This window comes from Pseudopipra pipra, chromosome 5 (assembly GCF_036250125.1).
Source record: "Pseudopipra pipra isolate bDixPip1 chromosome 5, bDixPip1.hap1, whole genome shotgun sequence".
NCBI classification, from domain to species: Eukaryota; Metazoa; Chordata; class Aves; order Passeriformes; family Pipridae; genus Pseudopipra; species Pseudopipra pipra.
Window position 1 is genome coordinate 54,089,630 of NC_087553.1, and position 144,179 is coordinate 54,233,808.

General features: G+C 37.1%; 1 protein-coding gene across 10 annotated transcripts; it reads right to left on the bottom strand.

Annotated features, from left to right (window-relative positions):
* Positions 1–4,293: 4,293 nt before the first annotated feature.
* Positions 4,294–84,964, bottom strand: POT1 (protection of telomeres 1). 10 transcript variants are annotated; one of them, XM_064656156.1, is made up of 23 exons: positions 84,647–84,964; positions 83,847–83,932; positions 80,200–80,312; positions 77,972–78,105; positions 74,809–74,881; positions 73,781–73,872; positions 70,089–70,199; positions 68,236–68,304; positions 66,961–67,075; positions 58,263–58,393; positions 55,781–56,071; positions 50,887–51,042; positions 44,630–44,790; positions 41,812–41,900; positions 40,676–40,720; positions 40,076–40,232; positions 35,077–35,282; positions 33,897–34,032; positions 31,385–31,479; positions 29,718–29,809; positions 27,409–27,514; positions 9,921–9,961; positions 4,305–4,711 (listed from the first exon to the last, which is right to left on the bottom strand). In XM_064656156.1, exons 4-23 carry the CDS (start codon positions 78,092–78,094, stop codon positions 4,625–4,627), a joined length of 2,376 nt encoding a protein of 791 aa, XP_064512226.1. In that variant the 5' UTR covers positions 78,095–78,105; positions 80,200–80,312; positions 83,847–83,932; positions 84,647–84,964; the 3' UTR covers positions 4,305–4,624. The 10 variants fall into 10 exon arrangements, with proteins under 10 accessions (XP_064512236.1, XP_064512232.1, XP_064512235.1 ...); XM_064656158.1 differs by having other exon boundaries at positions 80,200–82,580; XM_064656160.1 differs by lacking the exon at positions 80,200–80,312 and having other exon boundaries at positions 4,304–4,711.
* Positions 84,965–144,179: the final 59,215 nt, after the last annotated feature.

Below are 144,179 nucleotides of genomic sequence, written 5' to 3' on the forward strand. Positions count from 1 at the left end.
ACAGAACAGGTAATGACAACTATATTTAATGCTTCCCTTAAATTTAATTCCAAGGTTTTCCCATTTTTCTAGAAATGGTAAAACTGAGTAGGATTATTTACTGAATTTTTAGACCATTTTCTTTGAAAGTTTCTGGGTAGAGCATTAAGAAAATGATATATCGTTTTGATCACTATGAAATGCTGATACCTCTTTCCTTTGGAAGCTCTCAAGCAGAAGCTTGAAATGTATTGCAAAAGGGCAGAGAAAGAAGAGGTTCTCTTTGATTGTTTCTCTGAAATGTTATTTCACTTGAGCTATTTTTTCTCTCTGCAAGTTACAAGCTGTGCCGTTCTTTCTTGATGGTGTAAGGGCAGGACCTTGAGGCACTGTAGGCTCATGACAGGGTTGCATTTGGAGTTCTTCGCTCACACACACACACAGAAACACACAAGGACACATTTGTCTTGGACATCCTGCCCCTGACATATCCTGTCAGAAAATTACTCTGCTAGTAATGATAGCAATTGTTAGTCATCAAAGATAGAGGAGGAGGGAATGCAGGTTAAGTTAGAAGAGGTGATGCTGGTCAGTGCTGCAGTGCTGGTATGTGTGGGCTGTTCTGTGTACCCTGCTGGAACTGCAAAGGCTCCATTAGCAGCTTCCCCCAAAGGACTGACAACTCCTCTAATGCTGTACCTGCTTCCTACAGCAAATACACACTGGAATGGCTTGTGAGTCATGTGAAATACAAGATCTTACCCCTTCTGAGCAAAATATCTCTCCATCTCAGCCATATATGCTGCTAATGGTCTTTTTCTTGAGTCTCTATGATTGGTATTCATGAAGTGAAAGAGAGGGGAGTGGCTTGCCTGTCATCATAAAGGAGAAACAGCAGGACCTTTGGCTGCAGCGAGAGATGTTTAAAAATCTGAATGCTAACATCTCCAACAGCACTTCCCTGAAACAGCATGCTGGATAAAATAATGAGAGCCTTGCTAAAATTTTAGGGACTAGCCTGTTAAATGAGTGACCACATTTTCAATCTAATACATTGTTGTTTCTGATTACCACTTTTTGATGTATTTCTATCCACTTGTTCTGAAATGCCTTTTATATCAGACTGACATGGACTAATAACTTGGTAGATTGTCAGGGCAAGTAGAAAACAATTGAGAAAATTATTGGTGCCTATTAGTACAAGAATGCTATTATGTTATTTATGTATTCACAAAAGAGCCAGAGGGCAAATATATGGTGTCTTCATATAACAGTGTTTCAGCTGATGCTATTACTGATTACATTTGGATTCATACTTTTCAGAACATTTGTGCTTTTCTACTTATGTGCTCTCTAGGAAATTTCTAAAATTATATTTGGTGATACATCCTGGTACCAACTGTGCAGGGTCTGCAGTAATTTGTTTTCCTAGAGAGTCATTGTCAGGTTAGACAAGCCAGCTCAAAGTGGCAGGACTTTTATGAATGGTAATGTCATTTCATTAGTATGTACCCTACCGTTTTACTTTTAAGGACACTGTTTATCACATACAAATACGCATACAAAATTATGAATGCTGCATTTCCTCTGTAAAAATATGTCTCTTATATTTCTACTGTGACATGTTATGTCACTCATGGGTGCTGGTTCATAGTTCTGTATAACTGAGACACCAAGTTTCTAGTTTTTCTTGCTGGTTTCCCCTACCACATATAATCACAAGAAGTGTAGGAGCAGCTATTTTTTTTCTCTCCTGTTACCAGGATATTGCTATTTCTGACATCTTAACATCTAGACATTGTGAGGGAAGACTAGACAAAGCAGTCTTGTCTTAAACTGCCATGGTGGGATAACACAGTATTATCCTCTTCTCTAGATCTGGAAACTGGAGAAACACCTTTGAAAAAACCTCATCGTCTAGCAATACTGTGAGGTAAGTAATGACTGTCGCCAGCAGATACTTGCGTAGCATGTTTATGAAATTCTCCAGCAAAGATCTCCCAGCTTCTCTGGGAACAGCCTCAGAAAACAGGACTTTTGCTTTATATTGAGATGTCAAAGCAATCTGTTCTGGATTGCTTAAAGGTAATGACCAAGACATGAGAGCAATCTGGAGAGAACAAAATACACCCACAGAAAAGTCTTTCCACCCTACCTGTGGTTTTTTCCTGAGGCTACAATAAGTTGAAAAGAGATAACCTCTCTCTTAACAAGCAATCAAGGATGTTTGAAGGCTACTGTAAGATGCTCCTACTTGCTGATCATGCTGTTGAATTTTTCGCTTGACATATTTTGGCATGATTGAAAAAAGAACTAAGGAAAAGAAATCTGATTGCTAATAACATGTGAAAGGAGGAGCAACAGGTTCTTCTCTTTCCCTGGGATCAGAGCAACTCACAAGGGCTTTTTAATTACCACAGCAGCTAAGTCAGAATAAGAGAGAGAGGATTTAGCCGTTTCTGCTGAGATGTGCTTTAAGAGAGAAATGTTTCATGGGATACTTTGTTCTAAAAAATATACTCACCTCATTGCAAGACCGATGAAGTTTGAGTACTATTAGCAAAATCCTCTAAGGATGCTGCTGTTACTGCCATTGAAAACTGAGCAATCCTGCTGTAACAGCATAAAAATTAAAGTGATGAGCTGCAACTTAAGTATTTAACAATAACATATCAAGAGAACTATTCAAATATGCTGCAGTGCAGCAGTTCATAGCTGTAACTAATGGAGAATGCAACAACAGGTATTTGAGAGATTACTGAGAAGCACGCAGTGTGAATGCTGGGGCGGCTATAATGGATGGCTGAAGAAATGAAGCAGCAAAGGGAGGTAATTATTAAAGGGACGAGAGGTTTTAGTAGCTCTGAAATTGACAGGTAGCAGTGCATTAAATGTCTCATCCAAACCAATTTAAGTTGGTGATACTGTAGTAGTAGCAGACAATTTTTCTGTTATATTCTAAAGTTCTTGGCTAGGAGGATGACTTTTCAGACAGCTTTTTTCTTCCTTTGTGTAGTCAGGAATGTAGGAGTTTCAGGAACAAAAAAGAAGGATGAAATAGTGGCTCCAGAAATGAGAGCTTAGACACTCATCTCTTGAATAACAAGTTAGTGACTAGTACTGTCCATGGGGAAATAACAAGCTGCCTTCAGTTCCCTGTTTGGAGTTATTCAGACATCTGTCTCCTGCCTACCCTGCATCCTAGGGCGAGGACTTTCCTGGGAAGCAAGTGACCATGGCCCCCATCTCTGCTCCCCAGGGCATTTCTGCATGTTAGATTACCTACTTACTGAGGAGTGATCCTAAGCATCCAGGTGAAAACCTGTGCTCTAGAAACCTGCTGGTGATTGAGCAGTAGCTGAGCAGCTTGCTGCCCATCCAGCCCCTTGGAGGAGGAAACCCTTCTTGAGCACTACTGACAACATAAATCTCACTGTGGATGGAAAAGGAAAATTATTTGGGATGGAGTACATGAGGTACTTTGACAGCTGCACTCCAAAATGGGGAGCTGCCATCCTGGCAGACCTGAAACCCTGGGAATGATGGAGGTCTGCTGAGCTCCTGGTGTTCTCCTGAAAGTCCATTCAAACGTTCAGGTATTTGTTTATAGCTTGAACTCAGTCCAGTACCCTTTTACTCTAAACAGGCATTTCCCAGAGCCAGAAAAATACACATGCAAAAAAGAAAAGGATTTGGCTGATTGGACATTTGATCTGATGCTTGTTTGTTGTTGATTTTAGGTTTCATTACTCCGGGGCTTTTTTCCTGGTTTTGTTCAGGGATATAACCATGAGTGAAACCAGAGTCAAGCTGTTAAAATTGAGACAAAAGGATGGTGTTTTGCAATGATATTTAGTTATTATTCAATATTGTGGAACCCCAAACCTGAAATATCCAGTGATTATTTATCCTTATTTATTGCTTCAACTAACAGGAGGGAACAAATAGACCCTCATCCCAATATCAAACGAAAAGGATCCAGGCATATGTATTAGATGGCTTTGAAGCTCCCAAAGCTCTTTTCTGAGCCAATAAAGACTACAATACAAAAATGAAATGCACAGGAGTTTGTTAAAGTATCTTTATCATGAAACAGAGTGAATTACAGCAATACTTGCAGAAAAATACTCTACCAAGAATGGTACATAAATATCACATTTAAAATGCAAATATTGATCCTGCATCTGTCTTTAAGAATATAACACTTTTTTTCTTTTTCTCAGTAATGGCCTTAAAATGTAAGGCTATATGAAAATTATTTGTATATAGGTAATAAATAGTATTAGGTGGTGAACGACATTAGGTTCCAATGCAGAAGTAAGGGCTTGCTATTTCTGTAGCCTGAAGAGCCTCTCTGTGTAAAAATGAGCACAATTTTCATGTTTTTCTTCAACAACGTGTTCAATATAGATGCAAACTGAGCTTTAAAGAGGATTTATACTGATGTTTGTAGCTGTTTTTGCAGGTGGGGAATTTGCACAGAAATAAAAAGTCCATTAGCATCTGTAAGTACAATTGCCCAAGAGAGAAAAAGGGCAGAGACGAGGACAATGCTATTCAAAATTATGACAATCACTGTAGAACTTGTTCTTTCTGCATGTTCCATGACAACCATCAGTCTGTATGAAAGTGAATCTGTTCTTTATTACAATTCTTTTTCTCCAGTTAGAGTCCAAGTTGGCTGGCTGAGATAAACTGGTGGGTTCTGGCACTCACATTTTGCCTTTGGAAACTAAAGAGAAAATAAAAGGAGATTAATTAAAAAAAAATGTAAAATTGTTTTAACATTACAGGGCAAAAATGAGAACAGAGGAAGTTACATTTCAGCCCTGCTGGTTTCAACAGTGTCTCCCTAATTTGAAATTGCAGTGGTTCTATAAACTTGAGTCACGTTTGATTTTTTGCTTGACCTTTTGTACAAAGAAGCAGGTGTGAGGGAATAGTCAGTTCCCCACGTACATGTTATACTAATGAACACAATCTTGGGAAGGGAAGGGTGGGGGTTTGCTACCAACACCAAGAAGTTATTTTCCATTCCTCTGCCTCCCACTCAGAGGGTGTTCAGGGCTTTTCAGAAAGTGTTTAGCTGATACAATCTATCCTATTGTGATTTTCAATTTACAGTGCAAGTGATTGACCGATGTTGCTTGTTAATGTAGTGAATATGTTTCTGTATAGGTTTCTTCTGTGTGGTTTAAACTGTGTTGAAATCACATCAATTTGTGGTGTTAACTGTTATGCAGCATAAATAGGGCCTGCATGGAAATTTGAATTGGGAACTAAATGAACAGATGCAGAGATAATTCCAGCTGTCACTATTAATATTTCCTTTTTTTTTTTTAATGCATACTTCTCCGATTTTAAATACTAGTTTAAATACTATTTAAATGCTATCCATACTACATATAGATAAAACAGGAAACCATTTTTACTCAGATTTTGCTCGCCCAGGTACTACAGAGCTGAACAAACTGATGTACCCACAGAGCACAACCAGTGGTGCCCACATTCTGACTTGCACAGAAGGCACTTGGTGTCTGCCCTGCAAGAAACACCTGTCATTTGCCCAAAGAGCTGCATGCTACTGATACTACAGATAAAGACATTATCAATTTACAAACAGCTTCTCCTTCAGCACTTTGTGACTTTCCAGCTCATTGTTTAGGGGCCCTTAGTGAGCTTCCCTGTGGGGCCACATCAGCTAAGAGGGCACAAAGCTGGGATGGAAATCTTTTGCCAGATGCCAACAAATAGCCAAGATTTGGTAGAAGAATTATATGTGGGTTTACACATTATATTTTTTTTATATAGGCAGAAAAAGAGTTTGGCATTAATGTCACCAAATGTGTGCAGACATATTTACCTATAAACATACCTGAATGCTCAGCTAAATATTCCTTTGTCCCTAGATGAGGTGAGGATATGGTGGCAAAGCAAGTGGCTGGAACATGATGTTAGGCTGAAGGTCTTCAGGAAAGACCATTTCTCCTGTTCTTATCATCTCATTTATCTGTTTTTATCATGGAGATAGGACAAAACAATGTATGTTTCACAGACACCACTAACCTATCCAGCATAGCTGCACTTGCTGCATATTTTTCCTTAGCTCACTGATTTTATGGATCCACATCCTAAAATATGTAGGGAATAGCTCCCTCCCCTGCAAAAGATGAGGTATTGCTGCAAGCCATAGAGGACCAATCCTGTTCTTTAAGTGTCAAAGGGGTAATCAGCCTGTTTAATTGGATTGCAGTGGTAAATTGCACTTGCTGATGCATTTATACAGTATTTACTATGTTTAGAGCATGTAATTTGTGAATCATACTCAGACATCTAGGTTGTAAATTCATTTGCAAATATAATTAGACTCTTTAAGAAACACAATAGAAACAGCTCACTGAGGAAATATTTCCCAAGAAATAAACAAACAAACTTCTTATACCCTCCTATGATTGGAGGTCTTATACAGTCTTTCAATAAAAAGAAGATAAAAGAAGCATCTGTTTCATAATCATCACTTAGACAGCATAATAGTGTCAGAATGCAAATGCTACAGGAATTGCAGATGCTGGGTCAGTTCTCAAATGCTTTGAGAACAGTGTAAGATTAGCATATACAGAGAGCAATCTTTTCATTAAAAAAATACCCCAAAGCCCTTAAACCCCCACTTTCCTGCAGGATCAGGGCTTTAGGGTTCATTCCCGTGAATTGTAATACGTCACATGTTTACAAGAAAACACATGAAGTAGTTTAACAGATTATGAATCCTCTGTGAGAGGTCTGTCCTAAGAAGTAAATTAGTGGGTTTACAAAAGATGAAAAGTGGTTTAGATAATATTTTCTGCTTACATTTTCTTAACTGGTATTTAGGAATATCCATACTGATTGAGACCCCTGGGTACAACAGCAATACAAATAATAAATATAATGTGAACATTGCTTAAAGTTGCCCTCTTTCCCTAGTCCTAAGATTAGAAGTATGAAATTACAAGAAAAATTAGAATGGATTTTTTTTTAAAAAAATATCTATAATAATGAACTTTTATGTAGTTATCTAGCAAATTTATAAAGGTATTTTAGTGCTCAGCCAAAGATGCTGAGGCAGATTCAGACCAGTAGGTCAGAGGAAATATTTCCAGAGGTCTGCCAGTCAGAATATGGCATTCTAGTTCTATCTGTCCCTTAGACCACAAAATATTTCTACATCTTTTTGGGGTCCATCTAATCTTGGACTGCTGCTGATGTTAACAGACAGAGTATTAAAAATCCATTTCTCCTCCTGCATGCATTAATTACACCGCAGCTAAATTTAGCCCACAGCTAAATTGAAGTCCTCAGCAGGTGGTCTGTGGTGGCCAAGAAAGAATTTATAAGGTAATAGCCAACCATTTACCTAAAACTATTCTAGTTCAGTTGTATTCTTCATCCAAGCTTAATCTCTCATATCAGAAGCCTTCCTGGAATTACAAAAATAAATGAGAAGACTATAATCTTGAACATACTCTATTAATATCTAGGGAAGTTTTGGCATTAGCTTCAAATAACACCTGAGTGAAATCCTAAACGGCCAGAAGCCTGTTATAAATGAGGAGGTCCAGCTGTGTGGCATGAAAGCCTGCTCATCCCAGAATCAAAATGGTCCCCTTCTAGGGCAGAGTGAGCAGGAATGAGACACTTGGATTTTAAAACTGAACAAAGAAGTTTATATGTTGACCTTAGTTAGAAACTAATATATTACAGTATATTGTCATCTTATGTATTTTGCAGGCCTGGAGTCACAGAACAAGCTATTAACCTTGCTCTATAGCATCTACTGAAGAGTCCATTGTTTATTCTTCCACTAATGTGTTTCTTTTGGTTCTGAGAGTATGATTTTCTTTACCTTGAGAAATCCTCACTCTTTCAACTGGTAAAACATACACATTTATGGAGAAGTTGTCAGAAGAAAATTGACTATTGGAAGAAAAATAAGTGATAAAATAACAGGCCGACTAAACCTCTCTCTCATTCCAGCCTCAGCAGGATGGGGAGGGAGAAAATAATACAGATAAAAACCTTATGGATCAAGATAAAAGCAATTTACTAAAGTGAAAGTGAAGGTTGCACATGTGCAAGCAAAGGAAAAATCAAAAGAAAAATCAAAAGATTTTATTCTCTATTTCCCATCAGCAGGCAATGTCCAGCCTCTTCCTGGGAAGCAAGGTTTCAGCACTCATAGTGGTTGCTCTGGAAGGCAAATACTGAAGTAATAAATATTCTCCCTTTCTCCTCCTCTCTCTCAGCTTTTATATCTGAGCAGATGTCATATAGTAAGAAATATCCCTTTGGTCAGTTTGGGTCAGCTGCTCTGATTATGTCCCCTCTCAAGACTTTGCCCACCTCCAGCCTACTGTTGGATCAGAGGAGTGTTGGAGAGTGAATACTGATGTTGTGCCAGCACTGCTCAGCAGTAGCCAGAACACTGGGGTGTTCTCAACACCTTTCTAGCTCCCAATACAAAGCACAGCACTATGTGGGATGCTGGAGGGGAAATTACCTCTGTCTCAGCCAGACCCAATACACAGGTTACATGTACATTCTCATTTCCATGAGAACTGGCTACTAGGCAGGGTACAGGATGCAAAGCACTTAAGGTCTCCACCTGCCACTGCTGACATCTAACATTTGCTTTGCTTTCCAAAGAAGTACAGTCATTACCAAATTATTCCTGGAATATGAGTAGTAAACCTGGCAGAATGAGTAACATGAGGTTCTCAATGTACTTTCCTTTGTATCCTTTTCCTTTTTTCATTCATGAAATATTTTAAAACCTGCAGTTACTTTTTGGTGTTGTTGGTACTGTTTTGTTGGGTTGCACATCATACTCTGGAGTCTAACTTGTCAGTCAAAATAAAGGGCATAACCTAACTGAGATTGATAATGCTGCTACAATTTCTTTCAAATGACACACTGGCCCACAGCTGAGGACAGTGCACAAAAATATAAATACACACATCGCTTCCAGTGCTGATCTTTCAAAGATATCCCTTTAGCAAAGACAAAATAGTGAGGGTAGTTATTGATACAAGAAGCCAAACACATGTTATAATACAAAGCAAGGCTTTTAAAATGAGATCGAATAGATGGATGGCCATTTAGTTTATTGACTGTAGAATAAATACATTATAGTGCTGTAAAAAAAAAAAGGCAGTAAAATCTCATTAATAATATTATCTTATTTTGCATTATAAAACCCAGTGGTAAACTATAATGAAATATGCTGACTGACGAGGTGCAACTGAGGTCACTTTCTTCAGCTTGCAGAAGGCTGAGGGGTGCCTCCTTGCAGTCTACAACTTCCTCAAGGGGGGCAGTGGAGAGGGAGCTGCTAATCTCTCTCTGGGAACCAGCAATAGGACATGAGGAAATGGAATGAGGAAGTTTAGACTGGATATTAGGAAAGTGTCTCTCATCTGACAAAAGCTGAGGAAGAGTATAAGAAACAGCGCTGATGAATAATGTCCTTTGAAGTGGCTTAGTGTTTTAGGCATATGCCGTGCCAGAGAGTTCATATTTCTAATTAGTCAGGAATAGCCTTGAAGTAGGAACTGCTAAGCAATTAACTGTAGGTGTAGATCCCATCAGGAATTAAGCACAGGAAAGCTTTTGGTGAAATCCTGCTCACATGCCTATTGACTTCAGCAGCATCAGCAGAGCATTGACTGCATCATTTGCCAGTTCACCAGCCATTTTGTCCTCGATCTGTTTGTTTTTCTCATCCTTAATGCATCCAGTGTGACTATCACCTCCCATTTCATGCTAGAAAGGCTGTGTGACCAGCAGCTTTTTCAATTCACAAGAGCAAAATATTGAGAGATTCAACTGATGGCCTAAAATCATGGCTAAATTGATTTTGTGTCTCCTGCAGTGGGGTGGTGGAGTTGCAGTAGAGTAACACAAACCTTGTCAGCAAGGCAGTCTTCATTGCTTCTGGCCTTTGGACCTGAAAAAAATTAAAACAAAAGCAATAGGATGAACTTAACAATGATGTTACCTCTCATGCATTGCCTAAGAAACAATTCCCTGTGGCACTGCACAGAGTAAGGACCCAGTGCTGGGTATAAAAGGACGGGTGGTTTTGTGTCATGACTGCATTCAACTAAAAGTTGTTGTCTTCTAGATGCTTTGTTGATGGCAGCATCCAGAAAATCTCTAAATGTTGAAAGGAAAAGTGAAATGTGTTATGGATTTTTCACAGCCTTTACAATAGGAAGAGTTATGTGCAACATTAAGCTTAAATTGATTTTCAGTGTTTGATCAGTGGCCTGGGCAGTGGATTTAATTAGTGTCTGTAGTTTTTTTAAATAGCAGAATTGAATGTCTGGGTTGCAATATTTCCCATCTTGGTGTAGAATTATGTTTTGTTAAGAAAACTCTTCTTGTGGTTCTGCGACATGAACTTACTGGGGAAATTTAAAATAAAACAAACTGGCTTTTGTTATTTTAGCTGGGATTGTTTTTCCTGAGTGCTCAGCTGAGAAACAAGCAATGAAAACAGAAGTTGAGCTACAGAAAAATCAGGCTGTTGTAAAGCACATCTCATGGGAACCATAAATCTATGGAGGGCTCAAATTTGTCATGATCCTTTGTTAATACATTTGATGTTTTGAGGTCTTTTCCACCAGCTTTGTTCAAAGCAGGCAGAAAACTGGCCTGAGTAGTACCTGTGGATCATCAGAAAATGCAAATCCATTATAGTCTAAATCACAACTCCTTTCTCTGTCCACTGAAAAGAAGGTATTTTGGGACAGAAAAAGTGCTAAGACAGGTTGTGGGAGGGCTGTGGGTCTCTACTTTTATGTTCACCCAAGAAAACAGTCCCAAAGGAGCTGGCACATGTTAAATAGACCAGTTGAATCAGAGAAGAAAGACATCTGCCTCACCCTGTGTTGCAATCCCTATCTACTAATTACATTTAGAAAAAAAAATGTGTGGTTATTTACATGCTCATTTCCTTTCAGAGTGAGAAAACACGATAGCTTTGTAACTAAATATGTTTGACAAACTTCTCACCTAATTTTTCAGCTTCGGAATACTCCCAGTTCCCATCAAGGTCATGCAAAGCACAGGAGTGATAGCACCTTGCAGATACACATAGGAAAGACTATTCAGGGGTTGCAATTTCAACAGAAGCAGCGACAGAGCTTTAGCAAAGGGATAACACCAGGGATATCACACGTTTTCCTTATCTAGTGCTTACATTCTGACTGAGTCATGTTTAGGGTGTGGGGTTTTTTTCTTTCCACAAACCATTATGGAATTATAATAGTAGAAAAGTGTGATTTTAGTCCCCATGCTTTGAGTGATGTTCCTCTAATTTGCAATCTCTTAATTAAGGTCTGACATGGCTCAGCTATTCTTTACACTTATAGTGGTTGGCCATCTGGGCTTCCCTAATAAATAGGGATTTTAATGGCTGAACTACTTAATAAACCTTCAGTGAGAGAAGAGGAAAATTAAGGAAATTCTTTCATTATGAAAATATGCTGTGCCATCTAATTGTTCAAAAGCAGATGTCACTCAAATTCAATTAAGCTGTTTAATGACCTGCATGCTTATTACTATCTTGATGGAAGGTTTGACATAGTTAAAGTAAATACAAATGGCTGGTAAGATTTTATTTTCTCATGTTTCTGCTTTTTGCTAATTTACCCTTCAATCTGTGTTTTCTTCTTATGATATATTATAAATTGCACTGTCTGATCTGAAATCGGGGTTTCTGAAAATTGTTAACAAACATATTTTTCTTATTTTCACTTACAAATGTGCAGTTTTTGTCTCACAAAGAATGTGTCAAATTATTCAAATGTGAGGCAGTCATGAATGTTGTTGGTTAGATAGACAGCAAAGCTCCCCAAGCAAGATCTTTGCTAGTGACAGATTGGGAGAGATATTAAGGCTGCTTTTTCTCTGTAAACAATGTTTTAGAATATGCCAAGTTTTACAGCATGTTAATGAAATCTATATATAAGGTCCTCCTGGTCCATTAAGAAAAAGACATGCAATATTCACTGATTATTAAAATGTTACTCAACACTTCAGATTTTATAATGCATTTCCCTCTTCCTTGTTTCCCTCCTCCTCATGACATTTTTATTTAGGTAGTTATTGCTTAGTACTTATTACTTACAAAATCAAGAACAGACTATCTTTGTTACAAACTTAAATCCATGTTGCAGACTTCATGGCCACACATGCATTATGAGCTGGCTTACACAGGCAAGTATTAGGAAGTAGGTATGTTTATTTCCCTATCCATGTACTAATAGCACTATTGGAAAAAAGTTACCTACACCATTTCTGTCACTTATTCTCACTCCTTCTTAGTTCTGATAACCCAATTTTTCATGTGACTCTTTCCACAGCTGCATTTGTGGACTAATGTAGACTAAATGGTCACTTTCTAATATTTCTTTTTAAGGAAATTTTGTTTTGGGCCAGGACACTTAAAATTTGTTTGGAGAGCTGCTGTGCATCCAGAGGAGATGATAAACTTTTGGAGAGGGGATAGGAGAACACATGCGGGGTACAAATGTAAATCTGGAAGCAGATTTGCTGTCAAGACAATAGCAGCTTGTATGGAGAGAAAGCTGATTCCTTCTAACTAGTAAGTTACTGTACTTTTAAAATTTAAAATTCTCAGTTAAGCTCTTTTTATCATGTTTTGATGGTGAAATTCTCAAAATTCAGAGAGGATTTGCAGAACAGGACAGTAAGGAACAGCTGCCAGTTTTTAATGACTTCTGGAAGCAAAACATAATCCAACAAGTTCTGTGTGAATAAACTCAAAACTTACTAAAGATGAAACCTCTTTCTCTGCATGTTGTCAGTACAGCCCCGTGTAGGTAAAGAAAAAAAAGTCACATTTTCTATCAACAGTGAAGGAAAGTGCACAGATCTTTAAGTGCCACAGGGAAGATTCAGTATGAAGAAGCTAGAAGTCAGAGGATAAGGTCTAGGCTCAATAAAGAACTGCAGCCCCTCAAGAGTAGCCCTGTACAAACACCTGCATTCCCAGAACCTCAACTCAAAATGACTGATGGGGGGGTGCAGCACTTTCAGACATCTGATGAGAACTAGGTTGTCTGTGACCTCTTGCTCTCCTACTGTAGGACCAAGAGGGCCCTATACTCTGTTCTCTGCGCTATTTCTGGTTTTTATGTAATAATTGTTCAATGTAGACACATGCATAGTAGTAAACTCCTTATTGAACTCAGCTGCAAAATATTTGTGTTCCTGTCTGCAGGTCAACACCTGAATACAAATGTTTTCTCTGAAATTCAGTGTCAGGATGTTGAGGAAGTCTCTATCACAGCTCTGCTTTTGGCCAACAAGAGAGTCCCTTTTTCAATTGACCAAATTTTCTCATTATGTTGGTGATGATTTTCAGAAGGTTGTTTGTGCAGTGTACGTATCTTAAGACACTGTAGAAATTAACTCACTAATTTCAGTGCTGAATCTCTTGTGAACATCTGTCATGTTCAGGAGAAATACCTCAGCTGGTTATGATGTCATGAATGAGCAGCTGAGACATTAGTAAAATGTTTGCTGTAGGTTAAAACAGTCTTTGGTTTTGCAAAGCAATTGTAAAACTGGAATCTTGAAGCTGTGTGTCCACTGGGGGAGGACTTAAAGAGCACAGATGACTTTGGAGGTAGCTGCTAAAGCCACTATAGGACATGGAGTTACAGAGCAATAGCAAGGACAGTGCAAGCAGACTATTTTCCTGCCTCTTATCCTCAAAAATTTACATTATTTTCCCCTCCAACAAAATTAGACAGATGATGGTGGATAGAGATAGATAGTTAGATAGATAGATAGATAGATAGATAGATAGATAGATAGATAGATAGATAGATAGATAGTTAGATAGATAGATAGATAGATAGATAGATAGAAAATAAAGATAAGAAAATATCTAAACTTTGTAGCTGGGAAAAATAAACAAGAATATAAAGCAGCAGAGGAATTGCTCCCTCACTAAGCAGAGAGACAACCTGAAATAACAGTCCTAAGACATGTGAGCTGCACTCATCTTTGCTATGGCAAGTTAATGAGAGCAATTTATGGTCCTCCTCTTAATGACTTCAATGTTGATCAAATCACATTAAAGGGACAAATCACGTTGCAAAGATTTGTACAGTCCACTATGCATGGCAAATCTTTCCAGTAGAAAAAGGAGGCAAAGCTGAGCTTTTTCAAGGAGCTCTGGAGAACTATTTCTCCTGTAATGGCCTCTCGCTGGACACCATTTTATAGGTGTCTTTGCTTAAGACCCACGACAGTAATTCTGCCAAAACAGGTGGTTTCTCCGTGCATCTAAATAGATTGTTTCTACATCTTTTCCCACCTTTTCTCTCTCCCTGCAAAGGTTAGTTTTGAGCTAAATCAGGGAGATGATAAGCCAGATCATGCAACCTGTCAAGCATGAGGGAGGGCTTGGGAAATTAAGACCAGAGAAAAATGCAGGGCTCATCTCTTTGGTGGCATCATGGACTTGCTGGGGCTTAGGTGATTTATGAAGTTGCATCTTCAGAAAGAATTGTATCTATGCAAAGCCTGCTGGTGCTCAGGGCTTTCCATGGAGATATTAAGAGGGCAGCAGTTATTTTCAGGATCTGGTGGTGATATTTCAGGATACCACCAGTGGTGTCCAAGAGCAAAGCAGCAAGCTGGATGAAATTTGCAGGACCTACCATCCAGTGTTACTAACTAAGCACGATCAGCATGGGATCCTTGAACCCATGGTGTCCTTCCCAGACCAGGAAGTGATTCTTACACTTCAAAAAAAATGAGTTCTCAGAGTAGGGCAGAATTTCAGAATACAGTCAGGTAAACGGGATACAGAGGCAGCTCCACAGAACTTGGTATCATGCCAGGGCTGTCAGTTCCTCTCGCATTCAGGTGCACCAATTCCATCCATGTTCGTTGTTACAGATAAAGTAATTACTCAAGGGATTAATAAGGTTCATTTTGTTTAAGAAAGTGACATATTCCAAAGATTATACATTGAAAGATAGTGATCACTCAACAGCATTCAAGGAAGGGCTATGTCATTTTCAACTCTAAGTGTTAGAATAAAAAGGTGTTTAACTTGTTTGAAAATGAAAACCAGCAACAGATACCTTGGGCAAACTTTCAAAAATTGATTCCTGCCTCACTTGGACATGCAAAAAGAATGATTGTGAAGTTGTAAAGATCCAGTTCTCAGCTTATTTTCATACTCACAGAACATTATGCACAATATCAAGTTTCTTGTGTATAACCTCGGAGGATAGGAGATTTTTCTATTTATTTTACAAGTACTAAATGACAACCTTTAATCAGTGTTTCCTGTTACAGTTTTAACACAGAAGAAAGATCTATTTCATACTTTGTGCACAACGCCCTGTTGCTTTGAATAAATTTCCTCAATAAGAGGAATAATTCACCAGTTTCATAGCTCTGAATGAAAGTGTCTAACAAAGTCATAGAGCAAAACCCTTGCTTCAAGAGACAACTTGAACAGCTCTCAGAAAATTTCTTTGGAAAGCCTAGTTACTTTCTCAACTGGAAGATGAGCAGTATTTGAAACCTTGACTTGTAGCAGAGCTAAAAAAGGAAACTAAATGTCTTATACTGGTGAACTGTGAATGGAATTACACCCCTTCTGGTAAAATGGGCACAATAACCTGGCCAATAGGTGCTATGCATGTTTGATAATTATATTTAATCCTGACATCTTTTCTTTCACATGCCCCTCAGTCATCTGTCTCATTTATGGGTTGCATCTTTTCATAAGCATACACAGTCTACAGCAAAGACTGTCTCCATATACCTGTCTGTGAGGGACATAGCATATGTGATTCCCAACTCTGGCTGTGTTTCTAAGCTTAACTGGCTTAAAAATGATGTGTATTAGTCAGATGTTTTCTGTCCACAGAGATCAAATAGCAAATACTTCAGATGCACATCTAACAAGATAATATGATTGCTCAGGCTGAGGTCTTACTCTTTTAAGTAAATTACAATAAAATATCATTGCTCTTGTGATTGTCTAAATGCATTTTTTTCTGACTAATCATTGTTCCTTTTCAGCTTGTTGTGTTAGAATTTATTTTTTCATTCCTGATCTGTGTTTGAATTTCACTTGATGATCTCAGCTAAGTTTGAAGTATGACCACAGTGAATTAAGTTGCTCTATTGCTATGCTGATTAAAAAAAAAAAAAAAAGGCAAGTTAAAATCTTATTTCTCAAATAGTATTATATCTAGCACAGTTTTCATTCAGGAATGTCATTGTTTACTTCAGTAAACAATATTAGCAGATATTAGCAATTACTTCAGATACTGCAGAGTAGTTTAATCTGACTACTTGTTTCATCCATCTGTCATGAATGAATATCTAAATTTACTGGCACATATTGAATTTTCTTCAGTTTCATAATGCTCTTTGTAACTCAAGTGGCTACAAAAGGTAATGGCTGAATAAATGGACTGACGTGTCCAGATGATAGCCAATTCCTCGAGAAAGACTGCGTAGGTTTGGACTTTGGATTTTGCATAAGTGGACACATGGCTAGCCAAATGAAAGAGCCTATTGCAAAACTTATACCAAAAATTAAATATCATAATTTTCTTGGACAGCACTGCAGGACTCACAAAAGACTTATTGTGCTGGTACCTATGCTTGTTTATTCTCTTCTCTAGAGCTAATTTTCAGTCATCATCTGCAATTTATATATCTTTAAAGTGGGTTTCCCTTTAAAAAGCATCTTGTTGCAGCCAGAACAATAAGGGTAAAAATGAAAAGCTTAAACATCCTCCAGATATATGCCAAAGAGATTCCCTTTACAAACCAGAGGAAGAGTAAAACACTCATGCTAGAGGGTTTATCATGAAGATCTTATTTATAAGGAAAGCACTTATTGTACAATATCTGCAGATAATAACACAATTCAGATTAAGAGAAATCTGTGAAGAATTTCTCAATTCCTTCTTTTACACATTTATAAATAAAAAAACCATTTTCTTTCAGTGAGTAGATACACCTTTGGGGCTGCAGTACTTCCAGTCCTATTAAAAGAAAAGATGTGATACTAATTTGCTCAATTTTTTGAAGCCTTTCCATGCACTTGCATGTCTCTTAGTACTAGATGAAATAATGTATAGTAGTGCCATTGCCTGAAGCACAGTTGGGTAAAAGCGGCAATATATTGTCTAATTTCTAAGGGGTTGATTTAACCCTAAAAATATGGCTGTGGTTCTGCACTGTACAAAACAGATGGGTTGTTTGCACAGTTAGGCCTTAAGTGTTAAGTTTTTCTCTTGATTAAAATGCCCAAGCTCTCTATTGCCAAGTATCAGTTAAGTTGTGTGTGTCCCGTACAGGGAGGGGTACACCCCTCAGTGTCAAATAATGTGTTTGTCAGACAGCTGGGGACTGAAGGGTAGGACACTGCATATTTCTGTCCCACATTATTCTTACTCTTAATTTGGAAAAATTGAACCATTTATGGGTCATAACCAAATTTATCTGTGTTTACCAAAACCTCACATCTCGTCAAGAGCCTGGCTGTGCTCCATCAGTGAACATGCTAGAATTTTTGGATTAACAACTTTCCAAATTATTTATTATGCTGTCAGTTTTCATGCTGTTCTCTTTAACTAAAATCAGGACACCTCAGCCACTAATGGCCACATGTCAGTGCCTTAGTGCAAGTGCCTGATCCTGCGCCTACAAAGTCAGAAGCTGTACTGGGCACAGGGGTCCAGGCACTAGCCATGGGGACTGCAGGGCCTCCTCTGTGAGGAGAGGCTGCCCCTGGTTGGAATCAGCCAGTTCCAGCTGGCTCCAGCTGATTCACTGCAAGGGCACATCTGAGCCCATTGGCCAGAGTGGTGGTGCCTCTGGGAAAACATATTTAAGAAAGGGTAAATGCTGCACAGCAGTGAGGGGTGAGGAAAAATGTGTGAGAAAGAACCCCGTGACACCAAGCTCAGTGAAGAAGTAAGGGGAGGAGGTGCACCAGGTGCCAGAGCAGGGATTCCCCTGTTGCCTGTGGAGGACACCACGGAGGTGCAGTTCTCCATGCTAAAGCCCATGGTGGACCCATGGGGTGCAGGTGGATATTTCCTGAAGGAACTGCAGCCTGTGGAGAGCCCATACTGGAGCAGGTTCCTGACAGGAACTGACAGGAAGAATCCACACTGATTAGCTCAGTTGGTTAGAGCATGGTGCTAATAATGCCAAGGTCATGGGTTCACCTGTAAAGGCCTTCACCTAAGAGTTGGATTTGATGATCCTTGTGGGTTCATTCCAACTCAGAACACTCTGTAGTTGGAGCAGATTTATCCCAAAGCACTGCAGCCAAAGTGGAGCATGGGGAAAGTATGGGGAGGAAGGAGTGCCAGAGAGGAGCTGTTCTGGACTGACTACAGCTCCCATTCCCCACCCCTGGCCCTTTGTGCTGCTCAGGAGGTTGAGGAGCCAGGAAAGGAGGAGTGAAGTATGGGAAGAAGAAAATGTAAAGGTGTTTTATGCTTTTATCTTTGTTTTTCACCATCCAACTCAATTTTTATTGACAATAAATTGATTTTTTTGAAGTCAAGTCTGATTTGTCCATGCCAATTGATCTCTCTGTCTTTATCTTGACCCCTGAGCATTTCTATCTTTTTTATTCCCCCGTGCTGCTGAGGAGAGGCAGTGAGAGAGCAGCTGAGTGGGCCTCTTGCAGCCGGCCAAGGTCATCCCACCACAGACAGGTGGGGAAATGGGATCTCCCCTCCTGTTCCACTGTGACATCAGTATCTACCCCTCCTCTTCCTCTCATGAGGAAGTTGTAACTGCAATGAGGTCTCCCCTCAGTCTCCTCTTCTCCAGGCTGAACAGACCAAGTGACCTCACCTGCTCTTCATATGGCTTCCCCTCAAGGCCCCTTCACCATCTTTGTTGCCCTCCTTTGGACGCTTTCCAATAGCTTAATATCTTTCTGATATTGTGGTGATCAAAACTGCACACAATATTCAAGGTGAGGTTGCATCAGTGCAGAGTAGAGTGGGACATGTCTTCCAGGTAGGGGGGCTAGGCTATCAGGAAATGTGCTCTGATAAAATCTGTCTGAATAAAAAATTTCTCTCTCATTTTCACACGTCTCCAGTCTCTACTGAGAAATAGCACCAGGCAGACTGCTAAAGTGTTTTCAGGTGCCATTTGCAGGACTGTACCTCTATGCCTTATGCACATCCACCACTCCAACTACTTTGAAAGAAACCCTCCAACTTTGATAGTGGTTTTTTTGTTTGATTGGTTTTGTGTTGTTTTCTTTTCCTTAGGGTTTTTTTTTAATTTTAACAGTGTAGTGTGAGACAGGGGCAAACCACTTGTTCTTTCAGCCAGGACATTAATGTGGGAGTCAGAAAGCGCTGGTCCATTCCTGGCTTGACGTAAATTTAAGAAAATACTACTAAGTCATAACATTGTTGAGACTAAGTTTCACTTACCTGCAGTGAGAATACTGCATGTAGCCCATCCCCCTACTACAGGCTGCGATGAAATATGGTGGTGTACTGGGGTATTGGGGTACTGATAGAAAATATATCTATTACTACTGATCCTGTCTGCTACGACACCTAATTCTCTATAGTCTTCTTAAAAAATAAGCTTATCAACATTCAAAAAGTGCCAATTGGCAATTGTTTTTCTCTACTCCCTACATGAAGTTAGGAAATGTAATTTTTTGACCAGGAAAAATTGGATAAAAGTAATTTTTTCACCAAGAAGAAATTTCTTTTACAACAAAATAAACCCTGGAATTAGGCACAAATGAAAAAGGAGGAATTAAGGGGCTATATTACTACAGTACAAACTGTCTCCATGCACACTCGTCTATATGTTTTGCAACTGTTTAGACACAGCTATTGTAAAGTGATTTAATCTGCTGCTTCTGTTTTAAACTTGTCAGTGCTCTCCTTTTGGTCTAGACCAACTGCTGCATTTTTTAATATTCAACCTTTATGAATGAATTTGAGGACCAACAGGAGAGTATTGATATGTGGTTTGAAAATCGATGGTTTTACACCAAAGAGGTGCCAGTTCTTTTGGGATCTCGATAACAAAGGCACAGACACTCAAAGCTGGATAGATGATTTACTAAGGATGGAAATTATAGAGGAGGTGACAGCAATGTGATGTCCCTCTTGAAGCTGGGAAGTGCAGATGTTGCAGAGCCAGATGAGCTCCTCCTTTTGGGTCATGGCACGCTACATGGTGTTCCAGTTGGGGCTGGGGCTTGCCAGTTTGTTCACTGGAATTCTTAGGTGCAGATTCATCCATCACTGACAGCTGTCAGGTTTGGAATCTGGACTCAGCTTTGATGAGTCCCTTGGATAGTGCACTCCAATACTCTTATCTCAATAAAGGTATGGTTCTCAGAGATGCATATATTATTTGCAGTGCACAAGATAAGACACTACACATATAATTATGGTTGAATACATACTGAATACATGCAGTTGTTGCCTGTGAATTTGTTATATATATATCTCTAAGTTATGCTATGTATAAAGTTCTTGTATGGTATCCAAAAGAAAAAAAGCACTTTTAAATACAGTGCCTCTTCTGGGGTCTCTGCTCTATTTGAGCAAGTAGTTTAATTGTGCTTTTCATCAGATGATGTTTTTATTTACTATTTGGTTTAAGGTTCAGACCAAGATTCTTTACCAAAGCTGAATTACCAAAAGCAGAATATACCACAGTCACATTTTTCCTTCTGTCAGTTTCAATTTGAATTGACTTCTAATTCTGATTTGCCTTGTTGCACATGTTCTTGACAGGAGTATTTGGTACAGTTCTATGCTTTCCTGACACATATTAGCCAATGACCTCAATATTTAAAATGAGGCTTGAGTACCTTGGCCAGAGCCACTAAGAAAGGAATTCAGGATTCCCTGCTCCATCACATCAGATCAGCTCCCTCTTTACCCAGACTGAAAAGTAGGCCAAAGATGTTCGCATTTTTCCAGGCCTTACAGAAGAGCTAAATGAGCTTTGAAAACCACTGCTATTTTTACAATGCCTTGGTAAGCTTACTGTGAAAAGATACAGTTACATGGTATCATTGTGGAATATCATTCTTGCCAGAAAAAATGATTTGATGTGAGCAGGCCACGGCACTCGGTGAATGACAAATATTGTGATTTTGCCAATTTTTTTTTCCCAGAGATTTTAAAGGAAAAACAAACTGACCTCTCTCAGCTCAGATAAAACCAATTTCCAGTATGTGGATTGAGAGGAATTAAACTTGTTTAGAAATATAATTGTGAATTACTCTAGTTAATCACAACAGATTGGAATAACATTCAAAAAGTTATTCATTATCAGATCATAAATATATCAAATCATACAGAGCATAGCAGTCAACAGATCTGCATCAGGATTTTCAAGGTACAACATCTGATTTATAGAAGTGCAATGTTACATATGTAAGGTTCATTCCTCAATCTGAACTGTTCTTTCACATATAACTTCTTACCTTTCTCATCCCTTCAAATGAAACTTTTCAAGCTTTTTCTGCTTCTTTTTCCTGCTGAAGGACCCAAGCCATAGCACATTGCTAACAAATGTAGGGGAAAAGCAATTCTTCACTTTCTCCTTACTTTTAAGGCTATTTGGTTTACTCTTGACAAAACAGCAAATGGAAGCTGCTTTAAGACAACCCTTTAAGACAACTGCAGTTTTCTGGGCAGCGAGACCTTACGCACACCACTACAGGTATGAGGGTACCTCGGCAGAAAGGAAAACCAAAGGGCAGCATCTCTAGATGGTCTTTGACATCTCCTTATATTGTGGGCTTATGTCAAACTCAATCACTGCAACAGTTTCATTTTTATTAATAGGATTTCATATCTTTAGCCCAGTAAATGTATTAGGAAAAGAGTATCCCCCATGATGGAGCATCAAATGAACGTATTACAGAAGAGCAGCACTAAAGACTGCTGTCTGGGGCAAGCCCCTTACCCACTCCCATTAAAAACAATAAAGAGCCCTTCTGGTAAATACACACCCTGCCAGTAACTGATCACATTTGTCATTTCAAACTTTGCTTCAGAGGGGCTTTGAGTTGCTTAATGGCTCATTTGTAGACTGAAGAAAGAAATAAAATCTGTAGTTAAATCTGTTCCAGCAGCAGCTTTCAGTTTCAGTTTTGCTGCTCTTTTAGCCACAAAATTCAAGCTGCATTTATAAACTGGCATCATCCAGAGAATTCCTTTCAGTAAAGTAACAGCTCCATAAATCAGAGCTACCTGATAGCTGGCTTTTGAAATTACAACTAAATACACACTCAATTCTAAAAGTGCAGCTTGTACGTCACAAAACTGTATTTTAACAGTGTCAGTTCACAGGTGTACACACACACAGTAAAAGGTATAGAACAAATTCGTGCTTAAAGCTTTGTGTTTAATAGAACAGTTTCTGCTCAGTATATGCAGAGAAATGGTAACAGAACAGCAGTTTTAAGGAGATACCTCTGTAGGCATTTATGTTGCAGCAGAAAACAAGAAGGAAAAACACATTGTAGCAGATTGTTCTGGGGTAAAGTCCATCCATAACTTTACTACAAATATGAATTAGAGCCTAATTCTGCTCTATATTTTTCAAGCACTTTGGATCTGGTTATCCTTCATTAGATGAATATTTCCACAAACCATAGTTCTCATTGGGAATTTCATGTATAGGAAATGCTGTGAACAGGAATGGCAGCAAATTGTCTCATAAAGAGTCTCTACTACCTCTTTTTGCCTTTATTACAGTGTTCTTTCCTTCTCTCTTCATCTTCTGCTGAACAATTTTTTTTGTTTCCAATTCTTAACATTCACTGTTCAGTACAGTTTGAATAATGCTTATCTGAAGTAAATTCTTATTTGAATTTTTTTTCTCTCCTCTACTGAATAAAATTTTCTGCAGTGCTCCCATTCCACCTGAAGAACTTGAGCATGTATATTTGCTTAATTTTTTCACAATTCCATTTCAGTATTTAGCCTTGCCCCTTACTGCAGTACCCCAGTTCCTGCCAGTTTCACATTTGGCTTTGGCCAAAAAGTGACTTAATGTGCATAAATTTTTGTGACCTAAAACACTGGTATTGAAGAGCTAAGCACTCATCCCTTTTAAGACAATAAACTCTCTTCCTTCTGTTGCAAACCTCAGCTTGTAGCCTGTGGGCTCTACTGATCTTGCAATCCTGCTTCCTGCTGCTCAGTAGCCAATGGATTAGTATTTAAGCATTTCAAAGCCTTGTCTGTAAATTTCTGGATCCCATAACTGCAGAAACTGATGAGAAAGTTCAATCTCCACTGAACAGCAGGTAACCTACCAGGAATGCCTCCTTGTTTCTGCAGTCTCTTATTTATTTACATTCTGTCTTTTCAATTGGAATTTTGAGAGTCTGACACATCCAGGAGCTTAAATTCAGCTGACTTTGGAAAGACTTCCAATCTTAAGCTTTTAACCCCCCTTAAAATACCGACTTCAAGGAGCCCAATTGCACAGGCACCCCTAAAAACACTATTCCAAATTTATTTTTTCCTTTCTGTTTCTGAAAATCCTTTTTTTTTTAAATACAATTTTATCAATTTCTCTGCACTTACCTGTGTAATTGGAACAGGGTATGGGTTAATGTTCCTTTATTGGTCTTTCAAATTTTTTTATTTTCCCTCCCAGCTTCTCGTTTACAATCAGATATTCTTCCCCCTTGCCTGTGATGATTTTGCTGTGTGAGATAGACTTCATATTCCATGCATATTTGCCATTTCTAGTAAGAAGCTGAGATTTTGATTCAGTTACCCTATATGCTGGGATGCATGTGGAGGGAGAAAGAAGATGAGAAACCAGGAACATATGCCTGGAGTTTTCACTGGACCTTAGTATATCAGTATTAACCTGATCTATTGGTTCAACTTTTGAGTGTCTTTAGAAACTGAAATCATATACCTGGTCAAGAAACTCACCAAAGGAAATGTGACTTTTTTTTTGTAATTAAGGAGATTGCTAGCAATGGCTAAAAGTCATTGCTGCCTGAGATACTCAGCTTTCAAAACCGTAGCCTGTCAGTGCTGCAAATTAAGGACAAAGAATCTCAGGATTTCCACCCCTCAGTCAAATATTCACAGGTCTCAGCGCTGACCAGGATAGGGAACTAAGGTCCGAGTCCCATCTCAGTGACTTCCATTGCTCCATACAAAGGCTACCAATGAAACATAGATCTTTTTCAATGTCTGTGCATTAATTCCTTTCTATACAGTGATCTTTAGTATTGCCAAATATATAATTTTCAACTGTTAATTAGAAAGATAATTAAATGTGTACTTTTCAATCCAACGAACTACATAAACATTCATTTAGAGCATTTGGTTAGATGATGGCTACTGATGATAAAGTTTTCACAGTTACGAACTAGTAACGAAAAGTCAAGTACAAAAAAATTTAATATTTGGAGATATCTTTATTAAGCATTTTAATACAATGTTCAACAGTAAAAAAATCATGTGATGCATATGCAGAGTTTTCAGGCACGGATCTCAGACGAGGTACATGGTGATATTGATTTTGCACCAAAATTCAAAACATATTCTCATTTATTACTTTACAAAGATTTATTTAGAAAAAATGTACAATACCAATAGCTTTCAGAGTTAACAAAAATAGAAAAATAAAAATTCTTGTTTTCATACACTATATACAATAAAAGCAAAAAATATTGCCTTTAATTTAACCCGTAGCTTCTGAAGTTATCTGGATGCGGCCAGCGTCCAAAGTTTTATAATAATCATTTAGTAACTTGCTGTAACTATTTTTGTTGATACATTTATTCAAATATTCAGGTGAACCTTCATAACTCTGTAGACTCTACAAACTGCTTGTTCAAGTCCAAAGTTGTTTTATTTTTCAGGATTTTTAAAGGAGATATCCACTAACCACTTTTAATATTGGTTCTGCCTATACACCAATCAGTAAGGAACAATCTCCTGGCTCACAACATATAAACCCAATATAATTTTTTAGAGAAAATTATCAGAAATCAGAAAATTATCAGAAAATATTTGATGAAATTTTAAATGACAAATTGCATAATCTACTAAACATCCCTGAAAAAGGAAAAAAAAAAAAAGTCATCTACTATCAAAATAATAATCTACTTACAAATAGATATTCCATCTTGCTCCTGAACTTCATTAAAAACAGCTGTTTAAGTATTAAGTAATTTTGCTCTGGCGGAAAGCATCTGATTTGACATTTTTCTCCATGGATTATTAATGTAAAAATCCATGGAGAAAAATGTCCTGAATTTGTTCTATGGACTTCTGAACGCAAAGGAAAACAACCAAGTCACTTTTCTAGTCCCGTAGAATTTTCAATCCTTGATAGCACTCGATCAATTCTGTATCTCTAAATTTAGTCATACAATCTGATTACGTAAGATGGAAAAGGCAGATCTAGGCAGTGCAGTCTGACAGTACATTTAGCCAGATACATGAGAGCCTTTGAAAACACAGACCCAGCTAATAAGCATGCTACCAACTTTGGTACCCAACAGGGCCACCCTAAAAGTCATTACACCATCTACCAAATGTCAATATTCATTTAACAATTTTATACTACCTTACTTTCATGACTTGACTTTAATTTTAGTGATAATCATTACATGGTTATGCTCATAACCCCATCAGAATCTATAGTAACTGGTATAAGTAGCAGTTACCTCAGTATTTTTAAGAGGATGAGTTCTGTCTAAATGTACGCATCAGTGCAAAATCAAAGAAGTCTCTAAAAACCAACAATCTCCCTGTCAAACTGGCTGAGAACAGTTACAGAGGCTTGCACAAAGTAATCTGAAAGAGTTTACTGAAAAGCTCCTTCTATCTTTGCTGACATTATACAAAAATAACAAGAAGCATAATTCTGACTAGATTTTCCAAGTAAAACTCATCAGTTTACAGTAACCTCAAGACTGCCTTTTTGAAGGATAGATGAGTACTAGATTGCTTCCATCAACCTGAGCCAAGCAGCTTCCAGTGAAAAGCTTAGCACCTCCACTTGCCCTCGCATCACAAAGCTGTATGTAAATACATCAAAGCATAATTCCCATTCATATTCATACACAAACTAAAAATTCATACACACAGCTTGAATTTCTGAGAAAGGAACAAAGATTTCTTTTAATACAGCCTGTGATCCCAACCACCCCCAAAAATTCCTTACTGGCTTACTTCTTAGTAGCAACACATGACTATACAACATCTTCAGCAACTGTAGTGTCAAAAATTTGGTAACAAACTTGATGTTTCATCGCATCTCTGACATTATAGGACTTGATGAAGCATTCCAGCCATGGCAAGTCACCTACCAACAAAACCCAAATTACTGTTCAATACTCATTTCTAACTCTTATAAGAGACAACTTGAGCAGGATCTTAACTATGATATCTAAATGCATACAATAGTTAACAGAAAGAAAAATTAATTACTAACTTTGACATTCCAATTGGTATCTCCAAAGTTTTCAGCAATATCTGAAATGGCGTTCAGTGACAGTCTTTCATGACTTGTCCTCCCTGTCCCAGCAACTCCCAAAACACTTGGACCCAACAGTTGTACCACAGTATGTAATATATATGTAAAGACTTTCCAATAATAAAAATTAATCTCCCTGTGTCTCAGTGAGACAATTTCACTGGTCACAAAGGGAAAATCCTTTACAATCTTTACAACAGGGTAAAGATTGCAGCATGGCTGCAGTGGTCACTGCCAGCTGTGTACTGGGAGTACGCTCCGGAGGTCGGAGCTGCACCACATAACCAGCTACCTTGGACATGTGTAGCTCAGGCAGAGCCACTTTCTCTCATAACACAAACACTGCACAAAAAGCTCTGTGAATGGATTCGGATTAAGTATTTGCTCAATTTCCATGGATGTTTCCTGTAGTAAGGGATGGTCTAAATCAACATGTGCAGTGGAAAGCAGAACATCACCCAAAGCACATGCCATACACTGAATTTCCTTTCAGCCTTCCCTAACGTGCTGCAACATTCAGTAAGAGGCTGTTCTAGTTAACTTCCATATGAATACAAATGACATGTTAGTGCCTGCACAGGCATGACTGTATTCACACATCACTGCACACTACATGAGAATTTACTGACTCATTATTTTTCTTTCTCAAAGGGAGTTCCAATATTAAAGAAATGTATCAGAACAAATTAATTGGAACTCTGCTTACAGACTCCAGCATTTCTCTGTTCTGAGTTTTGCCTGTGCATAAGTTGAATTCTAAGACTTTGCATATACAGTAGCAGACTGAAGGATCCCTTCTCTTCCCACCTCACCTCCCTTTAAAAATAACGGCAAACTGACCTAATTTTCTTCCTGGAGGACAGAGCATATTCATGGTCATCTGCATCTTTTTCTGAAGAAAATTGTTAGTTAGGATTTCAGAGGCAGGAATTTGGAAAAACTTTTCCTGGAAGAGAACAGATAAGTATGAGGTGTTGAAAGAGGGGTCAGAAATCATTAGCCAGGACCTTGACTGTATGTTCTTTTAGCAGCTTAAAATTAGGTAACATAAGAATAATCTAATTTCAAAAACTGTTCAGATACAGAAAAAACCAAACTGAAAAAATTAATAGTCTGCATTTCAGTACAGTGTATTAATAAAAAAATTATTATAAAAAATTAATAGTCTGTATTTAAGTACAGAGTATTCAGGAATTACAGCCACCCTGACAGCACACATGTAGGTCTCTATACATAACTGGTGGATATTTCTCATAAATCTCTATAATCAGACAATGTTACAGCTGGAGAGGATGGCCAGTCCCCTCAACAGTCCCTCACTGCAGTGAGTAGAACATATTCAGAGGACTAAAGTCACTTGAAAACAAGGGGCACTGCAACCTGGCTTCATACCAGTAAAGCTCCCTTAGCGTGAGTTCCACTTTTTGACAGTTTCAGAAACTACGAAAGAAGGCTTATACCTGTGGGGTACATTTCTGAATGGAGACATCAAATAAAGAATGGAACATTAAAACATTAAATAAACATTTTCTGTGTATTATTAAACCACATGCAGTAAGTATGACTGACAAAACTCCAATTTTATTCTTTCCAAGTTTGTCACCAGATTTAGTATCTCTAAAGGCTCATAATTTTATAAGTTCTCAGAGTGAGCTAAGGTTTTTGATGGCAATTTGTTGTTTTTGTTAAAAGATACAAATACAGAATAATTTTCCCTTTGTATAATTTTTGTATGATATGTTTAATGGCACTGATCAGAAGTTAGCAGACAATCCAGCAGCAAAACTGACACAGACAACTGCTTTTTCCTTTCACTCTTTCAATTCTTCTCACTACAAAACTTTTCTATTTTTTCCTTCACTGACTTCTCCTATAAAGAGAGGAGGAAATAAAAGAACTGAGTGTATTCCTACAGAAGTGCAACTGGAAGCTAGTGTACAGCTGCACTTCAAAGCAGCCCAGTTCCTTCTTAGGTGGTGCTAAAGGACTGGAGTTTAGGCTTGGGAGGTATTGGTTTGTCTTTGAAGTCCTTTCAGCAAGAATACGAGCAGCTGGCACTGCAGAGGAAATTGCGTTTTTTTCCTGCAGCTAAACTGTAGTTCTGAGAAGTATCTGATAAGAATGTGAGCCACCCTGAAGTAGAAATTTTTTGAATTCTGCATCAAGAGATGGTTTAAAATCTTTCCCCCCACCTTCCTTTTGCAGTTTGGTTTCTCAATATAAAAAGGAAAAAGGTCAGTAGAAGGAAACGATGACTACCTGAAATGGTGATTGCAGTTTTTGACCTCCTTTGCTGTTAATACAGCAAAGGAGGTGTATTTTAAGAAAACATGCTTATGTTTTCCCTGATATTACTTTTACTTACAGTCTTAAAATTAAACAAGGAAAAGTATTCTCTTCAAAGTCCCATTCAAAGTCATTTAGTATAATGGTGGAAAATATGCAGATATATACACATTAAACAGTATTGCAGCACAGAAAAAAACCCCACTAAATTCTTTTTCTGTCCCATTTTGTCACACCCAAATTGTAGTGTGTCCATTCTTCAGTGTCTCAGGTAGCAGGAATGGTCTTAAGTAGCTCCACAGAAAACTGAAGATAGGTTAATTCTAAGATTAATAAAGTAGTTGAATAAACTGCTTCTGAAATAAAAGACAAATATCCGTACAGATGTAGTAGAGTTCTGCCTAGAGAAGGAAGGCCCCTTTACCTCGTGGTCATATGAAACAAAATAAAAATCAAGCATTACTGAATAGAAAGATTCTACTGAGAGTTTAAAAAAGAGGTAATGAGATTTTAAACTAATCCAGAAGTTACCTGCATAAATCCTGAAACACTGTCATCATTCACACAGCATTCAGGCTGCATAATTTAACATTGCCAATAATAAAGAAATTCAGCCATTAGAGCGTAGAAAAGTCTATGGAAATACCAAATAATCTATCTACAAGCTTCCATTTTGTCTTTATGCTTTAATATTCTACACTCTGTACAGTATTACCAACATTACAGCATTGTTAACTGTCCCCAAAAAACCACTTCAGGTAACATATAATGAATATTTGTGTATGTACATTTGCTATTTTAAGAACAAATCAAAACCAAACCCACATAATCTGTAGAGTCTACCTTTACCTAGATCTACTTACATAATCAAAAAGGTATGCATTTAGTGCTCCTGTTCCATCAACCAGAGTAAACTTCATAATAAAAACATACTGAAGAAGTTCAATACCTAAAACTGAAGAAAAAAAATAATTTATGTTTCTTGGAGTGAATACACAAGACAAACTATAACAACTCAAGTTAACAACATCCCTCCTTTATAGGTAACAGATTTTGAATAGTCTCATTAAAAGTATAAATTGACAGACCAAAACATAGTGGCTGTGAACAGCAAAATGTCATTTGTATTTTAAGACCACATTGCAATTTGCCTGTAAACACTGTAATAGATGAGCCTATAAAAATGCATAAAGATTTTTAAGTATGTATTCTCATACTAGTAAACAAAAGCTAGCATTTGCTTGGATCTTAGATCCTACCTTCGTAGGATTCTCCTACTCCTGTTTTTTTTATCCAAGGGAGATTAAAAGAGAGGTGCTCTTAATTCAGTGATAATAAGAATGCATTCCACCTGAAAACTATCTTCTGAGGAAAAAAATTTGTTTCATATGATATCGGAAAAGCTACTAGGTGGTTTTATTCAGAAACAAAAACTTTGCTGACAGTTCTGAAAGTATTCCAGCTTAGAGTAAACGATTATAGTCTCTCTCACTGGCAGCAGTAACTGTTATGCTGCAAACATTAAATAACTTAAACATACAGAGTTCCTACAACTCTGTATCAGTCTTTTCTGGGTACACCTATTTAAACTGGTAGTCATTTTATGTTCAACTGATCTGATATACTTGTAGGTTGTAATTTAGTCTGAAAACACAAATGATAGAAGAATAATATATATAAAATAGTGTAAATTTCAGGAGGCATTAATCAATACTGGTTTCACTTTGAGAATTAAATGTCAATCACTGCCAGTTATATATTACTTTACATTTATATAATAGAATACAATTATAACAGCTTATTTAACAGAATCACTTTATTGCTTTCTTTCACTTATTTTTTCTTTTATAAAATCTTTACCAAACTTATGTACTGCTAGATATTCTGACAATATGTTAGAATATGAATCAATAAATATAAAAACATTCTCTTTCCCTAATGTGTTGTAAAACTTTAAGCTCCACTTCCAGCTTTTTAACATATTGACTGCATATAGTAACACAAGGAACACACGAAGCATGGAACACACATAAATATTGTGGTATAGTGCCTTTAATTTGAATATTACTTCTTACAGACTCTCTGGAATATGCTTAGCTTAAGGCTTACAGAAGATAAAAGTCTAACTTTTACGAGTCATTAACTAAGACTCTCTTTAGTTCAGGTCAGAAAAACTGTATCTTCAAAAGGAAAAGCAAGACTAACTTCTAGGACTGCAAGTATATACACAGTTTAACAACCTGCAACCAAAAATTCATGACATCTGTACTATGATAGGTGTTACTGCTGATACTTACGGTAAAAGAAATCAGTCAACATATAAAATCCTTTAATTCATACTGCAACAGTTTCAAAAGTAAATATGTTATTTCTACTGGTAAAAGGTGAATAAGTTTTACAGCATTATATTCAATGTGACCATAAATTACATGCTTTCTGTAAAAAACTGCAGCCCAGAACTGCAAACAAAACTATTTCACATAAACACTTCAGAATCAAGGTATATCAGCACCGTATCATGTCAGCTGACCTTGTGCTATTTCAGTTGGGTCCCATGATGGTCGCTCTTCTGCTGCCATGGAACTTAGACTCTCGATAGGCTTTGGAGCTGAACACTGCTTGCACCTACCATTTAAAATAAGATATTGAGACTAACCAAACACTTATCTATTTATACTAGAAGCTTTCTGCATAGAAAAAAAAATTCTGATTTTCTTACACAGTGGGAGTGCAAAAGTATTTCTGTTGCTGCTTAAAATAACTATTTTACCAGACACACCAGCTTTAGACCACATCAACCCTTAATGCTGTTTCTGAAATATCCCTGAGAAGAAATAAATCTGGAAAAGACCAACTCCATGAATAGACAGGAGTAAAACTGCACATCAAGGCTGAGAGAGCTGGGGTTGTTCAGCCTGGAAAATAGAAGGCTCCGGAAAGACCCTATTGCGGCCTTTCAATATATAGAAAGGGCTTATATTATAAAGACAGAGAGAGACTTTTAACCAGGGCCTATAGTGACAGGACAAGGAGCAACAGTTTTAAACTGAAAGAGGGTAAATTTAGATTGTACAGAAGGAAGAAATACTTTACAATGAGGGTGGTGAGGCACTGGGACAGGTTATCCAGAAACACTGTGGATGCCCCATCCCTGGAATTATTCAAGTCCAGGATAGACGGAGGTGAGAAACCATGTTTAGTAGAAGGTGTCCCTTCCCAGGGGGTGCCTGGATTAGATGATCTTCAAAGGTCCCTTCCAACCCAAACCATTCTATGATTCCAAGATCACTACATTGCTAAACATATATTCATATTCACTACTTCTCGCTTTGCAGAAGCAGGAATGAATCTGAACTTGTAGCAAACTCTAAAACCACAACAGGGTTTGAGGAGAAATTTGGCTTTGCCTATGTTGAGAATATTAACTATGAGTTATTAGAACAATCTATTTTATTACTGGTGTATTTACACCAATAATTATAAATTTTACACGTGACATAGCAAACGCTGCAAGTGGACGAAAATATTGAAGAACTGTTTCCATTTCCCTCAAGGAATAAAATTAAAAAACAACTATTCTTCCAAATAAGCTGCTCTGCTACTATATTACAGTTAGAACTTGAAATAAACATTTATTATATTTTAGAATTATATGCAAAGTATGTCATAAAAATCAATAGAACTACTTGTGCTTCAGTGATATAAAGTCAAGCTCAGCTAAGTCACTTTTTTCCTTTAAAAAACCCATTCAAACTCCAATAAAGTAACTTAGCTGTGAATTTTGCAAGTATGTCTATTTATATATATACACGAATGAATATACATGCTCATGCACACACATATAAATTCATTCTACTATACAGAATCTTTTTTAGACTTTGCTAAGTATATGCCACTGATAAAAAAAGCACATGAAATATCATTCTGAAATGTCAGCATCCTTGTGAGGTTCCTTCCTCAATATCCTATAAACAATCATGAAATATCTTATAAAGCATTTACTTTTACAATCCAGCCATTTGAAGAGAGAACATCATCTGAAGGTGAGTTGTGTGTAGCTGGGGAAATATATGGATTATGAAAGTGCAAGGGGAAATACTTTGTATTGGTGAAGATCCTGTCCCAGTAGGAGTACCCACGTACTGCCTTTATTTAAAAAAGCTGTAGACAGCCATATCTGTAAAGGCTGTAAAGGGGAAAACAATATATGACAAAGAGAAATACTAACCTGTATTCATTTTATGGATGGCCCTTACGGGACACTTTAGGGTTCACATGAAACATGCAATATTTCTGCACGGAAATTTTTTTTACTGTCTACAGACCCGACGTAGTGCCCCACTGCACTGTGCTCTGCTTGAACTTACTAGGACTGCTGAGAGAGAGGACTCAATAGCTTGCATGAAGTAACTGGTATTTCTGAGCTCAGTAACTGCATGCTGCTGGGCAGTACTGGGAGAACACACTGCTGCTGGCGCTCATTGAGCAGATCACAGATACCACACTGAGATGTATGTACTGTATTCCACAGCCTTGGAACTGTGGAATTCAGAACCTGTTAAGTCGTCTCTACAGTGAATGACATCCACAAATAGGTAAGGCACTTTGCAGTGCTGAGGATCACAATAAATGACAAATAGTAAGGATAGGCTGTCCAAAATCCCTTACTTCTTCCAAAACCCAAGCTTTCCCAACACTAAGAATGAGAGAGAATGAGATGTAGATTGACAGCCTTACATAATTTTCTGGGTCTCTATTTAAATATTATCTGCTATATTGTTAATATATAAAAAAACCCAACCCAGCATACAGTTTTAAAAGCAACATGTGTTTTGACTTTAAGTGAGACGACAAAATGGAAGACCTGGACTAAAAGAGGTAGATTAAGGTACTTAGGTACTAGGTACTGCACATCATGTTATGTATTTTGCATCAAAGAATCTTTGGGTAAGTTATGCCTTAAGCACTGCAGATTGAATTACTGAAGAAAATGGTATCTATTACTGTAACTATTGAAACATCAACAAATACTTTTAACCTACCCATAATATTTTACATTCCCTTGTAAAAGAAAAGGAGCTGAAAGATCTAATAATTCCAGATCAACTTCTGTGGATCTCACAGGAATAACACACTTAAACCTTTTTGTAAGCTTCCAGACTTCTTTCAGTGTTCCACCTATTAAAAATAGAAAAACATGGCTTCTTAAACTGTAATCACAAATAAATCAAACAACTCGTATTTCTTGGCTGATTAGATACTGATTTCAGGACCTTCAATAATAATTGAGATCCACCATTGAAACCTCAAAAAATAGCCCAATACCTTCTCACTCTTACTCAACAACAGACTCAATAAAAAATCAAAGACTGACATTCATAAAAGCACATGCCTTAATATCTTCCTCATAGCTATCACTGTAACCAAGAAGTTGTATTTAGTTAGTATCATTTTCATATATATTTCTCCTATGATTTTACTAGCAATTTTATAAAACAAGGCAGAAAACAGAAGGGGTTTTGTCATTGACCCCTATACAAAGGACCACCTGTCTTATATATGCTTATTCACACCATTAGTTGAGCACAATTGAAGACTTTGTTTTAAATCTGAATGGGACTCTTTGCAATTATTTATTATTTTTATTATATAAAAAAAATTCCTCAATAGTATTCTTGCTAAATTGCTTTGTTTAAAAATCAGTGGCTATTTTGCTTCTCTGAGGAAATCTGATAAAAACCACAACAAACCAAAAAAACTCACAGTGAGAGAAACTCTATTAATCTGAAACAACACTGACATCCAGAGGCTGACAAAGTTAATTGTAGGCTTGTATTACCAGAAGCCTTTCAAAACTTCTCTATGTCAATACTAAAACCAGGTTTGTTTAGAAGACTCGGTGAGTTTTTAAATCAGAACTGAAAAAACAATAAGTACAACTCAGAAAAAAATAAATTCAGGTGTTAATTTTAGCATAATCAACAATAAACATATAGGTTTAGTTTTAAAATAGATACAAGCATCTTACGAAACCTTCAAAGATTACCCTTTCTTATTTGCACAACAGTGACCTACAGTTCCGGGAAAGTTTTTCTTTTCTTTGAAGATGCCTTTAGGATCACCACTACTTACACAGAATACAACTTCAACATATCTTCACTTTGTACATCCTCAGAGCAGATATTTTGCCATAAGAACTGGTATATTTGCAATCTACCTTACCTTCTATCATAAGCAAGGTGTCTTCAGGCTGTCGAAGCATTTCATCATGCTTTACGAAATGGATAGCTATTTTCCTTTGCTTCTGGTCTTGTGTAGTCCACATTACAGAATCATACCAGGATGAATTGTGTAATTCTGGGTTTGGGGCAGTCATGGCAGAGCGTTGTAAAATAAAGTCAAACACATCTCCATCTGGAACTTCTTGCCTAAAACATTTCCAAGGTAAGTAAATTCTAACAGCTTCTCCTTAAAAACCGATCTACAAGGATGACACTACTCCAAATAAATATTAGAATACAGTCATAAGCGTTAAAGTACATACAGAAAAAATATCCTCATTGTTTTATCAGTTTAAACATTTAGAGTTGTATAGTACATAATGACTTTTCATGTTAATAAATACGCTAAATTATGTGCCAACTTACCTAGAGGCAGAGGTAGCCTAATGGCTTCACAAACACACACACAACACACACACACACACACACATACACATACATATATATGTATCCATGGAAGACCAAATAATATCAGCTTTATGTGACTTCAGCTGGGCCTTAAAGGCCACACAACTGCATACCACTTCCTCAGAGAGAAAAGGCGATATAAGCTTATATAATTTCAAGGTTTATATTTTAGTCTATTTGACTTCGCATATACTGAGAGGGAAAAAAAAGAAAAAGGACAGGAGCAGAACAGCTTCACATAAGTACTGTAAAGGGAAAATCTGCAACTCTGCACCACAGTTTTCTTTCCTGTCCTGCTATAGTGCATCATTTGTGCATTTCCGCTCGTCATTCACAGAGAAGCAATAATGCAGGTCATTCACTTTTTACCAGTATTACCGAATTACAGAATGAATAAGGTTGGAAAAGACCTCTGAGATCATCAGGTCCAACAGATGACCCAACACCAGCATGTCAACTAGACCATGGCACCAAGTGCTATGTCCAGTCTTTCCTTAAACACCTCCAGAGACAGTGACTCCACCACCTCCCTGGGCAGCCCATTCCAGTATCTAATTACCCTTTCTGTGAGGAAATTCTTTAATGTCCAACTTAAACCTCCCCATGTGCAACTTGAGGCCATTTCCTCTCATCCTGTCTCTAGCTGCCTGAGAGAAAAGGCCAACCTTCACCTGCCTACAATCTCCTTTCAGGTAGCTGTAGAGTGATAAGGTCTCTCCTAAGCCTCCTCTTCTCCAGGCTAAACAATCCCAGCTCCCTTAGCCATTCCTCATAGGATCTGTGCTCCAGACAGGCCTGTAGTTCCATAGATCCTCCTTCTAGCCCTTGTTGCGGATGAGTGTCACTTTGTCCAACCTCCAAACATCTGAGACCTCCCCAGTTATCCAGGACTGGTGATAAAACATGGAGAGCGGCTAAGGGACTTACCAATAACAGGCAAAAACTCAGCAGTTGGCACACAAATTAAGCAGCACTAGAATGTTTATCCTAAGCAAAACAGACCTGCTGGCTTCAGGTGGAATATAAACTGTGACAAAAAGGACAATAAAAAAAAGGCAAAAATGGGCTATTTCATAAAACACTGCAAGAAAGTAGGTGTCAAACTTTAGAGTGGAGCTAAAGAAAAAATGCCATCAACTCCTGCTTCTGCAGATTATTCTGATGATTTCACTTTCAAACCCAAGAGCATCTGCTTTCACCACTGAATAGAAAAATTCTTTCCTATGAAACCAAACTTTGATATTCTTCTGCAATGAATGCAGAACTGGCAAACAAGAGATCTTCCCAAACCTGACCATAGTGCTCTTCACATGAACTTTTCTTTCTGCCTGTGTTCCTGGATTACTAATTTAAATGTAAAGGCAATGGACCTAACATAGCTGGTGTCGTAGTTTGACTCTCCAAAAATCCAATTTTCAAACTCTCCACTATTTGCTTCAGTGTGAGAGAAGTTTTCAGACATGCATAACTACCAACATGGGGGAATTACATCAAAATTTATTACTAACACAATAAATACTATAATATATATAGATATATATACACACCAATCCTAACTATCTCTTATGGTAAAACAATATATACAGATCATCCCTCCTTCTCTCCATAGAAGTCCAGAAGGAAAGAAGAAGTCTTTTTTACTTTCAGGGCAGCACAATCTTTCCTCTTCAAAGCAGCAGCTCCAATTTGTCATAGTTGGAAAAAATCTCTCTTCATTACAACGCAGGGGTCTCTCTCTCAGCCCTCCCTGCCCTTCGGCTCTAACCGAAGGTCTCACCAGTGGACTGCAAAGCAGGGACAAAACTCATCACAGTCATATCAAGGAAGGCAAAGTGTTCCGTCAAAGTCCCTTTCCCCGAGGGGGTCAAGTTTCCCCAGGTCAGAATGTTTTAGGGGCTTTCAGTTCAGTTCTTTCCCCAAGTGTTCTAGCAGAGCTCTTCTGTCCCGTCTTAGCTGCAAACGTGGGAGGGAGGGGGCACTTCCCCCGCATTCTTTGGTTTGACCGTCCCGGTCTAGCTCGCAGGATGCCCGCGAGCTCTCGGCTCCTCTCTCTCTCTCTAGCTGCTGTTGCATTTCAGGACTCCCTTCAAATATGGAAGCCCACCCCTCCTTCCAAGGAGGTCTCAGGGTTTTGGGGATGTAATTCAGTCTTACCCCAAAACAGTCTCTGCTGAGCTTTCTCTGCTCTGTTGCCGGCTTTCTCTCTGCAGGACATCTCCGCATCTCTCCAGTCTGGCTCTGTGCCATATTGCTGCTCGCCGGCTATCTTCTTGGCTTTCAGCCACAGCTCTCTATTCAGTGCTGCCTCTGCCATTGCTTCAGCGTCTTCTGCTGCCCACTCGCAGTGGAGAAACTCCCTCCAGCCTTTGGCCACGGCACCTGGTCCAGTTTTAACACTACACTGGGTCTCCCGTGGTCCCAGTCGGGGGCTGGGGGCCTTGGCCCCCAGTGGAACTCGCTGGCCCCTCATCTCTAACGCGTGGTGTCTCAAGCCATGGCTGCCTCTCCTTCCAGCTACCTATCCAGTCTTCTTTTTTTTTCGGTCTGTGTAATATGCTAATTTCGCAAGGCCACTGATTGGCTCAACACCAAGAACACCACCCCTGGGGTTAACTACTTTCCAGCTCCAGGAGGAAAGCCTTTTTCAACCTACGACATGTCATCTGTCCAGACATACCTGTCCAGACAACTCTTCCAGCTTCTACAGCCTGTCTGAAGATTTCCCTCAGAGGTAGGAATGAAATGAGTTGTATTTGAACTGAGCTACACACAAAGGTTGAAAATTCTATAAAGCAGATATGTGAATAAAACTACATCCATCTATATCGGTATTTTGCTATTTACAAAGAGGCTTCCAGCCAAGGTCTAAAAACATTAAAAATACATCTCTCACAAGGATTTTATACCCTAAGCATATATACATCTTACTGGATAAAGTTTAAAGGATCAAGCTTGCACTGAACTTTGTTCAGCCAGGCCCTTCAGCATACGCTAAAACACGAAACAACTTCTGCCACAGAAGAATATGTAAGAGAGAAGGATCATGTGTCCTTCTTGGGCCTCTTAATCTACTCAATCCAGGCTGAAGTACAGTCCCACTATATTTCACTGATTGCTTCTACCTGATGCACACAGTTGAGAAGAGAAGCTAAATATCTACAAAAGCACTGCAAGTAGTTTTATCACAGCAGCAGGATGGTGGTAATAGTAAATATGCTTACTAAACCATCAGAAATCTATGTAGTTAAAAGTCCGTCCTAATTCTGTGGCAAAGAGAAGGCAACAATATGTGAAACAGGAGATGACTCAAATGAACAGAAAGAAAGATCATAACAAGTCAAGAATATAAAAAAAGACTCTAATATTTATGGAAAGTTTTGTGATAAGGTTCATAAAGAACAAACAAAATTCTATCAGTTGTACCTGCTTACTACTATAAAGATTTGACAAATATATAAACAAGTGACAAAAGTGGCAGACATAGTTATTATAGGTAATTATCTCCTTTTTATACTTGGCAATAAAGTCCATGTCCTTGTATGTTCTGAAGATGCTGAAGTACTTCTGTTACACTATGAATATCTGATAAGGACCAGTATTGTTAAAGCTGCAGGCATACTTTGCATCCAAAAGCTCTAAGAGAAGGACAGCAGGGCCATTTTCTTGTCTCAGTGATGTTTGCATCTGATAAATCTTGATTGTGCAAAAATTTACAAAAGGCTAGGAGAATGCTAATGTGCCATCATTAAAGAAAGCAATAGTTCACATCAGTAACAATAAAGCTGTTTGTTTGGGACTGATGTTAAGTCAGGCAAAAAAATGATACAGATGATCATGGATAGCACTTCAATGCATACCACTCAGCAGTTTAATCAAAAATAGGTGAGCATTATTTGATACAATGACAAACAGCATTAAAGGGGAAATAACAATGACACAATGGTCAGTGAAGGCACACAGGTCAGAAAAAAGGACAAAAATAACAAGGTGAATAGTGTAGATGTCCCATCCCTGGAAGTGTTCAAGGACAGGCTGGATGGGACTCAGAGCAACCCAGTCTAGTGAAAGGTATACCTGCCCATGGCAGGGGTTTGGACCAAGATAATCTTTAAGGTCCCTCGCAATCCAAGCCATTCTATGATTTCTCCGATATTTTTGGATCCAGAAAAGATGCCTTGTCTGGGAGATGACTTTAGTCAAAGATATTTTACTCATTCACTTGGAGATTATCATACCTCTTTGCATATCCTATTCTAAAACTGCAAGTAAGAAACAGGTAGTTAAATACAACTTTGGTATGGAAAAACTGCACTGCTGCATTTGAAAATAAAGAAAAGTCACTGTCTTGAGAGCACTGAAAGGATTCGTAAATAGAACTCATCTGATGATTTAAAATTTTCCTCCCTATTATCAGTGAGTTTCAATTACATTCAGCTTATTTTACACAAAAAAGATGAAAACACGCTGAAAATCTAGGCAGCCCAAAACATACAGAACATCTCCTAATTACTTATACTGCGTGAAACACTTACAAGGAGTTGCATTTGGAACAATGAAGTTTAACAGACTGATGGAGCTTCTGGGGTTTATAGGTTCTCAGCTTTGCTCTAATGCGATACTGTTGAGGAGCTGTGCTGTTCATAATGGTTTTCAGTTCTGTGTTATTCAAATCCTGATGATCTGTTAATACTGCAAAACAATACACACACACAAAAAAGCACCATGCATACCTATTAAACACCATAATATTTAGAATACAGGAAATGGCAATTGCAGGTTTGCATTTTTCCTTAATTTCCAACTTTTCTTTCCCTCCCAGTTGCAGCCTCAGTTTTATCAATACAACATGCTACTACAGTCTGTAAGATAAATTAAAACAGGTTGCAGGAGCATGGTGTACTTCAGGGTCCAGAAATTCAACATGTAGAAAAAACAAATGAAAGTAGAATATACAAATATGCTCTATTTCTTAAAAAGCCAAATAAAACCAATGTAACATAGATACACTTATACTGTTAGAATAGCTCTTCCTACAATAAGTAAAAGATTATTTCAGCCTTTGACACAATATCTCAAAACTATTCTGTTCTTTAGCAAAATTCAAATTCACCTTAGGTCAAAATGTTACCTACCTGTAACAGGTAACTGCTGACATCTCTGTAAGTGCGATTCAAGATCTAAAATCAAGAAGAATTACCTAATTATTTTCCTTCCTTCTTTTCTTTTTTATTATGTGGACACACAAAAACAGGTAGGTAGATAGGCAGATAGATACCCACACAAACCCAAAAGCTGAACAGAGGAAAATGGAAATCCCAATAAGGTATGAAAATAACATAGCAAAAGAAAAAAGCAAAGTAAGCAGGAGGCAAACATTACATATCAAGATTTAATATATTGAGTGGAAGTTAACATACATTAAATAGTAATGCTCATCAAATGAACACTTTCCAGAAGCATACTGTGAATGATCTGCTAACATAAACTGTTTTCATCCCTTGCAATCTTTTGGGACAAGAACATAAACATTATTCTAATGGACTGCCTGGTTCCTCCTCTGAACAACCTCTACTACACACACAGAGTGCAGTAAATAAGAGCAAAATTCTTTCTAAATTTGCTGTTATGGACTGGACATGAAGTATTTATTTATTCTTGACTTTTACATTCTTTTAGAAATATCCAGTCACAGTACATTAATAATGGCTAAGTAACACAGGATTTTAAAAGTTAGAAGCAAAGATAGAGGTTATGTCCAACCACCTTTAGAGTTTAATTCCCTTTTAGTTATTCTTATCCTGGGCTAAAAATGCCATTCAAAGAATAATATGGGGTCTCTAAAACTGTCTGTAAGATGCTACTTTTCCATGGCACTGCACCTTACAGGTCTGCCACTGACACAGCTTTCCATCCAATGACTTCAGGGCTCCTCAACACACAGCTGTTCAGTAGTGTTTTCAGTGCTTATCCCTGAAGAATCCTAGAGGAAGGTAGTTACATAACTCTGCTTTGTGATCTAATATAATATGATTAAGAACACCATCTGTGTTTAAGAATTTATTCACTACCTCCAATGAAAGTATCTTTCCATGTAATATGAAAGGCTGGGAGACAGAAAGATAGGGTAATGAAAATTTCCAGTCTAATAATCCAAGATAATTCTCTAAGGCTTTGCATGTGAAATTAACATTACATACTTAGAGAAGCAGTAACTGTGACCTTATCTTGACCATATATATCTGTTAGAAGAAAGACCAATTGCTCTTACCCGTAAAATCGCTAAAAGTGCCGTCTAATTCCACTGAAGACATGCTTTCCATATTCTGACTGTCTGCCAGATCCACAGATTCTAAGAATCTAAAAATAAATGATTAAATATTTTATAATCTAGAGAAATCTTTCATATATCTACATACACAGACACACACAACACACACACACACACATATATATAATGGGATTACACAGACAGTTATATGATACCTATTTATTATCAATACACAGGTATAATGTTCACTCATAAAGGTTCCAGCAGAGATATAAAACTCAGTTGAGCCAGAATTTGCAGGGAATTATATTAATGATGCAGATAAGATACTCCTTTCCAAATCACTTCTGGAACATTAAGCACAATAGAGTGCCAAAAAGAAACATGTACTACTGGAAACAGAATTTCTGATAAAGGAATATGGACTTTGGTGACTTAGCCTTTCCTAAGGAAAAAAAGAGTTTATAACCTTTAGAAGAAGGGGCAGACCACTCAGGAGTACTAAAGGATGTTATGCAGGCAGAAAATTAGAAGGGCCAAAGCCCAACTAGAACTTAATCTGGCTACTGCCATGAAAGACAACAAAATCAGTTTCTACAAATATATCATCAACAAAAGGAAGGCTACGGAAAATCTCCATCCTTTGTTGGATGTGGGGGGAAACATAGCGACAAAGAATGAGGAAAAGGCTGAGGTACCTCACGCCGCCTTTGCCACAGTCTTTAATAGTAAGACCAGTTTTTCTCTGAGTACTCAGCCCCCTGAGCTGGAAGATACGGATGGGGAGCAGAATGAAGCACTAATAATCAAAGAGGAAATGATCAGTGATCTGCTACACCAGTTAGTCATACACAAGTCTATGGGACTGGATGGGATCCAGCCATGGGTACTGAGGAAGCTGGTGTAAGTGCTCACCGAGCCACTTTCCATCATTTATCAGCAGTCTTGCTAAGCAAGGAGATCCCTGTTGACTGGAAGTTAGCAAATGTGATGTTCATCAACAAGAAGGGTCAGACGGTGATCCAGGGAACTACCGGCCTGTCAGTTTAACCTTGGTACCAGGGAAGGTCATGGAGCAGGTCATACTGAGTGCCATCATGTGGCATGAGCAGGGCATCAGGCATAACCAGGGCATCAGGCCCAGCCAGCATGGGTTTATCAAAGGCAGGTCCTGCTGGACCAATTTCATCTCCTTTCATGGCAAAGTAACCCAGTCAGTGGATGAGTGAAGGGCTGTGGATGTAGATTACCTGGACCTTAGTAAAGCCTTTGACACTCACTTCCACAGCATTCTCCCAGGGAAACTAGCTATTCAACTGGACAGGTGCCTATTCACTGGGTAAAAAACTGGCTGGATGGTTGGGTACAGAGAGGGGTGGTGAATGCAGTTAAATCCAGCTAGTGGCTGGTGACTCATGGTGTTCCTCAGGGCTTAGCATTGGGGCTAGTTGTTTAATGTCTTTATCAATGTGCTGGACGAGGGGATTGAGGGTTCATCCAGTTTGCAGACGACACCAAGTTGGGCCAGAGTGTTAATCTGCAGGAGGGCAGGAAGGCTCTGCAGAGGGATCTGGAGAAGCTGGATTGATGGGCTAAGGCCAACTGTATGAGGTTCAAGAAGGTGAAGTGCTGAGTCCTGCACTTGGGTCACAACAACCTCATGCAGAGCTACAGGCTTGGGGCAGAGTGGTTGGAAAGTGGCCCATCAGAAAAGGACCTGGGGGTGCTGGTCGACAGTGGGCTGAACATGAGCCAGCAGCGTGTCCAGGCAGCCAAGAAGGTCAACGGCATCCTGGCTTGTATCAGAAATAGCGTGGCCAGCAGGACCAGGGCAGTGATTGTCCCACTGTACTTGGCACTGGTGAGGCCACACCTCAGATGCTGAGTTTGTTTCTGGGCTCCTCACTTCAAGAAAGACATTGAGGTGCTGGAGTGAGTCCAGAGAAGGGCAATGAAGCTTGTGAAGGGTCTAGAGAGTAAGTCATATGAGGAACAGTTGAGGCAGCTGGGGTTGTTCAGCCTGGAGAAAAGAAGGCTGAAGGGAAACCTTATTGCTCTCTACAACTACATGAAAGGATGTTATGACAAGGTGGGGGTCGGCCTCTTCTCTCAGGAAACTAGTGATAGGACAAGAGGAAATGGCTTCAAGCTGTGCCAGGAGAGGTTTAGGTATTTAGAAAAATTTCTTTGTGGAAAGGGTTGTCAAGCACTGGAACAGGCTGCCCATGAAGTGGAGGAATCATCTCTTGAGGTGTTTAAAAGATGTGTAGATGTGGCATTTAGAGACATGGTTTAGTGATGGACTTGGACAAGGTTTACATTTGGACTCAATGATCTTAAAGACCCTTTCTAATCTAAATGATTCTGTGATTCCTTATGAATATATCACAGTTCAGTAAGGCATGTAAATTATCTGCTTCATTTTGAACATCTTTAAATCTCACCACTTTCAATTAACACATATGTACATGCTTAAAATGTGCTTAATTTGTTTGCTGAAACAAGGCTTTTGTCTTCAGAAGATTATATGCCACCATAATACAGAGTAAGTATGCTAATATGGCCAGAATTTATTATTACAGCACTATAAAATAGAAATCTTGATACCTACTATATTCAAAATTTGAAAAAATAGCCTTTATTTACCTATCCCTCCAAATACTCTTCATCTTAGTGGTGCTAAAGACATATTCTGCTCCAGAGTTTCTGGTTCTTAGATATGTTTGCAACTCTAAGCTATACAGTTGTTACATTAGCGTAGAGTTTTCAAGAATCACCTAGGAAAAAAAACCCCAAAACACCTACACATAAAACTTACGTTTTTAGTTCCTTAACATCGGGGTTATTTTCTGGCAAGACTCCTATTCCTCGACCGTAACAGGTGCCACCATGAAGATGAAATTCTATATGTGAGACATCTTCATTATCAGCACTTGCTTGTTTCGCATGAATGCTGTAAATTCTCAGAAAACTTCCAATCTGAAAAAAAACAAAACAGCACAAAGTTAGCTGTTTACATGGAAAATTCTAGGCTTCTAGGCCTCATAAAGCTTCTTCCCTGTTTGAACTGAATCACATAACAGCTAAAGATTGTTAAACAATCTCCTGACCTCAGGAGATTGCCTCATTCAATTGCCTCATTCAATTGCATCCAGAGCAGAGTCAACCAGAGCAGGCTTCTTAGGGTTGTCTCCAGTTGGGTTTTGAATATTTTTAAATGTGGAGACTGCAACACCTCTCTGGGCGACCTGTTTATTTTGCTTTATCAGACAACATTACTGACAGCAAAGGGTGATTCAGAACCAGCATAAGCCTTCTTAATAAACCTAATTCTCAAACACAGTTCAGAAGAAAGATCAAACGAGTCTATACATTTCTTTCCTGAGGGCTTAATTTCCCTTCTATTTTCAGAACACAGTCCTCTGGGGACTGAAGTCCTGTGATTTGTTCATGTATGGCCACATTCAGCAATTGACCTCATGTCCATCATCATGCACAGCTTTTTATCTCTTCAGGTGTACATACAAACACATCTGTTTACTCTGATTTCTTTATCCGATCTTACACTTACATTACAGATAACATTTTTTTAGCACCAGAAGAAAAGGCAATACATATTAGAAACTGAAACATTTTGGCACTCTTCCTAACTTTGTTAGATCTTCTCCTCAGGTACACGGAGAATATACTTCTTCTTTTGCTTAAAATTATTTTGTGTTTTCTGAAACAGTTTTGTTAAGTTACACAAATGGACTTAAGCTAACTTATACAAATACCTATTAAAAAATAAAATCATGGAGATCTGAACATTGAACACACCTTTATAACTCTGTTTTTATTTCAAAATATCATACCCATTATCCCGCCCCAAAAACCCCACACATCCAACCAAACAAATAAAATCAAACCCAAGGTTCTAAAGGCAGATAATCTGGAGACTTAACCACACAATTACTAAAATATTTTTTTTAAATATGTAACCTAAGATCCACTTGGATAGCTGGCAAGTTACACACATTCAACAACCTGGATTTATATTCATTCTAAGTATTTTTTAAATAATCCTATATAAATGATAAATTATTTTAAATTTACTTCAATTAAAATTAATATTACAGCAGTCAAGTCTGTTAAGTCTTATTTCAGCTTTAACTTTAACCAATGGAAACCTAGATTGGATTGGCCAGGTCTTAGTACAACACTCACAAATTTATGTACACATGCATAAAAGTAGATGGAGCAGCAACCTGTGTCTAGATTCCTCCTCTGTATCAAGGAACAAACTGTGACTACATAATGCGGATATCAAACTACTTTTAAACAATAATCACACACGAAAAATGTAGCATATTTTCCAATTCGGGCAGCAGGGACATAAAAACTGCACTTCAGCCTGCACCTATTTTGCTTCCGGCATGGAGCTCTTACCAGAGTTTTAATTGATCTGCACTGTTAGGGGGCTGCTCATTTTGTTCATTCAAAGCATTACCAGGACAGCTTGTGCATTTAGATGGCAGTTAAGAGGCTTATCCAGAAGTTTGGGTTTTTCTCCTTTCCAGATATTGATTTCACTTAATTACGTTGAATATCCAAAAATACAAGGGGCACTCATATTATAAAGTTATTGAATGACTGTGACAAATGCCTTGGGAGAAAGTTTTTTTTTTTTAAAGTTCTTAGCTAAGTTCTGCTTATGAAACAACTTTAAGTTAATAAAACAGTGTCAAACTACTTCCTACCCCCAAAGTAATCTGCATATAAACAGGAAGAAGTTCATTATAATTGACAGATTTTTTTCTTTTAAAAAGAATGTATGAAAAAAGTATTTTCTCTATGTACAAGTATAAAAAACTAAACATGGGAGATGAGAGCTCAGAAGCAAAAAATACGAAGTGCTGAGTCTACCTTCTAAACTTGTGTGCTGAAATTCATGCAAAAGTCAACTGAACTACACATTTTAGCGCAGCATTCACTTTGCAAGATTTGTCATCACTATAAAATAATCTTTCTATATATGCATTTATTAGATTATTTTTTGAAAATGTTATTTTATGTATTTTAATATTACTTAGAACCATAATAAAGAGAAGCATTATGATCAGCATTGCCAAATACTGAAAAAGTCCGTAGGGTTCTGAATGTCAAGCCAGAGCTGCCTGTGCAAAAAGGGTGCCATTTCCATGGATTCCTTCGGGCGGCAGCCTTGCTTACAGTTAAGAGCAGGGAGCAGGTTGTTATGGATAAAAATGTTACTGTTATTTACAGAATGCCTGCAGACTGAGCACTTTATATACTTGACTGAGAAGAAATTATAATCTACATTAAACAACACGATTTACAGAGCCATCACTAAAATATAGTACAAAACCAGCTCCTTACTTGACTTTACAGCAGTTCTGTTTATGAACTACCTATTTCATTTAGAGCAAGTTCATTTAAAATGAATTAAAGCAGAATAAAAACATTTTTTTGCAGTAGTATAAAATATACTAATACCCTATTTGCAGTCTAATTCAAATATGACTATTTAAAAAATATGTATTAAGGCAAGAGAGAATTAAAATGTAGAAGTCACATATGCAGTTCCCTATAACCAGCCAACTAATAAAACTCTAGCATAGGAAATTCTCATGATTATTTCAAAACTTATAGGGTTGTGTTGACATTCACACTGATGAATTCAGAATAGCCATTTATCATGGCAGATTTGTAAATGTTCATGTTGGACCAGAAAAGCACTAATGACAAGAAAGTGTCTTTATCTACAGGTATCACTTAACAAATTCATCTGTAGTAATTTTTATACCTATTTTTATGGCTGATTATATTCAATGGGATTTCTTTGTCATCATTTTTATCATATCAACAGTCTAATTTTACTGAGTAAATGGTGCAAAATTTCTTGAAAATTAGAGGAAGTATATACACAGCATTTGGGCACAGTCCTTTGCAGTTAGAAATACCAATCTAAATCCATTTAAGGGTTTGAAAGACTCAGGGTTGGGATTAGAGGGTGTCATCTTTTGTTTTTTCCCCTTTTAATAAGTAAAAAGACAGAGGTGTGGAGAATACCACTGACAGGTCAAAGGAATGCTACCTATGTCTGAAAAATATGAAGCTAGGTATTACAGCCATGTAGTAACTCACTGAAGTTTCAAGTTGAAAATGTGACTCTGGCACTAGAAAAGTGAGACTTCTTGGTCCATACTACTATCAAAAAAGAGATGACATTTTATATGGTGGGAGAAACAGCTGAAAATATACAAATTCTACATCTGAAGATATGTAACACAAAGCAAATGCTGTGAAACTACAGACTAGGACTTATATATATGCTCAAGGTTAATTGTTTTAATTGTACTATCCAGAAAATGCATGGCAACACAAACTTGATGGTTATCAAGCCATTAGAGGAAGGCACAGTACCACATATTCAATGAATGACAGAACATAAGGAAATCTCTAACCAGCTGAGGACAGCTGTACCCCTACTATGCACTGACTGACCACTGATGCTCACTCATCTCGATGCTAATTATCTAAGCAAAATGCTTAAGATGGAGAAAGCCACATCACAGACCTATTCCCAAATCCTATGGCACTGTCAGTGAATCCTGAGAACTTCTGGAAAAACTGGCATAAGAAAGGCTGAAGAATAACAAACTGCAACCTATGTGGAGCAACTGTATTCCAGACAGTCAGTTGTAGGCTGGGGTTCCTAGAGTAATGAGAAAGCCTCATGCACCCCAGGTAGCCAGAGGAAGAGGCAATTTCAAGCAAAACCAGTGAACACCATTTTCTTTGCTTAGTTGTAGTCCTTGTTTGTGTCTTTATGCCCCAGGAAATAATCTACTTCAGAGATGAGATTTCTGAAAATTCTTTTTGTGTTCTGTCAAAGCACCAAATGCTGAAAAGCCACAATCTTACCCAGTAGGAAAGTGAGGCCAGTAAATACAGGGAACAAAAAGTCTACATACGGTATCAACAGCAACATATCTTCAATGTTACTGAAGTTCTCTCAATTGAAAATTGTAAGTATTATTTGACTGCCTCGGAAAATGGGATAAAATGCTCAAATCTTCAGTGTTCTCTGGACAGACGACCTAAACAAGGAGTTTTTAACAAACTCTTGCAGCAATATTCCTTACTCGTGCTCCAGCATTTGCCAAAAATTCACTGTAGTACATTACCCACTTTCTCTAGTGTGTAGTGCTTACTCAGAGCTTCCTTGTCGGAACATGTGCCTACAGATGCAATTTTAAAATATTTCAGGTTTTTTTTCAACCTGCCCTTCATGTTAACAAGGCTGTGTAAAAGGGATTGCACCTACATAAAATGTCATTTCTGAGCTGCAACTGTCACTGCAAACAGTACACAACAACCTAACAATTCCATAACAATTTACATAAAAAATGGCAATTCTAAGCTACTGTCAAATGCAGAAGACATGGCTGAAAACTAGCATACTTTTACTGTTTCTGCAACCATAAACTGGCAAAACATCTAATCACACTTGGGAAGGTGTACATGGATATACTAAACACTCTCCAGTTCCATACTTCTACATAGATGAATTTTTAAAAAAATCTTTGCATAACAAGACCCTGAACTAAATAAAATATACAGATTTCACTTTACTTTCTTATGATATGACATGATTTCCACTAGTATTTAAAACCCCTCCATTTTAGGGACAGCTCCCCCAAAATTTTATTATATTTATTTTATTCTGTGAAATAAAATTAATTCTACATGCTGCAACCTGAAATGAATAAATACTTCTGAAGTTAATTGTTAGCATATCGGCCCCTTTTCTTTGATAACTTCACTAAGACAATCCACTAAAAAGTGGTGTTCGAAAATGATCTAACTTTAAACTTCTACAGCTTTCATGACTGAAACTACTGCAACTTTGGACATAGCCAGGAGAAAAACAGCCTGCATTGCTCAGAAGGACAAAGGAGGTTTTTTAGCAATTTCCTATGAAATTAGAGCTTCTACTACACAGTGCAGTATCCGGCAAAGGTACAAATGCTTTAGAAATAAGAAAGGGCAAACTTATAGGAAGTAAAAATATGAGATAGCTGACGAAAACATCCCATGTATCACATATTCAACAGGAATTCCTGAACATAAAAGGGTGAGAGTAATAAAAGAAGTAATATCAACTACTCAAGAAATTATGTTTTATTAGTATTAAAATATTTTCCCCTTAATTTTCAAAACATAATGCTTCACTGGAACATCAATTATTTATCAACAGATTACACCAGTTAGCAAGAGAAAAATTCTGGAAGAGAACTTGTAAGTAATGAAATATTTCTGTCAGTTTTGTTATGAATTCTTACATAAATCCTTACACTTATATTGCTATCATTCATCATTTACTTATGAATGGATGTTAATTTATCAAATTGATTTCATGTCTGCCAATAGCCCCAGCCTAACAAATGTTTATCACTTAGCTTTATTTTCTAGTTAATGTTTTCTTAAAAACGATCTTGGGTATAGAGGGCAAGGCATGAAATGAAAGATGTATTCTTTGCTAATTTCTTGTATTCAGAAGCAAGATGGCAGTATTGCTGAAGATCAAATGTTTAATTATGTTGTTTTCTCTATTTAAGCATAATCAACATTACTGATCCACTAAATGAAGATTGCACTGCAAACTGCAGAAGTTTATAGAACAGAAAATCTTCTATTGACATTAGAATTAAGAGTTTTAAATAGGACTAAGAGTTTAACTCCACTTTGTATCATTTAAAAATAATTCTAAAGCATAGAATACATTTTCTGAGTTCATTATTTTCACAGGATTATATATTATATTACAGTGTCTGAAAAGAACGGCTTAATTGGAAGAATTTTTTTCATGGTAATTTTCGAGTAATGAGGCTGTTTAACATATGTTGAAGGAGTTTTGCATTCAAATAAAAGGTACAGGAAATACAGTGAAAGATAAAGAGGAACATGAAACTAATTACAGCAGAATTGAATTAATACATTCTCTGAAGTGACTTCTAAGCAGAAAATAGGCCACAAAAAGAGAGACAGAAATACCAAACTGTGCATTACCTTAAGTGATTTTGCCAGTTGTACATGGTTATCATAGACTAGAATGTCCACCATTAGATTTCTCAGCTGATAAAGAAGAACCCTTTCTCCTTCCAGGTCCTTTGCTTCCACAGGTACTCTCCACGTTGGATAGGGACATTTTGTGCCATCCCATACCTGCAATGCAAATGAACTACTTCAATGTACTCAGAATACTTTAGATTCAGATTTTAAATAACTTTTTTTTTAAAATTTTTTGTTTGATTAAAAATCAGTAACAATAAGAAATCCCAATTGTAGTCTTAGCCTAAAAGTCCTTAAAATACTTAAATTAGACTTTATGGAGTTTTTTTAATTATTACTCCTTACAGAGCATAAAATAACCTCTATCGAGAATATGATCAAGTGCTAAGACCTAGAATTGTTAATATTTAAAAAAAAAATCAGCTCTAGCAAAACCTCAACTTTAATCCAGAAGTTACAATCATTAGAATTCATCATATGCAGCACTGTCTATACTTAATATTTTGATCATAGTATAGGGGCTTTTTAACCACTTCAGCTACTGTATGTGAAGACTGAGTAAACAGTATATATTGACTTAATTACTGATGATCTCCTATATCAGGATACACTACCAGTTATCTAGAACATATCAGAAAAACATCAGTACTTAACATACACTTATTAACAAAGGTTCTAAAAATCGTGTGCCTAAAGCTAAACCTTTAATATACTCCTAGTACTGAAATATCAATAGAATTATTTCTGAGCTATCAAAGTTATTGTGAAAAAGTAAGTTTACCAACAGGCTTAGCACTTTGGTACCAAAATCTTACTACTTAAATCAAATATCACTCTGTTAACTATGCTTTCCTGAGAGATATACTCTTCTCAAAGACAACAAGAATAATGGTCTGAAATACTGGTACAGTAAAAGGAAAATATAGAAGCATTTGTATCATTATTCTGAAATGCTGTATTTCATAGGATTTCATGCATATAGGTTCAACAGAAGCTGATTTTCATAGTTTGTGATACTAAGGCACTTTGTCCCATAAGTTACGTACTGCAGAGGGCAAGAAAAAAAGACACCAAAGCTCAATTTTTAAAGGGTTTCTATCCCTTATGCTTAACTGCTTTGGATCAACAGACCCACAGGAAAAGATCTAAGAATCAGCAAAGCTATGTATAAATACACCGAGAGTAATTCATGGCTGGAATACCCATCCAAAATCAAGAGAAAAAAGGGAATTTCACTGCTGACAGTGAAAATGACCCATTACATCAAGTTAATATTGCCAAGTGTATCAGGGTTCAATTACGCTGATACTTTTGGTCTGTGTTTGGCCCAGCCACCTGTAAAAGTTTTGTTCTTTCTCTGACAAGTACTGAGAAACAAACACTGATAAATGGGAATTTCGTCCTTGAAAGGGAGAATCTTGTATAAATATACTTAATTGGTGTTCTATGATTGGCTAATCGCCTTTCAAGGTTGCTTGAAGGTGAGATTGAGGAGGAAGAGGATGAATTAAACCCACCAACTCAATTAAGAAAGACGCCCCAGGTGCAATACGCAGGCATAGGGAAAGCCACGTGTGAGCAGAAGAGATATTACTTGTATAATGGGGGGTGGGACTGAGGGCCTCTGGCTGGGCAGTGCTGACCACACCTGCCTAGGTTGAGGTCAGTCAGTTAATTGTATAAAGGCAGATAACTCTTTTTTGGAGGGAAGCAAGCTTCACCTCAAGGACAACGTTGCCTTTTGTTGGGGATGCCAGCCAATTTTTGAACTTACTGACTCTCCAAGGATACAGCTTCTGCTATGGGGTAATTATAGGCATTCTAGGTCGGTAAGATAATTTTATAAGCAACAGCTGGGTGACTGGGGAAGTCATACTGATGGGCTTATTTTTCTCCTCCTTCCTCTCTTTTGGATTTGTTCGTTTTGTTGGCCACCTCTTGGTAATAAATATCAGTTGTGTTGAGCTTTCAATGGTGTTATGGTTTTCAGCTTCAGTATGCTATGAACTCTCCCTAATACACCAAGTAAGAGTATATTCTGAAGGACCAGATAATGAGATGGTATATGCTGCCACAGATTAAAAAAAGCCTATAATCTTCTGATCATGCACCATGAAATACTTGAAACCACCTTTGAAAGAGAGGTTACCTATTGCTTATCAAATCTTTTCCAGAACTGAGCTTGAGAAACAGATTTAGTGCATATCTATTACGAATTTAGTCACTTTGACAAAATAAAGAATCTTAAATTTGTTGAGTTTTTCATTATTATTTCAGCTGGCTTTACTTGGGACACTTTGGTAGTTTAATTCTACACTGGAGAGATGGATCTGACAAATGGATTGAAATAACCTGTACGCACCCTTTTCAGATAAAGGGATGGTGACTTAGTTTTGAAATGTCCTTCGCCAGAGGAACTAATGGGGCCAGTACCAGCACCTTTTGGAGGAATTTATAATAATGTAAGCTTTCTCTACAAGAAAAAAAAAATCTTTGCGGAAGTAGTTGGTTTCTCTTTTTTTCTTGCACAAATATGAAAACAGATCAAGCTCTCTACCTCAGGAGCTTGGCAGCTTTGCTTTACTCAAATTATGGAAACATGAAAACACCCTGGTTTCAAACTGATCTGGTTTCAAAAACAAACACTGGATGAAAACTCAACACTGGTTAAATTAATTCTGGATGAGAAACAACAAATTTTTCTTTTACTAGTCATGAACAACCTGGAGCTAAGTTAATGATAACCTTTGATCACCATTGTTGGCAAAGCACTGAAATGAAAGAGACACAATGATACCTGTTTTTCTCTTCAGCAGAGTATGCTCATTGTATGACTTAATGTACATAATTTAACTGACAGGCAGAAGGGAAGAAAAGAATAACAGTAAAACTCTTATGAAAGCCATAAATGACAGAATAATTTCTATTGTGAATTCTTTAGTCTCTATCAGTTTGAATAAGAAAATTCTCAGAAAATGGTAATAAATAATCAAGTCAGCGATACCATCTTTATGCCATATCCACCTCAGCTGCTGTGCATTTAGCAATTAATTTATCAAGTGTAATTTAAATGTTATGCTATAGATGATGTACAAAATTGCTGAAATTCATTTTAGTTGTCATTGAAGCCATCCCCACTCATATACCTTGGCTTAATGCTTAAAATAATCATGATATTTCATACTATAAACAGCCACTACTATAACTGATGTACTTGGAATAACATGATAAATGTAAATCATTATTATAAAATGCATAATCAAAAGAATACAATAAAATAGTATTTAATGATCACTCCATGAGCTGGCATTGACTTGGTTGTTTTGTTTGATTTTTTTTGTTTAACAAATCAACAAAATAACCAGAGATCTGTCTAAAAGTTTTTAGAAAAGTTTCTCTTCTATCATGGCCAATATTTGATGTAAGATATGGATTTTGCCATTGTTGAAAAATGGAGGGAATTACCAACAGCATATCAATGTTAATGTAGCATTTATAAGCTTGTCTGCTGCATTTTAATATGGGTTTAAGTATTTAATATTTTATAACGCTAAAAATATATACTGTCAGAGGAATTATGTATCAGAAAAATTCATCTATCATTATTTGACTTCAAACTTTTACTTTCCTAAGTCTATCCTAAGATTTCCCTAAGTCATTACCTTTACTACACACAAGTGACAAAATCGACTTCGAATCTTACAACACAGAAAAGTGTGTAGAGAAATATTAATAATTTAAGAAAGCACTTGTCTCTGTCATTGCAAAGGGTCCTTCAATGCTGAAGATATACTTATCAATTAACAACTTAATTACAGATCGCAAAGTTCTGAAATTTTACTGGGTCTCATTTGATATGTCTTTCACAAGGGATAATTAAATGGAAATGTCTGTATCAGTTGCAGAGCATGTTATAGCACACACTTAAGGTTTGTTTCTGTGTAGTGCATGCATTGTTCTGTATTAGAAAAATCTTTGCTGGTTTAATGAAGGAACAATGCCACGTGCTATTTCTAAAAACATTGTAACAATACAGTTTAACACAGTAGAACCAATTTTATGAAGTCATAAAGTGGAAAATAACAGCTTGATCATCACTCACATTTTAACAATCAACTTAAAAAATAAAGAAAAATAAAGGCAGAGGAGTTTCAGAATAACTTCAGACTGATACATCTGGAGTTGAAACCAGGAATATTATGGAGACCTCCCTTTTATTTAGTTAATGTTAAGGATCACCTTTGGATATTACTATCCTGTTGTGTGGCACTTGGCATTTTGTATTTTCAGTGAGCACTGATGCCCAAAGTGCTTATGTATAACTAATAGAAACTACCTAGAATCCATCATGACAGATAACCTAATATATTAATTCTTTTTTAGATAGTGCTACTTACTGCACTAATCATACTCAGCAGATCTAGAAAAACAAGTAGTAAATGCTAACTAAAAAACAAGAATGAAGTTTAAAACAAACATTTTTCAAGGTTAAGAAATCTTGCAATATTTATCTACAAATGTGAAATGATGACCCATACAATGCCATCTTACTAAACCTCTCTTAAAAAACAAATCAGGTGAACAACTTCAAAAAGTACTGTGATTTCTGTTTTGTTTTTCATAGAAATAAAATGGCCCAGGATCACAAATTTGCTTACAGTCAAAACATTTATCTACATAACATTATTTCACAGAATTTCACAGAACATTCTGAGTTGGAAGGGATCTACAAGCATCATCTTGAATGAATGGCCTGTACAGCGATCGAACCCACAACCCTAGCGTTATTAGCACTGTGCTCTAAGTGAGCTAATCTCAGGGTATAAATTAATATGTCTGCCTTATCAAAAAATGTATCACAACATCTGAATACATAAATCTAACAAATTACCTTTAGAAGAAAAGAAGATCCATCCACTTTTGCTTTTCCTACTAGCTGGCAAGTGAGATCAAAGAACAGCATTGGCTGAACACTAGACAATTTTGCTGCTGGTCCAGAGATGGAAATATTACTGGCTGCCCAAACACGTAATTCTTCTATTGTTTTATGTTCTTCATCCATGAAAGTGTACACTTTGCTAGAAGTTCGAGGAACTACTGGCGCTCCTACAGTTCCATCAAATGTCAAGGATGCAAATCCTCCACTGGTAATTCCCTGCATTTGTCCATTGTATTCCCTGATCTGTTACAAAATATGAATGAAAAAAAAAAAGTTTGCACTGCATGGAAATAAAAATACATTTCTGCTTTATCATGTGCATAAAGAAAGGACCATTGATCATTTTTGTTTCTGGTGCTATGGGGAGAACAGAGTCAAACAAAAAAACGAAAACAAAGAAAACAAAATTAACATTAACATAAGAAAACAAATAAGAAGGCAGAAAATATAACCTTACACCAAAAATTTTTGAAGAGGTAGATTAATGCCTTTAAATGCACAGCATCATTACAGAGTATTTTATTCACACACATCAAAATATCTGTGTGGGGAACACATCAGGATTGCTTTTACAAATGAGGAAACTGAGGCAAAAGAGAAATTAATTTTTACACAGCAGAGCAATGGAGAGCAAAGTTATGGATTCCTGTTTTCTGCCTCTCACAACAGCCCTGTTTCCCAGTATTACAGAACTGAAACAGAAAATGTCAGTTCTAGGAGGTATTTTTTTTCCATAAAGCAAACAGTGACCAGCTTTCATTCTTTGAATTATGAATACAGCTTTCACAATTACTCAGTGTCTACTGCCCTGAACATGGCAGGTCCCCTGAATCCTGCTGATTTAGCTGCGTATCTGCTACCAAGTAAAACAAAATGTGTAAAGTCTGAAGCATTCCTTCAAGGATCTAAACTAGTCTGACTGCTCCCTGCACTTTTTATATATATATATATATAAATATATAAAAATATGTTTGCATAACTTCCCTGACAGTGGTCTTGTTTGGTTTTTTAATGTGTACTTCCCATACCTCAAAAAAATCCAACATTAACCTACCATACCCATGCAACTTTTCAATTCTTTTATTTTGACCAGATTCCTTTCTACTTTCTCCTTTTTCACTTATTACAAAATATGTACTTTGTTTTCAGAAGCAATAAACAAGTTTTTATCTCCACTGAATTTCAGAAATGAGTGTATATGTGTAACTCTCACCGTGACAGATTCAGAGAAAATATTAAAATTTAGCATAAGACTTTCCCATCTGAAGTTAAATTAATGAACTTCCAGCACTAACAACACATCTCAAGTAGTGATTAACAACAAAGGCTTCAAAATCTAAATACAGTCTCATTCCGCTCTAATTATACATACAGATGACCTTAAGGAAGCTTTATACTAACCCAGAATAGGCTAGCTAACTTATCTCTCAATTGTAAATATTTATGATATACATGAATAACAGAAGATTGTTTCTGAATCTTAACAAGTTCTTTCTTAATAATCTCAGTGGTACAAAACTCAAACAGTGGATAAATCTTACCACTTTTTACATTTATTGTCATGGGGTTTTCTTCTTTGTTCTCCTGCTACAGCATATCAAAATGTACATGCTTAGTACTACGGATCTTTATCCCTTTTATCATCCTTTTGTAAAATCTTAAACTTCCTAGATATCTCAAGAGTGTTCAAATATGCAAACTTTTTTTCCACTGGCCTCTTTCATGACATTTATTCATTTCTGCTACAATTATTTTACATAAAAAGGAAGTATATAGTTATGTATGGTTATGTTGCAAATTAATATGCAACATGGTAAAATCATGTTTTTGGTCCTGCTCTGCACCTCTTTAAGTACGGTCCAGCATTACAAGACTTCTATTCAGTCCCTGTAGTGTGGCTCCTCTTCCTTATACAATTGCAGTAGAGGTAAGGAAAACATCCAGCAGAAGCAGTATCAAAGCTAATAAACACTGTTTTCTGCATGACCTTTGATACAGATGAATAGGGTGTAAGTCAGGAAAACAGAGAAGCAGCAGCCTCGAGCATTCTGCACATTAACAACGCCAGACAGATTCCTTTTACCGGAGTAACTCTCCAGCTGACCTAAACTGCTCCACAACAGAAGCCCTAAATAAACTCCTTAATCCTATTAGTTTGAAGAATAAATTGTGCACATTTATGTCAGTTAAACTCTGTTCATCTAGAAGTATCATCACATGACTTCTGTCAAGTAGTTTAATAAATGTTGTTGAAAAAAAAATAATAGTTTACTTTCAGTTTTGGTCCATACCATAACCACAGCTGTTTTATCAATCAACTGCTTTATCCAATATCTCCAAGTGTTAATTTCAGTACATGTAGAATTAAATTATTCCTATGGTCCTGTCATTGCAGAAAAACAAGTACATAAACCCTCAACATTCTAGTACATACCTTTATTCTATGAAATCGAGCAATATCTCCAACTTTGTAAATTTTTGGTAGGGAATCTGGATTTCCATTAAAAAGAGTGCATGTTAACTTCACATTTGATGGGTCCACAAGTGTTACAACTGAGCAATAATCTGTAAAATGAAAAAGTGTCTGAATCAGAAACAGGCATTATGAAATTATTAACACACGGATATTAAATTTGGGACGAGCACCCATATGGCAAATTTTTTTTCTGCTATGATCTGTGTAACTCTTCCAAAGTTAATTTTTTTACAGTATCGTAACAACTGAAGTGTGGCCCACCTTGCCGATAATTAGCCCAAAAAACTGAAAATGAAATTTGTGATTAAGCACAGGTCTGTGAGCCAGGAATACACAAACCTTCTTCTTCTGTCTACAACAGGCATGCTATTCTTTCAAGTTTCAATTACTTTCTCCATAAAATGAGGAGCATACGTACAATCTTATGAAATTCTTTTCTAAGATTTATTTTTGCACTACCTTCTGAAGAGGTAATGAGTTCTACAAGTTCTAAAAGCAAATTAAAACATAAATTACATACCTTTCACTTCAACAAAATATACAGGAGATATATATATATACTGCAAGAATACAGTCACACAGCAGTAGTTAGAAAATAGAGCAAAAATCTGAAATATGCCCTTTTGAAGTTAAACTTCATAGAACTGCACTTCTGTTAATGACTTTAAAAGTAAAATCAAAAAAAGATAAAAATATGACAATGCAAACCAGCTCAGAATAGAGCAGTATTTGCAGATGACATAAATGAAACCTGTATTTTCCATTTCAGCTTATAAAAGCAGAGTCAAAGCACACTTGCTCTTTCACAACGTAGTAGCTGGTTCACCTGCCTGAAGAATGCTACCTACTGACCCCAATCTCCTGCATCACCCATTGTCCCTCCAAGAGACAGTGACCTGCAACCACGGCAAGGGGAGTAGAGACTAGGAAAGGGGAGGAGGAGTGTCTGGAGTGAAGCTGAGCCTGGGAGAGGTGGAGGAAAGGTGTTTTCCCTAAGTTTTCAAATGTTTCTCTTTGTTTCTCAATTTCTGAATAAGTTATTAAATGTTTATGTTAACTGGCAATGAAGTAAATTCCTCAACTCAAATCTGTTTTGCCCTGACAGACACCTCTTCATCTCTCAAAAATAAAAACCCAAAGAGAAAAGCAAAAAAATCCAAATGATCAAAATCCCCACCTTCCTTTAGTTATAATTCTATGAGGCCATTAGTGATAATGACATTAAACCAGAGTTTACATATCTGGGAACTGAACAAAGGTGTCACAGTTCTAAAACAAAGTCAATAAAAGCTCCATCATGCATTTTAAAGAGATGCAGACATGTAAGTTGTTGCTAGACTGCTTTGAAAGAGAATGCTATCAGTCCACTAAAACTGACAGATTTGCCTTATATATAGAAGGTACAGGAAGGCAGTCAAAAGACAACAACAGTCATATGTAAACTCTGTGAACAGATTTCCCAAATATGAAGACAGATATGTTAGACTGGATTAAAATACCTGCTTGCATGTACACTGCTCAGTCACAGACTGAAAAAACTGCAAGTATTTACTATTGTAATCCAAAGACGGATTGTTGTATTTCTTTGGGTATGAATTCTAGAGGTTAACTTAACAGGTCAGCTGCAAATACAAGCAAAATGACCAATTAAAAAGAAAAATCTATGTTTCATAGAATTACAATCCTTTGAGGATACAGCGTAACATGCTACAGTGCATTGATAGACTCCAATATTGGAATCAAGAGTGAAATAACAAAAATACTCCACATTAAAATGGTGGTTACTCTTTGATGCTGTGATTACAGAACCTAGTCAGCTTCACACATGTGCAACTGCCTATTTAATAGCAGAAGTTAACACACTGCCTCAATTTTCTGTGCAATTAGCACACTTATATGACTGATAATCATCCTAGTCAAAGTAGTATAAAATATTACACATGCTTTATATATCTAGAAACATCATCTACATAACACAGATTCTCTGTCTGTGACTTCAGTCTTCCATTCCTAATCATCACCTCAAAACATCACTTCTACAGTAAACCTAATTACAGTTAAGGTATTTGAGAACAAAGCATAAAGACTGATTTTCTTTTAATGAAATCTTCATCCAGCAAGTCCTTTTTGAAGGTTAAAAATCAAAAGCCACTTGTCTTTTCTTCTCCAGCTAAAATGTGAAAATTATTTTGTTTTCCACAGCATCATTATAGTTTAGTGACTGAACTCACTTTTCTGAAAAAAATGATTCAAACTCTAAACAGAACTGTTGAATTTAAATAATGTCCTGGTGTTAAGCAAAGCAATACAGTAAATGTCATTGGTCCAACTTTTGATTTTTCTCAACACACTTTCCAACAAAGCAAAATCCCTTAGTTACCAAGCTAATAAATAAATAAGTAAATAATGGAACTTTAAATATTGGAATCAATTTTCCTTTACTCTAGAAATTTACTCCACTGATTAACTTTTCTTTAAAAAGAAAATTTTACCACTGACACATTTTACTTGTAATAATCTGTCTTAAAAACATGACACAACAAATGCACAGTTCAGTAAATTTATATACTATAAAAGAAAGCTTTTTACTTTCATACTAGATTGACTCAGTAAAAGCACCAGATTTCAGCTGACACTACAGAGAACTCCAAACTGAAACCCTATTTTTTTTAATATACTTGTTATGAAGTGGTATTCTCACTCAGGCTTATCATCATGTGAGGAACCACCACCTATGGACAGCTATCTGTAAGGATGCTACTTGTAGCACCTCAGAGTTGGTTTTTATGAAAACAAGGAGAGAAAAGCGATGTTTGGTTTAAATGAAAATACAGTGATGCATCTGTTTTACATGCTTTTTATATCCTTTCAGACTAGTCCTTATTGTTCTTTAAGAAAACAACTGCTTTGTTAATTAGTTTTTTATTTAATCTCATAAAAAACCCACAACTATTTGCTGATCAGTAGAAGATTACATTATCTGCATGGAGAATGCTGATTTGACAAGCCTTTAGGTTCTGACTTTAAATAGTTTGAAATGCAAATGTTTTGTTGCCCTGTAATAACCATTGAAAAGCTAAAGTTTCCTCCACTACCATGACAGCTTAGGGTCATTCTTCAGGTTATAGCTTTCCTTTCATAAATGCACTGAGTGTTACATCAGTCATCAGCATGCTCAGAAAGTCAGCATCTCTCCACAGTGTACAGATACACACAAACCAACAAACATATAAAAATCCCAAACCCCACGGCTTCACATAAAAATTTATTTTTTGGTCATCCTAAGAAAACCATAATTGCTTTCCATATTAGTAGTTACTTATGTTGTAGGACTGACAAGTTGTTTAGTACTTACTGATTAAACATTTATTTTAGTTTTACTGAGGACTTCAGCAGTTCCTAACAAATATGCTTGTATTAATTCTTAAGGGGGAAAGCATTGGTCACATTACAAATCCCCTTCTGGGCAATCACATATGTAGACTTGAATAATATTTAAGTGGAAAACCCACTGTCCTGAACTTGTTAACTTCCACTGCAGAGAGATAAAAAGGTTTTTGGCAATGTCATTGGCAATTAGGGACTCTAAAGATTGCCTTCTGTTTCTTATATTTCAATACAGACAAAAAAGACAGAAATTTCTGTAGCAAATTCTCTCTTCATAACTAAATGAAACATTATTAATGTTTTCAAGAATTACTGAGGCCATTCAATACACAAATATCTGTACTAACACCAAGCAGCTGAACCGGCTAATTTACCCTACACGTTCATCAAGACAAGAAGTAATAAAAATATACGCACACTCCTATGTGTATGTATATTTATTTATATACAAAAACATATTGCAGAAGCCCAAAACAAAACCTCTAAAGAATCAAACTGAAGATGTTTAACTAGAGCTTGTTACTTCTAACATGGTGATACCCCTCAGAAATACAAAAATTCAGTAACTACCAGAAACATCTGGCTTAACATCTGTTAAGCACCTGCTTTAATGCCATCACATTTGTAAATTGTAGATCTAAGTAACTTGAGATTGTCTTGTGATTTCTATTAACTATTTATTCAACTGTTTAATTATTTTCTCATTTCCTTTAATTTTTTTTTAATCTTTTATATTATATAATAAAAAACAGTGGTTATTTAAAAAAGAAATGCATACAAACCACTGTGAATAGAAGGGAACAGAACATTAACCCCCAGGGGTCGAGAAATGAAATCACTACCTTTACATTTGCAACAGTTTTTATTCCATTCTGCAAAATTTAAATAAATGCTCAACATTTTGATTTCGAAAAAAACAAAATGAAATGTAATATTTTGAAGAAAAAACTACTGTAGATTTTGGTTTGCACTCTAAAGTTGGTTTGCTATTACTTACTAAAAACTATTTTAATTGAAGTGGACCAACTGGTATAGTTCAGTAAATTCTTTCAACTACATAGTTTTAAACAAATTCTAGCCTAAAAATGTTGGTGAGCTTGGCACAAGATCAAATAAAAAACTGAAAATAAAAAAGTAGGGCTTCAAAATACACTTAAGAATCTGATTTATGGTTCTTAAGCTGCACTTTGAGCACGTAGAATGCTGACCTGGAAGCGTTCAAGCTTTTTAGAAGTGCGTTTTCTGAAAATGCTACCCTTTACTGATTTTGATTCTAAGAAATATTTCATAAAAATAAAATAGTTACAATCCAAATGTATGTCTAGGTAGGATAAAATGTTTAATTCAACATGTGACATATGAATATACTGCATGTATCTAAGAGAATAAGCTATGTAGAGGTTTCCCCATGAAAATAGGACATTACTTCTATGACTTAGTGTTAACCAGCAGCAAGGATTATTCTTGCTATACTTCTTCCTTGCATTATGGAAAACACTAACGAATATCTACATGAAACAAAGAGTTGGGGAAGCAGTAATGTCATATTGTAATGCCCTAAAACTTTCATGGTCAAGTACATAATCTCTGTAATTGGACACTACAAAGACAGAAGCTCTTTTTCTCCTATATGGACTGTTTTTACAGTAAATCTCAAGGTTAAATACTTGAGATGTCCTTGGGATTAAGGAAGAGGAGAGAGGAGAAAATCACCTTTGTTAAAAATTTAAAGTATCTTAAGACTCTTAAAGTGTTGGAGAAAAAAAGTTAGAATATAGTTTTGAACACTCACAACAGATCTAGCAGACAAAATCCCATCTGTCTGTTGTACCAAGCAGGACTGGAAGTACTTCCTCAGACAGTTTTCAGAACACAAAGTTCTCATGTATAGACATTTCAAACTACATGTCTTGAGCTGAAGCATGCTTAGTTAAACAACTTTCTCTGGAATAAACGATTTATGCTCATACTGAAAATTCATTTCTTCATCAGTGTTTTAATATTCATCTAATGCAAAACTGGTAATAGAAATGATGAATATTTAATTATAGATTATATAAACTAATGAAGCTAAACTAGGTACCACTAGGTACCACTCCAGTGGTACCCACTTTGTGGGAACACAGTGCAAAGCTTCAGTCTTAATATATGTAAGAAGGAGCAGTTAAATAAATAATCATTTTCCCTATTAAGTTTCTACTACTTATGAAATGGAAGTGAGTAACTCACTCGCAAAAATCTGTCCTAGCTGTTTCAGAGACATGCTGTCTGGAAAGTCAGTGCACTTAAATTCATTGTTTTTACATATCTGGAAAAAATGGTTGTCCTACTGGCTTCCAGCAACCAGCGCTCGTCTTCAGGATGTTCTCTGAAGTCTTGCTAAAGTAAGCAGACAAATGACAAATCTCAACCATGTGATCCTTTAAGAACTGCCCTTCCATGATTTACTCAGAAAGCAGAAATAGTACTTTCTATATTTGATTAATTCCCTTACTCTTTTTGATGTCAGCAATGTGAAAAAAGTAAATAAAATCTTTAAAAGATTTTGTGGGGTTTGTTTTGCCTGTTTATTTGCTTTTAAGTCTGAGTCTTAAACCTACAATATTTTTCAAGGGGAGAGAACCTCCATGCATCACTGCTAATATCCTTGATTATTACAGATAAAGCACTTACCAGACACCACCACAAAATTAAGATTTTGAGAAGCTTGCTACAGTGACAGACAGATGCTGTTTGGCAACCTGTGCAAAACAGATCTATCAACCTTAAATACCAGATGACTGCTCTCTGCTCTGTACAGGTCAAGATTATACTTGCACCTTTACAATGAAGTATTTTACAGATTAATGGCACATCAAGCAGGAAGGAGTATCAGTGGTAAGATCTCACACACAAATAAAATGTTTTGTTAATTTTTAAATTTGGTCCTTCTGTTTGAAAAAGCATAAAGACTGTGTTATCATTGTATTTATATTAATATTTAAATATTAACTGCAGCTAAAACATTTGCTATATTCACAGCCAACATGCACAGACTTAATTTAGTATCTTATGAATATTTGCATTTCTATTTAGATGTCAGAACAAATTTTGTGTTTTCTAAGTCTAAATGCTTTGAGTTCTTGAAGGTACTTTCACTTACCATTATTCCTCATTTACATCTAGGAATATCTGTTGTGTTGTAACTTTCTTAATGTAAAACAATTGGAATTTGTACTTCTCTGCTTTTACTGGGCTACAGTATTATCAAACACCAACTATTTTCGGAACTGTGACATCTATCTTTTCCATACCTTTCTCTAACAGCTATCATTTGCTTTTTTTCTATATAAACCAATCAAAATAATATTTCATCTTAAAAAATGCAATTTATAACTTTAATGTTATCAATGACTATGTAGAATATGATAATAGTATAACAGTGTCACAAGGAAAAAAACCAAACACACACTATATTTGCTATAAAAACAGGTGGACCATTACTGGCTCAGTTCCCAACTTAATGACTACATCTATTTTTAATGTTAACATTTAAATTTGATTATCCCATATTCTTCAGACTTGGGTTTTTTTATGTTTCAGAGTTATTTTGCAGGACATTACTGCCTTCTCAGCGCTGTGTAAGAATGTGGAGCAGAAAGGTTTCCTAGGAGCAAGCCATGCCAACTGCTATAAGAAACAGTAATTGGAATACATTTCCACAACTAACTGTATGGGAAGCACAGCACTGCTCTCCTGTAGAGAGCAGGGCACTGGGCCCTAGTGCTGTCCATACATTGTTTCTTCTGTTGACACAGTCAACACTATGCAAAAATGCTGATGAGTTCCCCAAAGTTATTCAGTTAATCTAATATATTCTTGAAAAATCCTATGCTGCTCTGCATAACTTAAATACGGCTGCTGGCTGCCTTCAGTGCAGCTGACACTTGCTGAACAATGGCCCAGGGACCAGCACATGCACATCCTGTCTTTTCTGTGAACAAGTGCTGGACCAAACTGCAGCTACAAGTACAGTAAAACCACACTTCACCTTCAAGTGGGAGCAAGTACTTCCTGTCAATAAGGTCTTTCATACCAGTATATCTGTTTAACTAGAAGAATACTATATGCCCCAAAAGGAAGTAATTAAGCATGCCCACAGCGCAGAGTATACTAGCAGAGTTCAGCTGAGCATACTGAAGCTGACAGACACAAATCTGCACAGACTCCCCAGATGTTCCTCCCACTCAAACACTAAATTAATTCAAAATAAGTCTGAAGATTGCTTGGTCTTCAAAAAGTGAAGCCATTAGTTGAACCTTAGCTGGGACTGGAACTTTTTTCAGCTGTGCCGCCATGTTTGTGCAGTTTTTAGCTGTTTTAAGCTACCTAACTGTAAGCAAACCTCCACTGCAGGTGGAGCAAGCATTGTGCTCTCTCTGCCTTGAGCACATCACCTTCAGACTGTTGCTGGCAGGTTTTGAGCAAGATCAAACAGATCTGTTCGCAAAAGGCTTTGCAGACAAACCACTAACTCTTGGTTCTCAGTTCTAAAATTTCTGTATTTAGAAGCTAAATTCACAGCTAGTGACATTATTTAAGAGACCTGCATGTGTAATTAAGATCATAAAAATCAAAAATCACCATCATAATCTGTTTGGGTTTTTTTGTTTTATTAGAATTACATTTAGAAGGGGGAAAAAATCCAACTTCAAAATGCACAGTAACTTTATAGTAAGCAGAAAATATATTGATTAATTCTGAATTAAGTATGAAATTCTACTGCTTATCCAAATTCAGCAGTGATGTCACCTAGCTCTGTACTTACTGAGCACCTAGTCAAAGGGCACAATCCTAGCAAAACTAGCACCATAAGTAATGTGTTCACCTGATAAGAAAAAAATATTCAGTTATTCCACAACTTTACAAGTAACAAATATACTGCTATATTTGTAGCGCATGATAACACTTCTTGTCAAAACCTCAAGGAAAAATTGCACACAGCTACACAAGAATCCTTTCCCACAAGGACAGGTGCAGGGCTTTTGTAATTTTTTTTTGTACAGGTCCTTTTCCCTGTTTTGCTCTGATAGTACTAGCTTAATACTTTTTTCATTTGCTATCTCCACCACTCTGCCTAAACTGACTCTGATATCCCTTAACTATTTGTTGTTCCGTTTCCTTGATATTAGCTGAGAACCATGGTCAAAAGATTATGTGGATTTGTTGTTCTGGTTATATTTTACTGAACATAGTAAGAGATTTAAAATCTCTTGAATATAGTACATACCAGTGCCTTTGCTAACATACGGAGGCTTGAAGAATTTCACAACGCCATACAAATTCACTATAGTTCCATCTTTAAGTTGATTCAAGGGAGTATACACATATTTTGGAGCAATAGACTGGAAAGGCATGAGAAAATGAAGAAACAGAAGAAAAATTATTCAAACATTCACACAATTTTGTCTTTTAACATCATTCATCCTCAGATATGTCTTAAAAAAATATTACCTATTTCTTTATATTTATTCACTTTAGATTCAGAAAACACATAAGACATTTAATTTCTTTTTGTGATTGCACCTTCCTTACAATCAACCAACCAGTTAGTTGAAGTAAGTTTCAATATATGAACCAGGTGAGTAAAAGTCATTAAAATTAAGAACGATAAAAGACAATTTTTTACTGATCCATTTTAACATGTCCATTGAAAAGGCTTTTTAAAGCACATACATAAATAATTTTGTATTTCTTATCGGCAGTGTCACCACACAGAATCATTGTCTTGGGCTGGGAGAGGGTTTACCTCTCACAACCACTGTGCATATCTTCCAGTTAAAATAGCACAATTCATGGAGAATTAAAGACATTAAGGACTAGTTTCTACTGTTTAAGGACTATTCTCCTCTGTCTTAAGGTTGTAATACATGCTGGTTAGACTCTTTTAAAGTATGTAAGTTCTGTCAAAGTGATTGATAACTATGGTTTTCAATTATTAGACTGAGGGAAAAAAATGCAACTCTTAAAAAAATTAACATGAAAACAAGCTGTATCATCATTGGTACTGAATCTTTAATGTCATGATAAGGACCAATAAAATTTCATAAACCAATTTCTATGCCTTTAATATACCATTTCCTGTAGAATTTTAATTTAGACACATAAAGGCTTGTTCCAAAATGTAATCAAAACAAATTTTAAGATCAGTACCTGAAGTCCAATCTTAAATCAAAGGAAGATCCTTGTTTCCTTTTTTAAAAGCACAAGCATACAGTCTTATTTAGAACAATAGTTACCTTTCTAGTTTGTATTTTCTAAACCAACATGCAGTCTGTTTGGAGATCGAGATGGGAACTATACTGTAAGTACAGAAAATGTGCTACTTTTTCATATTTTATTTTGTGTTCCAGGTATATTATTTGCAAAATTAAAAGCAAAACAAGTGACCGCAGGGATAAGAGCATGGAAGTAAATTAAACAGGAACAAAAATTAATTCCACACATTCTTATTTACATACAGTTAGTCTCATGTGATTTAAAAACATCTCAAATATAAACTCACCACAAATGCAGTTTCTGAAGCAGTAGCTGTTCTTGGTTTAGTGTAAATCTGATTGCAAAATTGAAGGCACTGCAAATATAACAACATTTGATAACTCTAAAGCAACTATAACACTATAAGCAAGTATAAAACAGCCCTATAGATAATTTTGCTATATGAATCACCTCTGAATCTAGTAAAATTTCATCCACAGAAGACAAAAATATTTACTGCTGTTACAGCAGTAGACAAAAGCTACTTCAAAATAATACATACATTGTATGAGCTGAATATAAGTTAGGTCACATTAGCAGAATAGCATTTGCAAGTTGTAGGCTACAAATTTAAAACTGTACTTGCTTAACATAGAATGTAAATGGGTTTAGGTTTTGTACGTGTCAGTGCTTAGAGCAGATCTACTCTCAGTGACTTGTCACTCTCCTTTCAGGGAAAATAAAATAAAAAAAAAAAGTCAAAGTAAATTCATCAGAATGGGATAAATTCTATTTAAAAATAGTTTCTAAGCTTTTTGAGCCATACTTGTAAGCCAGATTTATGGTCAGTATAAGGTCTTTTAAAGAACTAATCCTGGTGACTTGACGAAAAACCAGCACAAACCCACTCACTCTGAGAAACACAGGGCTCAGCTACCATCCCGATGCTACACCACAACCTGTCTGCTGGACACAGGGTCCCATGTCTCAGCTGTGCATTGCCCCAGCAGTACAGACTCCTGCTAGGGAGGTTTTGCTCTCCACCCTCAGCTGCATTCCTGAAGCTAATTTTACTTTCATTTTTTTTGTTTTAAACAGGTGAGGCAAAAGTCACAACTGAGAAAGTGAAGTACACAAAAAGTCTGATCGTTGGTATTAATGTTAAGCATCCAACAAGTGTGTCAGTAAATTAAGTGCCACAAGCTCCATTCTGTGGTCAATGATGAGACAGACATCTCCTCAGCACAACCCAGGCATTCAGTGAGTGGCTCATAGTCCTTGGGATTAGACTGTATGTCCTGGGGTCTTGCTCAATCGAATGCCTCCTGTATTTCCTAAAATTTAGGTACTTTTAGTCTAGATACACCTGTTCAGATTCAGGTCACAGTTTTGCTATCTATTATCTTCAATGAAATATACTCTTTTTACCTATCTTTAATCACTATCAACAGATAATTTCATGAAACAGTCTGCACTACCATTTTAAATCATTTAGTTTCTAACTGAGCTGTGTGCCAAGCTTTAATTTTATACAGAGGTAAATTCTGAAATAAAAATGCCTTTCTGAAATACAAGAAAAAAAATTCTTAAAATTTAATTAGACAATAACGATACAGATAAAAATGAACATCAATAATGTGAGAATAGTACAAAAGAATGAATATTTTACCCAGGAAAAAAGAGTGAAATTCTCTTTTAAAAATTTAGAATTTAGGAATTCATGTATTTCAAAGGCAACAATTAATGATGTGAGTCAAAGCAGTACAAACCCATAGTCCTGAGAAAACTAAAAATTACAGACCTGAAACCACTCTTGCACCCTCTACCTTGTCTGCATTACTGAAATGTGTTATGCCCAACAGTTAAGCAGCTCTAGGGAATCTATCTAAAGCCAACTAAAGCCAAATTTCTGCACTCAACAAGTCGCTGAGTGGAAAATAATTTGGTTAGTGTTATTATAAAACTGCATGCGCACACACACACACACACACACACACACACACACACAAATGTTTCTTGACTGTTTCCTGATGAACAAGGTAAAACGATCTGTAGCACTTTAGTTTCTAACAGATTTTATGTTTTCTCTACTATAGAGCAAAATGTTAATGTTAGTATTTTGGGGGGGGGGAATAAAAAAAAAATCGGGTACCCACGTACGTAAATGGCTGATCCGTCTTCTTCAGACACCTCCAGGTGACAACCATGTCTACCATCCTCTCTCGCTGTAGGCGATTTTATCACCTTAAATCCTGCAACTATGAAGGTGTCCTATGGGGACAAGATAATATACAGAAAATTACACAGACTGTATCACATGCTCTATTTTAAATGTATGTGATGTGAAATCTCACCCTAAAGTCTCAAGACACTGAAGAAACAAAAATACCAAACAAATTGTAAAAACTAATTTGGTTCTTCTACCCATGGAATTTATATTTTCAACCAATGCCAGCAAGCTTTTTTCTTTTCAAATTCTGCTCAAATTTTTGCACTCTTGATGCTACTGTGACTGAGTGCTATTTCTGACAAGGCCTAGAGGGGAAGATTCACACTGAATAAAGCAAAAGAATCATTTCTCTTTGAATACACTGAAGACTGACTCCTTTCTGTTTAAGCTTAACTAAGGTAGAAAAGAAATCACACATTGAATCAGCAGTGACAAAACCCTTTTTTCTTGGAGCTTCTTTCTCACTGAGTTACAGCTGCACTTTGAAAAAACTCTCCTTGTAAATATTTTCTGTTTTGTTTGGACCAACATCTTCCAATTTCTTCTTTAAGGGTCAATCAATAGGTAGGTTTCTGGTAGCAAAAGAGACATTATAAACTTCTCTGGCATAACTTCTGAGATTCTGGCACATCAAGCAATTATAACTGCACTTTCACTTTAGTATAAAGTTCACTTCAGTATAAAGTTCCTCAGACACCACAAAGTGAAAAAGAAAAGGAGGACTTAAAAGGTACGTGATTCAAGTCCCAGCAGCAACTCACGTTTTTAGCAGCAGCCTCACCAAATAAAAAACAAAAAGCAGGAGAAGACAGAAAATACATAAAACACATTTAGGAAATCAGATGTGATTAAAAAAAGGTATCTGATACAATGTAAAATTCCTTTATAGTCAGCTTCCTTGCTATAAGAACTGTATAGTAGGTCTGTACCAGTGTGATCCACTCTGATAAACATATTAGACTTGGATTCTATTTCTATTCAAGCTTCTACCAAAAGCACTTCCATAAACTTTTACTGAATTACTTTCGTTCATGTGTTTATTTGATTACAACAAATAAAAGTGCTTTTTGATTAAAGTTGACAGTTTTAGCCAAATACTGTCCTATGACGGTTCTTTTTTTGCTATTTCAGCCATCTGACAATGCTACTCTAAATGATTTAAGATCCAAAACCTTGATGTTTCATGCAAGAAAAAGAAAGGCTGCTAGATCAAGTGACAGTGATATATTTAGTTATTAAAACATAGGGGAAAAAATTTCTGCAGAAAATGTAAGCTTAATCAGACAGTTTAATACACAATGAAACTCTGTAGGGCATGGTGATTTTTAGGTAGTATCATAAATGGGAATACATTGTATATTTTGTCTAAAAAGTACTAGGAAGTCACCTAGAAGTAAGCTACACTCAGAGCTGAGTTAAAATGTGTCAAACAATTCCATAACTCAGTATGCCTTGAATCTCTGAAGACACCACCCTACTAACATATATGATAGTTTTTTCTTTCCAGATACAAAAACACAAAAACACAAGCTTTAGGAAACTCTTTTGTATGTGTCTTTCCTTCCACTGTTGCTGATGCTACCCAGTATGTTCCTTCAACAGTAAAATCAGCCTTCAGCTAAAAAGCTACGCCTTGCTATTATTCCCACTTCAGCATTTTATTAGATTGCAGGCTGCACAAGATTCTGGGACTTGGTTGCTGAGTCAGGAGTGAAGTTCTGTACAGTTGACTTGAGTTGTCCTGTTCTCCTGTGTCAGAAGGAACTTCAGAATTACATAGACTCAGACTGTATACAGGCTGATAATAAATGGAAACTTTTTTGTGAATTAATCACTACTGATTACTTTCACGTGATACATATGCCATATGTATCATGACATAAAAAAACCCCAAAACCTTTCAAAGGACTGTGCAATTTCCATGAGGAAAAAAAGACAGCACAAACCTCAGAATCTAGTTATACTAGGAGAAAGAACAGGTATATTCTCAGTTTTGTTACAAATTCACAGTCAATTTTAACAGGTTGTGACTTACAGTTTCTAAACATGCAAAAAATTTTTGTAATATTGCATACTGCTTTGAAATTTAATGCTGCATTAGTTTACAATATCAATTAGTTTCCATTTCATCTTTAGCTAAGAAGTTCTTATAATTGGCTTGGGAATCAAAGGTATTTACATAAATTGGTGGGTTTTCAACAGAAGAGTATTACATTATATATATAGGTAAACTATCAGATTCAACCAACATCTTTGAACAGCAAAAAGAAATCCTACTTCCCTCATTCAAAAAGTGTGAAATACAGGAAGGACAGTATTTTCCCTGATGGTTATTCTGTTACAGAATGAGAAGACTCTCAGGAGACAACACGGTTATTCACATCCTTGGAAAAAGCCTGTTCCTCCCGCTAGGCTACTTAGCTGAAGTTGTTACAGTATGTCAAGAACAATATGGAAATTACAAAACGCTAAAATGTGAAATTGCAAGGAAATAACAGAAAGTACTGGACTTCTCTAAACTAACTTTTTAACAGCTGAAAATTGGTAGTGTTTTAAAATTAAATCTAGTCCATAATTGCTGAACTGCAACTCTGCTAGTTTCAGAAATCATTGTTTCCTCATGTTCAGGTTCTTCCAAATTAAAAGATCATTTGAGACATGTAGAAAGTACCATGAAGGTTCAGTTCACTGTGGAAGAACAAACTCTGGTTTTAGTGCACTCTGGTCATCTAAGGGGTGTTGCCTGTGGGTTGTGGTTTCCTACTCAGCTCTTTAGCACTGATCTTTTTACCTTCTAACTGCTGCTTAGTGCCTTGTTCAAGATTTGTATTTTTAATCGGGACAAAACTGATTTGTTCTTTGAATGTAAAAAGATTCTGAAGCTTGTATATTTAGCAAATTAGTTCAGGAACCTCCCTTCCTGGTTTCACTATCAAAATTCCATGGAACTGAGAAATCTGTATAGACTGCAATTTGTCCAGAGAAGTTGTGTATGTCCCATCATTGGAAGTGTTCAAAATGAGGCTGGATGGGGCTTTGAAGCAATCCAGTGTAGTGAAAGATGTCCCTGCCCATGGCAGGGGGGGTTGCAACTGGATGATCTTTAAAGGTGCCTTCCAGCCCAAACTACTCTACGATTTAGTGTGAAGTCCTTTATCCTGGAGCTAATCAAACCAAGCTTTTATTCCTGACAAAGCACAACACCAGCACCCAGCCAATGAAGAAAACTGTATGCATAGTTTTGAATTTATTTCTTTTTTCTAAAAAAAAAAAGGCTTCAGTGTAATTGTCTTTTAAATCAATTAAATTCTAAAATCTATCTTATCAAATGGTAAAACATTCAAAATATGAATATAAATGGATGACTTCCCTATTATCTATATTCATGATCCTTTACTTGTTAGGTAAAAGGCACAGACAAAAAGACTTGCTTTATTTCAATATTACTGTTAGAAAGAATTTTCATAAACAAATTTTTTTTCTAGTTCATATTTATAGATTTGAAGGGACTGAACAGACTATTTCTAATTTTAGTGACAGACAGACAATGACAAGATGTCAACATACAGCTGTGAAAATCAATTCCTAAAACAATATTATGGGTTTTTTTGGTTATTGTTACCCCATGGCGTATAATTTTCGCACAATCCTCTGCCATTTTTCCATATATTAAAATATTGATGCTGTTGTCCCGGGAACACAAGTCATCCACACCTAGAGTGAAAAAAGCAGAAGTGATTCCAATCACCACACCTTCTCCAAAACAAAACAGCAATGGGAAGCGATGGGAAACAAGTTAATCTACAGAGTCTAACACTTTTTCATTTCAATTAACCTACAAATAGAAAATCTTTTCAAATAGTTATAAAACTGCTTTTATGTGATAACTATAGGTATACTGTTCAGAATAGTTTTCATAAGAGGACTATTTAAAATGTGCACATGTTGTACACAGGAATCAGGAGACTCAGAGGGAGCAACTGATGATTTTCTAACCACTGTAAGGAGTAAGCTGAGTATGAAAAGGCAGAAAATGCGAAGTTCCTTGAATCCAACATACACCTGAGAAATGACACTCTCCACCTTCCTGGCTGGAGGGGGCATGAGCTTTAGACTTAAAAGGAACATATTATTTTTAGTATATTTATTACATGATGAAAAACTTAGATCTTTCAAGGCGCTAGTATATCTACTGATATTCAAATACTTGAGTAATCAGGTGAAATTCAATTTTTTTAACTGCTTATATTAAAACAGAATGAAACACAACTATTTTGCTGCTAATCAACTGACCTATATTAAACATTCACTTACATAGTATATGCTATGTATATTGCGTGCTAACTATTATGTGTGCAATTTTCTCAGTCCTTCTTTATGATAAGCAGTTTGAAAATACACAACTAAAGCTGCATATATAGCTAATACATTTCCAGGAAAGCGTTTTAAAAGATTATGCAACAAGAAGTCTACTAAAATATAAAGACTGCGTTGTTTCCATTAATTTACTTGGCTAAGTTTAAGATAAGCTTTTTTTGTAGGAAATAAACACTTTCAGAGAACATTTTAAATATAACATTTTACTGAACACAAGAGCAGGTGCTGTTGATGTAATACCATAAATTTAAAATGTATGCTTAAATGTAGTACCTTGAAGAACAATCTTGAAAAAGTCTGTCCCATCTCCGAGTTTTGTTAATGGGTAGGAAAGAACAACTATTCCCTAAAAAGCAAAAATAAAATAAAATATTGTGAACTAAGACTAAACCAAATCAAGATAAAATATGCAGCAGTGAGTTTTTACTGTAGAGGCATTTCAGAGTAAAATTTTTTTATACAACATGCTAATTGAGGAGGAAATTAAATCAAATTCAACAACATTTTACTATCAGTTTTATAAAGAAATACTAAGACTCCACAAAACTTCAATATTATTTTGCAGATGATGATTTTTAAAATAATTTGACACTTAAGGCTCCTTACAAAACTCATCAGTCTTCTCTGTGAAAAGCAGGAGCTAACCTGTTAAAAACAGAAAGGTTTGTCGCTTGGTTTCAAAATTACAACTTTGTTTAAAATTTCAACTAATATATGTAATTGTTCTTGCTGAGATTCTCTTGAACTGTACTTGGGTAAATAAAAGACTAGAGATTTTTTTTCATCTAATAACGTCTTTGCAATGAAACAGTCACCTCAGGAACACTTGACGTTTATATCTTTTTTTCTTTTTTTTCTTACTAGGAAATTTCAATCCATACCAGCATGCTATTTACAAACAGAATACAGTGATGAGATAGCAAGTGCTTTCTGACTATTTTTGCTTTTTATTTTCCTTTTACATCCCAGTATATTCCAAACAGTTTTCAAATTCTGGACCACATTCTTTGCTATAATAGTCTCGCCCCAACACTTTCCTTTGTATCCCAAACACCTATGCTTTAGTTATCTTCCTCAGCAGACATACTACTTACCCACTGCTTTCTCCACATGCCCAAAACACTTGGGCTCCAAAATTAAACAAAAACTACCTTTGTAAAACTTGCTCAAATTGACTCTTCCCCCACAAATCCTGCACTGTTTATTGAATTCATAAGCAAACTTCTTTCAAAACCCTCCACATTCCATATGCTACTAGACTCACTCTCAAACTGACTATGTGCAATTCCTCTAGTGACTCTGTCTCCTTCCTTGTCAGGCCTCACCCCTGTCTGCTCCCATAGCTGATTTGGCAGCTGATTTTCAGCTTTGTCACAGCAAAATCCAGAGGATGATGAACGAATGAGAGAAGGCATCACGTTTAGTTAACAGACATGATGTCTGAGAATGTATGAACATTGCTTGTGCCGTTGTTCCACAAATTTAAAATCTGCATTTCTCAGAGGGATGTCAGGAAGAAAAAAAGTTTCAGAAGAATGACAGGACTGAGGCACACAAGTCAGAAAGAAGCATCTCAAATGTTTTTTGTTGTTTTTCCCAGAACACCCTTCATAAAAATCCTCATCTGCCCTTCCTCCTTTGTCAAAGCAGGATCTGATCCCTATTTTGGCAGTCTAGAGTGAGTGTGCTGTGCCACCATTAAGACAACCTAACATCAGTGTATTCTAAGGCTTACTTCAAGCTCAGACTGCAGAAGTGGATTTTCCTACATATTTAATGCTGCATTAGCACCAGTTTTATCAGCTCTGCAGTTGCACTGTTTTTATGCCAAGCTGTTTTAGTCACCTACTAATCCATGTCAGCAGCAGCATGTTCTCTTAACATAAGGCAGAAGTCTGAGAAAGACATTCTACACACTTTTCCTTTCAGCCATCAGTTATAGCACTGCATATATGCTTTAAATCATAGTCTGCTAATAATTGCTCTGCTTTCCTAATGGAAACATTTATTTTGGCAGAAACATTTTGTAATTTATAATTCCTTTTTGTCTCCTTCACCATTTCCTTCTGAATAAGAATCCGTGTTCTTCCATGTCAGGGCTGCTTGCAGACATAGCTCTTCAAAGCAGGAAACCCTATATATCCTCCAGGTGAACAGGGACAGGAAACTACACCCTGAGGAATAAAACCCCTGTTTGCTAGCAGCATTGGTTATTGATGTTTCCTTTCGTTCCTTTACAAGACCTAAGGGAGGCTGGATCATTCTGAACCAAATCACCTCCTATCACACTCAACTGCTGCCTGCTTCCAAAAGGGGTAGTTTTGTTCCTTTGCTATCCCTAAGTGCAGTACTCCTGGCATCTCTTCAACACCACAATGATCCAGTGCAGAGAGTGAGAGCAGCAAACTATCCTCTCTCACTCCATTGATACGGATAGTCTTCTTCAGTTTATTTCTCATTAATGGACTCAAACACAAGGTCAGATAAGCACTAGAGCTGGAACTGGGAATATAGAGCTGGGGAAATAAAAATGTTTCTCTGGATACAGAAAAACATTAAACCATTTCAGCTTATATTTTTAAAGTGTTTGTGCTATTTTTTAAGGATTCAAGACACTCAAAGTTTTCTACAGTTATCTTGCTTTAATTTCTTTTTCCTTGTTTTTTGGTAACAGACTGAAAGCAAGCCTCAATTTATGCTATTTCCTGACACTTAAGCATCAGGGATGACTAAAAAGAGCCACAGGAAAAAAAAAAGTTAAACAGGATAAAAAAGAACACCCTAAAGAATTGACACTGCATTTTACAGAGAATACATGTTTTAGGTAAGAACAAAATATTTCTGCTTTTCACTAGTATAGCAGCATTGTACTTCCAATCTGAAATATATTTGGGGTTATTGCAAAATGTAAGTGAACACCTGGTAGTGATAAAAAACCCAATTGTATCTTGATGGTGGTAGTTGCTACAAATTCTTCTTCTCATAAAACTGCATTGCTCCATACAAAGGGAGAACTGCTTTAGAAATTATTACTCTGAAATCTGATATTTAACAGGATGGAGGTGCTTATTAATATTGTTTTAAAAAAAAGTACCACTTGACCTGCCACAACCCATCCATTTTCAGCACAGCATTCTGCATATTATTGTGGTTTTAAATAGGTCCATAGTTTATAAACTATGAAAATAAAACCTCTTATAAAATTTCAGTTTGATAAAGCAACAGAAAGGGGTAGGACTGTGAAACAATGAAGGCATTAGCAACAGGCAATGAAGTTCAACAGGGTCATAATTCTCCATTGCTTTAAGATATGCAACAGATGAATACAGACACAGAGTTGCAGAATCTCTCCAGCTGAGCTGGAATATGGAGGTGCCTTGTAAATATAACAGGAGCTATTTCAAAGTAGGACAAAATTTTTTTACTAGTCAGTTACCTGAATATATTTGTTGGTATGATCAGAGCCTTCTTGCAAGTGTTTCAAATCCTCCTTTTGCAAATGGCTTGGTAGTGGAGTCTCAGACTGTTCTTTCACGATCTTCAGCAACTGAACAGGCATAGCTGCTTTATCTTAATAAAAAAATATAAAGAGTCCTGAAGATACTCATCTTGTTCAAATCAAAAATTACTAGAGGTTACAGTTTACTCAGAAGGGGAATATTTATCTATTTCACAACAGGAAAGTTTAATTATGTAGGACTAAGAATCTTCAGAGGGATTGGTCACGTCTCTTAGTACCATAAATGGCAAGAAGAAAGTAACACTTCCTTGGCAATAGACAGTCATCCAAATTACTTGATTTTTCAAGCATTCCAAAACACCATAAGTGGCAAGAAAATATTGCTTTACATATAAATGAAAAGGGCAATGTAAACAATGTTAATATTTTATGTACAGAAATGCAGATAAAAACCAAGAAGAGACTTCTCCTTCCTCAGCATAAGGTCATGGATAAAAAGTCTCTGTATTCAATTGTTTCCCTATAAGAAAATTTGACTACATGAAAATAAAATGTCTATCAACTTATAATGAAAAAAATAAAAATTTACATACAGATTTAAAAATTTTCATCAATTTTCCAGTAATGAACAAACAATAAAGAATATAAGATGGGCATCTACAGTTGCTAAACATGGAACACACTGGGAAAAAGCTAGAAAATGTGCAACTGTGTCGACTACTGCTTACTCACTGTGCTGAAAGTCAATGAAGTAAATTTTTGGTGATAGTGTTATAATGCTGAGAATGGGGGATAGGAAGAATAGTCTATTACAGTGAAGTTACAAATATGAGAAATAGAAAGAAGTGATCTAGCAATAAATAGCTATTGCTATATTTTCTAATTACATGGCCAGCTCATTCTTCTTGGGTTATCTTTGCTTTTTTGCCGTACAATTTTTATTTCAAGTGGGTATCTACATTAAAGCCACAGCATTATCAATCTTCTGTTTTAAGTACATTTTAATAAACTAAGAAAAAATGCTACCTGTTTTCTAAAACTCAGCTGGCAGTATCATAGCCACAGTCCTAATTTCAGACAGAGTTTTAGCAATGACAGTTTTATATGACAGTGAAGAATAGGAAAAAAAACTATTTCCTGTACTTTCAAATGGACATAAAACCTGGGTATTCTACTCAATAAAAGCTAAAACTACATTTCAAATTCAGTTCAAAAGTGCTTTTTCAGTGCTAGGCAGACTGAATTCTCACAAAATATTCAGTTATAATGAAATGGAATTGGGAAACCATTCCAAAATGGAAAGATCATAAGTTAGAAATATGAGTCCATTCATATAGCTGCTGATGGCAACATTATAGATATTCTTAAAAAAAACCACCTTATTCTTCAGAAAAAACAGTATCTAAAGATATGAGACTTCACTGTTTACTCATGACTATTTCTCTAGTTGTGAATGATCTTCCTTTCTTCTTCTCCATTTTCCAGGAAACTCCCCTTCTAACAGATATTAGCAAGAAGTCACAGTCACCAAATGAGCATTCCATGAAATAAAATACTTCGGCTCAAGGATCTCTCAGTCAAAATGACTATACATAGGATGACTGGCTTTTGTTTTTTCCTAGCTTCCAATTTACATGAGGAGGAAGGAGTGGCAGAGATGAATGGACCACAACCCCCATTCTCTGTCCCCTGTATTTCTCAGGGGAAGGAGGCAGAGTATTTGGGAGTGGAGCTAAGCCCAGAAGATGGGAGAGGTGGGGGAAAGGTGGTTTTAGATTTTTTCTTATTTCTCATTATCCTATCCTGATTTGATCAACAATAAGTTAAACTAGTTTGTTTGAGTCTCTTTTGCCCATAGTTGTAATTGGTGAGTGATCTCCCTGTCTCATCCCACAAAATTTAGTTTTATTTTCTCTCCCCTGTCCTCCTGAGGCTTTGGTGGGCACCAGGCTTACAGCCAGTGTCAACCTAGGACAGCACAAAGCTGGGAGGTACAAAATCAGACAGGTTTCAATTTGTACTTGAGCTGAAGGAGAGGTCACAGCCTGCTACAGAGGGGCAGATGCTGTTCTGTCTCTGTTGATTGCTTTAACTAGTGAGGTATTAGGAGTTACAATTTCTGTGAAATGTCACTGAGGCTAAAAATGATGCCTTTATCTGTATGTTTTCAAACACGAACCAGGAGAGCATTGTCATTAGCTTACCAGGATTCCAAGCCTCTAGTGAAAAGAGCAACTAGAAGATTTACACAGCTTTTTAGTTCAAAGTATTTACTTCACACTTTATTCCAGCAGGCTGAGAAGCTGATCTATTCCACCTAGAAAGAATCAACTTCAAAGTTAATCAGCAATATTGATCTTCATCCAGCAACAGTATAATGAGCTAGGGAGATATACAACATAACAGATTAAAACTTTTTTTTTCCTATTTCTCTCTTTTATGGTACTTGAGCAATTAAATAGACTTTTCTGTTTGTTTTTTTTTCTTCCTCACAAAGATATCTAACAACACAGAGCATTTTGTTATAATTCAAACATCACTGTTAAAACAAAGCAAAGAAATCAACTGAGGTTTAGTAACTCATCTCTCTAATGACTACCCTCAATTCTGTAGCTCCTATCCCTTCATTTAAAAACAGCCTTTGCCACTTATTTCAATGGGACAAATATTCCACATGTGCCTTCAAAATTACAAAGGAGAATTTCTAAAAAGAAGCCATATGTAGGATGATGTAGTGGGACCTGCCCATATTATTTGCTTACTGTACACTCCTACAATTTATTTATGTAACTAATATTCAGGTACAAAACAAATGGGTTTTCTTCCCAGATATTAAACTTCTGTAGATATAAAACTAAGGCCATGTGTTTTAACTGCTAACTGTTGAGGCTCCCATATTCTTGTTCTCTGGAATTAAAAAACTAAGACATAAGTATGCAGTTCTAAGAGCCATAGAAGTAAATTTTCAAAAATCAACTGATAGGCACTGGCTTCCCAAATCTACATGACGATATTGTTAGTGCTGTTCTTGGTGTTCACAACTCTCCTGAAGAGCAAAAAAGTGAAAATAAGTCTGTCAAGTATCTTTCTTGTTCTCAAAAGACTGACTTTAACACTGACAAGAATCATTCCAACCTGAGTCTGCTGCACAAAAGCCTGTAAGTGGTGTAAACAGAGCTATTCATAAGGATGGGTAGTTAAAAAAACCAAACAATACCAACAGAGACTGCAAGAACCGTAGATAGCATCATGGACACTTCTAAAAGAGGAAGGACACACAGCACATGCACACAGTGAAGGAGGAGGTCTGTGAACTACAAGTAACTTTTGCCTTCCAGTAATTAAAGTGACAAAAATATAGAGAGGGAGCAACCAAATAGCTTAATGATTTTAACAAACAAAGAATTGTATGAAAGGATGTACACTGTATGAGAAACCAGAAAGGATATACAGACTGTATATTGTATATAGGATGTAACCCACCAGTCAACACCCCAAATGACAATATGATTTATCTCACTTGCTTAAGTGAAATATAACACTGAGGATGGCTATGGCTTTAACTCTTACGCGCTGCTCTGCCTGTCTCTGACATTCTACCTACAAATTTTCTAGACCTTAAATTTCAGACAGTGGAACAATCTACCTCAATACAATAACTGTCTGTATTGCCTACAGAAGAGTAGCATGTATTTCAAAAGCATAAAACTCAAACCACAGTACATCAGAAAACAATTGCTAAGTAGAAATGGCTTTGAACAAGGATTAACCTTCGACAGAAAGAAGCAGTCATTTTATTTTTTTTTTCTGGAATGAGGACATTATTCCATCAAAATATTGCAAAGAATCCCTCTTTCTCTAGGTCCAGGAGCAAGAGAAAAACTCCTATATTTCTGAAGAACTTGACTCCATCCTTCTCATTTGCAGCTTGAGAATACACACATCCACAGACTTGAATTAGGCATCTAGGTATTGTTTGGGTTGCATGCACAGAAACTTGAAAAGCTTTCAGGTTCACAATCTTTTCATCAGTTCCCACAGAAAAAAAAAAAAATCAGCATTTCCTTTTAAATCCAGCACAGCCCAGATACATGCTCAGAGAGCCTGGTAACTTCAGTGCTTAAAACTCAAGCATAAACGCAAAGATCTATGCACTTATAGAATCAGACAGTGGCTTTTAAAGACTGCAATTTTTGAGCCTTGCACTGCAAAACAGAATGGTAGGAAGAACTTGACCATTAAAGTCTTTATGTGTAAGCCTTCTTTGTCCTCTAGGCTTTTTTAACTTTCACTTTAATTAAAAAAAAATCTTAAATTATGTTTGGAAAAACATCAGAATCTAAACTCTCAAAATTTGTTATACCACCCTTCAGTGCATACTAAAAATCATTAGTAAACCAAAAGCGACAGTTGCAAGTGAAGTTAAAACCACAGAGCCACAAACACTACAGAACTGTTGACATCAACACCAGTGCAACACTACTGAAAGACAGCAACAAAAGAAAACTAAGCTACATGGAAAAAGCTAATATGTTCTTATCATCAAGACGATTCATCACTGTTTCGCCCCTTCCTCCATGATTCTCTATGCAACATGAAATAGCCAAATTTTGTATGGTAATTAACATAGTAAAGCAGTACAAAGTTTCTAAAACAATTCAGTACAAAAACCTGTAGGTAGTAAGCTCAGTATACAAACACATTGTCATAAAAGGACAGTGTTAAACTAAAGGTACCAACATGCCTTAGAATTGTCTAAAGCAAACAGAACATTCTAGCAGTGAAAAACACTTTATTAGCCATGACAGATGGATCAAGCTGACCTCCTGTCAGAACCAGGAATTGTTCCATGTACATTCTGAATAGAGAAGCTGCAGAATTTTTTTGAGCAAGGAGAATCACTACAATTCAGTGAAGATTAACTGAACTAACAGATTATAACAAATTGGAAGAAAAGTCATTTCACTAGTAATGGAATGATGTCCCATCACAGATTTCATATATTTGAAGACATATGTCTTCCAAGTCTAGTTCTTTAAAACACTGTAATTCTGCTGTTTTCTTCAGTAATATTCATCAAGACACACTTAAAAGAAGAAAAAAAATACAAACAAAAAATGAGTCCCTACTAGCATCCTAAATTATAAATAAGATGCAAGATAAGCTTTACCACTTTTAGTGCATTCTGCAAAAAATCAAAATATAAATATTACAGACAACACAATTCCACTGTAAAAAACTGCAAGCACTTAATGCTGCAAAAAACAAAACTGAAAAATAAGCATATTAATATTCTCTACCTTGACTCCAGAATTAATCTAATTGAGGAGGAAGTCAAAGTTAGTTCTGTTCTTCTCTTACGGTGTATCATCATAATACATCAATCTAATCCACAGAACAGCAAGTAATTAACACCTCTCTGCCTGGATTACTCAGATCCACTTAGCATTTAAGCCTTTGTTCGAGACAAAGATATACACTACTGAGTCCTGACTCCAGTTCTCACTACAAGAAACAGACTATTCCTCTGTAGTCTCCTCTAGAACACTGCTTTTATTCAAAAACTAATGAGAAATTAGCTTTGGAGTACAAAAGCAAAGAAAACACAAAAAGTGAGAGGTAAATTGAAAAGTTTACTCCCTTCTCTACAAACAAGAAATACTTCAGTCATACACAAAAATGACATAAAGAGCATTAATGCCTTTTTGGGAAAAGGACACTGTAGTACTCAAAGGCATGAAGAGATTCCTCACCTATCAAAGCAGATGCTACTTGTAGAGGACAGATAAACTCATTCTCCAAATCAAAGAATAAACCACATGACTGTGTGGACTTCCGGAGGAAACCTCACCACGGTTTTGTGAAGAATGAAGGAACAGCCACGAGCATCAGCATCTCATTGATGTGGTCAGTCACAATGGTCGATATCTGAAGCCCCTGTAAATACAAATACAAGTCAGTGCAATACCCAAACTAACTGTATAAAAGTTAAAACAATTACAATGTAGGTAATGTGTCATTTTAAAAGCACACGTGTGGACAGTCATACACTCTTACTATAGTTTATGCAAAATTTTCTCATAAAAATGAATATTTACACCTTGAACAGAGTTGACAACACAGAACTACCTTAAACTCAACCTGCAGTCAACAAGAGAAGTCTTTTGTCAGACAGCAGTCTTAGTGAAATCAAGAGGGCCCTAAATGAACAAAATGTGCAATCTGAATTTCTGTAAGAGTCTCATCTTGTAACTTATGATTTCCTTGAGAATTATCATGAGGAGAAAATAACTGTCAGCTAACTAAAATAGAAGAAACCAAGTTAGTAGCATGACATTTGATTTCCTTAGCTGCAAGGCTTCAGCTTGCTCGTGCTGCAGATCTCCAGGCACTTATTCTGGAAATAAGCCCTAGCCTATTCTTACTATTCATAACACAGCTGGCACTTACTTTCACTAGAGTACAACTAGAATTCTCAAAAAAAACCCCCAAAAAACAAATCACCAAAACAAACAAATAAACCAGAAAACCAACCCACAACCCCCAAACCAAAGCAAACAGACCAAAAAAAATCAAACCAAAATCGTCTTTAGTTCAGATTAAAATTTACTAATCTGACATTATGCAAAAGAGGTCACAATCAAACGTTACCTGAGGAAAGCGGATTCTTACACAGTCATTATCTCAACAGTATTTCAAGCTCTAGAAGGCAGCAACCCACTGGAAAATAGAGAGACCTCGGGCCGACTGGACTACACTGCGGATCCTCTCGGGATATGAACTAACTGCTTCAGAGAGTCAAACGGTCAGCTGCAAGAAACCGAGATCTTTAAAACCAAGACCTCAGACGTATTAGCACAGACGTAGTAACAACAGAAACTACTTTTCAGTGCACTCGGTGCCCGAGAAGAAACTTCCAGCCCGCAGCGATCCGTCCCCCGGCCCGCCCGAGTGCCCGGCCCAGCCCACGGCGCCGCTTCCGCCCGCCCGCCCGCCCGCAGCCCCAAACCGCGCGTGCTCGGGCGGCGCGCGCACGCGCGCAGGCGGCATCTGTCTCCCGCCCCCTACGCCCCCGCGCCCACGCACGCGCACCAGGGACCGTGACAGGAATGGGGACGGGGCAGGAACGAGAATAGGGACAGGAGCAGGAACAGGGGCGGGGGGAGGGACAGGAGCGGGAAAGGCGGGGAGCTGTCGCTGAGCCCCTGGCGGGCAGCACGGGCCGTCCCGGCGGTGCAGAGCCGCTGGCAGGACCCGTGCCGGCCCCGCGGGCGGCTCCTCACGGCTTTTCCCCTGCTCTCCTCGAGCTGCCGACGAGCTGGTGAAGGCCCCGGAAGCCTCCGTAGAACGGGGTGCTCGGTGCCGGCAGGGACCGGACCCATATGGAGTGTGCCGCGGGCCGGGGGATGCTGAGGCAGAGTTCGGGCGCAATTAAGAGCTGTCACGTGCAGAAAGTTAAAATATAGGGGGAAAAACCCCCTGCTGCTTGCTGGCGTCTGTTGTTTTAAAGGGCGGGAGGCATCAGGCCAGGCTTTGGAAACCAGTTTCGTCACTGACAGCGACATGGGGAACCCTGAGGCTTGCTGATGTTTGGATGCTGCAAGTTGAGACATGCCAAGATCCCATTTGCAGTGCTTGCCAATTCAAAATTAGAGCATTTGTGGCTCAGCATCACAGCAGCAAGACTTCCTTTAGAGACTTCAGCTCTCTCTAGTACTTCACAGATATGTCTTCTGCCAGTCTGTACTCACTCTTTCCTTTCTCATCTCTGCAGTCCTGGATATCTGGGACAGCTCTCCTTTTCTTGTTTCCTATCAGTTAGTGACTTTAAAAAAGTCCCACTGGAAATAATTTTCTTCTTTCTCTACCTTTGTTTTCTTCAGAACCCTTTCCCTGTTTTGGAACTGTTTTAGTTATGTCTCTGGAGTGTTTTACAGTTACACTTGGAATTCAAATTCAATTAAAAAAATGGAACTTGTATCCACCCATGTTCAGGAAGCCTCTGGAGGGACATCTATGCTTGATACTCATTTTTACTTTTGACAACCTTTTCTGGAACAGGCTTCTTTTCTTTGATCATCACTGTTCTAAATAAATTCTAATCCTGTACCTTCCATTGGGTATTAATGTAGCATGCTTGATTATAAGCGAAAATATTATTAAGACCTTGTTATGCAGGCGTGATAAAACTAGCCCCCAGTTAGAGCTCAGATGAAGCTGGGAGTTGAAGCACACCTGGTTACGTGGAGGAGTAATGATTTGGCCATCTGAAGAGCCAGCTACAGCAGAAAATATAGGCTGAGAAGTTTGACATCACTTGCCCACATCCTTTGTTTCCATCAAAAGGTTTTGAGAAATCAACCTTATTTTTACGCTGTTAAGTTCTGCCAAGTGAGCATTTCTGGTGGAATGTTGTCTGTCCTCTCTTACGACGTCTATTTTTAAATTTATATTTTAAAAACAACAGTTTTGATCATAAAAATTTATCAGCAAAAAAAGTTGATAAAGTGGTGAAGGATACATTCAGAAATTAAACATTTTTAGAGCCTCTTGTCATTAGGTAAAAAACTTGGATATTTTGAAAGAGTGCAAGGTGAGGGAATTATGCTTTAACCCACTGATGCATTTCTCTTTTTTTGTTTTGTTTCTTGGTTTCATGTCTGTAAAAGAACTATTTAGCAATTAAAATTATGGTGAAGTGAAATCATGGAAAGCTTATACATTATAGGTGATTTAAATTAAAATAATTTGGAAACACCAAGTAGCACTCCAGAGTAATTTAAATGGTTACTCTTCTCATCTTACTTCTCTCATCTTTTGTTGCTTTTGTTTCCAGTTACTTTTCCTAAATTTACTATTAAATTATTTTATAAAGTAATGCTAAACCTAGAGGAATTGGAGTTTTTTTATGTCCTGTCCTATATATAATCAAAAGAGAAAAAGTAAGAAGAAGATGTAGAAAAGCAGAATTTTGATAAAAGAAGATCCCAGTTTTATGTGTCAACAAAACAGTAATTGAGTCTGTCAGAAATTTTGCCTGAAAGCTGTTTTTCTTTAATTTTTAATTAAAGAAATGTTTTATAATGGTAGTCATCTTCTTCAGTTACTCATTTTTCTTCAAGAAAATTTCCAGTTTTTGCTGGGAGAATATTACAGTCAATATGAGAAGTTAGATGAATTACATTGTATCAGGAGGTGATTTTTAATGTTCCAATAAGTGTGTGCTGTATATTCTCATAGTACTTTCAGTAATCTTGAAATGTGCTGCAATTTATACATATCATAGTAGAAAATAGTACCTCTGCAGAGAAAACAAAAAAAATCCCCAAAATCAGAATTCTGATCTTAATATTGGTTTGCTTTGTGGCTTTCCATAAATCATGTTTAAAGCTTACATTACAAAATGAAAGTGCATAAATAAATAACATGACAGCCTTATTTCTTGAACTTCTGTTTTGAAGTGGGGACTTGTAAGGAGGGTCCACATGTAACAGTTACCCACACTCATAAGCAGTTTAGGAATTCTCGAAAGCCCCAAATATAACTGAAATTTGGATCCCATGGAAAATGGTAAAAAATTTCCAATCGCTCAAGCAAGACCAAAACTTCCCCCTGTGCAACAAAAATATATGTAACATAACACATTGAATCAAAGCTTTCAGAAATAGAAGCCTTATAAATTAAATCAATACCTAGGCAGAGGAGCTTGTGAAAACTGTACTCTTAATGAGGCAGGAAACTAGATAGGGGTTTTGGAAACTAGTCTCAAGCCCATGTTTTTTTCAAAAAAAAAAGGGCAAGATTTTCAAGTATGTTTTGAAAAGCACACATTGTAGTGACAGTTGATTCCTTCAGCAATATTGAAAATTCTATCTATTAAAGCTTATTTTACTCTGATATCTTACTGAACAGTAGCAAAGGAATTGTCCTATAGGATTCATTAGCAGCTGCCTTTGTGTAATATTTTCCAAGTCCATCATGAGACATTTCACAGGCTGCTGATATAATGTGAAATGTGAAGTATATACTCAGATTCTATATAATGCAGCTCCCAAAAGGATCAACTTTCATTTCATTTGAGAGCTGTTGTAAGACTATTTCCAAATACCTCCACAGCTAAAGGTAGCTCTTTTCTACCTCTTTAACTTTGCTTTGGTAGATAGCACTTGATTTTTTAGTAAATTTTATGCATACAAGCCAAATTCAGGCAGAGATCCTTTGCAGTACATCTGAAATTATGAGTTGATAGGCTGATAGAACTCAAAAATCTAGATTTATTAAAATTACTGACAATATTACAGTATAAATGTTTAACAATTTCTAGATGATTTCCAGGAATGCATTTTGACTTATTCCATCTTTATAAACATAGTTCACATGCAATGACTCAATAAGAAATCATATGATTATAGCATGCTTCTCCCTACAAAGTGCTCTGCTTAAAGGATTTTCCTTCTGTAAAGAACAGTTGGATCCCTAAGTTTTTGTTGTAACTGCTGGCAAACCTGAAATACAGAGGCTAGAATTGGAGTACTTTGAAATAAATACATATGAAGGACTAAAGTAATTCTTTGTTATTTGTTTTATATTAGCGTTCTATGTGATTGAAGCTCACTTCCATGGATATAGCTTATGTGGATGTAAAAATAATTGGAGCATACATTTAATAAGTATTTAATGGGTATGTTATGATAGGGAGCAAAATTTGCAGAGGAGGATAAATCTTTTATTAGACAAAATTATATAGGTTATAGATTGTACAAGTTATATGATAGCAGTGGAACACTTTCACAGATTATTGCTGATATTTCAGTAGCTCAATCAAGAGCAGCTTCGTGACTGGGCTCCCTGATCAGAAGAAGCCACCTTTAAATAACTCACTAATGAGGTAGTGGGTGAAGAAAGGCTCATTTTGTGCAGGAGACAATTTTCTCCTCTATGTAGGGGATAAGAAAAAGAAGTGGGAGAGGATCCAGGGAAAAGCAAGAAACTGAATGTAGGTAAGGGAATGAAGAAAGTCTCTACCATTGTGATTCTGGAGATATCTCTGCTTGTGGCAATTCTGTGGTTCAGCAACTCTAAAATACATGTTAAAATCTCCAGGTTTTCTTGTAAAAGAAGGTGATATATGATACAAGGAGTTTCTCATAAAGAATTAGTTCTTGTGCCTACTGGCCACTTCAAAACTTACTGGGGTTTTGAGCATTATTAAGATAGATATTAGTAGAATATATGAACTTATTGCAGTTAGTGTAAATTTTGGAAGCTGACCCAAAGCTGTTTGAAGTCAGTGTTAGTGTTTCCATTGGTTTCAGGAGTTTCATATTTATTGAATCATCACAGATACTGCAGATTAGATTTTTGTTTGCAGGTATTAAATATGCTTCTTTGTTTAGAATGACATGTTTTTCTTTTCAAAATGTAATACACTCATCAAGTATGTTTGCTATGTATTGCTAATATTCTTAGCAATAGGATTTTATCTTCTAATGAGGCAGCTACCCAAAAGCCGTCTGTAGAACTGAACAATGATGGAAATTTATTATCTCTTTGCATAGTAGTTTTTTCTGTATTTTAAATGAAATACTAAGTGAAGTAGCTTTAAGAATGTTGAAATACTGTTCTTTATTCTAAAGCCTCAGCTGCCTGACTATCTATAGAACTTTTGATTCCTTCAGTGATGCTTGTAAGCTTACACTGGCTAAGAAGGCTACTGCAAAAAATAAATCTGATTTATTTAATTTCCCAAAGTGTTGATGTGTTAGTGTGATGCATATCCTGGCAGCAGGATAATGAAAAGAAACCTCTACACATCAGAAGCATGGAATCTTTTCTTTTGTTGCAAACACAGGAATAAAATCAGGAATGTAAGATATTTCTGTGAGAAAAGTACAATGTTCATAACTACTAGGTAATTAGAAATAAAGTGAGATGTTTAATCTTTTAAATGCTTGTACTTAATGTCAGAGCATTTGTTTGTATATCTATTAATTTCATGTGAATTTTGGTTTAAGTGTGCTTCAGTTGTAGGCAACAGTGGAGAGGAATCCAGGCATATATTTTCAAGAAAGTCATTAAAAGAGCTTATTAAAGAATGCAATTGTGTGAGCACAGATAAACAGAATTATTTCTGTAAGAGTGTGTTATTTGTAAAATAGTAAAGTGTTTCTTGTTCTGTTATTTTCATTAAATAAAGTAATTGCTTTTTTATGATATATACTAAACCCTGAGATTTTTTTCTGTAGGAAATAGAATTCTTTAAACAGAATTCTTCAAGAACCAGTTTATTTGGAAAATTCAAGTTCTTCCATTTCAGGGATGAAAGTCTAACTGTGGTTATTATCGCAGGCATCACCGTCCTCCCTGTGGAAATTGGTAGATGCCATCATGGCATCATTTAGTGGAATGAAAGTCCAATGGTATCATTTAGTGTTTAACCATGTAAGGGTGACCGAAAACTCCATCTTCACCCCACTAAGTTTGCAGTCAAAATACACTGAGACAATTAGAACTGAAATTACTTTACAATGTAGTGAGATACTTACTTTGAAACCCAAAAAATACATCAAGAAACAGAAAGATGACTTGGGAAGGATGTTACTGGGAAGCCTATTCCTATTAAGTGATTTAGCTTTCATTAATGTGATGATGGTGCCAGTTTTCTAGAAATCATCGCATTCTCCAGCCTGGAGAAAACTGTTCTACATAAAATTAGTTATAATTTATTAAAATATGGACTTTTTGGGATATATAAATTACCCCAAAAGCACAAAGAGCATTAGTTCTCTTTCCTGAAAAATCTTTAGCTCTTTGGGCTCAATTATGATAATTCTGTCTTCATCGACTATAGTTGGATTATTCAAATTTTTTTTCCTGCTTTTTCACATTTAATTCTCTATTCTGCTTTGCATTGATGTATTTTTTAATTATATGTTCTGGCTTTCAGTAAGATAAAAAGAAAATTAAGTTAAAATCAAAATTAAATAAAGAGGGGAAAGACCTGTGGCTTAAACAGAATGACTTTATCTAGGCACACCAGTCATGTTCACCTCCTGTCCTGAAACTGAATGTTTTCTAAGGGATCCTTAATTCAGGTTTTAACTCAAAGGGCCTTAAGTGCTTTTCAGTACCCTGAAGATAAAGCATTGGGTATCCAGTGCTCTTAACCTTTTTAGCTTCAGAGTTCTATGAAAAACTGTACAGAAGTTGTTCTACTGTGAATAACAGACCACCTTATTTAAAAACATTTATAACTTTGAAGAGGTTTGTCATCAGTTTTTCCAACATTTTCCTCTGTTTTCTTGGGCTAGATGGTTGCTTCTCCATTACAGAGAAACAGAAACAGCATTTTCCAGAACATAGTAAACATAACTTTTTTTTTTACATTTGGAACCAGCCAAAATATTCAAACTGAGGCAAAATATGCCATGTTTTTTGACCATGACTGACATGGAAAAGTGTCCCTCAGCAACTGAGTAAGAAGGAAGCACAGGAAAAACTTCTGACCTCTGTGATAGTATCTAACAGTTTAGTGATGATTCTGCACTCATCTTTTCTTCTAGTTTTTGCTTATGTCATGGTTTAAGATGGTACTTCCCACTTCAGTGCCCCCTCCTAAACTCTCCAAACCACATGCCACTCTCCGTCTCTCCCTCTGTGGCAGGGTGCAGAGGAGAATTGAAGGCACAAGAGGCAAAGATCATGGGTTGAGGTAAGAACAATTTACTGGAAAGAGCAATGAAATAAGGAAACGAATGGTAACGGCAACAATACTAATGACAGAGGGTACAAGAAAAGAACGATTCATATGGAAAAGAACCCCCCGATAATAGATAGCAGTGGACAGCTCCCTCCACTATGTTTTCTCTACCAGAAGGAATCTCTTCTCCTCGAAAAATAGTCCCTTTTCCCCACTTCTGGCAATAAATGAGGTGGTATACAATAACCTTTGTGTCCAGGCCATGTCCCCTCCTGGCTACTGCAAAAATTATCCCTGTCCTGACTGGAACCAGGACATCATAACTCAGGAGTGCTTGTGATTTCATCTGTTGCAGGCCACATTTTTTTGAGTGCAGTTGTGTTGTGCTTGGTGTTTTACATTCTTGTAGACTTCAATGGGAGTTAGAGCCACGTGGAATTTTGCAGAAATAAGGATTTTTCAGCTGTGCCAAGACCTTATTTAACAGACTGATGAGCTCTTGAGAGGTACTACATGAGCTCAATTTCACAGAAGTGTTAGGGCAGATATTCAGGCCCTGCAGAATTAAGAGAATATGCTGCTGCGTTCTTACAACTTTGGCAGTGGTCTTGTTGCCTTGGTCTCTAAAATATAGCACACCTCCCAAGTATGATAATACTGTCATAAAAGTTGAAAAAAAACATAGGTCAGTTGGAGGGGTTGTGAAGGATGTCAATGCGAATGATGAAAGCCTTAGGAAACATGACCACCAAAGATGGATGAGGTTATTCTAGTGTGGAGTCATGTGTGTATAAACATTAGAAACAAAGAAGAAATATTTTTTTTTAATGTGTCCCTAGCAGAAGTAATAAGCTTAAATTCTGAAATGAATGATTCTTGTTTGACAATGGGACAGACTTTCTGACACAAAAAAAATAGTTGAGATGTGGAATAATTTTTTCTGAAATCTTCATTACTGAATGGATTTTTTTGGACCAGGTTAATAAAATGTTTAGTTTAGCTAGCTAATTTGTCTCAGAGTAAATGGATGGATGGATAAGATATCTTCTGAAGGTCATTTCAGCTCTGTTTTCTATAGTTTTCTTTAAGATTTGGCTTGAAATCCTTACTTACTTTAAATTTATTCATTTCTTAAAGCTGTATTATTCTCAGTTAGACAGCATTGTTCTCAACTGTTTATGTGAACTCAAAGTAATCACCAGTCTAGGATGAAAATCTATTTATACGCAGACTGTGAAATAAATATTTACAATTTGTTGCTTTTTTGTGACTCAGTATATATTCATTGGATGTGGTTAATATGAGCTTAAAAGCTATCATTTAGTTTTATTTTAAACAATCTTGCTTGATTGTTTATTGTCGCATTTTCATGCTGCATTCATTCTTTGTTCCTTTTTGGATATTGACAATGCCATTCAGTTTTGTGGTTTGTGTGTTTTAATGTTATTGGTTTAATTGTCACCTTTTAGATAACACAAAAATCTAAGAAGTGCTAATGATTTCAAAAATTTTAAAATTTATTTGATAATTTGATTAGTAGCAAAAAGGAATAAACATTGTAAACAGTGTTTTCCGATATATCATAATTACAATTACATTCAACTGAATTGACTAAAACTAGGTGCTCAACCAAGCATCTAATTATCTTGAAAAATTGCACTTGGATGCTGTATTTGCATTGAATAAAGACAAATTCCTGATACTGATTTCTGCATCTTTAAGAAAACAATCAAGTGTGAAGGAGCATAATAGCACACCAAATTTGGAGCTCACAGCTTTTGCTAATAGAAATAGTCTTTTCTTAAGTGAGATGGTCAATTTATTTGCATATGTTTATTAATGTTATTATTTGTAATGGTAGAGGGAATGTCCAAGATGATATTTTTAAAGAAAGCAGGACGTTTTTCCAAGAAGACACGTTAGGAAGAGTCATGTAGATCACATTTGTCTCAACCTTGGTGAATATGAGTATTTCTTTGCTAGTTTCACGTGAATCTTTTGTGTGATTCTGTTCGCAGAACATTGCGATTGATCAAACACAATATCTGAGTGTGTGTTCTCAAATGTGAAGCTGTCTCTGAAGCATCTGCAACAGTGAGGATAGCAGTTTAAGCTTATCTGTGGTTTAGACAGGTGAATTTTTCTGAACAAGGTTCATTTCTTTTTAAGAATAGGGACTACTGATGAGGTCAGCAACATTATGGAAAAGATAATTACCAAAAAAGTCGGGGGGGGGGGGGTTGACTCTGAGTTGTAGCCAAGCACCCACCCAGCTGCCTCTCTCTCCTCATCCTCACCATGACAGAGGAGCCAACAGAACAGAAGCAAGATAGCTCATGTGCCGAGATAAAGACAAGGAGGTCACTTACCAATTGCTGTGGCAGGCAGCATAGACTCAAAATGGGGAAATTATTTATTGCAAATGAATATAAATATATAATTACTCTTTCAGGTATTAAGAAACAAAAAGCAAATCAAGAAAGAAACATTAAACATTTAGAGAAAACAACCACTCCTTTTCCCAAGCTTGATTTCACATAGACACCTCACCTCCCACCTTGTTATGGCCACAGGTGGTGCTCAGTGCCTTCAATGAGGTGAGGAATGGCAATGGCAGAGGAGTGGTGGTGTTTGCAGTCAGGATATAGTGGTTCCTTTTCGTGGTTTTTCTTTGCTCTTTTCCTCTGCTTTGTTTCACAGGCTCTGTGCCTTCGGGAATATATTCTCTGCCATAGAATACCTCTTGCCCCTCTGACTTCAGTGTTTCTGCTGTTTCCCTTAGATTCCCTCCTCCTATTTCTGTTCCCTTATTCTCTCCACATTCCCTCCTCTTCTTTCTGTTGTTTCTATCCTTTCTCAAAAACATTTTCCCAGAGGCACCACCACATTCAGTGGTAGCTTCATTTTTGGCCTGAGATGGGTCCAGAGCCATCTGGAACTGACTGTGTCCAGTGCAGGACAATCACTGGCCTTCTTGACAGGCCACCCCTACAACTGCCTACTACAAAAACCTTGTCACACCAACACAGAAACTTTAATCCACATTGCTTTTTCAAACAGAAAACCCATATCCAATCATCGCTCTGAGAACTGCATAGAATCATCAGAAATCTGAAGTTCTGCATTTTCTCATCAGCTTTCATCATTCCTTCCTTCTCAGCCTGCCTCATGGCTTTTAATTTAAACAAATAATATATAAAATGTGTATTTTTTAGCTATTAGTCTCACTTATGGGATATTCAGCAGATATTGCCAGTCATTGACAAAGATAACATCATTTGTATTGATATCCAGCTCTAAATTTCTCTCAGTGTGGGCAAATTTTATTCTTATTTATTAGTTTTCTTACTCTAGTAGTAGGAAATTTATCAGAAACTAACACCACATTGTCCCAAGGAGAAAACCAGGCACTTACAGTAAGTGCTTTCAACTAGCAGAAGGCAAGAGAAGGCCAGCAAAGTAATAAGGTCAGCCTGATGAGAGGTAGTTTTAGCACAGCAGCAAATTAAGCTTTGCCAAGGTCAGCAGTTCAATTTCTCAGTGAATTGTGTCCATTTTCCTGTTGGTCTGACAGAAGCCAGTCTCCATCTGTGAGAAAAAGTCAAGAGGGAGAAAAAAGTCAAAAGGCTTGAACTGTGGTGGACAAGGTTTACAAAAATGATCATAATGAACAATGTACATTATTACCTTCATTGGAGAAATATTCAATAACCATTTAAGAGGATTCAAATATCCCACAGCTAGTGTATTTTGCTAAATGATAGTAGAAATCACAAACAGAATTAAAAAAAAAAAAAGCAAAAAGGGGTTGAAGTAGTGATTGGAGATAATTACTTTGTACACTTCTTAAAGTCTGAAAATGCCATCACTGCTTGTTAACTCTGCCGTTTTTCTCATCCATCATTCTTCATGAAACAGCAGTTTCATTAAATACTTGGGATTAGAAGAAGAAAACAAGACAAGGGTTTCTGTATTCTGTGGGTCAGACCCTCTGGCCTCTTTGGAGAGGACTTTCTACAGAATTTTCTAAGGGCAGTGCAGTTTGGCACATCTCACAGGTGAAAAGATTCAGAGATGACAATCATGAAGTCTATAGGCAAGATAACAGCAAGACATTGATTAATAGTCTGTTTACTATCATAATCTTACTCTAAACTTAATAACCACTGAAATATAGAGTGATTTCCCATATGACGTTCTTGCAAAACAAAGTATGACACACTACTGAGAATATTAAAAATCTTCCTTTCTTATACTGATGTCAGGAAATCAGATTGTTCTGGGAACTTTTATCAGGTGGTACTGATAAAATGAAAATTTTACCAGTACTACCTCAAATGATAATGTATGAGAGAGCACAGCTTCCACTAATATCAACAAGTGTTGCATGTAGTCATCTGAGGATTGATGTGGACTCTATGTAGAGTGACATTTCAGAGATTAATGGATATTTATGGTAAGTCATGAACAATCCTTATATGAATTATTTAACTGTTAGAGGCATGTCTACGTAGAAAATCAGAGAAAGTTGATATGAAGAACTGAAATGGAAAACAAGACAGAAAAGGAGCAGGACAAGAAAAAAGAAGGCTATAAAAACCATAAAAGATACAATTGGCATTTTACTATCTGACCAGACATCTATAACTTACTCTAAATCTATACAATCTCCCTTAGGGAATAAACTAAGATAATTAAGAACTCTGAAATAAAGTAGACTAAAATTAACTCTTAAATTTATTGATAACTAAGGAGGAATATCCCTATGGTAGACTTTGAAATTTTATAAGGCTCTAATGAAAGCCAAAAGATCTCAGTGACTCTTGTGAAACATCATGTGAGGCCATGATTATGACATAATGCCTTTCCTTTAAATCAATGCAGTAATAGTTATACTTTTTTTTTTAATACTACTGAAAATTGTTCAGAATTTTTCACAAAGAGGAGAAACATCCTCAGAAACTAAGAATCGGTAACTGCCACTGTCTGTTCTAACTGTAAGAATAGGAAAGCAGTCTGGAAAAAGAAAAATTTGTCTAAGAGAATAGGAAACACACTCATCTGTTGCCTGTTCCAGGTGGAAAATAAAAATTAACTACACCTATTGGCTGCTCAAAGAGGTGGTGTCCTATGCCTCTTTATGTCTCTACGATACAAAATTGAATTGAAGTTTTCCGAAAATTGAGCCTCTCTCTGAAAACTTTCCATGTTGCACATATTTTTCCTTTCCTAAACAAATTGAATTTTGCACAAAAAGTTTATATGAGATCTTGGAATCTCACAGGGGATGTCTGGGGATGACTTATCTTTTCAGTGAGATTCTCTGTGTTATTCTGATGGTCCCCCTCTGAGGCCACACTTTTGGGGTTGGTTTGGTTTGCCTTTCCACCTGTGGGATGGTTGGTTTTCCCTCTGGAATCATTTGTCCCCCCTCTGAAATCTGTCTAATTTGCTTGATACAGGTACCATATATCTATATAATCTTTTACTAGTATGTGAACATGAATGTTATATTGCTGATGTGTGCTTCGCTAATGATATTTCTAGTAATGTGTAACAGTATACACCTGGTTTGTTGTTTCCATTATTAGTCATTGCTATCATATTGATATTGCTATACATTTAATTGTTGCTATATGGCTGCATTATTTCTTGTTACCATTTGTGGTTGGTGCCATTCCACTGGTTGATACTGTATTACTGATTGCTGATAATTTGTAATAGCTTGAGATTTATTATTTATTTATTCTTTATTTTTTTTTCAATAATCATAGGTATACTGACTGGTGGTGATTTTTGTGGTACTTGTGGTGATCTGTAATAAACTGGAGAAATTTAGATGATAAAGGTTCAATGTTTTTGTCTATTACAAAATCCTAAGAACTCACAGTCTCAATCTCTACACACCCACAGACTATGTAATCCTTTGTCATGGTTTAGGAATGGTATTCCCCAGTTTAGTGTTCCCACTGAAACACCCCAAACCGTGCACTGCTTCCTCACTCCCCCTTCCCCTTCCCTTCCCCCTGTGGTGGGCTGGACAGGAGAGCTGGAGGCACGAAAGGTAAAGATCACGGGCTGAGATAAAAGCAATTTACCACAAACAGCAATGCAATAAGAAAATGAACAGTAACAGCAACAATATTAACAACAGAGTGTACAAAAAGGCAAACAATTCACACGTGAGCGCTCACCACGCAGAGCCCGAAAATACCTGACCACCACTATGCTACCTGACCAGACAGGGACTCTTTCCCCCCACCCCTGGCAATGATATGAGGTGGTATAGAAAAACCTCTGTGTCCTGGCTATGTCCCCTTCTAGCTACTGCAAAAATTAACCCTGTCCTGGCTGTTTGTGACAGATGATTGGCTTGGAGGATTAGGGGAGAACTGTTTATCTCAACTTTGGTAAAGCTACTGACCATTTCTTAAAACAGCTTGTCTCTGAGGACAAAATTATTAAGTACAGGTGATATAAGTAGATAGTGAAGTAGATTAAAGACTGGCTGAAGAGCTGGTCTCAAAGGGTTGTGGTCATCAGGGCAAAGTCCTATGGGAGAACAGTTGCTAGTTGGTGACAGCAGTGTCAGATACATTTTCACCCAATCCATTTTTGTTAATGTCCTGGACAAGGGGACAGAGTGCACCCTCAGTGAGTTTGAATATGATGCAAAAGTGGGAGGAGCAGCTGATAGCTGTGCTATCTACTCTTCAGAGAGACCTCAACAAGCTAGAGAAGTGGACTGAGAAAATCCCAGGAGATGAGCCATTTTAGAGTGAATTCATGAAAGGAGCTTCACCTGTGGTCTCTGAAGGAGCCCAAGGAAGAGCTTGTCTCTCCTCACTGGCTGAGAAAGGAGGAACCTGCCTTGTTTAGACTATTGTGCCTGAATACTAAGTGAATGTGCACCTTTTTAAGCAGACCGTTTGTAGAGCCTTAGCACATGAAAGCAGTATGACAGAAAGGATATTTTCTATCATCTGACAACTGGTTTTTGAGAAGTGGAATAAGAGCTGAAATGACAGTGGAATACAGAGCTGAAATGACGTGAGTTTCCTCATCGTTGTCACTGTTTCAGTCCTGAGTAACACTACCTGGTGCTTGTCCAACCAATGTCCTGACAGCTTGTCAAAAGACTCCTTGGAAATAGTTTTCACATGATTTACTGCATCAAACAAGCTGTCTTTATGTTCCAGTTCAGGCTTGACAAATTTGTCAGTTTCTCCAATCTTTTCACAGTTCACAAAGTCAACATTGCAGTGAAGCAACAAATTCTAAGAGACCTGCAAGGAAACCCCTGGTGATTGCTTCAAGTGTGACTAATTTAGAAATAGTGTAAGATATTTTTAAATCTCAGCAAAAGAATGGATCTTGTAAGGTAGCAGGAGAGCTTCATTAAAAATTATTTAACAACATCTGAGAATTTGCTGTGCAGCAAAGATTTATGTTCAAACATTCTCACTGGTCTAGGAAAACTCAGTGCTTCCCTTGAGAAAGTATTTGGTTCAGATTCGTAATCTCTTAGAGCATGAGATAAAAACGATGAGGATAGAACCTTTAAGCAGTTGGGTGAGCAAAAAAACCCCACTTGTTTTGCTGGCTGGATAAACAACTGAAGTCCTGCATTCGTCAAATATTGTCATCTTTTTGAAGTCGTGTTAGCAAAGAAGTTTTCCACTTAATATTTTTTGCTATTTTTAATTTCCCTATTGCAGAGAAGAACAGGGTATTAAGCTGTTACAATATGTATGGCAGTTAACCAAGAAAAAACAGATATTAACATTTTTCTCTCCTTCTTCCTTTTCACACAATATTTGTGTTATTTTAGTGAAACTGATTTTTGCCATGTTTTAACAGATTACACAAGTTAAGAGAAGCAAAATCCTAAATTACTAGGATGTCCTAGTTTCAGCTGAGGTGGAGGTAGTTTCTTCTCATAGCTGTTAAAGTGCTGTGTTTTCAATTTGGAATGAGAATTGTGTTGATAACATACTGATGTTTTGGTTTTTTTGCTAATTCATGTTTATCCTAAGTCAAGGACATTTTTAGTGGTCTTTTGTTTGTTTGTTTGGTTTTTGTTTTGTTTTGTGTCTCTTGCTCTACCAGTGAGGAGGTACACAAAAGAAAAGCAACTGGGAAGAGGCATAGCTGGGACAGGTGACTCAAACTGGATGAAGGGATGTTCTGCACTATTGAACAGCATGCCCAGTATATAAACTGGTGGAGTTATCCAGAAGTGGGGCTGATCTGGGTTTGAGAGTGGGGTCTGGCATCCACCAGTGGGTGATGAGCAATTGTATTGTATCACTTATTTGTTTGTTGGGTTTTTTTTCCCTTTTATTATAATTATTATTATTATTTACTATTATTATATTTTACTTTGTTTTCAATTATTATACTGTTCTTATCTCAACCTACAGTTTTACTTTTGATTCTCCTCCCCATTCCATCACTGTGAGGGGGAGAGAAGGAGGTTGAGCAAGTGGCTGCTTGGTACTTATTTTCCAGTTGGGCTTAAACCATAACATAGGGGATAAGAGAGTGAAGAGGAAAAATAAAAATACACAGATATAAACCAACTGTGACTGTACAGAGTTCTAAACTGGAATTAAGATTTATTCACATCACTTTGGTACTTTATCAAATGATACAGCCTATTCACAGTAGCATATGATGTACAATGTTGAGGGATGGAATTCTTTTACTGTTTTCTGTACTGATTTTATCTCTTCCATGAAGTGGAGTGATCAGTTCAGCTTTTTGAAAACTGCATTGGCTTTTTCTGAATAACAACAGCAGGCTCTGAACAAAGACAAAGCAGATTTGTTGCTTAACAGAGCAACATATATGGCAATGCTTCAGAGGACAAGAAGTGGTCTTTCAGTGCTGGCCAAAGCAGCAGGACTCACAGTTACTGACAGGACCATAAGCTTGAGATTCCTTGAATGTGCAGGCAGAGATATGTAATTGATATTCACAAAATCACAGAAGTCCTTGGAGGATTTATGGCACCAACAGGACTAGAAATGTGACTTACAATCTTTTATACAATTGCTTCTGCCTCATAGTCTCAACACCAAACTGAGTGCTTGGCCTTGCTGTGCAGTTATACATCAAAGAGCCCGGGGTAATAACAAAACTTTTGTTCTTGTGACAGGCATGCAAACATTACTTGAGATTGTTTTTTTCTACTACACCTGACATTTTCTCTGTCAGAGGAGAGAAATACCAAACTTGACAAATCGAACCACTCTTGCTCCAAATGCTTTTCTGGAAATCAGTGTGTTTCACCTAGCAGGTTTGTAAATTCCCCAGACCTGATGTTCTGTCCTCAAGATGAAAAATGCTTCAAAATATGAGGATGCTTTTTTACCTTTTGCGGTCCATGATATTTGTTCCAGCCTGCAATTTGTGAAGCAGTTTGTTCATAAAATCTTCAACAATTTCTTGCGTCTTGAGAAAGTGTTCACTCTTAATCAGTTGGGAACAGCTACAGGAGATTATCATGGCTGGGTTTGGCCCAGTGTTCTCCTTTCTATTTTCTGCTACCAGGAGGTGTTTGGTAGTCTCCTGCAGTGTTTCTTCTGCCTGAGGTCATGACTTGGGCACTCAAAAAGTACCTTCTAGAGGCTGGGCATAATAGAACATGTCAGCTGCAAGTAGCCAGGCAGCTGACATAGTTCAGGGCAGTTTGGATTTGGTTGGAGCTGCATGGAAGCACTTTTATTTTTCTAGTCCAGCTGGGCTCCATGCATGCATATTTTTGCTAACTTTACACCAACAGAGTTTACCTGGACAGGAGAAATTCCCCATTGCCGTATGTTATTGCAGATTCTTATTGCAGAACCTGCTAATAGCTACTGGTCATCAGCTCCACATTCTCCAGCCTTGTCCATGTAAGGTACTGTTTTACTGAACGCTGAATCAGCTTGAGAGTACTCTGTGATCTAGCATGGTGAATTAGAGGATTTTTTTGAAGAATGTCCATAAAAAATGGCCAGAGTATATATGAAAAAAAAATGCCAGAGTATATGTGACAAAAGGAACATGTGAACATCTTGTGCTTTGCCTCTGTGCTGTGCTCTGTTGGTTTGGTGCAGTGAAAATGCTGCAGGTTCCCTTGCCAGGGGACTACCCAGCTGTAACTTGGAACAGCAGAGCCATGTGAGATCAAAAGTGAATAAATAAACATAGCATTAGATTAACCCCATGTAAGGACATGATGTAAAATTGAATCAGTATGAATAAACATATTGTTTGAGACTGTAATGTATACAGGAAGCCACAGGAGCTGTTGTCACATTATATGGCTGTTACAGCATTTATTTTATGTATATTTATTTTATGTATATCTAAAATTTTACATATTTCATGCAATCCTAATACTTGACACAAATGTCTATCTCTTTATGCAATGTATAGTGATGTTTCTGAGTGTTGGAACACAACTGCCTGTGCTAGAAAGCTTTTATCTTTTCAGCTAGTGTTTTTGACAGGATTTCTTGACATGCCACAAGTAACCTGAAGAAGTCCTGTGCATGATGCTGGAGTTGGAAAGTTCTTGTGAGGACTGCCAATAGATAGTTTGCGTGCAGCCACCCAATTTCCCAGGATAACAGTGGTTACTAGTGTAGAAACACTTTTCTGTACCACCTGGTTTCAAAATCCAGTAATATTCTCAGTAAATTTAATTTATTAGTATAATTCCCAGTTGTCTCATCTTTCTTTTCTCCTAATTTTTATCTTGATCTCTATAAAACTCCCTCTAATCTCTTACAACCCAGAGTTAGTGAGACTGCATTCAGAAAAGGGAGTTGGGTCTTTCCTACTTAAGAAACTTGTTGAAGGGTCAATTAAGGAAATAACTTAAAGTTGCTTTTATTGCTTCAAGTTACAACAAGTGTTATATCTCAAACTTTTCTCTGCAACTACCTAGGTCAAGGATTTTAATATTTTTGCCCCTCATGCATCACCAGAATCCATACACTGAAGTTTTGGAAAAAAATAGTTGATAGACTTTCCTGCCAATGCAATATGCAATGAAATATCATAAAACGCAAGAAATAAAAAGAAATAAAATGCAAGCATAAAATTAACTACAGAAGTGCTTAAAAGCATGCAATAATTAATATACCACATTATTTTAGACTCTCTAATGCCATAGATACATGAATTTAATATTACTGACATAATTAACTCCTGTGAAATCAGTAAGACATCTCACAATGTCTGCTATAAAGGACAAACATTGGTAATTGCAACAGCATCACATATAGGTAAAAAACCACCTTTTTTTTTTTTTCAAATTCTGTAATACGATGGAGCAGATTTAGTAAAAAATTCAGAAATTTTCATGACGACAAAATAAAAGAATACAAACCCAAGAGTCAGACCTCTTAAAAGAAAGTAGCGATTTTGTCATCTCTCTTCTAGTGAAAGTTCATATAAGAAAGGAAAAACTATCCCCTCAGAATTTTACCTCAGGTGTTTAAAATGTAATTTATGGATTCTCATGCGGTAAACTTGTGATTTCACTGAAGGGAAACAGGAATTTATTAAGGACCAGAGGTAAGTTATTAGAAGCCCTTCTGGCTAGCCTAATATTTTCTTCTTTTTTTACTATACCAGATTTCCTGATGGAAAAGTGAGTGCAGGTGTTCAGAGAGATATGGATTCAGCTCACATCATCCAAAGTTAAAGCTGGCAGTTGAAATAGATGTAACTATCATTTCTCTGTGGGATGTTTGATTTTTAAAAAATTTTTAAAAATTCTATATAACCGTATTAAATAATAGTCAGACACTAGGCTAAGACCAATGAGGCTGTTTTGGTGAACAATGGTCAAAGGCAGATTTCTGTTTCTGTGATCCTGGTAAGCCAAAAGCTAGTTTCTTATTGTTCTTATGAATAAGAGTAGCTTGAGGTTATTCAAATTTACACAGCAAATCCATCACTCCATCACTTAAATATAGAGAGTTCTCCTGGGTCTTGAAACCATCTGGCACAGAAGAGCCCTAGCGTTAGTATCAAGGCTGCTCTAGTGACCTTCTTTCACTATTGGTAGTACTGTTGTAGCCACAGTAATACAAAGATAAATGAAATATAGGATAAATAGAAGGTGGAAATTGTGAGATGAAAAAAATAGCAGAGCTGGAGTAAAGAGGATTCTCTTAAATGTTTACCCATTATTGGACAAGTATGTCTCTGCCACCGACTGGAGAAAAGTTGAGGAAAGGGATAGAGAATGATGCAAAACTGATAAGCAGAAATCTGGATCCCTTTCCCCACCCTCGACGTGGGGGAGCCCAGTTGTAGTTCCATCTCCATCTGAAGAACCATTCCGACGTCTTGAGGGACGGGGAAAGGGGACTCCAGGGACAGGGTTTTTCAGGCCCCGAGCCTGGAGGGGAGAGGTGCTCCCCCCTCCCCCCACCACCCACGTGGCCCCAAGGCAGGCACAGAGACAGCACACCGGGCGTGGAGAGGAGGCAAGAGAGCGTTTATTGTTGGGGATGTCACATTTATAGGGTTAGGGAGAATCACAGGTTAACCAATTAGAAGTCTCAAGGGGCTTACAGGAACACCCAATCACAGGAAAGGGTTAACAAGGACCAATGGGACACCTCAGGACACCTTTCCCAGGACATTCCTGCATGGGAGATAACAGTTGCTGTGGGGGGTGTTGGGAAGAAGAAACATGTGTTTACAAAGAAACCACAAAGAGCCATCCTAAGACATGTTCAAACAAGTTTCTCATCAGACTTAGTGCTACATCCCACCCTTTTTTATTCCTTAAAGATGAATATGTCTTTATTGATATATGGATTTTAAATTTACCCCATTCTCTTAGTGTCTGAGGGTGTCCCTATAAAACAGAATTTAAAAATGTTTTTATTGATGTATTCATAAACAAGTTTTTCACTTACACAAACTTCCAATTTACTGCTGAACCAAACAAACTACTTATTGCTGTTAATTTTAGTTTCATTAGAGTCCAAATGGTTGCTTTCTTCTGTTTCTCGGAGGCAGTCCTGGTGTCCAGAGGGGCTGCGGCGGCGGCTGCTGCCTCGGCCACATGGCGGGACGGGGGGTGCTGTGTGCGGCAGGAGCAGGGCGCAGGCGGGATCGGCGGGATCGGCGGGGGCCGCCAGCAGCGCCGGGGTCTCGGCGGGGCGGCGGTACCGCGGGTGTCCGGTCCGGTCTGTCGTGGGGCGGGGTGCGCCCCGGGCGGCTCGGCCGGTGGGAGCTGGAGCGGCGGGAGCGGGGCCGGCTGATGTAGGGGTTTTCCCGGAGTCGCGGCGCGGCGGGGCCGGCCCGGGGCCGGGAGCCGCGCAGGGGGATTGCTGCGGAGCTGTTTCTAGCAGCTTTAACCCTTTTTTCGCCATGCTGGCGTGGTCTAAGTCCCTTGTTAGAAACGGGACTATCTTTCAGGTTAGCAAAACAGTCTTATTAGATGACTTGCGGATGGAATTAGATATGTTCTTTAAGCTTTCTTTTTCTCTCTTAAAGAGGCATGCACGCTTCTTGTAGTTACAGGTTTACAGGGGGAGAGGTTTAGGGAGTATGCCGAAGTCTGCTTATAAGGGAATATGCCGGGTCTGCTCCTTACCTGAATGTCCTCAGGAAGGTTGAGGTATTCAAAACAGGCTGCTCTCTTGTGGTGATGCCGTCTGCTAATACCTTGACGCTTAGACTCCGGTCCACCGTTGAGCACGACTTCGCCCCAGTCTGTGCGTTAGGACTGCTCTAATCTTCACAGAAGAGTTCAAACAATCTTGGCCTTCACCACGTGGCACCAATTACGGCGGATTGAGGGGGATTGGGGAAGACTTCGGGGCGTCGGGGAACACAGATGTCGCATCTGCGCCTTAGGAATCACCTATCTTCATAGAAGAGTTCAGTAAATTCGTTTCTTCACACGGTGGCACCAGTTCTGGATCCCTTTCCCCACCCTCGACGTGGGGGAGCCCAGTTGTAGTTCCATCTCCATCTGAAGAACCATTCCGACGTCTTGAGGGACGGGGAAAGGGGACTCCAGGGACAGGGTTTTTCAGGCCCCGAGCCTGGAGGGGAGAGGTGCTCCCCCCTCCCCCCACCACCCACGTGGCCCCAAGGCAGGCACAGAGACAGCACACCGGGCGTGGAGAGGAGGCAAGAGAGCGTTTATTGTTGGGGATGTCACATTTATAGGGTTAGGGAGAATCACAGGTTAACCAATTAGAAGTCTCAAGGGGCTTACAGGAACACCCAATCACAGGAAAGGGTTAACAAGGACCAATGGGACACCTCAGGACACCTTTCCCAGGACATTCCTGCATGGGAGATAACAGTTGCTGTGGGGGGTGTTGGGAAGAAGAAACATGTGTTTACAAAGAAACCACAAAGAGCCATCCTAAGACATGTTCAAACAAGTTTCTCATCAGACTTAGTGCTACACAGAAAAATCTCACTGTTCTTGAATTTCTGTCGGGTGGAGATTCCCTCTCCCACAATTATTTACGACACTTCAGTGCTGCATGAATGTCAAGTGAATCTGTTAATTTTGATCAGACCATTTATTCGACTTGTTTAATAACTAGCTTTGAAAGAGGCTCACTGTTATTTCTGAGGAAACTGCAATGATCTGATCATTCATCCCTTCCCCAAGAATGAGACTTTGTTATCAGTTGTGTAATGGTTTTTCTGCATGTAAAACAGTTACTCTCCTATTTGTGTCAGTTCAATCAGAACTGATTATCAGTTATTAATATGTAAGTACATCTTGTTTGGGACATGTACCTAGAAAGATACCATTGTAGACAAAGCAACCTAGAAGGCCCAGAGACCTTGGAGAAGCTCCCAAGAAGGCATGTGACCCAAGGATGGTGATGATGATGAAGAAAGCGGTCTTGAGACATCCAACTCAATTCTGGGAAAGTGTGCTGGAGGGTGGACCCGAGGGAGGTTCTGCGAGGTGGATAATTTTCAGGTTGGATATATCCATGAGGTATGATAATTAATTAGAGCTATAAAACTGTAGAAGCCCAGTGCTGTATTGTACACTATTGTACACTTTTATATAGAGTGTGCCTTAAAGTGCTTTAATTAAAGACCACTCTCTACTTTACCTATATTAATATTGTCCAGAAAGTTCTTTTCTTCCATTTTAGGCAACAGAATTCATCAAATTTTGTTGATAAAATAAATAACATGATACTACCAGTCATAAAACTAGCTATTTATTTTAAAAATATGTGAGGAATGTTTGTAAGAGCTACTAATATTGACAATTTCACATCCTTACTATATGCTATTAAAAAAAAATAGCTTGCAGTAGGCTTTGAAAAAACAGTAATGGCAAAACCACCAATTACTTCAAACACCAAACTAAGTAATTTACTAGTTACATTATAGAACAGAAAGCAAGGGGCTAGAATCAGAAAGCAGGACTTTAATCTATACTTCTAGGGTTTTATTAATTTTAAATTTAACTAACACTAATCATGGGTGAAACAGGCAAGATGGGCAATGCTGTTGCATCAGGAAGGACATGTGAAATATATGGTTTGTGTACTGTCTACTTTCCCAGGAACCAGCTGGCATCATAATCCAAGCACTATTTTTTAGAACCCCAGGATCAATACTGAAAATGGGAGAGGTAATAAGCAGCTTTAATTCTTCCTATAAAGTCAGAACACCATCTACCAGATAATAAATAGGCTCAACCATTGCTCTGTTTTCTGGAAAGCTCCTCACCCACAAGGACCTATTTTATTATTCCTTTGGTTTTATGGGTCTCTATACACTCATTTACTTTTCCTTCATGGTCAGTTACCCAAGGTAATTCTAAGTCTAATGAGACTGGGATGTTTTGCTACAGAAGTTTGAGGATAGCTTAGAGACCTGGCTGAGAGCATTTTCCTCTTGCTCACAGTGAAAACCTCTTCTGCTGAGGCTCCTGAGTCTGTTTAAGAAATGTATCTAGAGCCCTAAAAAACCTCACTTGGGACCCCCACCCACCCACTCTCTCTGTGACCAGGAGTCTCATTTCAGCTCAGGCCTGGGCCCCTAGCCCTCACCTCACCTGCCTCTCTCCCGCCCTGTCCACTGCTTTTCTTCAGCTGCTGATTAGATTTCCTGGACTGATATTAGACATGAGTCATTACGTCAGCTTTGCTTGGATGGTGGGACCGCTGTGGTGGGCACCCCTGCTGTGCTCACCTTGCTCTGTGGGTCTGTTCCCTGCTGGTGGGGACACGGTGATGCCTGTGCTGTGCACAGCCTCAGCTGTGGTTTGCCCTCCCTGTGGAGCAGCCTGACTTACTGCTCAGCAACCGCTTTGGCAAGGGATGCGCCTTAGCCTTGGGGACCTTTGTCAGTTCAGAGGCTGTTGCAGTTTTGCTAAGCTAAATTCGACAGGTTGTGTGGCCTACAGCACCCTGGAAGGTCTGCTCATACCACTAGAACATCTGGATTCACAGTACATGGTTCAGCCACATCATGAGGGTTGAGGGATCTGGATGAGAACACATCCCAAATCCCACTTCTGCTATTTCATTTTCAGATGAAAACCCTGCTGAATTCTGTCCCAATGGTCTATTATTTCTGTGATTTATATTACAAAATTATTAATCTGGGCTTTTTTTTTTGGCTGGGGTAGAGTTAATTATTAGAGTTAATACAAACCACAACCCCATACTTGTATGGGGCTGGGGTTTGTATTTGTGCTGAAAACAATGTTGATAATATGGAGATGCTTTTTTATTTTCTTGCTATTGCTGAGCTGTACTTAACTCTGTCAAGAGCCTTTCTGCTTCTTATATGGCCCCACTGGCAAGGAGGCTGGGGGTGCACAAGAAGGTGTGAGGGGACACAGCTGTGATAGCTGTCCCCAACTGACCTAAAAGATATTCCATACCATATGGCATCATGCTGAGTATGTAAAGAAGGGGGAGGAAAAAGGAAGGGGTGAGTATTTGGAGTGATGCATATGTCTTCCCCAGTCACCATGAAGTATGATGGACCCCTGCTTTCCTGGGAATGGCTGAACATTCCTTGTTTTGTTCTGCTGGTGCCTGTGACTTTTGCTTTCCCTATTAAGCTACCTTTATCTCAACCCATGGGTTTTTCACTTTTCCGATTCTCTTCCCCATCCTGCTTGAAGAAGAATCTTAATTTGTATGAGGTAAGTATAAGAGGGAATGTATATGTGTATTCTTTAACCACACTTTCTATGTGCAGCAGGTTCTGTAGCATGACAAACAAAAAAGTTTGCTCAGCATAAAATCTAAGCATAGAATCAGCCTTCAACAGACCTATTTTTTAAAGATAAAACCAAGCAGGCAAATCTAATGGAAAGAGCAAGCAGACCTTAAGAGCGATGATATATTACATTTTTTGCGTTGAAAGGTGAGAACAAATATGTAAATTTTTATCCTTTTTGCTTTGATCATATATTTTAAATTTTAGCCCTTTTAATTTAAATACTTCAACATTACTTCCATCTCAGTATCGTTCCTGTTTGCTGTTGGCTTAGGTGTTCTCCTTTGAGACATTAACTGATAAGTTCTAAAGTGAATCAATGATCCTAGCCAGGCTGTGTGGGAGAATGATTATTCATAAATAATAATGATATTTTGGGAGAAGTAGTTTTCCTCAGATTAGGCCCTGAAAATGTTGCACGGTTCTAATGGTGTTCAATTTATTGCTTTGTTTCTTAATTACCTCTAAAAAAATTGGAAATCTTTCTTGTTGTCAGGAAGCTCTCTCATCATAAGCATATTGCACATACGGGCCCACTTTACACAAAGCACGCAAATACAGAATTAGCATTTTAAACTCCATTCTTTAACCATTTTATTATAATCTCTGCCTATTAGACTGTAAAATATTGCAACTCCTGTTTGGAAACATAATAGTAACATGTAGGAAGAAAATATGTTAAAGCTTCCATCATCTGGCATACAAGGTCTAGCTAAAGCTTCAAATGTTATTTAAACATATTTTTTTATTACTTCATTTGATTTTTATTGCAGTATTTTAGAACATTACCAATAATGCTGTCAGCCATTTTTATGTGAGCAAATGACATAGGTTTGTGGGTTTTTTTCCCTTTATTTTGTTCCTGTGGGTTTATTTTGTTTTCTGTGTGTTTCAAAAATCAGTCTGAAATTCTCAGTCCAAATTTTCAGAGGAATTGTGTTAAAAGATGGCTGTGATAAATTATTGGATTTTTTTTCCTGAAATCGAAACTCTGAACCTCTATAGCATTGACTGAAAATATCTAAAAAGATCAAATCACTTCAGTCCATTCCTTTCTTCTTGGTTTTTGGGAAAGAAAAAATAAGCAAAACAGATGCACAAGTATTTCACAGTCTGAGGGGACAGAAATGGTGTTTGAACAAGGAGAAGGTCTTACCCTTTTTGGAGGTACATAAAAGTCTTAACAGTGAGAGCAGTAAAATTCAGGAACAGGTAGCACAGAGATGCTGCAGAATCTCAGCCTCACAAATCCTTGAGCAACTTGCTCCAACCTTAGAAGTTGAGGGGAGCAGCACGAGTGGGCTGCTCTGCAAAAGTTGTCTGATCACGCAGGGATGGGGTTAGGAAAGACAAGGCTGACCTGATATTGAATCCCCTCTGGCAAGGGGATTGAAAAATTTAGCTCAATTTAAAACATTGAATTACTGATTGACTACTGGGAAGCAAAGACAGACATGTAAACACTTAAGGAAAATTCCTTTCTCCTCTCAACAGTGTTTTATGTATTTAAAGACTGCAAGTCTATCTGCTGTTTCTTTTTCTTTAGTAATTTTGAATCTAAACCGTCCAATGTCCTTCACATTTTTTGCATATGTGGGATGTTTCTGGATATTCTCATTATTCTCCTCTCATCTCTTTTTCTAGTCTGCATCTTTTTGAGAGTGCAGTGCTCAAACGTGGACATCACACTATGACTCAATTATTTTCATGACTGAACAAACTGAAAGGCTTAATTCACATATTTTAGAAGTTAACTTCTCTTTACTTGAAAAAGAGATAAGAGATCGTTAGTGAAGAAGCAGAAGCTTTTAAAAATATATTCATACTAATGGAATTGCAGAAAATCAGTTTTGTTTATGTGTAAGGGGTGCAGCAGGTCACTGACTATTTCCCTAGGATTTTTGGGGGTTTCATTCTTCTCCCTGTCCCTGTCTTCCAGTTCTCAGAGGGCTGGATACCCTGAGAAAAAATCACTGACCATTAAATACTGAGGCAAAGAAGGCATGGAGTACCTCAGCCTTTTCCTTGTCCTTTGTCCGTATGTTTTCCCCCACATCCAATAAAGGATGGAGATTCCCCCTAGCCCTTCTTTGGCTACTTTTGTATTTATAGCAACATTTTTGTTGTCTTTTATAGCAGTAGCCAGATTAAGTTCTAGCGGGGCTTTGCCCATTCTTTTTTTCTCCCTGCATAACCTCTTGACATCCTTGTAGACCTTCTCAAAAAAGCACAGAATATGCTGTGTTGGTACCCACGAGGACCATCCTGGCCCTGCATAGGACCATCCCCAAGAGTCACACCATGTGCCTGACAGTATCATATCTTGAACTCTGTCAGGCTTGGTGCTGTGACTACTTCCCTGGAGAGCCTGTTCCAGCACCCAATCACCCTCTGGGTGAAGAACCTATTTCTAATATCCAACCTAAACCTCCCTGATACAACTTCAGGCCACTTCCTTGGCTCCTGTCACTGGTCACCACAGAGAAAAGATCAATGTCTGCCCCTCCTCCTCCCTTCACAAGGAAGTTGTAGACTGCACTGAGGTCTCCCTTCAGTCTCCTTTTCTCCAGGCTGAACAGACCAAGGTATCTCAGCTGCTCCTCATACATCTTCCCCTCAAGGCCCTTCACCATCTTTGTTGCCCTCCTTTGGACACTCTCTACTAGCTTAATATCTTTCTTATATTGTGATGCCCAAAACTGCACACAATGTTCAAGGTGAGGCCACACCAGTGCAGAGCAGAGCAGGACAATCCACCTCAAAGCTGGTGATGCTTTGCCTGATGCCCTCCAGGACATGGTTGGCCCTCCTGGTTGCCAGGGCACTACTAACTCATATTCAGCTTGCCATCAACCAGGATTCCCAGGGTCCCTTTCTGTGGCACTGCTTTCCAGCACCTCATTCCAGAGCCTGTACAATCCAGGGTTGCCCCATCCTAGGTGCAGGATCCAGCACTTCCCCTTGTTGAACTTCACATGGTTGGTGATTGCCCAGTCCTCTAATTTGTCGAGGTCTCTCTGCAGGGCCTCCCTGCCTTCCAGGAATTCAACAACTCCTCCCAGTTTTGTATCATCTGCAAACTTGCTCAGTATCCTTTGGATTGCATCCAAGTCATCTGTGAAGATGTTGAAGAGCACGGGGCCTAAGACGGAGCCCTGCAGAACCCCACTAGTGACAGGTCTCCAGTCTGATGTTACCCCATTCGCTATCATCCTCTGTGCTCAACCCATGAGCCGATTGCTCACCCATCCCATGATGTGTTTATCCAGCAAGGTGCTGGATATTTTATCCAGAAGGATCCTATGAGAAACTGTATCAAAAGCTTTACTGAAATACAAAAAGATTACATCAACTGGCTTCCCCTGATCAACTTGGTTACAGGGTACCTTGTCATAGAAGTAAATCAGGTTGGATAAGCAGGACTTTCCTCTCATGAAGCCATGCTGGCTGTGACCAATGACCCTTCTTGAAAATTGGGACAATATTCACCAGCTTCTAGTCAGCTGGGACCTCTCTGGATTCCCAAGACTGCTCAAAAAGCATTGAGGGAGGTTTTGCAATGACATCAGCCAGCTCTTTGAGGATCCTTGGATGAATCCCATGAGGCCCCATAGATTTGTAGGAATCCAGCTGGAGCAGCAGATTCCATACAGCTTCAGTGTGAACTGGCAATCGATCATTCTTGCAGTCATGGTCCTCCAGCTCAGAGCACTGAGATCCCCTTGGTTTGTCATCCATATTGAAGACAGAGGCAAAGAAAGCATTAAACACATCTGCCTTGCCTCTGTCCCTGTTTGTGCAGTGACCATCCTCATCCTGTAAGAGGCCGATGACACTTTTATTAACTGCCATTAATATATTTGAAAAAACTCTTTTTATTGTCCCCCACATTTCTGGCCAGCTTCAACTCCAGTTGAGCTTTGGCCACATGAATTTTCTCCCTACAGCAGCAAGCAGAATCTCTAAATTCTTCACATGTCCCTTGACCTTGCCTCCCCTGGGCACACATCTTCCTTTTTTGCCTTATCTCCAAGAGAAGATCCCTGATCAGCCAAGGCAGCCTTCTACCTCTAACATATGGGAATTACCTGCTCCTGTGCCCTTAGGAGGTGGTTTGAGAAGTGTCCAGCACTGACGGACCCCAGCATCTGCAAAAACATTTTCCCAGGGGACCTTACTTACTAATTCCCTGAGCAGCCCAAAGTCTGCTTTCCTCATGTCCAGAGTTGAGGTTTTGCTGGCACTTTTCCTCCTGTCAACAGAGATTTTAATCTCGATCATTTTGTGGTTGCTGTGGCCAAGATGGCCACCAATCTCCACTTGGCTCACAAGATCCACTCTGTTGACAAGCAGCAAATCAAGGAGGACATCTTTCTGAGTCATCTCCCTTAGGACCTATTCCATAAAGTTGTCGTCCGGGTTTTTAGGAATCTTCTGGCCTGGGTTGTACCAGCTGTGTGGTGCTCCCAGTTTATGTCTGGGAAGTTGAAGTTCCCCATAAGGACAAGGACAGTTGACTTGGAAGTGTCCCTTAGTTCCTCAAAGAATAATTCATCAGCATCATCATCCTGGTTGGGAGGTCTATAGCAGACTCCCACTGTGACATCCACATTATTTGTTTGCCCCTTGATTCTTAGCTAGAGTCTCTCAATTGAATCATTGCCAGCTGTGAGCTCCACACATTCTAACCCTTCTATTACATACCGTGCTGCCCCTCTGCTTCTTCAGCCCTGTCTATCCCTCCTGAAGATCCTGTAGCTGCCCAACAGGGCGCTCCAGTCACAGGTCTCATCTCACCAGGTTTCATTTATGTCAATGATGCCTGCTGTTTCTTCCACAGGTTATAAGCTCTCCTTTTTCCCAAGTTCCAACCAAAGCTCTTGGTTCAGTCGGGGCAGTCTTGTTTCCCATCTTTGGGCACATAGGGACAGCCTGATCCTGTGCCTTTAAGATTTCCTTCTTAAAGCACATCCAACCTTCCTAGACTCCTTTCTGCTTCAGAACTGCCTCCCAAGGGGACTCTCTCAATTAGTCTCCTAAACAGGAAAAAACTTGCCCTCTGAAGGTCCAAGATGTCAGTTCTGCAGACCTTCCTCATTTCTGCAAGAATTAAAAACTCTCTCATTTCATGATAGCTGTGCCCAGCATGGCCTCTGACCATCACATCCCCACCAGTACTTCTGTGTTTGCAAACAACAGGAAAAGTGGGTGGCTGGTTGGCTCACTTACAAGCTGAGTCAGGAAGTTATCTTCCACACTCTCCAGGAATCTTCTAAACCGTTTCCTCTGTATCTGTGCACATGCTACTCATTGCTCATTTTATTCATTGCATTTGAATTTAGAATTCATCGCATTCTCTTTAGATATTTTATGATGCAGATACTCATAACAGGCATCCTATTGCTATCAAAAGGAAACATGAGAATTATTAATCTGATTTAAGATACCTTCTCTAACATGAATCATACCACCATCTAGAATTGACGTTTTTTTACCATTAATCATATATGGATCTAAATTACTAGTTTACATACAGACAGTGCAGGTGCATCCCATCTCCTATGCTTCTGACTATATCCAGCGCACAAGTAACTAAAAATAATACTTGTTCATAAAGATTAAGGTAACCACTAAGTTTCCTTTCCCTAAAGGCAGTATTTATTTGACTTACAGGCCATTTAGTAGTCATGCTGCAATGCTGTTACTAGGTGCTGTTTGTTTTGAATAGCTTATGTAGACTACTGTTGTTGAAACTGTTGGAGGCCTTTTTCTTACATCTACAATTCAAAAGATTTTATGTATACTGATTACTACTTTCCTAATGACACTATTGACACTTTAATATATTTCACATATCCAAAAAGACCTAGGTCAAATTCTCTTTACATCCATACACTGCACAACATTGTTCAGTTCTAAGATTTCTCCATAACATAAATGAAACAGTATTCTGCTTTAAATACTTTTCACCTGGTGTTAGAAATGTCTGGATAATTAGTGAAACACCTTTGAGCTTAGATTAGTTATTTCATTCTTCTATGTTAGACTAAAAGGTATATTTTGAAATGATAGAAAACCTTCTGTTCAAATTTCTGACTCTATCATTGCGATTATAAAATGAAGAGGTTTTGATGGATAGGGTGCATCCCTTACCAAAGCTGTTGCTGGTTTGCCAGCAACCTTTCTCAGTAGGTTTGTCAACAGTTTTCATACCAACTCTATTAACTAACTCTAAATAGCACAGCGTCAGAGGGGTTAATATTCTGTCTTGTATTCCATAACAACATGTACCTTACCATCTAGTACAACTGAAAAGCATAGAAATGGAACTATAACACATTAGCTGTCAATAAAATATTGTCACCTTATAGCTACTATATACTCTTTGTAGAAGCCCAAGTCTTCAAAAAATCACTCTGTGTGGAGGTTTGCTTTTCCAACATAATATAATTTCTATCTTTTTAATTTAATTCTCTTCAGTAACTACTGTATTTCATCATTTAACTCAGAAATTGGATGCCTTAGGGCTTGACTTTATCATGCACTAATAAAATGAAGAGAAGCAGACCTTTAAAAATAATTGCCAAAATAGAGTCTGTCAGCAAGGATTAGACTCAGCTGTGGCAGTGGCTTGAAAAGGTTATTTTGCTTTAGAATACATTAAATATTTATTAGCTTCACCTGAGGTAAACGTGCGGTTGTTTACATGTCTGCAAATTTGTATAGACACACTTGTAAATGAATTTAGAAAGGAGCACCATGTTCATAAATGTATACCTTTCTTATCTATGGTTTGAAAAACAAATAATCAAAGTGTTCCATTAGCAATAGGCCAGGGTAGACAGGTGGGATATTTCAAGAGCAGGACCCATTTCCTTAATCTGTCTAATAAAATGTGCTACTATTCATTTGATTTGTTTTGTATTCTTTCTGTCTCAAACTCTTCCTTTCCACGAGCCCTGAAGGCGCTTAGGGGAGAAGTTATACATGAAAGTGTAATGTATCCTGACTTTCTTCATGCTTACCAGTAAGAAAAGATGACCTAAACCCATAAGAAATGTCTCTGCTGCGATCAGAAGAGGTTTGTGAAACTGAAGGTCTCAACAAACTGTTTTTCAAATCTTGCTGAGTCCTGACAGCGTTCAGATGGTTTTCTTTGACACCTAGGGTAGTTTTTTGGTGAAACATGGACGTTGCTGGACCATGCAACAAAGTAATGAAGAAAGCTTATTTCCCAGAACTCGTCACTTAATTTGGTGTCAACATTTTGAACTTCAGAGTTTCTGAGGTCTGTGAACTTCTGTGATTGAACTTCTGTGACTGAACTTCTATGACTCCTTATGCACAGAAACAGTTCAGCTTCTGGGAAAACAGTGCCTAACTCACAGCCAGAGTCCCCATATTAACCGGTGGCCAGAGATCCTCAGAGCACAGCAAATGCACAAAAAAGTGAATGAGAAAGAATTGAATGGTCCAATGCAGTATAAGAAATATTGGTTCCAGCCTGTGTTCTTAGGTTTATTTTATTCTTCTGCACAATGTAAATGAATTGCCATAGGAATTGAGACAGCAACAATATTTAAAGTTAATTCTAGACCTTGGAACAAATTTCTTTATATGATTTTCCAGTGCTTGACACAGTTTTATCTGCTCAATCACTTTTCCCTGGAACATTATTTACTTAATATTTCCTCAGCACCTTTATTTCTACCTCTTTAATAATAGATATCTTTCAGAAACTATGTTTTATTATTCTTGTCTGTTTGCTGCTTGTAAAATATTTTTTAATGTCCTATGGCAGTAATTTGGATTCTTCTATTTTGTTGCTAGCAACAGTGCACAAGCTTTCAGAGCTTTTTAGTGCCCTCACCAAATTTTCCAAGTATATTAGATTTCAGTCTATCAGTGATTTTGTTCCTAGCACCTTTTTTCCTATAAATCTTACCATTTTTCTGCTCTTGCAGTCCTTCTATTTTCTGTGTCTTTGATTGCCTGATTTTCCTTTCCCTTTGTAGTGAAATAATGCATGGACACCCCATGATTTTTTTTTACAACTTTCTTCAGCAATTTAGTAATTGAATGTTTGTCTTGTCTGTGTATTTTCCCAGCTACTCACATAGATTTCAACAGTTGAGATAATTAATCCTTAAATTCTCCCAATGCTAAGACATCCCCAGCTTTCCCCATGACTGAACCACCTTTTCATTTTCATTATCCTGTTCTCACTTCTCTAGAAAAAAACTTTGACCTGCACTTCTCTAAGCCTTTTCTGCAGATCTGTGTAAACCTCCACACGCTCTTTCTGGGGGATCCCGGCAGTCATTCACTACAGTGTAAAGGACAGTCAGGACACCTGTTGTGGTTGCCTTTCTCTTCAGCTCCTTCATCTGCAATGCATATCCTTGGCCATGGTGAGCAACAAGCAGTTTTAGAATTTTACAGTGATAGACTAAAAAATTATTTCTAAATGTGAAGTGTTACTCACATAGATATTCTTCTACCAAGTGTCAGTGTTCTTCCTTATCTCCTCTCCAGATTTCTTTCTGTATACAGGTTGCTGACACTAAATCCTTTGGTTCTTGTTCTTATTGAGTGATTTTTTAAACTTTTTTATTCTTCTCTTTTTTGCATAGATTAGTATAACTGTCATTTAGGATTGACAAGCTGACCATCAGCTCTGGTGAAACAAAAAAGTTTCTTACATGTTCTCAGCTTTCAAGTCATGGTCTCCCCCTGCAAAGCTCCTAAGCTTCAAGCTGAAGCAAGTTATTAATACTGTCAGCTGTGACCAAACAAATCACAAGGAAATGAAAAAGATTTTTTTTTTGTCCCCAAGGAACAAAACCCAGGTTCTTTTTCTTACTGGCAGACATTTGATTTAAGCTTTAATATCTTCAAGGAATGTACAAATTAATATGAATAATTAAATAATTAGAAATATTAATAATATTTTACATCTAGCTCTGTGTTCGTGTCTTATAAGATATTATAAGATATTCATTAGATAAAAAATATCTGAAAGGTAGATAAAGCTTACAGGAATTTCTTGAAATCATACAGAAAAATTATTTTTTAATATATTTCAGTGTTTTAACATTAAGGCACAAAATTAAAATGTCTATGTTTCCCAGAGGTTAAAATTTTACCTTTCCTTTTGATCCTGTTACAATGACTTCTCTATTATAATTAATTATTATATGATCATTAAATTATGATAATATAATAATGCAATAATAGAATAATATATGCTATATATTAATATAAAATAATATTATAATATTATTAGATATAATAATTATTATATTGGTATTATTTTTATATGAATATTAAATTCACTGGCACCTGCATCACATGGGTACAAATAAACAATAAACCTCATGGAAAATGCTAGTGTCACAACACTATAATAAGTATACTCTCCTCTGCTAAAGCAGTAAAAAATGGTGGCATTTTTCTAATTGCAGGGTGTTTTAGCCATTAAAAGGATTTTCCAAGTGTGCTCAGCCTCCTCTGACCACAGTAGAGAAGGACTTCCACTGGGGTGTCCTTCTGTTCGTATTTCATAACACATAGGTATCCTGTATCCGTTGAGATCATATTAAGACTTCTTATTGCTCAGCAGGCATAAGTTGATATCACTTTGTTCATGTCAGCTGTATGCCTTTTTAAACTGTTGTGAATATGACCTATGACAGGATTTTTAGTCAAACTCTGTAGGGTTTTAGTTTAAGTGATTTACCCTATGCAATCAAAATTTGAGCAAATTAATATTTTTGAAAGTATACTTTGAGGAAAACCTATTAATATAAGCATTCACACTGTGCTCATCTGTGTGGTATGACTGCTCCTTGCATAATGAGCAGGAAATAAAAAGGAAAGATCTTATCTAATAAGCTTTTTCAAGCTTCAGCAGTTGGCATTCACACTCTTATCTGTCTTTATGCCATCTAGTTTTCTCTCACTATTCCAAGTCAACAGAAAAACATTTACTGTGTGTGATTTTTCTATGAAAGGGAAGAATAGATGAAATATGGTGTATGCCCGTATTGCAGTATAGAGTGTTGTACCCCTTTGACATGTCTCAGACAAACTAAATGGAAATTGCACTTTTGTAGCTCAGGGCAGATATAATTTTAGAAGGTATGATGCACCTCTTGACAGCACAAGGTTTGAAATATGCATGAGCATTCTTCTGAGAGTCTTCAGTCTTCTGAAATTAACATAGTAAGTATTTTAGTAGGTACATCAGGTTAAAAGAGTAAGAAAAGATATTCAGCCCTTGGTGTAGTCTCTCACTGTGGTAAGCCTTTTACACATAGTGTGCAAGTACACAGAGAAGGGGACAATAATGTTTTAATCAGTGTTTTTTTGCGGTTCCAAAATATAAAAGAACACCCTTTTTTTGCCAAATCTCACCCCAAGATTGTGAAAGCCTCAGTTCTTGGCCCTCTCTTTTCTCATTGTTGCTATATCCATGAATCTCTCTTGCACTAAAAACAGACATTTGGTCACGAATCAATGCAATTTGATCTTAAATGTTTGCTGTAGCTACTCTAAATACCATGTAGGTTAGGCACAGGAAGCGATACTAACATACATTACCCGGAGTTAACAAGGAAACATAACAGAAAAAGATAGTATTCATATCCCCTATCATCATCTTTGTAGAGCTGTGTGCACTGGTGCGTTTGTGCCAATACAATGACCAATATTTCACATTTCTTTAGCTAAAAAACAGGTTTGTGGTGTGGCTGTCATGTACAAAAATGTTCTGTATCTGCTGCCTTCCTTTTCAGCAGCAAATCTCATAGTGACAGTGCAAATGATTTGACAGAGGGACTGGCATAAAAAGAGAATCATGATCTCTCTGGGATGGTTTTGGAAAACACTGAGATAATTTCAAAAAAATCTTTTGGCTTACAAATCACATATTTAATCTCCTGGTTAAAATGTAAATATGTCTCAGTGGTATTCCCATTTAAAAGGATATTCTATATAAGACTGGATTAGAGAAAACGAAAGAAGCTTGTTTTGTGTTTGGCAATAAGAAAAAGTGCCTTGAACTACCATCACACACTGCTTGCATGCAAAAATGCATCACACTTGAAAAAGATATCTCTGAATTTCTCTAATTGCTAGAAAATACTGTATGTGACTTGAAGGATTTAGTGGCAGAATATTTTTTTTTATAGAAAGTGAACAGATTTTTATTTTCCTTTGTACTTCTACAAATGCTGAAGTGAACTAAAGGGGAAATTAAGAGTTTTATCTGTTCTGGCTTATATTTCTGGATGCAAGTTATGGTCTTTGTCCATAATGAAAAGGAGGTACAAGAAGGTAGTTAAGGGCCATCTTTAGCAACAAAATTATGTCACCTGTCATCCTTCAAGAGTCCAGATCTTGATTAGTATGATTCCTCACTTTACAGGTTACATTTTAAGAATCCAGAACAGTAATTTTCCTAAATTGGCTATAGTCACAAAGCAATGGCTGTTGTTGATGGAGGACTATGCGCTTTCCAAAGTGGATGACAACATGAAAGTAGCTGGCTTGATATTTCCTTGACAACTACTGAAAATTTTACTGAAAACCAAGTTATTTGTTGATAACACAGATATCTGCATATGAATTTTGTGGATAACCACTTTCTGTTAGCCTGGAAAATGGTATGGATGTGACTTAATTGACACTCTAATAGGATATGTCGCACCTAACTTTAGTTATATGAAAATTACTTGTTCAGCCTAAGGTGTAGATGGCTTTTTAGTTAGTGGAGATATTTTCAGAGTATGGGTCATTATAGCCAGAAATAGATTTCTAACACAGAATGGGATTAGTTCTCTCTGGGTGTGGTCATTTCTCTCCACAGGGAAGAGAAAAATGACAAGCCCAAAACAGGCATATAATTAAGTGAAATAAATCCTACCTTTTAATGAACAAAACACACATTTGGTTAAACTAAAGGACAGGATGAAATTTTTACTTAATGAACTCACCTTCCAAAATTACTTTCAATATATATTGCCCTACGATTAAAGAGTCCTGAAAGAGTGGCAATGCTTTGAAACAGATGAAAATCAAGAAGACATTTTGGCTAATGACACACCACTTTGTTTCAAGTCTCTTGATCCTTTCTTTCCATTGTATTCAGAATGAGATAAGAAAGGAAGACTGAAGGATCCCATGTTCTCTCCCTGATTCCTGAGCCTACTCTGTAGCAGACCTTGCACAGCACACTTTAACCTTGGACCTGAAATGATCTGTGCAAGTTGAAAATAGACCTTAAGAGGTTGTTAACCAGACAGAATTTGCATCAGCATTGTAATCTTTCAACAGCTTTCCATATAAAACAGGTAGCCTGCAGAAAAATTAAGTAATAAATGGATATATAGTCATATTTCTGTATGATGCTGAGAAAATAGATGGAATAGAACAGAGAATATGGTCTTTATACTCACACCTATTGCAATTTCTCTTAAACTGAAACACTTCAAAATGCATTTATAATACACATTTGCTCCTGTACAGGTTCTTTTATTCAAAATAACAACGTGAAATAGGAATGGCTGATCACACTCATGATATACCATAGAACATTAGGAGTTGTTATATCATTCAGATAATAAGGGATTTCTTTTTTTTCCTGTTAAAGATGTTATGTTCAGTAATGAAGTTGCCTTTTCCCCTAATGAAAATTTGACCTTGTCAGATGGAATAAAGGCTAAAGCAAAGAGATGGCAACAAGGCATTTACCCCCTGTTAGCAGCTTAAGTCCAAAGAGCACTCCGTGACCCCTGACTTGTTGTTTTAATTCTTCGTCCCCCCAAGAAACACTGTAAGCAATTTTTATCTTGTCCTCCAAGGATGTATTTTGAATTTATGATTAAATAAAAACAAAATTGATTTAAAAAATTAAATAACTCAGCATTTAAACAACTCTTTCTTAAAAAATTTACTAAACTTAGATTTGTCAACCAGGCTTTACTGATTGCACTACAGGTCACGAAGCTGCAGGATTGCTCCCATTTTGTCTGGGCTTTCTTTTGTTTTGAGGAGTACTTTTGTGTGTGGATTTTTTTTCCTCAGTAGAGCATACTTTACAGACTCTTCTGTCTCTGCCTGAACTGTCAAAATCCAGACACTATGTACTAATTGCTGTGATTATGACATTAAAAATCAAATTTCTGACTCCTCTGCGGCAGTGGGCCTAGCTCAGCAATCTCTAGTGGATGAAGGATACATAAAAGTTTTGAATATAGTGTCATATTTATTCTATAAGTGTCATACTCTTTCCTCATAATTAAATCTCTGGGGTATTCCTTTGTAAAAAATAGGCTTTACTTACAGATAATTTTTATGCATTTTTGGAAACAAAAAGTGACATTGGTTAATTTCCTTTGACTGGCAGAGGAGGAGCTTTGAAAGTTAAATGTGGTGTTAATACCACCTGTTCCCTCCCATTCCTGTTCTTTTAAATAGAATTTCTTGATCCCCGTTACAACACTGCCCCACAGGGATGTTGATGTTTGTACATAATAATGAGTTACAAGCAGTACTGTAAATAAATCTTGGCATGAAAAGAAAACAGGCTATAAATGAAAAAGAAAAAACTCTACTAGAAATGCAAGATAATGTAGTGGGCTGGTTTTACTGCTAGTTGAAACCAATGTATTTAAACAGAGTGTTAGGCTGAATAATTAAGAATTATGGGAGAGAAAATAAAGAGAAACAAACGTATATTTTTACCCTATTAATGAGATTTGTGCTAAAGAGAGAACTTCCACATTTATTTCTTTATATTTGAAATGCTTCCAAAAATGAATGAACAGAGGGAAGAACTTCAAGAGGGATCAGAGCTAAAAGCAGTGCTGCTGGAACTGATCGGTCTCTGGCCTGTGGCTTTCTTCCTTTGACCCACTTTCTTTTATACAACTATACAATAATTTTGTTCCTACTCCAGATTTCACAGTAAGACTGGGAATGTAAAATCAGACTGAAGTCTGTGAAATAATGAGAGAAACATTTGAAAGCCTTCAACATAAGAGCATAACAGGGAAGAGCTCAGGCTGGCTTCTTGTAGGACTCTTGTGGATTTCAACAGTCACTGTAGCTGGCCTAATATGGCTGAAAATGAGAGTGTTTTCTAAAACATTTTCAGAAATATTAATTATATATCTACTGAAGGGAGATCCTCTGCTCAATGATTACATTGCATCCTGATGCGTGTTGGAATTCTGTGGCAACACACTCTTAGATTTCAAAGTCAATAGAGTTACTTTGAGGGTTCCTCCTGGGTAGCAGAGCAACATTTGACCCCTAACTATCATTCTTCTTCTGGCTGTCAGATCTCCCAGCAGCACACCACACAAGTTGCAAATGGAATCTGGCTAATAAAAGTCCTAGCAAGTTTATCAGTGAATGGCAGTGTGGAAATGTGTTTCCTCTGTCTTGTTTCATATTCCAGCAGTAAAAAAAAAAAAGGGAAAAAAGACACATTCTGTTTGCATTTCTGAAATGACATGCATGGAATGGAACTGTGTCGGTAGTTGTAATTTTGTTCTTTTCTTGTAGTTATTAAAACTGAAATATATATCTGTCTGTATATATATATATATAATACATATATACACACACATAGATATATTGCATACTGAGGAGAGTCAGAAAGTACTTAGAGAAAGGTCACTGTAATTCAATTCCAGTAAGTTAAATTTAAGAAAAAAACCAGAAGTGAACAAATATATATATACATACACCCTGCTGAATGTACTCCTCTTCTGCATAGCTCTATGTGCTTGCTCTGTATGACCTGCATTTTTCTCCTTCCCCCAACAAATCCATCCTTGATAGAACACACACAGAGAAATATACTGAAAGATAATCAACTTAATCTTTTATTCTGTTTGCACAGATCTACATGATTTCAGTGTTAGCTGTGTTAACCTCTTGCTGACTGATGATACAAAAAGAAACAGAAAAAAGTAAGGAAATGTGGTGAGGAGGTGGGTAAGGTTTTGTGAATATGCCTCTGGCACTATATGAATATATATAGGTATGTATACTAATATATAGCCACTGACATGTGGACACTGGACTCCCTATCACTGGATCAAGGCCCAGCATATGACCACTTATCTAAACCTCTTTTGGAAAAGAAACTGTATTTAGTGTCTAATGAACTAGATGGGTTTACTGAAGTGATTTTGCCAAATGAAAGCATTCCTTTGTGCTCAGTATCCTGATTTATCTTGTAAAATGAGTTCAGTAAAGGACTTCATCGGTTATAAAATAGGATATTGTATGTTGTATACCAGCCAGACCAAAATATTGGAACGTGGATTTGATGTCAGAGCAATAACAAAATGAAGCACTTAACAGGATTAGGAAGGTGAGTAGGATTTCTGAAGTAAAAGGGATTACACTTTTGCAGAATAAAGTGTAACTTCAATCACAATCATGTTTGCAGATGGAATCTGTTGTGATACAAAGATAATAGTCCTCAGAAACATGTCCAGTTCTCTCTTACCGTCACTGTTAATTTTACATTTCTGATGTCTGTTGTTCACATGTTCTCACTCTGCTCTTCCCTAGCTGGAATTTTCATCTGCCCAACAACTTTTTTTACCCTTCTTAAATATGTTATCACAGAGGTGTTACTGTCATTCTTGATTGACTTGGCCTTGGCCAGCAGCAGGTCTGCCCCAGAGCTGGATGGCATTGACTCTGCAGGTCATGGGGGAATCTTCTGACAACTTCTCACAGAGGTCACCCCTGTAACCCCCTCACTACCAAAACCTGGCCACTCACCTGACCAGCCAGGGTCAACCCTCTACAGTGGTTTTAGGGGTAGCCTTGTTAGTAATAGCAAAGAAGAGTCATTATCATTATCATCATCGTCATCATGGCTAGGCTTCGCGAACGAAGATTTGGGAAGGCTCTATCTACATTTGTTACAAGCACGCTGGTGGCTTATGAGGCCAATACGAGATGGACATAACCGATTGCAAAAGTCACAGCAGAAAGACTCCTTAGGTGGTGTATTCTGCAAGACACGGTTCTTTCTGCGCTGTCTTTTCTCCTCAAGAGTGATCCTGTGTGTGTTCTCAAAGGAAGCAGCAGCGTTATAGATGGTGTGTCTCCAGGCCTCCCGATTTGAGGCCAGAGTAGACCAGTTATGTTGATCAATATGGCCAAGGCTGAGATGTTGTTTCAGGGAGTCCTTGTATCTTCTCTCCAGGGCTCCTCTCATGCGGCAGCCAGTGGCAAGTTCACCATAAAGCTTCCATCAACGCTGTCTCTGTACAGTCCTAAACATCCACTGGTCAGATTATGTGACAATACATCTGTTCTAGAACAAGCAGCAGTCACAGGTATTAAGGCCATGTTGCTGAGAACACAGCTGCGCTGGGCAGGGCACGTCTCAAGATGAAGGACCACAGTCTCCCTAAGGACCAGCAAAGAAGGGTAAATGGAAGACATCCATACTTAAGAGAAGCTTGGGACCTTGTAGTTATACTTCACTTTTCATGCAAAACTCTGGTCTCAACACCAAGAGCTGCTGATGTATTTGCCTCTTAGGCCATGATCGCTCAGCTCTGATATGAGGGTAACAACATACGTTCGTACTGGGTGAAGTCTGGATTTTGAAAGCGCCCCCTTCTGTCCCAATGGTCTTGAAATCTTCCACAACAGCAGAAGCCAGTAAGTGGACAGCACTACCATCTTTTCCTGCGCCTCTTGTGTACAAACATTGATAGGTAGTCGTGCTGTTATAAATAAGTAATATCTTTTCTCCTTGAAATTGGTGTTCAAAGCACTATAAAGATCTGTCAAGGCTGTGTAAGACAGTGGTAGGTCTGTCTTCTGCTGAGAAATAGAGTTACTCCTTTCAGTAAAATGCCAGCGCTTTTGTTTTCCGACTGTAACTCTAACAGTTATTTATTTATGTATTGCATTCTGATTTCTTTGAGGGATGTGCCATTGTCAGAAATAGAACAAATCTGTGGGCTGGCCCTGAGTTCCTGCTAGCCTGAGAGCAAAAGCTGATGTTATACCTGGCCGTGCTTGTTGATAAGCTGCAATTTATCTTCTTCAGTTTAGTTTCTTTATTTTCTGGCATGAAATTCCTTTGTGTGGATGTTTTCTCTGAATCCTTGCCAAATCTGTGGCTACTTACAATTACACATTTACTGGCAAATTAATATTTTCTCTTGGCATCAACCTTATGTTTATTTTGTTCATATATGCAACACTTTATTTGCAGAATCTATTTCTAGATTCTGTGTATTTCTGTGTATTTCTGATCTGTTTATCCTCAGTATATAGCTCCTCTCTCAAAGAGATATAAAGAGAACGGAAAGATAAAATGAGCTAAATTATACTATACAAGTATGTTTTAATATGCATAACTTTTTAATATGCATAATGAATTAATCCTTTATAAGTCTTTTCTGTTTAATAAAAATGATAACCCTTTCCCCCTGATCCCCCTTTCTGTCTGATCTTCATTAGTCTTTTTTCAAACAGTTCAAATCTCTTAAGAATGCAAAGAAAGGAACATAAGCAATGTAGTCTTGGGTATTCTTTTATAATTATTTTTCTCCCTAATTTTCTTATTTTTCTTATTTTCTAGATTCTAGTGTTTCTTTGCAGGTCCTAGGTGGGAAGTTACATTAAGGATACTATTATTTCATCTCCTTCAATATATAATACACTGTGAAATAAGTACCTGAAGCTTCTATGATTAATTTGTCTTTATTATGCTGCTTCAGTAATAAAAATTAAATAAATAATATGGAAAAGAGAAGCTGAATTTCAGTAGGTGGCCCAGTTACATTGTTTCTGAAGGATGTGGGAGAGTATGTGTGATTCCAGACATACATAGAGGTGTTGCTCTTTAATGACTATGCAGCACAGCTGTTTATTTCTCTTTTTGGTTGGGGTGATATTCTTGGAAAAGGTTTTATGTATTGTATGATATTTTCTGAGAGGCTTTGATCTACTGCATAGATTACTGTCTTTAGAGTCTTTCTGTTATTCTTGCCATTTTCTTGTCCTCTTCCATCTTTGCTCCTGAACATTGAGAGCTCTAAACATGCTCTTGGCAGCACCTCAGAAAGGCAGGTGGGATATGATAATAGAAAACTTCAGTAGTGCAACACATGACCAAATCAGTCTCTCTCTAGAATTTCATAGTGACTTACTAAAAAATACACAAAGTAGAAGTTCTCTATTGCTGAAGGAAGCCATAGTACTGGTGTTCTACAAAATATGATTGTTTCTTAAACTTCCATTTTTTAATCCTTCATGCAACAGTTTTTCCCATCTGAAGGAGACAATCACATATCTGCTTTTTAGAGTCTAAGTAGCCAGAATGACCCCTAAGTGGCACAGAAGAATCTAGGAAAGTCCCTTATGTGTGAAACTTTAAAAAACATTCCTGTTTGATGATTTAACCTGTTTATAAGGAATTCATTCTAAATGGCTACAGCAGGCTTCTGAAAGTACCTGTAGAGTCAGAGTGAGGGACTGTATGTCAGTCCATGTGTATTATTTTTATTTTCTTATTGATCGTACCTGAGGGATACATAATCCAAGCTGCTTAATACTTATGTGTGGTGGGCTGATGGTTGCCAGGTTCTGGATGGAGCACAGCACTGGGAGAAAGCTTCGACTTCAGAAGATTGTCTTGGGAGAGGTCCCTTCTATCCAGGCCCAGCATCAGCTCTACCCTGCTACCTTAACAGCTCTATACAGAAGAACCAGTAATGGTAACGGATTAAACAACTATATTATGGGAAAAAAAAGGAGAATAGACATTACCACAGTCATTTTCAAATTTAGAAGCAAAGATGATTTAGAACCAATATGAGATGTCAAGACGCAGCACAATATTTTATGGAAATAATTTGCATGAAAAAATGATGTATTAAATAAGATGAGAGCTTGCTGTTCATTCTACCTCTGAAAATATTTATATATAGATAAAGACACAGCTAATAAAATGTGATTTATGAAAAAAGTTAGTATCATTATCTCTTTCTTTTTTATGTTGCAGTAACCTCATTTTCCCTGAAACTAGGTTCCTCTTGCATTTGGCATTTTTTAGGTATGCCATAAAATGTCCTCTTTACTGATTTTCAGCCATGTGAATACTTAAACTCTACCACTTTTCTGACTTTATTTACAACTAAATGATTGAAATTTCATGGAAGATATATTTTTTTTTGATCTATTATATGAATTACAATTAATATAAGGCAGACCCCTCCAGACTCAGGTGGCTCCATAGTAAGTAGTAGGCACCATTCAAGCTGTATTACAAGAGAGAATGCCTCTGTCCAGGACAGTGTAAACAGACTGGAAGACAGTCTGGAGCACAGCAGACAGAGACCAAACAGAAGGGCAGTTTCAAGTAAAGAATGATGGCCAGATGTCAGAGGATCTGCCAGGTATTCTAGTTACCAAGTCAAGCTGACCCCTCTGAATTTTCTTTAGAGGGGCAAGCGATGTTGTTGCATTTTTCAAGGGTCTGAAACTGAAATAGGGAAAATTAAATACATGCCTGTGATCACCCAAGAGAGAAAAGACTGGAATCTAGTTTTCCTGACCATGATCTTTCTTACATGCTGCGTGTACCCTGGGCCTAAGTTTTTATTAGAACAATATGTCTTTTCTTCATTACACCAGTTATTTTCCAGATGATTGCATAGTTCACTGAAATTCAGTTTTCAGACCTTCATAACCTCCTGAAACCAAAACAAATTTCTTTTGAAAGAGAACACATCCAACATCTGACAGACATGCCATAACAAAATATCCCTTTTCTTTAAACACACTTCCTTCGACTGAAAGATTTTAAGTACATATAAGAATGTGTGTATTTTCCTCTCCATCTTTGATGTGCACAGGCATAATCAAGTCATTTTTCTCAAATTCATTTTCATGAAGCTTACTGGTGGGTGAAAAGAGAAGAAAATTTCCAGTGCGAAGTGAGAAGAACAGATAACAAGCTATTAAAGAATGTACAATGAGTAATTTGCAACTTTAATAGCATTTGTAATCTTTTTCTTCGATGATGTAGACACAATATACCTGGGAAGGAACTTGAGCTGAGCCCCTGATGAGGATAACTGATCAGAATAAATGGGGACTTCTGAAGGCAGCCACAATCCAAAAGCAAACTGAGGTCAGAACTTCATCGCTTCTGATTTCTCCAGTGTTTCCAGTAAGATCCAGGATGATGACAGCTCCTTGAGTCTTCAGAGAGCTTTTCATCAATATTATATATGTTGTCAGGAAAGCCGTGCACAGAGAATGACACTGACAAGGATGCACTTTGATTATTGGTAAATCAAAGGTCTGTATTTTTAGGCAATCAGGTATGATCAGTCCCTTCAGGTTTAAGTGTTAACATGTCACATCTTACATGCGCTTCCTGAGTCAAACCACGAGCAGATGACCTCTGCAGAAAGAGCATGGGGGCTTCAGATCTTGCAGTACTTTAGATGAACTTGTCACAAACCGTGTCAAAGGAAAATACTTCTCAGTGGTAGCAATGAGTGCACTTTTTCCTAATTTGAATGTAGTTTTAGCAAGAATACTTTAAATAACCCTCAATACCAGCATGTGGGTATGCCAATATAGTCATACAGAAGTTAGAAACGGTGAGATATTTTGTCTGCAGCACTGGCTGAAAAATTTTACTGCTTGGATTTTTGAAAACCTTCATCTGAATTTGTTTTCCTTATGGCCAGTTTATGTGCAATGAAGTAATATGTCTAAATATGGTTTTGGAGGTGTCACTGGGAAGTAGCTGATTTTTTAAAGTAAATCTACTAAGTACAGCTTCAAAGATGAATTAATAAAAAGGTACCAAAAATATAGGCAAGAAGACCTGTTTTTCTAATATTATTTCAGTGTGAATATTCAATAACTATTTCACTGAAACACATTTTTCATACACATTTTTCATGCACATCAGAACGTGTAATTAATTACTAATTATGAAATTATTATAAAATAAAAGAGTATTCTTATTTCTTTGCTTGTTTTTGCATTTCTGACAAGAGAAAATATCCCAGATATTCAATTTCAAATGTTAAAACATTTAACCTTTCTTTCAGAAGTTGTTACAGGGACTCGGTGTTTCAGAGATATCTGAAGAACTGATTCCACAGTCAGATCTCTCTCCATTTTCATGTGATTTATTCTCACACAGAGATGATAAAAAAAATGGAGTTGGTTCTTTAGTTACCATTCCAGTTATTCTTTATGTGAAGACTTTTTACTATAGCAAACTTTCAACCTGTTAATGCAATGAAGTCTTCCTATTCTATTTATAAATACACTAAAGAGGGGCGATTAATCTCCTAAGTTGCTTTTTCCTCTGATCTGTGATGCTGTAACACCAAGCAGATGTGCCATCATTGGCACAATGTGGGAGAAGAGCCTGGAGATTCAGCTTAGATTTCCTCCAACACACCCCCTTAAAAAAAAAAAAAAGCAGAACAAGTGAGGCTAAACCCCTTGGTAATAAAATCAATGATGACACGAGTGCTAAAAATGATAAAGTGCAGGATGCCATCTTCCTCTTTTGGCTTTGACTACCTATTTAAATATTGAGCTACTGGGAAGGCAGGCAGACAAAATGTGAAAGAATGCTTCTCATGTTTATTCAGCTCATTCTGAAGAGCTGAAATAAATTTTCAGTGCTTATTTTGCTTATACATTTACTTCCCTTCAGGATTGTTCCAATATGTCACCCTTTTATTTTAATTAGATAATCAGTAAGTTTCCTGACAAAGTGTTAGATATCAAGGTTAATAAGTAACAAATTACTCTGAAATCAAAATGTCACAAAGTCTCTGTGGAATGCAGTTGCAGACATTGGTTATTCAGAATCAATTTTTCATTAAATTCTGCAAATGATTTTAAGCCTTTCTTCTTCATCTATGACGTATCTGTTCTTTATCAGCTACCAGAAGATGGAGCTCTTTTAATAAACCATGATGCCAGTATTTGAAAAAATACAGAAAAAATTACACAGAAAAGATTTTAGAAAAGCATTAAGAGTGATTTGCATTTGTTTCTGACTAAGGCTTAGTTAAGCACATTTTAAAGCAGGTAAAAATTGTATTCTGCTGCTGTAAATCAGAAAATCACCTTAGTATTTTAACTATATTTTTTGTTAATTTTAATTTATATTTTAAACTCTCTTCTTCTTCCAAATTTTCCAAACATTCCTGAATAGGTCAGAAGTTGCTCTTTAGCTAAGACATAGGGAGTTGCAAGAGTATAAAGTATGTAAAAAATTGACTTCAAGTCCTTTTTCTCTGTTCCTGGTTTCAGTGGTGTAAGGCTGGAGTGGAAGGCAGTGTACCTGGGCTCTGCAGAGCTTCATGGCTGTCAGACCAAACAAACTGACACCTCTGACAACTGCTAAGCAGGTGGGCTTCATTTCTGCTGACATAAGCCACCTCAGATAGTCAACAGTGGAAATCCAGATAAATGTGTCTGTGAAGGTATCCGTTTGTGTCTCCTGCTGTATTGATCATGGAGGAAAGACAGAGAATGAGGTTAGACCAGATATCTAACTTGATGACAAATAAAGTTAGCCAGAATGAAACCAGAAATCTTATTAACAGACTTTGTGAAGAAAGATCGAATGTCTATGCACAGAATTGATTAAGACTTCTTTAGTATAAGCTGTGATTCACACTTCTTTAGCATAAGCTGCAACCACAACAGTGTGAACATAAAGTTGAAATTTTAGGGAAGCAGAAAGAATAACTTGGAAAGAGTATTGAAAAAAAAAGTTATTATTTTATATCCAATGCCATATCTTAACTTTCCACTTAAAATTGAAATAACCTTTCCATAAATATCAACCCTGAGTGGAGGAATCATAAAATATAGATTATATTACTCTGTAAAATTCTTCCTACTGTTTTTAGGAGTTAACAATAATATACTGAAGAATTCTCACATTGATACAGCTCTTGAAATTCAGCTTGGTATGACAGGGTGGTCTTTTTCATCTATTTTAAGAAAACTGCTTTTGTCTGTGTGGAAATTAATCAGTTTGTGTGATCAGTGTATCAATAGCTCTCACTGAATTTACCAATCAGCCTGGATTGCATTGAAAGTCACTTTAGCCTGAATTGCAAAATTGAAAAATATGTGTTTGTATGAGTGTGTTTTTTTTCATCACTCTTCTCCTGATGCTGAGAAATATTTGCTTTTAATGGAGATTAATGATATAATAAATGATTTACATTCTATCCTGCTGTCAGTCACAATACAGCGAGTCCACTCTGTGGGTTATTCACTTTGCAAAGCCTTTGCAGTAGTAGACAATAACAGTTTTGTCTTACAACCTCTATTATGCTTCTCTGGATGTACTTAAAAGCTTGCACAGTTGTACTGTACATTAGGGGTAAAGGCTGGAGATTCACTTGGCACCTTTGCTCCCTCTCAAGCCATTGAGCAGAGAAAAGTATCTTCTAACATTAAGAACTGGACACATTCACAGAGGAAGTTACAACATGGAATGAAGAGTTTAACCGCTCTCTGCTCCGTATCGATTTTTTAGGAGCTTATGCACAGCAATTCAAGCCAAAAGTTCTGAAAGCCCTCCTGAAACCCTTATATTCTTCCCAAGTGCACACTCTGTCGTACACCATGAACCTGTGTTGTGATTATGGGTTTCAGTTTTGCTTTGATTAGTACTGTTTTCTCATATTGTGAAAAGAAAGTCCACACTTGCATTCCAAATTTTTAAATTTATTTAGAAAGATGTAAAAAAAGACAGAATTTTTATTTTCTTTCTTTTTAGGAGTTTTTTTACAGTCAGCTTCCAAAAAATCCATTACCTTTGGATCTTTCTGCAGGTTTCTCTTACTAGCAATGAAAGGATCACATGTACCACAAAGGACAATGCTTACTTAACAGGAAATGGCCCTAATGGACACATGCCAGAGGATTCAGCAGGAATGCAAGTGCTATCCATCCATAAATGATGGGGTATAATGATGACAGAGAGAGTGCGTATATTATTATTTGAGGCTTTTATTACTTATGGCTTTTGTATTTGTGCTGACAAATCCTCTTGCAGTACCTTGAACAATATTATATCAATCTCACACAGTGTAGCACCTTACTTCTTATTGCCCAAACTAGAAATATCTTACAGGATGATTAACAGGTGGAGGGATTTTTGATGGGTTTTGCAGTATTGAGCCTTGCTGTAGCTTTTTTCTTATGTATCTCTCCCACTTCATGAAGGTTGTAATTACCTCTCATAAAAATAAAATCCACCCTTGCATTCACTGTAAGTACTAGATTTCACTAGCTTTTTCTTAATTTTCTTTTCTTATTTGAAGAAGTGGTAATGCAATTGAAGGCTAGTCAAATCCAGAGTGAATTTAAAAGCAGCTTTTGATACTGAACTTGCAAATGGTACTTTTGGGTTGAAACTGATGTTTTTTCATCAATTAAATCTTATTTTAGAACTAGTTTTTCTTTCTTACTGGTTATACAAAAGATCATATGTAAGATGAAATAACAAATTTAGTACCAAGGCTAGGAGGGGAAAAGAGAAACAACACACCGTATTTCTAAGGTCCTCTTTACATTTGTCAGTTGTACAATTGTGACCATAGTGGTAAAAGTGTTTCATCAGCTAAATGTGCACCAAACTCACTGAAAAGGCAACAAGAGGAGGAATTCTTTTACAGGAATGTTTTTCTCCTGATATAACTGTTCACAAAGCAGGACTCGTGCCACTTTCTGTCATGTAATTATTTCCATTTTTAAGCAAAATTTTATCCTCAACCAAAATAGTTACAACAGTAGCAAGTCTGCAGGTTAATTAGGACTACTATGTTTTCTGTTACAGCATTGTCCAGTGTGACTTTTAAAATTATCAGTGAAATTTTTCAGGAGGGAAGTATTTAAATTGACGATAATCTTTAAGACTTTGTTGAAAATATAACCCAAACCAAAATGGATATTATTGTTGTAGAGTATGGTGGATTCCATGACCAAGGTAGTTACAGAAAAAAACATTTATTCTGATATTAAGGAAGGAAGTCTGTTAGAATGTGAAATTTCTGTTAAACATTTAACTCTGACACACTCTGGAAGGCAACTCTATCTTTGCAGACCTCCTTTTACTCTTTTGGAGGAAGGCTTCAAAGTAAGAAAACTAGTGGAACAGCTAGTTATTCCACAAAACTAGTGGCAAAGGAAGTACCTAGCTAGATAGGTATATGGGTGGTAAACAAGATAACTAATACTTTTGTTTAGTATATCTTGGACAATAATAAAATGAACGGAGGCAGATAGCAGCCCTTTGGGGAAGGGATTGCACACCAAGTCATTCATCCTTTTACTGTAGTCAAGGACTTTATAATATATATATCTTCTTCTGACTTGTAGAAGAGATATGCACTGTGTTTCTTTGCACTTTGCAATAGCCTCTGAAAGGCAAGAACTAGGCTGCCGTAAGCCTAGAAAAGTAACCTAAAAAAGGCTCTAAATTTTTGGGAGTTAGCTTATATTTTCATTACAGGATCGTAAGATCATTTCAGGTGCACTCCAGGATGTTTGACATTTCATTTAATTATACTCACAATTTGACATCCCCTAATCTGGTATCCTAAGAATACAGTATAATTATTTAATATTAAAAAAAAAATCACCAAAGATTTGAGAAGTCAGAACTGGATTGATTTTTGAGGCTTATTTGTCACTATGAGCATAGATTAGAGTTCAAAGAAGAATGACTCATCATGTCTGTGCTCATTGCAGTGTGACTGACAGTTTGCAAGTATAGACATACCTCTATTCCTCTGGGAAGGTGGCAGAAAAAGGCCATTTTATTCAGTCAGACTAGGGCTGTATTTCAGAAAAGGTTGCATCCATTTTTCCAGTATTGGTGGGTTCTAATAGAGTCTGTACACTCAAACCAACACTTTACCCCATGTAAGAGCATTTTGCACTGATGTCTGTCCTCAGTGTACCCTTTTCTTAAACTTTGGGCCTGATATAGAGCCTACATAGGGCAACACAAAGAATCCTACTGACTTTAGTGTAATTTGGATCTGATAAAAAGGTGCATTCCTAGATTTGTGCAACAAAATGGCTTTTTTGGTACTTAGTAGCAGATCTATAGATGGGTATTGACACTACTCATTTAACCCTACTTTTCAAAGAACTCCTCTTTGAATTGGCCAATTTACAGTAATCCACGTCTAACAGATCTCAGATTCAACTTACATTGTGAAGTGCCTTTAGATTTAGTTACTTAACTTTCAAGTGGAAAACTGGATCAATCTAGAATAGAATTATTAAAAAATGTTCTGGTTTGTGTCAGTACAAGCCCATTATCTTCCTGCAGAAGATGGGAACATATTGCCTTTATCTTGTTTTCTGCCATTTTGTCACATGATTATAGACAAACAGACATTGTATTTATTTGGTTGTATTAAGTTGTGAACTACTATGGAAAAAAGCAAAACAAAAGAGAAAAAAAAGGCCCAAAACAAACCAATACTTTTCTGTTTCTAAGACTGTGGGTCTGTCTCATTTAGACAAAATTTTACTGGATATATCATGGACTTTAGCTGGTTACCTTGAGATCATATTTGGGCACAAGTAACATGACTCCTCCTTTTCAGTTCAGCACACATTTTTTTTTTCAGTGTTTCACATTACTGGGACCTCAGCTAATGAAGATCCTTATATCTGCCAAAAAGAAGCTGAATATTCCAGCAGATTTAAGCATTTCAGGAGATAATCCTAATTTTTACAGTGTAATTCTACCTTGATTAATTGGACTGATTTTTTGTGGAAGGCATGCTGGGGACTAACTACAGAACTGCAACAAGCCTACCATATTCTAATACACTGAGTGGAGGATATTCCTTCTTTTTGGAGGATATACAGTAAAAGGGTAGTGAGGCATTCAGGGAGACAGAATTACTTTGAAAACCTGAGTTTCGTACAGCTGCAATCCACAGAAGAAAATGGTGCTTGACTACTGTGCCTAATGCAGAATTTTTAGAACACAAGGGCATATATAATTTAGCAGTGACAGCAGTAATGGCAGGAGAAAGAAATTTACTTCAAAGGAAGAAGGAGCAGAGGGAGGGAGATGCTTTAAAAACAAACCTGGGAGCTATCCCTGTCAATGGTGCCTTACAGGATTCAAATGCAGAAGGCCAGACTCTTCTATTGATTGCTGACTGATCTGTATTTTTTCTTCTCTCAAAGTTAGTGTATACTCAGGTTTTAAATCTAAGGTCTGCCTTTAACTTTAAAGGAGTAAATTCTTGAATGAATTCTTTCAAACAATTTCTTTTCAAGTTAATAAAAAGTAACACACACAGAGAAAAAAACTTTAACATATTAGTGCCTTTTCCTGTCTCTGGAGGTGTAGAACAGACAATTTAACTACAAAGAATCTCCTTTCATCCATATGGCAGTCACCTCCCTGTACACGTCTGACTCCTCCATAGTAAGAGGTCTGAACATGCTCTAGGATAGCTTCCCCATAGCTGCTTTGAGCTGCAAGTGGGGTGACACAGAAGAATCTCCAGAGCAAAGAATCACTATCATGGGAGGTTTAATGATCAGTCAGCAGTCACAAATGAACAAGTCTGTGTATTGAACAAAAGCAGAAAGCATCACTGTTCTGTCATTCTAACGTGAGGTTGATCTCCTTGTGTACCAAGGGAATCTTCCAGGAGTCCCACAGACATCCTTTCTTGGTTAAAACTTCACTGATCCTTAGGGGTCCTACATCACTTGGGAGCATCTTCAAAAGAAGTAGTCTGCATGTTTATTATATCATATTGGTTATTAATGATAGAAAAAAAAGAAAGAAAGAAAAAAAGAAAGAAGGAAAAAAAGATTGTTCTAATTCCCTTGTAGGATTTAATCGCTCTGTTCACTGAAATGGGAATAACAATATCAAAAACATTTAATCACTGTAGGATATGCTGAATATGTTGCATGTTCATCTTGAAATCATCCATGAGGTACCAAAAAAACCTGAGATTCTGGCCTGAATTCTCTTACAGTCTACCGTCATAAGGATCAGTTTGCTGGATGAGAATGAGCAGGTTTCTAGATTATTCACTGCATATGCTTTGGACAGTCCTATTCACTTTGAAGATGGTATTTCCAGAAATAAAGTGACCCTGCAGACATGACTTCAAAAACCAAAAAAGTCACTTCAACTGGAATTTCCCATCCATTTTAGCATACCCCTTTTATGTGACACTAAGAATCTGGAAAATGATGCCCTGCCCTGCTAAAATAAGACTTTTTATGAAAGGTATTAAAATGAGGGGAGGTGATATTGGGAAACAACACTTCAGCAAAGATAGTGTCCAAGTTCATATTTTTTTCCAGCTCTTAATTAAATTTAAGTACTGTGGCTACCCTCTCCCAGATGGGACTTCTGGCCCACTGCCCCTTCTGGGGCTCTGGAGTGGGGTGAGGGGCAGTATTCCCAGTGTACCAGCCAATCTAAGGCTGGATTAGGGGCTCCAGGGGGCATGATGTGGAGCAGTGCTGCCAGGCTGCCTTTGACTGACAACTGATGCAGGGTCACCCAGTGAGGCTGAGAACTAATAGAATCTGAGGTTCTGCCTATCTGTGCATAGACCATGGTACTACTAACATCAAGTTTGTGGGTTCAATCCCTGTATGGGCCATTCACTTAAGAGTTGGACTTGATGATCCTTGTGGGTCCCTTTCAACTCTGTGAAACTGTGAAATATTTTTTCTTGTTTAATAATAATACTTTTGGACCCACCGCATAATGAGGGCAGTGACTACTATGTAATGTGATGCATATCTTTCCAGAGTACACAAATTATTACCAAACTTTCTGTATTTCCTCCATGTGTTGCTCAATTGGCTTCAGCTGCAAAGTAAAAGAAAGTCTAGCTCTTTAATTCTTTCTCTGTTATTATTCTTTCACTCCTTCAGCCTCCGCTCTCAGTCTCAGAAGAATAGCGTTTTCTTTTGTTCAGTTAAGCATGAAGTCACAGAAGCAACACTTCAGTAGCAAGAGACTTATACTGATAGGAAGAAAATTTCAAAAGGTCTGGGAACTTGTCTTTTTGTCACCAAAATCCATAAGAGTTTTATCATTACTTCAGAAAAAGTGGATTCAAAAATGAATGCTTTCAAAAATCCCTCAGCAAACAGTAGCTCTTTCTTACTCTTTCGCCTGCTGTACTTCTCTCCATCCTAACTTCCAGCTCCTTCAAAAAACTTATTTTGAGAGTTATTCAGCACATACATACCTTTAAATGGAATTTTCAAAATACAAGAAGTATGTACTGATTTAGTGTATTTATTTATACACAAAGTAGTCAATATGGGTATATTATACCAAAAGTATATTATAATAGTTCCTCTCAGAACATCAGAGAGAGAGATATGGTTTAAGAGACTTTAGATGCTCATCTCTATTTTTGCATTACATCCCCTAAATGCATCCAGCACTACAGAAAATTTTTTAATATTTATATTTAGGTGGAAACTTTTAAAATGTGAATTTTTTAAAATCAAGTAGTTTATCTGTTGGGGGGGTTTTGTATCAAATATTCTGTTGATTTAAAATTTTCACAGCTATATTACACTGATTCTCTTAGGTCGTATTCTAAAAAACACCAAAACTATTTCACTGTTGTATTTATTTCCTTACATTGAACACAGAGAAATAATTATTTGGAATTAAGTGTTGACTGAATACATCAAGTCAGATGTGATTAATCTACTTAGTGCAAGTGACATGAAGATTTCATTTGATTTACATCTTTTTATATATATACACATGTGCTTGTTTTCTGAATTTTACCTTTTATTCTCTATGTCACCTCTCCCACTCCCTGAGATTTCATATAAGGAAGTTACTTCTGGACACTTTCCCATCTGTTCAGGAAAGTGTTACAGAAGTTTTGCATCATCATCCTCCCTATGCCACAATCATAACATCTAATGCTGCCAAAGTCTGCATCTGCTATATTACATTTGCCAGCCCTGCTTAGGTTCTCTAGACATTGAGACATCTCCCATTTAGACAGGGGAATTCTACCCAGTTCATCCATAATATTCTAATGTTTGGAAGAGGCTGGGGAGAGGAAGGGTACAGGCACGGAACAGCATATAAAAACTCCAGAGGTTTCTAATAGCCATATTGAAGAAGAATTACTGAAAGCACTATTTTTCCAGAGTATTTAATTCCTTATTTCTTTTTGTGCAAAACTACTCCGATGAGCTTTTCAAGGTGACTTTGCAATCCAAGTCAATTCACAACCTGGTAGAAATTATTGCTTAAAATAGTGACCCTAGAGTTTTTCCATTCTAGCAATAAGTAAATAAGAAAATGCATAATCTAAAAAATAGCTCCACTTGCATTTTTAAGTTCACAGTTCAAAAAGAATTTTGCCAATTAAAAAGTATACATGTTGATTTATGATGGCCTATTTCTTTTGATATTCTGTATGCAAATAGTATTACGATTATTATGAATTAAAATATGGTAATAAAAATAACTAATTTAGGCTCCTGATCATTTAAAGTATTTGAGCTTTGATGCTTAAGACACCAGTGGACTTAGTTTCCATACCTCCAGTGTACCCAGAAAGCTCATCAAGAAATCTCATTCTATTGTTTGTGTTTTAACATTTACCTCTATGCAGTGCCAACTCCCAAGCCATTATCCAAACATCTAATTCAGAGGTTATTGTATTACCCTTGTTGATTGCTATTCCACTTACAGTCTCACTACTTTTTGAAGGTGACAGTCTTTATTCCTCCTTTCCAGCCTCATAATGTACTTGTTGGGTCCATGTTACTCCTGCCCAAACAGTTACAGAAATTTGGCATGGTAAGGGGAGACAGTTGGAAAGCCATGCTTTTTAAAAGTAGGTGTTCTACTCCTGCAGGATAAAGATGTTCTTTTCTGGCCCTTAATGTTTCTGGGCAATGAACAGCTGTATCAGGCTTCCTGGGTGATTGATAGCTCGGTTCAGCTCAGCTGGGTAAAGGGTATTATTTGTTAAAGAGCTCTGTCTGTATTTGTGCACTGAACTTCTCGGGGACTGATATGACCTGAGCATTTCTGAAGATTTGGAAGTACAGGAAGCTGTAGCTTTGGTTAACTCTTATTCCAGTCCTTAAACTGAAATATGTTAGAAAGAAAATGATTTTAGGCAAAATTCAAATTCTGAGATTTGATTTTGATCAAACAATAAGTAGCACTAAATTCTTTTGATTTCTATGGAAGCAGAACCATCACTTTATTGAATTTTCCTCTTTATCTTGAAACTGAATCCAATAAATAAATCCTCAGAAGAAAACCCTGCTTGAAACAACACATCAGTTCCCGTGCCTAGCTACACTTCCAGTCTGCAAAGCTACCAGTAAATTTGCAGGAAATTGCATATTCTCTGTGTTAAAGTGTCAGCAGAGTTGGAGATGTCAGGTAGTGTTACTATAAGACAGGTTTCAGAAACTAACCTGAAAATCCTGCTATATTTTTCCCTGTGGACTATAGTTGCTCTTGTCACTATAGTCCCTGGCTACAGAATCCTTTAGAAAACAATAGAAAGCTGCTTTAGGGAAAAACACTACCCCTCCCTTTTACATCATCTTATGAGCCAGTCAATGAACCAACAAATTGAATCTTTAAAAGTTTGGGAAGCATTGGATGTTCAATGCTGAGTTGACAGAGAATTTTTTGTATTTTTTTTACCTTATTTTAGAAAAGTTTCTCAAAATCTAATCTGGAATTTGTGGGAATAAAGAACAGGGAATAAGAAGAAACACTGGTTCAGAGAAACATAGTATTAGGGAGACCCTTCTCTGTCTTTTTGGTCTACACTGGGATCTAGTATCTGAACATGTCTCCACTATGATCTAAACACTTTATCATCATATCTGACCAGGCAGAAAGTCAATATCTCCAGTTTTTGTACAACTATTCACTGGTCAATATACTGCCTTTATAGTAGTGGAGGGGGAGTACCAAGCTTGGAAATGGAAGATTTTGGGTTATAAAGAACCCACATGTTCAAGATACTACAGTCAAAACAGGTGTCAAAGCATACTGAGATCAGACTAAAATCTTCTTACACCAACCTTAACGGTTTCTCAGGGAGGAGCAGGAAAACAAATTACTCTAACAGCTATTTCACTTATTGCTTAACCTTTTCCATTGTTTACATCTCACACACAGCATAATTGTGAGTAGAAAATAATTAAACCAAAAAGTAACTCACTAATTGGAGGCTACCATAACCAGCTTTCAGGTACACTTACCTTTGTTTCCAAGTCAGAGGAGGAACAGGATTATGCAGTAGCCATGAGAGTCAGTACCTAAACAAAGCATTGAAATAGGTAAGTAGGAAAATCTCTGCTAACAGGCTACTACACCAACACCTTGTCTCTTTTGATTCAAGACAATCACAAAAAAAAAAAAAGAGTTTGAAAAGAAGATGATGGAATATCAGACAAATCTCTGGGAGCTGTCACCTCACCTGAGGAGGTGTCAGGCCTTGCTCCCTGTGGTCTGTGTATCTGAAGTGCAGAGCTAAAGATTTCTTAGATGTCAAATAACCCCAAAAATGCATTTGGAATAAGAAGAGCTTTACATGCTAAATAGTTACACTTCAAAAAATTAACTGTATTACACGGAAAAGAACACAGATTCATTTAATCTCTTTAATGTTAGAATCTTGCAATTAAAACTTTTGTGTCTTAAACTTGCAAGGATCAAGAATGCAGTTTGCAGAAACTCTTTCAGGCTGCTATATTGCAAAGTGTTTCACTTCTCTAAGTGTCTGAATGAGAACTGCATATGCATAAAAGAGGCATAAAGGAGCTCAGAGATTTCCATCCTATTTAATTTAGTTTGGATAAAGACAAATTAGAACCTGATATATATGCATTTACATACACATATGGAAATATATATACATTTCTATACATGCATGTATATATGTGTGTATATATATATATATGTATATGTATCTATATGAGCAGGTGTTTGTTGCATGCTGAATGAGTACCTGGAGTGTATCCTTTCCTGAGCAGAAAAACCCCAAAAGATTCCTGCTTCTGCTGTGTACTGTCTTGGAAATTCTAGTCTCTGAAGAATCTTCAAGTAAGTTCCCAAGAGACTGTGACAAGAGATGTTTTCTATGTCACTTTATCGAAGATTTTTTTTTTACGTTGTAGGCTGCTATATTAGAAAGCCTGGATGTCTCAAATTACAAGAAAAATGAGAAATGGCAGTCATAAAATGATCAATAAATAACTTGCATTTTCTTTATTAAAGGACTAGATAGAAAATGGACAGCTTTTAGATGGATGTAGCAATTAGAATTTGCATTTCCATCTATAAGTAAGCTACTTAAAAGTTGGCTTTTAGTGAAAATTATTCTTTATTTTGTTATGAAAAAAAACCCCAAGCCTCAGAAGACATGATTTTGTCATTTAATAATTGCTATGCAACTAATCAAACCAGCCTCCCAACCCACAAAACAATAAAAGCAAACTACAATGCTAAAACTTTCTGCATAGCGTAAGTCTGACAATACTTTTTCTTGTGCACACAAAAATAAAGGACTGTTGTGCTTAGTTATGAGAGGGAGCTTTCTGATGGAAAGTAAGTGTTAGTAATGACATTTTTCCTTCCAGCTACCACATTTATGAGATTAGATGGTGAGAAGTATGTTTGTGTGATTCCTCTTCCTCCTTCTCTCTCCAGAAGGGCTATACACATAAAATCGTTAACTTGCATTTTGGTGCAACAGTTTTCTTCAGGGAGCAGGATATTTTCTTTTTTTTGCCCTTGGAGAATATTCATTGCCATTCTCTACAGACAATTCTCGATGATCAATTTTAAAATATTTTCAGATATTCAATACAGTGGAATGAGAATGACAAAGTTTATATCCCTAACTGTAAACATGCTCTATCATTGCTCTTTGCTCTCCCTAGATAAGTTAACTTGTTCAGTGCTCTGATTACAGATGTTTTCTGGGTATTCGGAGATTGTTTTGAGTACAGAAAATATTTGACTATGATTCTTAATGCTCCAGTAATATAAAGACTGTTAATATTCTTTCTTTTTTTTCTGAGAATCTTTATGACTATATTGGTTTTTGCAGCAGCCGTGATATGAGGATGTATTGACAGAAGAGCCTTTCTGAAACAAACCTATGGCTGGAACAGTAACCAAAGGCTATATTACTACTAGTATGAAGGAGCAAAATAACCTGTTAAGTCATTTTCTGAGATAATTTCTCATTATTTGCAAAGATTCACATACTCAAATCCTTGAATGTAGAGCCGAAACCCGTTAGCTGAATGGAAAGAAATGACCAATATTACAAACACTGCATGCAATAATGGAATCAAATGCTAGAGTTAAGAGCTTGGCCAAACCTATTTCTTCATGATATAGGAGAATTCTCTATGAATTAGGTATTCTATGCAAAAGTGAGCTCGACAGCCTGTTATAACAAGCTGCAGCTCTCTGACACTTTAAAAATGGTAAATTTGGCAGCATCATCTGTGGATCTTCTCCACTGATCCACTTCAGGCAGCAAATATCTTAATCATAGATCTGAATGCGGAGTAGAGCTGCATAGACAATACTCCATTAGCTGGCATTCATATGCCATTCAAGTCTCTGCCATGCATTTCAGTGATCTGTTAAATGGCCAAAATTAAGCCCATTCTCTACTAATCCATCCAGGCTCTAAAGGCTAATCCAGGACAGTTTTTCTATGAACAGCAAAACCTCATCCACATAGTTCTTACAGAAAACATGCCTTCTGACCTTCAGCATGCATAATCTAAAGCAAAGCCATGGGCAGCTCCTTTCTCTTTGAGAAGTATCTGCTGGCCAAGACACAAAGCTCTGTGTTCTCTTTTTGTCAAATTCAGCACCATTCAAATATCACAACCCACTAGCTAAATAACCAGGATAACCATGTTCGTCTTTCCTTATTCTCCAAATACCTTACCTTCTTCAGGGCAGTCAAATTCCAGGCGAACACATACATTGTACAATATTAATAAACATTAAAGTTCATGCAAAGAATGTCTCCATGGAAGGAACAGGAGGTTACAGAAATAAGGTTGCTGAACAGATTATTTTTTTTATTATTATTGTCAGAAGGTTTCCTTTCCTCACCCGTTACTTACTTT

Coding starts and splice junctions, on each gene's coding strand:
- POT1 (XM_064656165.1), bottom strand. CDS start 78,094: ATGCCTGTTCAGTTGCTGAAGATCGTGAAAGAACAGTCTGAGACTCCA. Junction 70,200..73,780: donor CGAAAATTATACGCCATGGG/GTAACAATAACC, acceptor TTGTCCCCATAG/GACACCTTCATAGTTGCAGG. Junction 40,233..40,675: donor TCAGCAGTTACCTGTTACAG/GTAGGTAACATT, acceptor ATTGTTTTGCAG/TATTAACAGATCATCAGGAT.